Raw genomic sequence first — 132487 nt, 5'->3', positions numbered from 1 at the left:
CTGAGCCAGGGATGACTGTAGAGAGGTTAGGTGCCGGCGCATTGCTGCAAGCGTGGAGCGGAGGATCTTGAAGGAGAACTGTTGCTGGTGTTTTTGAATCTGTAATCTGTACTGTTTGTCCTGTTCGGGTCCGAACTCTGCTGGTTTAAAGGTGGTCCGGCGTCTGTGTGGGATGAGTTGGTTACGGAGGCAGGTACTGAGGAAGCAAATGTGGCTGTAGTAGCGGGTTTGTTTCAGGACATGGTTAAAGAGCTTCAGGGCAGAGGAAATGACCTGGGAGTTGCAGTGGGAGAGAGACTCCCTGAGATTCTTGTAGAGAGAGGAGGAAAACTTCTTTAAGGCAGGCATCCTTGCAAGAGGATTCGCAGTAGGGTTAAAATCAACGAGGTAAAAACAATGACTGCAGATGCTGGAAACCAGATTCTGGATTAGTGGTGCTGGAAGAGCACAGCAATTCAGGCAGCATCCGAGGACAGGCAAAATCGACGTTTCGGTCAAAAGCCCTTCATCAGGAATAAAGGCAGATATCATCATCAGCTAAGAATGGAATTAAGTTTTGGCCCATGTTAGTGAAGCTTTAGAACTCAAAACTAGGTCTCCTATAGATTGCTTAATTCCTCATTTTCTATTTTCACCCTGAGTTTCAATCATGTTAATGTGAAGAGGTTAAATACATTGCGTAACACCACTAAGGTTTTAAAGAACTGGTAAGAAACTGAAGTAATAAAAAAAAGTGATTTAATGGCCCTACACATGGGATTTAAAACATATAGTTTTTTTTGTCCTTATTTTGTTTGTAGTATACTGGTGACATTAGCTGAGTAGCCTGTACTGTCCATCTCACGTTCTTCCCTGAGGGTACTTAGTGGGCTGGAGTTGGATTAAATAATTTTTTACAATGATTATGGATTATTTCATTTTGGATGCTAACTCATGTCATTGACAGGGTCAGGCAGGCAGACAGTAGTGTAGTGGAAATGTTACTGAACTAGTAGACTAGTAAAATGTTCTGGTGACATGCATTCAAATCTCATTTGGCAGATGGTGAAATCTGAATTCAATAAACATCTTAATTAAAAGGTTAGCCTGAAGAAACCTGTAACCACTGTCAATGAATGTAAAAAAATTTCATTCACTAGTATCCTTTAGGGAAGGAATCTGCTTTGTTTACTTGATCTGTCTTGTGTGTGACTTCAGACCCACAGCAATGTGGTTGACATTTAACTGCATTCCGCACAGTAGATGCTGACATTGTCAACAACATCTTCATTCCAAAAATGAACAAATAAAAAATTACGATATAACATATGATAAGGCAAGGAGCAGAGTAGGTGAGCTGTTTTGATCATTTAGGAACAATGAGTGAAGAAAAAGATTGAGTGATGAATGTTAATTCTAGCACAACAAGAAGGAGCAAGAATAGAATTTATTATTTTACTTACACTGACAACACAATACTAATAAATATATAGAAAATAAATTTTATCAAAAATAGCTATTCAATATAGATACAGTGCACAAACATGATTTAAAATCAGGGAACCGAGATCCAGCTATTTAGAGACCAGATGTATTTAAATTATCTCAGAAGTTTTTGCAGTGGGAAGATTTGGGTAGAAAACATTTCCGGCTGTCTTGAGTCACAATTCAGTATTGCTAAGACAATTCAAGGTAGTTGCTCGAGAATATAAAGAAAAAGCCAAGGATTGTTTCCAGTCTGCTGCTGAGCTGCCTTTTCAAAAGGTTGTGCACAAATTGACTACACAATGGCAGTAGAAATGAGGAAGGCCAGGAAACCAATATCTATTTTCCTCATCAGAGTAATTTTTGTTTCAAATGTGCAAATCTTCATATCTCGTTTGGAGGAAATTCTGTATCTTGATGTTGTGGATGATTTTTATCTATTAACTCTTAGTTTGAACCAGCCCAGATGAATGAAAAAGTCTACTGCTTGACTAATAACTTTATACAGGGATGAGCACATCTTTATAAAATTCTTTGTGGATTATTTTCATGAAATGAAAAAATATTAGATTCTTTTATGTGCAGTCTGAGGGGGGAAGACTCTTCCTTTTTGGTTGCATATAAAAATAGTGGACTGTTATCCACTGGTCCGCACTTCATTTCCCCCAATCTCCTTGCACACCTCTCCAGACCCACATTTCATTCAGTGCTGCTACCTCTGCCAGCTAATTGATTTGAATGAAATAAAATTTGACAATTTCAATCCTGAGTGGTACTCAGTGCTGTGGATCATTATAGTTAAAGTGAAATGAAGGTTTAGCCTACGGAATAGCAGGGGCAGTCATTCAGTGTGGGGGCAGGCTCCACCCCTGACCTTTTAGCTGGGGGTGGGTGCAAGAGCCATGGCCCCCCCATCGATCCAGGCTAATGTCTTTATAACATGTAGGAAGTGTGAATGTAATGAATGGATATACAGTGAGAGGAAGAGACAGGAGGGAGAGAGCTGTTTAGACACATTGAATGTTAATATTCTGGGAACCTGGGTTCGAATCCTGTCATGGCAGATGGTGGAATTTGAATTCAATAAAACAAATCTGGAACTAAGAATCTACTGATGATCACAAAACCATTGTTGATTGTCAGGAAAAACCCATCTTTTCATTAATGTCCGTCAGATTAATTACCGGACATTAATTTGGATATATGACTCCAGACCCACAGCAATGTGGTTCACTCGCAACTGCCCTCTGAATTAGCTTGGCAAAGTATTCAGTTGTAACAATTGCTACAAAGTTTCTAAGCAATGAAACCATATGGACCACCTGTCATCGACCTTGGCACCGGAAAAGACAACATTAGAAACCGCTGTGTCAACCCTGCAAAGTCATCATTACTAACATCTGGGCCTAATGCCAAAATTAGAAGAGTTATCTCACAGGCTGGAGAAGTAGCAGCCTGACATAGTCATACTCACAGAATCATGTCTAACAGACAATGTTCTAGACACCACCACCACCACCACCACCACCACCACCACCATCATCAGCATCCCTGGATATGTCCTGTTCTACTGAGAGGAAAGACCCAGCAGAGGTTGCAGTACAGTGATAAACAATTGGGAGGGAATTGCCCTTGGAGTCCTCAACATTGGACCCCATGGCTTCAAGTTAAACACGAGCTAGGAAAACTCCTGCTGATTACACATCCAGTCATCCCTCAGTTAATGAATCAGTACCACTCCATGTTGAACAACACTTGGAGATAGCACTGAGAATACCAAGGGCAAAGAATATATCCTAGGTGAGGATTTCATTGTCCACCTCCAAGAGTGGCTTGGTAGCAGTACTACTAATCGAACTGGTTGGGTCCTAAAGGGCATGGGTCTGCAGGAGATAGTAAGGAAACCAACAAGAGGGAAAAACATAATTGATCTCGTCCTTACCAATTTACTGGCTGCAGATGTCCATGACCACTGTCAGTAAGAACAACGACTGTGCAGTCCTTGTGGAGACGAAATCCTGCCTTGATATTGAGAATAACCTCCATCGTATTGTGTGGCGTTATCACTGTACTAAATGGGACAGACTTTAAACAGATCTAACAACTCAAGACTGGTCATTCATGAGACGCTGTGGGCCATTAACAGCAGCAGAATTATATTCCAGCACAATATGCAACCTCGTGGCTCAGTATAACCCCCACTCATGAACAACCATGGTTCAATGGAGCGTATAGGAGGACATGCTAGGAGCAGCAGCAAGCATACCTGAAAATTAGGTGTCAACCTAGTGAAGCTACAATACATGACTACTTGCATGCCAAACAGCACAAGCAGCAAGCGATAGACAGATCTAAGTGATCCCACAGCCAACAGATCAGATCTAAGCTCTGCAGCCCTGCCACCTCCAGTCGTGAATGGTGGTGGACAAATATACAACTCACTAGAGGAAGAGGCTTCACAAATATCCCCATCCTTAATGATTGAAGAGCCCAGCACATGGTGCAAAAGATAAGACTGAAAGCATCGGCAACAATCTTTACCTAGAAGTGCTGACTGGATGATCCAACTCGGCCTCCTCCAGTAGCCCCCCAGCATTACAGATACCAGGCTTCAGTGAACTCAATTCACTCCATTTGATGTCAAGAAATGGTTGGAGATACCGGATACTGCAAAGGCTATGGGCCGTGACAATATCCCAGCAATAGTCCTGAAAACGTGTGCTCCAGAATGTGCCACCTCCCCAGCCAAGCTGTTCTCATACAGTTACAACACTATTATCTATTTGACAGTGTAGAAAATTGCCCAGGTATTACTGTACATAAAAAGCAGGGCAAATCCAACCCAGCCAATTACTGCCCAATCAGTCTCCTGTCGATCATCAGTAAAATGATGGAAGGTGTCATCAACAGTGCTAACAAGCAGCACCTGCTGAGCAATAATCTGCTCAGTGACACCCAGTTTGGGTTCTGCCAGGCCACACAGCTCCCCTCATTACAGCCTTGGTTCAAACATGGGAAAAACAGTTGAATTACAAAGGTGATGTGAGAGTGATAGCTCTTGACATAAAGGCTGCATTTGACCAAATATGGCATCAAAGAGCCCTCGCAAAACTGAAATGAATGGGTATCGGGGGCAAACTCTCTGCTGATTTGAGTTATACCAGAGTGTGATGGAATTATACCCCTATGCCTGGATGTGTGCACCTCCAACAACACTCAAGAAAATTGATACTATCTCAGTCAAAGTAGCCTGTTTGATTTGCATTCCATGCGTCACTGTCAACATTCGCGGACTTCAACACAAATGCACAGTGGCATGAAGGTATACAGTATACACAGCTGTAGCTCACTAAGGTTCCTTTAACAGCACCTTCCAAGCTCACAATCTGTACCACTTAGAAGGAAAAGGGCAGCATATGTTTGAGAACACCATCATCTGCAAGTTCACTGCCATTTTCTTCCGTGAATCTTCATTCAATTGAACTTAATTTTTCTTAATTCTAAGAATTCCTTCAGTTTTAATTAAACGCTCTGGTCTTTAACTTTAAAACTAAACTCCTTAAACTGAGGGGATCTATCAGTAGAGCTGTTTTCCACTCCAGCTCTAGCCAAGACCTCTGTAAACTGCCAAATTGAAACCAAACAGCTTTTTTAAAGTTATTGGTTTCCTGTATTCAAAAGGAACAGAAGTCAATTTCTGACCTAAATTGAAAAACAACTGTTTACTTTGTTCACTCATAAAAACTCTCCTAATGTAAACAAATTTCCATCGCCCTCTAAGGACTATCTCCCTCAGATTGTTTTTCTTAAAAGAAATTACCATGGCTACAGTAATAATTAAATGTTAATCATTAAATCATTAAATTTCATAGGCACAAACGAAACCCACATACATTAGTTAAAAATCAAAAAATTCAAAACTAATCATATTAAAATATATAAATAGTCATTATTGCTCCTTTATTAGGCTGTTGAAACAAAACAGGAAAATATTAATCAGAAAATTGTTTTGTACAATATCAATATTTACAGAGAATGACTTGAATAGTTATTACACATTAATTACAACTATTTCCTAATAACTGACCACAATATTCTCCAAAAGGAAGTTACATAACAATGTAGTTTTGCAGTTAAATCTTTGTTATCCTGCACATTTGTCTTGAAATTAATCAGTGATATCCAAGTGAAATTGACCTGTAAAGGCACTCTCAAATTTGTAGGTTATTGATTTTGTCAACTCACATTGAAAGGATCCCAAGTTATCCAAGACATTGAATTTTCAAAGTATAAAAGCCTAAACAGGTCATTTGAATTAATTTCTCAAATAGCCTTAAGTAGAAGTAGACATTCTTAAATTTATGAAAGCAAAATCTTAATTCAAATAATTTTAAATTTGTATTTCCCGAGCTCCGTCTCTTTCGTGCACACTCATGTTATGGTAACTATGGTTTTTAATGATCGAAAACAATCGCTGACAGCATGCGTGGTTACAGTATTTATCTGTGTGTTTTTGTGGTTTGATTTCCCCTTCATCTCTCACCATCTCTGAGCTGTATTCATAACTGCTTCTGTTCTTTCCTTGCCTTCTTGTTTCTCTCTATGTACTCACACTTTGCTCTATTTGCCTAAATCCTTCCTCTGTGCAAATTTTGATTATCTCTCTTAATTTTGCCATCTCAACCTTCATTTTAAAAAAAAAATCATTTGTGGAAAGTGATTGTCGCTGACTAGCCAGCATTTATTCCCCATCCCTAATTGTTGTGGAGAAGATGATACTGAGCTGTCTTCTTGAACTGCTGCAGTCCACCTGCAGTGGGTTGACCCACAATACCATTAGGGAATTCTAACATGTTGACATGAAGGAAGTGAAGGAACAACAATGTACGGAGGAACTTTGGTTATCCGAATGAGCTGGACGGGCACTAGTTCATTCGGATAATTGATTATTTGGTTAATTGATTTCTTCTGGGGCTTGGAGTTTTCTGTGAAGTCTGCTCCCATTCAGAGACTAGGCAGCAGCACACTTCACACAGCCCCGCCCCCCTAAACCAGCCCTCAACCCCTGCCCGCCCCCACCCCCACCTTCTCGTCCGCCCCCAACCCTGCCCGCGCCCCGTCTGCACCCCCGGCTGACCCACCTCCCGTCTGCCCCCACAGGGTAGCCGGACTGGACACAAATAGTAAGAATACTGCTGCCTTTTGTGGGGTAAGTCTCCAAATAGCACACATACACACACACAAATTTTTACTGCAACATTTTGACAGGTTCCACCTTTGCCCTGTACAGGACAATGTTGGAGAAATTATCTGGCGAAGGGGGGTTTAGGGTACACCCCTGTGTAGAACTCCAGGGAAAGTGTGGCGGGAAAGAGAGAGAGGGCGGGAGTTCAGTCATTTAGAGACGCTGCCTGGACTGTCCAGGACTGTTCTCTGCAGCATTTCAGTGAACTGAGTTTGTTTTCAATCATTGTACCTGTAAACAAAAGACGCAATCTGGTTTGAAACAGCTCTTTGACGTAATGTTTCTATCAGGACCTTGAGATCCCCTTCGGATAATTGATATTCGGATAATCAAGGTTCCTCTCTATTTCTAGGTCAAGATGGTTAGGGACTTGAAACTTAAAGATGGTGGTAATCCCATGTATCTGCTGCCCTTGTCCTTCTAGATGGACATGTTTGTTGGTTTGGAAGATGCTGTCTGAGGAACTTTGGTGAATTTATGCAGTGCATCTTGCAGTGGTGGAGGGAATGGATGCTTGTCGATGTGGTGCCAATCAAGTCGGCTGCTTTGTGCTGAATGGTATTAGGCTTCTTGAGTGTTGTTGGAGCTGCATTCATCCAGGCATGTGGAGAGTATTCCATCACCTTCCTGATTTATGCCTTATAGAACATGGACACGCTTTGGGCAGTAAGGAGGTGAGTTACTAACCACATTATTTCTAGCGTCTGTATAGCAGTGAAAAATGTCAGGTCATTCTGCTATAATGGGATAGTTGCATTCCCCTGCAACTTTACACTATAGAAAATCGTGCTTTGGAAAACTGCTATAGAAAATCATGCTGTACAAGATCGCGATAGAAAATCGCTATACTGTTCAGTAGAGAGTTTGCTCTACCCAAACCGAGGCCAAAATTTGTCAATCGCATTATTGCCAATTCATGTTAATGAAACACATGTTATACCAGAACGACCTGTGCATCAATTTCACATCACATTTGTCTCTGGATTTTAAGACTACTGTCAGCATTCATTGACTTTAGTCACGTTCTGCCTGCACCGTGCGGTAGTCTTTCAGGAGGTTATACTTCCATTCTCTTCAACCAAAGGGTAATCACAGATAATATAGTGTATGCACCTCTGTGTCAAGTTCGATGTCATGTTCCCACCCTTCTCTTGTGTAGTTGTTGGATTTAGCTCTGTTGGCTCTCTGGCTGGTTTGTAATGCAGAGTGATGCAACGGCCTGAGTCCATTTCCCTCACTCGCTGACGGTACCATGAAGGACTCTCCATCTCAACCTCTACCCTTGCTTAAGGTATGTTGATGCTTAGGTTAAACCACCAGAGTCATCTCTCTCTCTCTCTTTTTTTCTCTCTCTCTAATGAGAGGGTAGGTCTGAGGTCGGATAGGACTATAGTGACTTTACTTTTTGTGGGATTTCAATTTCTATCACCATTGCTATTTCCAGTGTGAGATTTTCTTCTGATTGTAACATATCTGAAAGGAACTTATCATAAATTCTGATAACATAGAACATAGAATATTATAGAACAGTACAGCCCTTCAACCCTTGATGTTGTGCCACACTGTGAAACCAGTCTGAAGCCCATCTAACCTACACTAATCCATTTTCATCCATTTGCCTATCCAATGACCACTTAATTGTGAGTAAAGTTGGCAAGTCTACAACTGTTGCAGGCAGTGCATTCCATGCCCCAACTACTCTCTGAGTAAAGAAACTATCTTTGACATCTGTCCTATATCTATCACACCTCAATTTGAAGCTAAGCCCCCTCATGCTAGCCATCACCATCTGAGGAAAAGGGCTCTCACTGATTATCTAACCCTCTGATTATCTTGTTTGTGTCAATTAAGTCACCTCTCAACCTTCTTCTCTCTAATGAAAACAACCTTAAGTCTCACAACCTATGTAGGTAAGTCTTTGTAAGACTTTTCCTACATACCAGGCAATATCCTAATAAATCTCCTCTGAACCCTTTCCAAAGGTTCCACATTTTTCCTACAATGCGGTGACCAGAACTGCATGCAATACTCCAAGTGACGCCGCATCAAAGTTTTGTACAGCTGCAGCATGAAACTTGATCCCTCTACTAATAAAGTTAACACACCTTCTTGATAACCTTATCAACCTGGGTGGCAACTTTGAGGGATCTATGTACATGGTCACCGAGATCTCTATGCCCACCTACACTACTAAACATCTTACGATTCACCCAGTACTCTGCATTCGTGTTACTCCTTCCAAAGTTTTCTGCACCAAATTCCATTTGCCACCTCTCAGCCCAGCTCTGCAGCCTATCTATGTCCCTCTGTAACCTGCAACATCCTTCGGCACTATCTACACTGTACCGACCTTAGTGTTGTCTGCAAATTTACTAACCCATCCTTCTATGCCCTCATCCAGGTCATTTATAAAATGACAAACAGCAGTGGCCACAAAACAGATCCTTGTGGGATCCTAGTAAGCGAACTCCAGGATGAACATTTCCCATCAACCACCACCATCTGCCTTCTTTCAGCTAGCCAATTTCTGATCCAAACTGCTAAATCGCCCTCAATCCCATGCCTCTGTTCTGGTTGTAAATGGCAATAATCATAAAATTATGATAATATTAAAAGGTCATTAACGATGTTGCCAATGGGTTCTTCTTGAAGCTGTATTCTTCTATTATAATCTTGCTCTCTCCCAATTATTTGATTGGTTCTTAATATAATGTATTTGTTATATTTTGTTAAAATTGTTAAATAAGGTGTCCATTTCTTCTCATACATTCTGTTTTAAAACATGATCTGCAGAGTAAAGAAATGTATTGACTTGTTCTTCTCTGGGTTTTTTATGGAATCCTGAAGTAAATGTATTTCATGAATTGTCTCTTTCATATAGTCCAGTTTCATTTCAAAAGTAAATTGATCTAAAGTTTACTTGGAGTTAGAATATCTTTCTCCATTGTCACTGTATTTAACTGCTATAACTTCTCTTAATTAAGTAATTTACTTGCAAACTGTTGAAGAAATGTTTAAAGTTGTTTATAGATGCAGCTGGTTTTGCTGTTCAGCATTTTAAATTGTAGAATCACAGTATTAAATGATGCCGTCTACAGCAAAATTTTAAAGTTTTATTTTTGACTATTTACTTCATTTAAAGCTGCTGGATAATGAAGACAAATTGCAAATAAAGCCCTATCATTACCGAGCTTTGTGGTTTCATGAAAGTTTCTAACTTTTTTTTCTAAAATTTTCTTTGAGTTTTGTTATTTAAAGCTGAAGAACTGTTCAAGTTTAAATTATCTTCCCACTTCTGCTGAAAAAGAATTGAGTTTTTAAAGGTGCTTTAAAATGGATACATTTTGTATTTTTAGTTTTTTCTTTCTTATCCTTTGATGGCTGTAGCTTTGTAGAGCTGAGGATTTCTTCAGGGCTGAGACTGAGGGGCTGACATCCACATTCCTTTCACCATGGTATATGTTATCTTCTTGTCCACAGGTACCATTTGAAATGCTTTGGGTAAATTCAGTGGCACCAAACCTTCTTATTAATATTGGTTTGTTACTGATTATATGTGGAAAGAATACCCATACAAATTCTTTGGCAGGAGAGAGACTTGGTCTTGTTGAACATAGTAGATCTTTACATAGTGCTTTATAATTAGCTACATTACATATGAGTCACTTGAAAGCATAATGAGACCCCAAGCTAGATATATATTACAGCTTAGCTATATGGAACCTAGCATTGAATAGTGCAACTTGGAACTTCTTGAACTTAGAACTGGTTAATGCTTCCTGGGAGCAGTCCTTTATATGCTGATGGTTGGGAGCTTACCTTGTGATGTCAGTTATCCCTTTCCAAGGACTAAAATCACCACACTCTTACCAGACCATACAGCTGTGCTCTGATTAAAGAGAGACAATTGATGATGATTTAACTTGAGGGTCAACATGCCTCGGGTGAAGGGAGAGGTTGAAAGGAGAGTCCTCCACAGTAACTTCAGCCAGTGCGGGAATTGGGCCCACATTGTTGGCATCACTCTGCCTCACAAACCAGCTATCCACCCAATTGAGCTAACCAAATCCCTTCGTGTACTAACTCTTTTATACAACAAAGCGAACATTAAAACGAAACATATATTATGTTGCTTACATAAATAACAATATCATATCAGTGAACAAGGCTCAACCAAATTAAGAAATATGAGTGACACCTGCTGGGTAAAACAGTACATGAATTGCAGTCTTCTGCTGACTGTAGGATTGAAGAGCTTCTATAAAGGTAAGGTAAAGCTGCCGTAGTCGTACCAGAACATAGGGCTGTTCCCTCATTAGAAAGAGACAGAGAGAGATGACTCGTGGTGGTTTAGCCTATGGGTCACCACACCTCAGACAAGGAGAGATATTAAGAAGGAAAGAAGTTCAAGGTAACTTCAGCTGGTACAGGATGAACCCATGCTGTTGGTGTAACTCTATATTGCAAATCAGCCATCCAGCCAACTGAGCTAATGAATGTATATAATATGTTTCAGAATCCCTAAGGATCTATCTTCAGCTCTCACTTATTTGTACATCATGCACTGCATCTTAGTGACATCATCTGGAAGGATAATGTCAGATTCCAAATGTCTCTTCCTCACCCGCATTTCACCCAATTTTTGCACTGTCTCTGATTTGTCTGCACTGTCTGTTATCCATGCTTGACGAGCAGAATTTTCATCCAATTAAATATTGAGAAGACTAAGACAATTATCTTTGGTCCTTGCCACAAATCTTGTTCCTTGACTAATGACCTTAGCCTTCTCCCTTGTCACTTTCTGGGCTGAAATAGAGTCTTGGCAAAATTGGCTTTCTGTTTGACCCTGAGATAAACTTCCAACTATATATCTACTCCCTTACTAAAAGTACCTATTGCTATCTATTTCCCATCTTCCAGCCACTGAAAACTTATTAATTCATTCTAAATTCTATAAAGCCATATCCTAAATTATACCAAGTCCCATTCACTGATTACTCCTGCATTCACTGACTTACATTTGTTCCAAGCCCAGCTTTGATTTTAACACTTCCATTCTTGTTTTCAAATCTCTCCATGACCTTGCCCTTCTTTGTCTCTGTAATCTCCTTCAACACTACAAGCCTCTTGGCTCTTGTGCATTCCCAATTTTAAATGCTCCATAATTATTATTTTATTAAATTAAATCTGCTACATAAATAAATGTCCTAAATCCTGTAATTCTTACATGTCTTGGTCTGTTTTTGCTCATGTCTTTGGTTCACAAAACCTTCCTTTACAATACCAAACTTTTGTTTGCCGGTCATTAAGTTAATTCAAGGCTGAGATAAACAGATTTTGAATCAGTAGCAAAATCATGGAGAATGCAGAAAAGGCAGGAAAGTGAAATTGAGGAATATCAGATCACGATCGCAATGAATAGCAGAACAGTCTTATTTGGCCAAGAGGCCTACTTGTCCTCCATATCTTATGGTATTAAGAGGACTGGGAGATAAGCCATGCCAACAAGTCTTTTGCCTGATTCCTTTCTTTTACTTAGCTGAATTGATAAGGAGGCAGTTAGTGCATCTAACGTAATGGTCATGATTGATTGAGGCCACAATTCCTAATGTGCGTTCTTGGACAATGAATGATATATCACTGAAGCGAAATTTTAAGCTGGAAGGGTGGCATCATTGAATCATTGGAGTGATAATTACTGCAATTGTTCCTTTTGGAGCCTTGCATTTTAGAAGTTTTCCTTTGTTTCTGAAGAAAATAAGCAGTAACTTACTCCACCCATTTTGCATGTGGTGTCAGTCATTGTGTAGTTATTGTACCGTTGACCTTTGAGCTGATATGGGAAGGTTCGAAATTTAATTCAATGTACATAAGTTGCTGGCTCCATTGCATGAACATCTCTCCTCGTGTTCAGGCTCCCTTTGTATCGCTGTCCCTATGGCCACAATGACCTTTCAGGCACCCCCCCTCCCCCTGGTTACTGTTGAGTCCCTTTTGTATAACTAATACTGTTTCCACTTACCCCAGAATCCTTAACTTTGGAAACTCTCAAATCCTTGTTGGCCCCACACCCTCCTCATGTAGAGTTCAGTGTTCCTGTGACTCATGTGAATGGTCCTTCTAGAGCTCTCAGAACTATTGATTACTGATTCTTGTTGCCTCATGTCACTGTCATTGTTCACTCAGTGATCCAGTTCAATCGAGTTCACCCCAATCTTGAGTTGCCATTTTTCACCAGGAGGCCACAGCCTGCCACAGATAAAGCCTCCTTACCATTACAGACCAAACCCAGAAATGACTGTGATCCACTCCCTTGCATCACTTGTCAGTACAACCCTGATTTGTCATGGTTACCTCTCTGATTGATTTTTCTACAGGTCCCCAACTAACCTATCTGTAATCTCTGAACTGGTTGCACTTGACCTGGAGGACTGACCATAGCTCAAACTCAGACTTTTCACTGTTCCTTAGATATATGTGACAATAAATCAAATCAAGTATGTGATTGACAGTGCCAAACCCCTTGGACTGGAATGGGAAAACCCATTTGGTTGTGATGGTACACCTGACTGTCTTTGTGGTGTTCCCTGACTAATTGTAGACCTCCTCACCACACTAAGAACTGATGCCCTTTAACTTCCAGACAACCATTTGCTTGAAGCACAAACAGTTTGTTTTTTGTGTAAATACCAGGCATGTACTGCAGGTGTGACATAACCTTTACGTGGTACTGTACAGTGACATGTCTACCCCTGCTCCTTGAATGTTCAATGCTCCCCAAATATGATGAGTTGCCTACCGGTCCCTCTGTGCTATAAAGCAATGCAAACCACAGAGTATGGCAGCCTGTAACAGAACACTAAAGACTGTGCGCTAAGAGAACAATGTGAGCAGCACAAAGGCTGGCAGCCTGTAAATCTATGTTGAAGTCAGTGAGTATTTTTCCCACTCTTTGGACCTGGGCATCACTGGCTGGATAAGCATTTATTGCTGTCCCTAGTTGCCTTGAGAAAGTAGTGGTGAGCTATCTTCTTAATTCCTGTAGTCCATGTGTTGTAGGTAGACTCATATGCAGCAAGAGAGGGAATTCCAGGATTTTCACACAGTATGCCAGGAAAGTAATCTGGAGTATCAGAGTTTAGCAGTTAGATCCATGTATTAGTGTTAGTGATAGTGAATATTAAGAAAACAGGCTAAGCTGTGACCAGGCAAAATCATGCAAGCCACATGTATCCCTAAGCTCCAAAGTAAAGTATTGAAGGGGTAAAGTGATTGTGCGTTGGATCAAAGCAAATGCGATAATGTGGTAATACTGGTGGTTTGCCAACACCAACTTGCGAGGACATAGCATTGAGGAAGATGGTGGCCAGGAAGCATGTATGAAAAATCATTTGATCAATTGCTCCTCTTCAAACTTAGTTGATTAAAAAGTACTGATTTTCTTAACATCTTTTTTTCTAAATTCAACAGAGTATTTGATTGTTTTATTTAACTATCCTACAAGTGAAATTAGCCAGATCCATGACTGTTCCCAACAAAAATTTTTTGAAAAGTGAGAGAAAGACTGACTGAAATTTACACTCCCAATGGTTGTAAAGGCAGCGAACACACAAAATCCAACAAAGGCCATTCTGTACATCTTCTGATATATTTGAAATTTTATGGGGCTAACAGGGGATTAAATTTTAGATGCTAAAAAAGAGATTTTCAACCAGGTCGTAAATATACCACTTAGGAGAGAACGAGCTAATGCAGATAGGGAAGACACATTGTTCAATTTCAAATCTGTGCTCAGTTATTTAATCTAATTTGGGAAGCAATTACAATAAACGGAATGTAATAGTAAAAATACTGAAAAATTTCTGCATCATACTTTTTGGAGTATTTTAACAGCTCAAGCAGTTACCCCAGAAACAATGCTGAGGATTTTTAGTATGTGTTGCATTTTTATTGGAACATAGGTAATTAATCTCAGTTACAAGTAGTTGTTTATATCTCTCAAGGCTAAAGGTATTAAAAGATATGGGGGAATGTGGAAACAGGCTACTGAGTTGGACAATCAGCTGTGAGAATGAATGGTGGAACGGGCTTGATGGGCCAAATAACCTACTCCTGCTTCGAATTTCCATCTTTGTATGACTCCTTGGGTGGAAAATGGAGAAAAGAAAATCAACTGGTGCTCCCACACTTGTGTACTATGTAGTTGCTCCTGCTGGAAAACTCATGGATAGAATCTTATCATGTTAGTTGCTGCCGGAATGGCAGGACTATTTTCAGTTTTGGTATCATCCCTCTGCACAGCATCAAAAAGAGAAGTTGCTGGAAAAGCTCAGCAGGTCTGGCAGCATCTGTGAAGAGAAATCAGAGTTAACGTTTCAAGTCCAGTGACCCTTCCTTAGCCCTGAAACGTTAACTCCGATTTCTCTTCACAGATGCTGCCAGACCTGCTGAGCTTTTCCAGCAACTTATGCTTTTGTTTCTGATTTACAGCATCTGCAGTTCTTTCGGTTTTTCCACACAGCATGCCTGGCAGTTTCTTGTTATCATCTTAAACCAATTATTATCTCACTTCCAGACTCCCAAACCAATTAGAGATGGTAGGTACATAAGACCATAAGATATAGGAGCAGAAGCAAATCAGTTGGCTCATTGTATCTACTCCACCGTTCAATGAGTTTGTTGCTGATCTGAAAATCCTCAACTCCACTAATCTGCCTTTTCCCCAAAATCCTTGATCCCTTACTATTAAGAATCTGTCTCTCTCAGCCTTGAGTATACTCTACAACTCAGGCGCTAAGGTGAGGAGATTTGTCAGGCTGCACCAAGGGCTTTTGCTCTTTCCTACGGATGCTGCAGTGAGCTATGAGAAGCAGTACTCACTGACCAAGGTCACACTTAAAGTTTATAGTGTCTCTCTGATGCTTGTTTAACCATATCCAGAATGGTTTACAGGGACATAAAGGAGCAGTGTGTGTTCAAATTTCAGCGCATACGGCAATTTCAAAGTCTGCAGACGGCAGAAAATTGGGACGACTGAGATGGAATGTGTAGAACTCCAAAAGAGTGGGCAGATGAGTTTCAATAAAACATCCGCCTTTTTTGTCAGAAGAGCTTTGAAACACAATAAAATAGTGGGTACAATTCTAAAGTAAGTGCAGGAGCAGAGGGAACTGGGTGAATATGTGCACAGATAATTGTAAGTGGCAGGACAGGTAAAGAGCACATAAAGTATCCTTGGCTTTATTAGTAGGGACACAGAGTAGAAAAGCAAAGAGGCAGTATTCAACTTATAAAAGGCACTTGTTAGTTGTCAGAGAGTCATACAGCATGGAAATAGGCTGTTTGGCCCACCAACTGACTGTGTACAGTTGTGAGTGTCACATTAAAAGGAAGGATATGAATGCATTGGAGAGTGGGCAGAAATAGTTTACAAGAATGGTTCCAGGGATGAGGAACTTTTGTTATGAAGATTGATTAAAGAAGCTGAAGACCAGAAAGCTAAGAGGAGAACTGATAGAAGTTTTCAAAATCACAAGTGGGCTGGATGGAGTATATATGGAAACACTGTTCCCTCTTGTGAAGGAAACAAGATGGCATAGATTTAAAATGATGTACAAATCAAGGGTGGAGTTAGGAAAAACACTTTCAACCAACAAATAGTTAGGGTATGGAAAGCACTGTCTGGAAGTATCTTGGACGTCGGATTAATTGAGAAAGTCAAGAGAATATCGGGATGATTATCTGGGAAAAATTAAGTGCCAGGGATGGGGAAAAAGCAAGAGCATGGTACTAGGCAATGATGCTTGTTTAAAGAGCTGGCACAACCACAATGTGCCAAATGGCCTCCTACTGCATGTAATACTGTGATTGTCTTTAGGAATTGATATCACAAAGCATCACAAATGTAACAATTCAAGAAAAAAATGAACAAGAACATCCTCAGTCTTTTGGGAAGTATTTATTGTAATCTGACAATCACTGACAAACAGTCCAATTGTATATGATGCATGACCAAACAAAGACTAGACTCCGTTGCTGATGTGCACATTAACTTTGTACATCAAGGTAAAAATTCTATTCCACAGTGTTTTTAACAAATTAGCAAGCCTGTGCAGGTGGATTTTCTCTGTTTTGATGTTTTTACAATGTCTCTGAAGGACTCCTGTGGTACAGGGATAGTGTCCCTAACACTGATCCAGTAGGCCTGGGTTTCAAGCCTCACCTGCTCTAGGGTTTTCTCATAAATGTCTCTGATCAGGCTGGTCAGAAAATACTGAATAAAGTCCCTAAAATTAAAATGATGCAGAGAGGAATTTCACTGATCATGACATAAGTAGTGTCAAATTTGTTGGACCATTTCAATATATCAAAACAGTTAAGTACTAGAGATTTTGAGAAATTTGGGAGCATTGCCAGGAGATAGGCATAAAAGTAGCAGGTTTGGAGAGCCATGGCATAAAGAAACTCAATTTAGTTGGTTGCTAACAAAAAATATTGTAAGTATTTTTATTTGTCAAAAAAATTCTAATTTCAATGCTCCTTTTAATTTTTTTTCTGATAATGTTATTCATTCATCTCTCTTGCATCACAATTGATCCTGATTGATACTGATACTGATTGTTGCACTGATTTATGTCTATTAGTTGCTGTCTGATGCAATGTTGAAGTGGCAATTATTCTAGAGAATTGAGGGAAAGTTTGCAGTGGACCATTGCCAATATCGGGTGGATCCAGAATGACTGGGGTGTTGGAAATGTTTTCTTTGCATCCAATATTGCTATTTTGGGCAGAAGGGCTTTTAAATTATTACTTTGTACTGATTTGGTTCTCCTGTTTTGCTGTGTACACTGCTGTGCTGTTGTCGTTACGCAAGGCCTCCAGTTATCATTTGTCTTCACTCCGTTCCAAAGTGATCTGGGTGCAAAAAAGAATCCCACTGGGAGCATATTAAAATTACAGATTGCTGAGTTAATCTCAATACATCTGAGTACATCTCTGTACTCAGCAAAGGTCTCAGTTTTATCCCTCTGCGTCCGCACCTCAATGGACCAAGTGAAGGTGAGATCGGGGTTATCATTTGATTGTAGCTGTCAACACATTTTTCTTGATCAGATATTTCTAGCATTTTAAAAATTCCACTGTTCAACATTTAAACTAAAAATTCCACTGTCCAACATTTAAACAAAAATAAAATCAATCATTGAACTGCAGATTCAAACAAGTCCTTTCCAAGTTTAGAAACACTAGTGCCTAATAATCGGGTACAGAGTAAAGTGATAGTTTAAGCTACATATAGCACAAATACTGATTACATTGGTCATGCAAATGAAGCATCCATTTATTGCATTTTTAACAAAGCTGTAGGTCTCACAAATATAAAATTATTAAAAAATTCAGTGTCTTATTTAAAGTTAAAAGTTATGAATTAAAGAAGTTTCTGAATAGTTATTTCATTTCATAAATCACTGTAAAAATGGGGAGATGTTTTAAAAATATACATTCCTCAATTTATTGGCTATTGTGTTGAGATTCAATGACACACTTGGACAAATCTTTTGAATGCATACCTTTCTTCTCAGTTGGGATAGCAGGGAGTACACGATTGGATCTCAGGGTGTCACCTGTCATATTTGAGAGAAGTGTGTGAATTTGACCAATCCCCTCCCTTTGTGGCATAGATGGGAGTGCTGGTGGGAGATTCACTGCAGTAGTCCTTACAGAAGTCTGAGGAAGAGATCTCATTTTTTTCACATTCTGAGACATGCTGTCAGATGACAAATTACCTACAGTTAAGAGAAAGGATTTAATTTTTAAACATAATTTTATTTTAAATTGCCAATGTTGTTAAAGAATAATATGTCTGCTGTATTATTGTAATAATTTCAAGAAAGTGACAGCTTAAACATCACTTGACCTAGAAACACAAGATCTGAACAAGCATGGTGGATAAATGGAAACCAGTAAATATAGTGTATTCAGATTTACAAAAGCTAAGAGTCTATGGTGTTATTGGTGATATATTAGTGTGGGAAGATGATTGACTAAACCAGAAGAAACTGTGCTAAGATAAATTAGGATGGTGAAGTGTAACTCGTGGAGACACACAGATCGTGGGATCTGTGCTTGGGTGTCAACTACTTATAATCAATGTTTTGGATGAAGTAACCAAATTTGCCAAATTGTAACCAGATTTGCTGACAACATGAAAATAATTAAGAACCAAGTTATGAGAAAGATGCAACGAACCTGCAGAGGGATACAGATAGGTTCAGAATGTGTGCAAAAATCTGCAGATGGAGCATAATGTGAGAAATTGTGAGATTCTGCCATTTAGCAGGAAGAATAGGAAAGCAGAAAATTATTTCATTGTAGAGATATGACAGAATGTTGAGGAATTTGGGTGACATTGAATATGAATCAAGTTAAGTCAGTAAGGAGGAGTAAATGGAATATTGGCATTTATTGCAAGGGTAATGGAGTATAGAATCCAGAAATTGTGCTACAACTACATGGGACAATAGTGAAACTCCACCTTGGAAAAAGGAGGGACAACATCCTTTGGAAGCAATTTAGAGACAGTTTACTAGGCTAATTCCGAGGATGAGGGAATTGTTATAAGAGGTTGATTAAACAGGTTGTGCCGACGTTTACTGGAGTTTAGAAGGATGAAAATGAAAAGATTTTGAGAGGAATTGACACTAGATGTTGAGATAATATTTCTTGTTATGGGAGAATCTCAGTCTAGGAGTAGAGTTTATAAATAGGCTGTGTTTGCTGGCAAGGGACAGGCTCACTATGCAAGCGGTCACAATGTTGTGATGTCACTGCTAGCAACGTTGCAGGTTATGGCTTGTATCAAAGAATAGGATCAATAAAACTGTTTTATGCCAGATTTTTAAGACAATTCAATTGAAGCATCACATTGCCCCACTCATGACCTAATCTATCCCCACAACTTCTGTCCCACTCTCTGCCCAATTCGTATGGCGAATGGGAGGGGGCCAATGAGGAACCAGGAGCAGAGTGATCAGGGAGTTAGCAAGGAGGGTGGCAAGTGGGAGGGGGCAGCCAGGGATCAGGAGCAGAGTGACCAGTTTGCGTGCAGGGTGGCGAGCAAAGTGCTGAGAGGCAGTGAGAAAAGTACTGGGCCAAATGGTGATTGGAGTACACGCAGCTGGTGGAAAGCAGAGACCAGAACTGTACACAGAGACTGTGATTGTGATGTTTACATTCCTTGCATGCTGAACCATCAGTGGCACTATGCATGTGCCTATAGACTGAGTGAATGCAGACTTCTGCTTCCAAGCGCATATCAGTAACATCAGTGAAGGTAGTCATCTATTCCAGCACGCCGGAAACAGCATTAAAGGGATCTCTTATTTACTTCAGAGTTAAGGAAGAATTTCTTTTCCTTGGGACTGGTTAGTATTTTAAATGCTATTTCCCAGCAAACAGTGAGGCAGTGTCGTTGAATGTATCTGAGGCTGAGTTCAACACATTTTTACTTGAGAGTTATTGAGGGCAGGAGTGATGCAATGGGGGAGGTGGTGGTTGCAGTTATAAAAGATTAGTTAAGGCCACAGACAGTGAAGGTGTGGATATTCTCAAGTCAATGGAGAGTAGCAAATGGCAGGTCAGCCAGGAGTGCATTGGATTAATCAAGTTTAGAGATATATAAGTAGAGCTAAGGATTTCAACAGCAGAATCACCTAGACCTAAGATGAAGTCAGACAATGTTATGGTGATAGAAATAGTTGGTTTTAGTGATGACATGTAAATATGACACCAGAGTCATAAACTTGAATTTGATTTTTCTGTAAGCAAATGATAAATATCAAAATACCACTCACTAGATTATTATGTATACTGTTATGAATAAAATTTAAATTAAAAAACATTCAGTGAATACATAAATACTGCAGTTGAACCAGTCAGTATGTGGAAAATTGGCAAAATACTTGTTGAATTTGCAGGATGTTGCTTTGGTTTAGATTTATATTCTTAATTCAACATATTGTAAGCAGTATTGATATTTTAATTGGAAATATAAGCTATAAATTGAAGCGGGATTATTAGATTTTTTTTAATAACTCGAAGGAAACTGAAATTGTTTAATGTTCTTTGTGTCATGCCAGCACAATCATCTTGAAGAAGTAGTAAATGCACAGTAATATACAGAATTGATGAGGACAGTCTGGAGGGAGTTAAAAATCACACAACACCAGGTTATAGTCCAACAGGTTTAATTGGAAGCACACTAGCTTTCGGAGCAATGCTCCTTCATCAGGTGAAGGAGCGTCGCTCTGAAAGCTAGTGTGCTTCCAATTAAACCTGTTGGACTATAACCTGGTGTTGTGTGATTTTTAACTTTGTACACCCCAGTCCAACACCGGCATCTCCAAGTCTGGAGGGAGATTTACTGAAGGGCAATAGATGTTTGTGTCAGACCGGCAAGTGGTTGAAATAGGAAAGTATATTATTCTTCAGTATTGACATGCAAATTTTATTTTGGAATTATTAAACAGAGACATTTAAACTCAACTACATAAATAAAAGTGATTCAGAAGTTATCAGCTGTGATCAGACTTTACCAAGATGATTTTCAGCAACACCTTTTAAAATATTCACTTACATTTACGAGTGCAATAATCAGTAATTGGAGCAAGGAAGGACCGTGCTGGAGTTGAATCTTTTAGTTTTATTTTCTCAAGGGATTCCTGCTGCATATTTATTCCTACAAAGAAATATAAAGTGAGTAGCAAGGATATATAAAACTGTATGTATTCTCAATATCATCACATGAATGAGGACCCTTGCATAGGAAGAACTATTTCCATTAGCAGATACAAATTCTATAATTGGGTGTGTAAATTTAAAGAAACTAGCAGTTGGATCACAGGGGAATTGTTGAGAATTATTTTCACCTACAAGATGCCATGTGTCTAGAAATTAAAGTGGTGGTAGAGGCAGAAACACTTATTACATTTATAAACAACTTGGTTATTCACTTGAGGTGCTGTAAAGAGGTGTAAGGTGTGATTAGATTGAAATGTTCATTTGCAGATGTCATGGACACCATGAGCCTCCTCTGGGCTGTAAGTCTTTGTATTTCTTTATTATTTTTCTACCTTGGACTTTGATAGACGCTAGCACAATAGCAACATTTAAAAGGCATCTGGATGGGTATACGAATAGGAAGGATGTAGAGGCATATGGACCAAGTCCTGGCAAATGGAACTAGATGAATTTAGGATATTTGGTCGGCATGGATAAATTGGACTGAAGGGTCTGTTTCCGTCTTGTATCTCTCTTTGAGTCTATGGCTCTATGCTATATCCTCTATCTCTGTTCATCCGTTTCTTAAACCACCATTTTTTATTCAGTAAACTTGAAACATTAAGCATTGACCAAGAACACTTCAAGGTATCTGTATTCAGCCAAATCTGGCCTCTTGGGCATTCCTGTTTTAATCTGTCTATATTTGCAGCCATGCCCCTATGTTTTGGATTTCCCTTCCTAAATGTATCTCCCAGACTTCTTTTCTTTCCTCCTTCTTCCAGCTTACCCCATTGAGTAAAGTCTGGAACACCTACAGTATATATGTTGTCTTTCTACTTGGAGGGATCTTGAGCTACAAAGGTAGATTTATACAAAGAGTATAAAAGTGAACTGTTGGTGTGGGTGGTCTCAATTTTGTAATGTAACTTCTTTGAAAGAGAGAGACTGACTTAGTTTAATGTCTGTCACAGAGAAATCTTAAATGTAAAGGGATAAAAGATCTAAAAGTGAATCAAGCATATTGAGCATTGCTGTGTGAAATGGAAGTCATGTTTAACCAATTTATTGGAATCCTTTGAGGAAGTAACAAATATTCCCTCTAAGTTCCACAGCCAGGCTGCTTCTCTGAGGGTCTGCACATGTCAATTGGTGTGTCGATGCCATTGCCAGAATGCAGAGCATTTAGAAACACAGAATATGATCAAGCAGTCAGCATGACTTCTTGAAGAGGACATCATGCCTGACAAATGCATTAGAATTCTTTGAAGAGGGAATGGAGAGGATAAAGAGGAAGCAGTGGATGTAACATATTTGGATTCTCAGAAAGAGTTTGAGAAGGTACCGCACATTAGGCTTATTAATAAGATCAGAACTCATGGATCAAGGATTGGATAATTAATAGAAGACAGAATTGGGATAAGAGGCAGGGGGCAGTTTTAGGATGGTAACCTGTAACTAGTGGTGTGCCACTGGGATCAGTGCTTGCAGTATATATTTGTGACTTGGAAGCGTAAAGTGAACATACAATAGTCACATTTGAGAATGACACAAAAGTAGCTGGGAAGGCAAATGTTGAGGAAAACCTTCAATATCACCTCATTGTCTATGTCAAACTACTCAAGAATTTCTCAGTCTCTCTTCCCAAATTCTGTGCCTACATCCTTCTTCTCCACAGTGAAGACAGATGTGAAGCCCTCTGGGTCCTCACACAGCTTATCCTATTGGTCCCTAATGGGAAGAAAGTGAGGTCTGCAGATGCTGGAGATCAGAGATGGAAATGTGTTGCTGGAAAAGCGCAGCAGGTCAGGCAGCATCTAGGGAACAGGAGAATCGACGTTTCGGGCATTAGCCCTTCTTCAGGGTCCCTAATGGGCCCCACTCTTGCCCTGTTTATCCTCTTCTGCTTGTTATTTTTATAGAATATCTTGGGATATTCCCTAATTTTGCCTGCCAGTATTTTTTGTGACCCCTCTTTGATCTCATAAATTGTTTTCTTAAAATCCCCCCTGCTCTTTCCGTTGATTTTCTCCGATTATACTGTTAAAAGTATCTCTTTTCCTTCTTATCTAGTCTTGGTTATTCTCGATATCCTGAGATCCATGGATTTGTTGCTCCATCATTTCACCCCCATGGGAATATGTTGCCAATTTAATTTTGAACAACACTCATTGTTCAGCTATAGATTTACCTCCGAAGTAGCTATTCCCAGTCTAATTTGGCCAGATCCTGCCTTATATTAATAAAGAATACCTTCCTCCAATCCAAAACATATTTTAGCAGACCATCTTTTCCTTTTCCATAAAGAACTTAAAAAGTATGGTGATAATGTCGCTAACACTAAAGTGCTCTCCGATCGCCACATCGAACATCTGTTGGGGTTGATTCCCCAGAATTAGGTCCAGCACTGAGCTGTCCTTAATTAGGCCTTCTACATATTCATATAAAAATCTCTCCTGAATTCATTTCAACATATCTTTCCCCTCTCAAACCTTTACATTATAATTATTTCCTTTAGTGCTTGGGTGCCAGTAATACTCCCAATTTTACTATCCCCTTTTTATTTCTAAGCTCCATCCACAAAGCCTCATTGAAGACATGTCCAAGATATCATACTTCATTACTACAGTAACTGACTCCGTAATTAATAATACAATGCCACAAACTTCTGTCCTGCCCAAAGATCCTGAAGCCCTGCCCCTTCCTCAAACATGTCTTGTGATGGCAAAAACATTGCAACTCATCATGCCCTTGACACACTCGTCTCAGTGCCTTGACTGCCTTGACCCATGACCTTCTTTCCTCTAATCTCTATAATAGTCCTAGTGTTAAAGTAGAAGCCATCCTGCCTTACCCTACTCTTTTGAAACTCAATATGGTTGAATTCCCTCTGCTTTGGCTCCCTTACTAAAATATACTGTGTCACTCTCCTGCTGCCAAGCTAGTTTGAATTCTTCCAACAGCATTATCAAACCCACCCATAAAAATGTTCATCCCATTCTAGTTCACTTGCAGCCTCCCCCCTGCTTATATAGATCCCACCTTCCCCAGAAATGGTCACAGTGATCCAGAAATCTAAAACCCTCCCTCCAGTGCTAATTTTGAGCCACACATTCATCTATTCTCCTATTTCCGTACTCTCTCGCACACTGCACAGGTAGTAATACAGAAATTACAATCTTTGAGGACCTGGTCTTTTGTCTAGATACCTAAATTCTTGATGCAAGACCTCATCCCTCATTTTACCTATATGTTTGGTAACAATGTATAACAAGACCTCAGTTCCCCTTCGAGATACTCTGCAGCTGCTCAGTGACATCCCTGATCCTGGCATCAGGGAGGCAGCACACCATCCTTCAGTCATATCTGCAGCTGCAGAAAATTCTGTTTGCTCCCCTAACTAATGAATTCCCTGATTACTATTGCTCCTGCTTTCATCTTCCTTCCCTTCTGTATATTCAAGCCACTTGTGGTTTCAGAAGCTTGACTCTGTCTGCACTTCCTTGAGGAACCAGCACCCCCATCAGCTTCTGAAATGGAAAACTGAGTTGAGAGAAAAGTACCAGAAGGCTCCTGCACTACTTGTCTGATTCTCTTTGACTGGTGGTTACCCATGAGTTTCTTTCCTCCAGTCTCTTAAGCTGCATTGTAGCCACCATTATAAATATACTATCTGTGTATCTCTGAGCCTCATGAATGGGTCACAGTGACTCCAGCTTCTGCTAAAGCTCTGAAATGCAGAGTTTTCAGTTGGAAGCACTTCCTGCATGTGTGGTCATCTAGGACACCGGTAAATTCCATGATTTCTCACATATGTAAGGCCTCACATTTCATTTAGCTGACCTCATCTGCCATGACTTAAACTTGAACTTACTTCGTCTTATTTACTATGGTGTACTCCCCTCTGATCTGTGAAAGAAGCTAGGAAGAGAAGACTGAAGAATAAAAGAATAAAACTTGTCCTCCACTTTACCAAGAGCCCTCACTTATCAAACTTTCACATGTACTCACTTCTGGTTGCACTGAGGTTTGAGAGTATTTAAACTGTGTTTTTTCAAAGATAGTGATAGCAGAGTCCTTGTATATTTTTAAGGCGGAGATAGATATAATTAATAAGGAAGGTGGTGAAAGACTATCAGAGGTAGGTGGGCATTTGGAATAACAAGATTAGTCATGATCTTATTAAATGGTGGACCTGACTCATTAGGTAAGTGACTCCTGCTCCTAAATCGTTTGTTTGTATATTGAAATAATTAAAATTGTGTAGCTCAATTGATAACACTCTTGCCTGAGTCAGAAGGTTATGGGTTCTGAGCCCACTCCAGCATTTAAGCGCAAGAATTTACATCGACACTCCTTTCCAGTACTGAGGGAGTACTGCATTATGAAAGATCCTATCTTTTAAATGAGACATTAAATTGAGGTTCCAAATGTGGTTAAATGAACCAATAGCTTTAATTCAAGAAGGGTAAGAGTTTTCTCAAAATTTATTCCTCAATCAACATCACATAACCTGGTCATTATCACATTGTTGATGTGGTATGTTGCCATGTTTTCTGTATGTGCAGTGATTGCACTTCAAAAATGCCTTATTGACTGTAAAGTGTTTTGAGACATTTGGTTGTCATGAAATACGTGATATATGTAAATCTTCCTGTAAATAGGAAACTTTAATTTGACTTGCTGCACATGCTTCAGTCAACAGAAATAAAGTTCATACGCGTTACAATCTCTGTGCCCAATTCGGTGCCCTTTAACTTATATCCAATTGTAATACAACTTTGATGTCTGTTTTGAACATTTTGAAAGTTACCTTGAAGGTTGTTCTGTAAGCAGGGAAGAGTAGTATGTTGTGAGAGTTCCAAATGTTTGGCTCTTTCCTGCAGGAAAACCTCCAGCAGCTTTGATGGAGTAGTCCATGATTTATGAGGCAAAATGTGATTTGTGTCTTTAGCCCACGGATTATCCAAAAGTTTCTGAGAGCTAGTCCTGTTCTCAAACAAGTCATGTTCACTGCGGCTTTTTTGAGACCGGTGCGCTAAGTGGTGTGGACTAGACTTACTGTCTGCATTCTGAACCATACAAGGGGAATTTATAAACAAAGTATTGCTAAGAGTTAGTGGTGGGAGACTTTGTGTCCGTATTGGGGGTAGGCTTTTATAAACTTTTTGTCTTCTGTCTGATGACTGTTGTTTCCAAGTTGCTAACTCTGCAGATGTTTCTGAAAGTCTGCATTCCTCTGTCTGTTCCTCCAATACTTCACTATTATTGGAATCCATGATAGAATCAAACGTTGTTATAATATCATCAACTTCAGAAGTCTCATCTCTTCGACATCTATCCTTGCTTTTATCTTTCAGAGTACGGTTTTGCTCATCCCGTTTCTTTTTACAGGAGAATAGCTGGTTCAATACACTGAAGCGCCCCTCTTTCTTCTTGTTGCTTTGAGAAGATTGCTGTCGAACAGGCTCAGGTCTGTGTTAAAAAAAAATTAAATTCAAGCCCAACTTACTGACATTGGTCAAGATTTTCACAAATGGTTAATATTTAAAGTGTAAAATATACATAGTTTTATATGTTACATTTATTTGTCATTTTAAAAGTACTTTATAGATTTGTCAATGAACCAAAGATGTCAATTATGTTGTATAGATTTATAACTGTTTCTAGTTCTTTATTTTAATAGCCTGTTATTTATGATTATTAAGAGCTGTACGTTTTTCTTCATAAAAGTCAAATATTCATCTTATATTCGTTATTTATAGGTATATTATTAGATACCATTCTCCCACAATCCAAAGATGGGCTGTCAGGTGTATTGGCTGTGCTAAATTGACCATAGTAGTAGGTGCATTAGTCAGGGATAAATATAGGATAGGGGAATGGGTCTGGGTGGGTTACTCTTCGGAGGGTCGGTGTGGACTTGTTGGGCCTAAGGGCCTGTTTCCATACTGTAGGGAATCTAATCTACTCAAATCAATGTGCCCATCTATATTGTCTACCTATTTCCATATTGTTGCTTTTCAGTTTGGGTTAAAGCTATCTGCCATGATTTTTTAATCTATTGATTGAATGTGCATCACGTGTGGTATTATAGGTCTCACATCGACTCATCTGCCAGATAAGATGAGGGACTTTGCAATTCTGAGGTATTCTCTGAAGAGAATTCCTGACAAGTAGCTTGACTGATTGTTACTTAAAGCTGAATCCAACTCCGATTTCCAGCTTGGAAGCCCAGTGTTTAATTTCAGTATTTTTTAGTTGTTTATTATTGCTTTACAGCACTTTCATTTAATACAAGTACAATAGGAAATTCTGGCAGATGCTAAATTTCAAGTCAAGTGTTATTGTTGCTCTTGATGTTCCATAGGGAATTTTGTTTTCTACAACTTCTATTTTTCCAAAATAATTATTGAAGTATGAGTCCACATGGATATGATTAGTTTTCTGGCTGGAGAAAGGCTTATTCCTTAAGGTCAGCATCAGGATCTCTGCTCTTCCTAACAGATTTTAATGACCTGGACGCTGGTGTACAGGGAAATTTGTGCATGACTCAAAACTTGGAACTATTTTGAACTGTGAAGAGGATCGTGTAGAATTTCAAAAGGACACCGTTAGATTGGTGGAAATGATAAGTGAAATTTAATATCAAGAAGTATGAAGTGATTCATTTTGATAGGAGGAATAAGGAAAATTGGCATAAATTAAAATATAATTCCTAAGGATGTTCCAGAGGAGAAAGACCTGGATGCATATGTCCAGAACTCATTGAAAGTGACAGGATAGATTGATAGTGGGGTTAGTAAGGCATCTATTACCTGGAATGTATTAAAAAATGCACAGAATACTATAGCAGGGAACTTATACTAACTCTGTATTGTTTTCTATTAGATTTATTAATGACTACATTGTCTTTATAACTCCTAATTTTGGATCACAGAAAGACAAAGAGAAATTAAGCAAAAGTAAATTCATAAATGAAGGTTTTATAAGCTGAACAGTGGAAGCAACATGCAATTTCAAGGGCTAAGAAATCCCACAACTAACAGATTAGATCTAAGCATTGCAGTTTGCCACATTCAGTCATGAATTGCGACAAACAAATAAACAATTAACAAGAAGAGGAAGCTGTACAGATATCCCCATCCTTAACACAGAGAGAGCCCAGCACCGCAGTGCAAAAGACAAAGATGTGGCATTTGCTTCCATCTTCAGCCAGAAGTGCTGAGTGCATGATCCATTTTGACCTCCTCCTGAAGCCCCAGCATCACAGTCTTCAGTTAATTCATCTAATCCCATGCAATATCAGAAATCACCAAATAAGGGCAGCACCTAAACACTTAATGATAGGGCCCTGGGGAGGTTGTTAAACAGAGACACCTAGGGGTTGAGGTACATAGTTCCTTGAAAGTTGTGTTACAGGTAGGCAGGGTGGTAAAGAAGGCATTTGGCACACTTGCCTTCATTGCTCAGACCATTGAATATAGGAATTGGGATGTCATGTTGCGGTTGTATAGGATATTGGTAAGGCCACTGTTGGAGTACTGTGTACAGTTCTAGGAAGGATTTTATTAAATTGGAGAGGGGTCAGAAAATATTTACTAGGATGTTATTGGGACTGGAGAATCACAAGGGGCATAGATAAGGTTTAAGCAAAGGTATTTTTCCCTATGGTAATGGAGATCAAAACTAGACAGAATAATTTTTAGTTGCGAGGAGAAAGATTTAAAACGGACTTGAGGGACAACTTTTTCACATATATATGGAATGAACAGCCGGGGAAGTGGTAGAGGTGGGTACAATTACAACATTTAAAAGACGTTTGGAGAGGTACATGAATAGGAAAGTTTGAGAGAGATATGGGTCAAATGCAGGCATACAGGACTAATTTGGTTTGGGAAATTTAGTCAGCATGACACATTGGACTGAAGGTTCTGTTTCTATGCTGTATGACTCTTTGACTCTGTGACTGAAGGCACGGGATATGACAAAAAAAGAATTATGGTCCAGAATTATTATACCACTAGCCAAGCTTTATGTACAGTTACAACATTGGTATCTACCTGCTAATGTGAAAAATGCCCAATTTATTGTTCACTATCGACAATGTGATGATGGAAGAAGCCATTGACAACAATATCAAGTGGCAACAAACTGCTCACTGACACTCAATTTGGGCCACTCAGGCCTTGATCTCATCACAGTCTTTATCCAAAAGTAAACAAACGTGTTGAAAGAGGTGAGAGTGGCTGCCTTTGACATGAAGGTGACCTAGCAAAATCGGAGTCAGTCGGATTAAAGAGGAACTCTCTCCTCTGGATGGAGTCATACATTGTACAAAGGACAAATGTTGTTGGAGGTCAATCATCTTAACCTTGAGGTATTATTTTTCAAACATTCCTCAGGGTATTGTCCAAGACCACCACTTCCTCAATCACCCCACCTTCTATCAAAAGGTCAGAATTGGGTTGTTTGCTGTTGATTGCACAGTGTTCAGCATTGGTCATAACTTCTCAGATAGTAAATCAACCTGCATTTATTTACAGCCATAACTGGACAATATTCAGTGTTTGGTTATTTAGTGACAAATAACATTTGGGCTATATTGACAAATAACATTTGGGCTATATAACATGACAGACAATGGCTATCTCAAACAAGAGAGAATTCAACTATAACCCCTTGTAATTCAATGGCATTACCATTACTGAATCTCTACTATCAACCTCCTGGGGACTATCATTGATCAGATATTGACCTAGACCAGTCATATAAATTTTGAGGCCTCAAGGTTAGACAGAGACTATGATTTCTGGAGTGAGTATCTCACTTGACTCCCCAGAGCCTGTCTACTATCAATAAGCCATTAGTCTGGGCTTGATGGAATATTTCCTACATGTTTGAATGAGTGCAGCTCCAACAATACTCAAGAAGCTTGACACCATCCAGGACAAAGCAACCCAATTAATTGGTACCACCTTCAGTGTTCATTTCCTCCACTACTAACACACAATGACAGCAGAGCATACCGTCTACAAGACGGACTGCAGCAACTCCCATTGGCTCATTTGTCACCTACATTTGAACTGCAAATCCTACCTCCCAAAAAGACAAGGGCTTCACGTGCATGGAAGCATCATTACCTGCAGGTTCCTCTCGAACCCCCACGCCACCTGACTTGGAACTAAATACCATTCCTTCACTTTTGCAGAGTTAAAAATCTAGCACCCCCTTCCTAACAGCACAGTGAATGTACGTGCACCACATGGACAGCACCATTTCAAGAAAACACTTCCTGTCAGATTCTTGAGAGCAATTAAAGATGGGCAATAAATGCTGATCTAGCCATTGATACCCACATCATATGAACAAAGAAAACTGAGTTCTGAGTAAAACACTTTAGGGAGGATGTGAAGACATTAGGAAGGCTGCCGAAAAGATTCTCAAGAATGGTATAGGAATGAGGAACTTTAAGTAATTTTGCAGAAGCTGGAACTATTCTACTTGCAAATTTTGAGGAGAAATTTGTAAAAGGGTAATGGAAATCAGAAATGCAGAAAATCATAAGGAGTCTGGACAGAGTGGACAAAAATAATCTGTTCCATTTGTGGAAGAATCGAGAATAGTGGGGCACAGATTTCATTTGACTGGCAATGGAAGCAATGGTGATATGACAAGGAATCTTTTCATGCAACAAGTAGTTCACATCTGTAAAGCACTTGCCTGAATGTTTAGTGGAGGCAGGTTCAGTGAAGCATTAAAAAGACAATTGAATCATTTTCTAAAGAAGAAAAACGTGCATGACTATGGGAAGAGGCAGGGATGTGGTGGCAATTGGATTGTTTTTACACTGAATCAGCATGGACATGTACTATTTATTATTCAATGATTCTGTGAACCAAATTCAGCTTTGAATAGCTCGCTTTTGATTGGTAATCTGCATCTGAGTTCAATTAATCTGTGTTTGGTGGTGTTGATTGAGGGAAGAATGTCAGCTGAAATATGAAACATATTCCTGTCCTTTTCATTAAATAATGCCATAGGCTTCTTTGCAGATGAATAATGGCTTAATGTTCCATCTGACAAATCACACATTCTCCAACCAATATTTCTCATTCTTCAGTGGGAGGTTTGTAATTCAGGCTAGGAATTGAAAATAACATGTAATGTGTCAAGCAATTTAATTTGTTTTTACTATAGCGATTGTAGGTTAAAAATGTTTATTTCCCTATTTAAAAAAAAAATCCATCCCCAGCTATGTCAAAAATTGTACACAATCCGCTTTCCCTGTTCCAGCAGCCCAGTGAAGAGGTGTCCGAGCAAACAAAAATTGTCACATTTAAACATAGCCAGTACATATTTTTTAAAAATCCACATGTGCTCTCATAAGCTGTTCTCAAAATTATTGTTTATGGACATCTGCAATGGTTAAGAAAGGCTCAATCAAGTTCCTTGCAGCTAAAATGTATACGATAAAGCCATCATGCTAATTTGTACCATAATAACTGGCTCATGTGAAAAATAGGTTAAGTATCATTGCTAAGGTGGAGTGGCAAATTACTCTGAGTATTTGGTGCTAATAATTGCACTTTAAATACTTTATAAATTTGTTCAATTAACTGATACTAGAATCTTTGGGCGTTGTAAGCGTAAAAAATGTACTAAAGTTCTAAGTCGAACACAAGTTGTAGTTTAAGTTGTTATTATTTATCCAACATTCTTTTTTCATAAATAATTGATAGGTTTATGTGCAACCTACCTGTTTTCCTGTGAGAACAGTTTGATACATGCTGTGTGTCCACAGTACATTGCATATGTCAGAGGAGTGTTTTCATTGATGTCCCTTGGACTGCTGTCCACCCCCAGCTGCATCAAAGATTGTACACAATCCGCTTTCCCTGCTGCAGCAGCCCAGTGAAGAGGTGTCCTAGTAAAAAAAATGAACAAATTAAAATATTGTCACATTTAAACATAACCAATAAATACTTTACTGGTGTTAGCTTATCACACTGTAACAACTAATTATCAGCTACTTCAGTTCACACAGTAGAAAAGTTAAATGGGGAATGGTTCCTGGAAAAATTAAAGTGAGAAATAAAGCTTTCACAAAAAGGTATGATTTTGTTCTAGCTTGTGAGGAGAAATTGGAAATTTGATTCACTTTTCAGCGAACTATCAGAGACTTATGGTGTCTGAACTTAAAGTTAAAAACCACTGCATTTATGGTAATGCAATATGCATATGGTATTTACATGATCCCAGAACGAAAGGACCCAGAATCCAAACAAATGGCACCTCCAAGGTGCAACATTCCTCAGATCTGAGAAGATGAGATTTTTGGTGTTTTTTTTCAGGACCCCAATATCAGAATGCAATGGGAATTGGGTATTAAATATTCCTGACAAGGAGTGGCAATATTGACTGACTAACATATATATAGATATATAAAACATATGTACATAGTGCTGGAAGTAAAGGACAGAGTATATTTGCTTAGTACTTAGATATGATAGATATACCTACTGGGTACCCAGAAACTGGTGGGAGAAAAATGGTGGGACAAATTTCTTAGGCACTTACAGAGAAACACAAAGACTTTAGTTTAATTATAGTCGGGCCTTACAGTAATTACAATAAGAAAGTTCTGAAGTGTGTTCAGGAGAATTTTCTAGCTAATTCGCAGATGGCATAATTTACAATCCACTGAAAAGGGAGGTATTGCCGGATTCACTTCTCAGGAAAGAGGTGAGACACAGTGGTTTAGTGGTTAACACTGCTGCCTTACAGCACCAGGGACCTGGGTTTGATTCCGTCCTCAAGTGACTGTGTAGAGTTTGCACATTCTCTTCATGTCTGCATGGGTTTCCTCTGGGTGCTCCAGTTTCCTTCCACAGTCCAAAGATAGAACATAGCACAGTACAGGACCTTCAGCCCTGGATGTTGTGCTGCCCTTTTATCCTACTCCAAGATCAGACTAACCTACATACCCTTCATTGTACTATCTTCCATGTGCCTATCCAAGAGTCGCTTAAAAGTTGCTCAAGTATCTGACTCTACTAGCACTGCTGGCAGTGCATTCCACACAGCCACCACTCTCTGTGTAAAGAACCTACCCCTGACATCCCCCCTAAACCTTCCTCCAAACCCCTTAAAATTATGCCCCCTTGTGATACACGTTTCTGCCATGAGAAAAAAAAGTCTCTGGCTATCCACTCTATCTATACCTCTATCAAGTCACCTCTCATCCTTCTTCGTTCCAATGAGAAAAGCCCTAGCTCCCTCAAACTTTCTTCATGAGACATGCCCTCCAATCCAGGCAGCATCCTGGTAAATCTTCTCTGCACTCTTTCTAAAGCTTCCACATCTTTCCTATAATGATATCTGAACAGGGGACTATAGATCCGCAGCATAACCTCATGCTTGTAAACTCATTCCCCCTGCTAATGAAAACCAACACGCCATAAGCCTTCTTAACAACCCCATCAACATGGATGGCAACTTTGTCGGATCTATGGACATGGACCCCAAGATCCTTCTGTTCCTGCACACTGCCTAGAATCCTGCCTTTCACTTTGTATTCTGCATTCAAATTTGACCTTCCAAAGTGAATCACTTCATATTTTTCCAGGTTCAATTCCATCTGCCACTCATCAGCCCAGTTTTGCAACCTGTTAATGTCCCGTTGTAACCTACAACAGCCCTCCACACTATCCACAACTCCACCAACCTTTGTGTCATCGGCAAACTTACTAACCCACTCTTCCACTTCCTCATCCAAGTCATTTATAAAAATCACAAAGAGCAGAGGTCCCAGAACAGATCTCTGCAGAACACCACTGGTCACCAAGTTCCAGGCTGAATACTTTCCATTTACCACTACCCCCTGTGCTCTATAGGCCAGCCAATTCTGTATCCAGCCAATCAAATTTCCCTGTATCCCATGCCTCCTTACTTCCTGAATGAGCCTACCATGGGGAACCTTATCAAACACCTTGCTAAAATGCATGTACATCACATCCACAGCTCTACCTTCATCAGTGTGTTTTGTCACATCCTCAAAGAATTGAATAAGTTTTGTGAGGCATGACCTGCCCCTCACAAAACCATGCTGACTATCTCTAATCACACTATGGGCTTCCAAGTCATCATAAATCCTGTCTCTCAGAATCCTCTCCAATACTTTGCCCACCATAGGTGTGAGACTGACTGGTCTATAATTCCCAGGATTATCTCTATTTCCTTTCTTGAACAAGCGATATACATTTGCCACCCTCCAATTATCTCGCACTAATCCAGTGGACAGTGAGGACGCAAGATCATCGTTAAAGGCACAGCAAGCTCTTCCCTTGCTTTCTGTAGTAACCTAGGATATATCCCGTCTGGCCCAAGGGATTTATCTATTTTTATGTTTTTCAAAATTTTCAGCACATCCACCTGCTTAATATCAACCTGTTTGAGCTTATCAGCCAGTTTTACACTGTCCTCAAAAATATCAAGATCCCTCTCAGTAGTGAATACTGAAGCAAAATATTTATTAAGGAACTCTCCTACCTCCTCTAACTCCAGGTGCAATTTCCCTCCACTATCCCTGATCAGCCCTACCCTCACTCTGGTCAGCCTCTTGTTCCTCACATAAGTGTAGATTGCCTTAGGGTTTTCCTTAGTTACACAAGTCCACAACAAGTTCACACTGACCCTCCAAAGAATATCACACCCAGACCCATTCCCCTACCTTATTACTCCACATTTCCCCTGACTAATGCACCTAACTTAAACATCCCTGAACACTATGAGCAATTTAGCTTGGACAATTGACCTAACCTCAAGATGGCTGTGGTTGTTGGAGGTCAGTTATTTCAACTCCAAGACGCCTCTGTGGTGTTCCTCAAGGTAGTGCCCTAAGCACAACCATCTGTCTTCCCTCCATCATAAGGTCAGAAGTGGGGATGTTCACTGATGATTGCACAATGTTCAGCACCATTCAGATACCGAAGCAGTCCAAATTCAAGTGCAGTGAGATCTGGACAATATCCAGGCTTGGAATGACAAATGGCAAGCAACATTCACGTGACACAAATTCCAGGCAATGACTATCGCCAATAAGAGTGAATCTAATCATTGCCCCTGACACTCAATGATGTTACCATCACTGAACCCCGCACTGTCAACATCCTGGAGGTTATCATTTACCAGAAATTCAACTGAACTTGCAACATAAACATGGTGGCTACACAAACAGATCAGAGGCAAGGAATACTGCAGTGAGTACTATCTCCTGATTTCCAAAGCCTATCCACTATCTACAAGGCACAAGTCATGAATGTGCTTGGAATACTCCACACTTGCCTGGATGAGTACAGCTCCAACAATATCTAGGAAGCTTGTCACCATCCACGACAAAGCAGCTCCCTTGAATGGCACCACATTTACAAGTATCCACCTCTCCATCACAGAAGCTCAATAACAGCAGTGTGTACCTTTGACCACATGTACTGCAGAAATTCACCAAAGGTCCTCACACACAACCCACAACTACTTCCATCTAGAAAGACAAGGACAGCAGGTACGTGGGAACACCACCACCTTCAAATTCCCTATCAAGCCATTTATCATTCTGACTCAGAAATATATCACTTTCTTTCAGTGTTGCTGCACTAAAATCCTGGGATGTCAACCCACAGCAGCTGGACTGCAGTGGTTTAATAAAGCAGGTCATCACCACCTTTGCAAGGGCAATTAGGAACTGGCAATAAAAATGCCAGCAAACCAGCAGTGCCCACCTCCTACAAATGAATTAAAAAAAAAGAGAACAAACACAAAAAGGACATAACCAAAATATTAAAAGACTACTTTATATCTGTATTTTCAAAGACGCTTGAAAGCGGAGGCAGTTGAGATTCCAGATGGACTAAAAATTGATAAGGACCAAATATTAGAAATACTGATTGTATTTAAATTTGAGAAGTTACCATAATTTAGGTGAATTGGCTGTGCTAAATTGCCCACAGTGTTCAAGGATATGTAGGTTAGGAGCATTAGTCTGGGGAAATGTAAAGTAATAGGGTAGGAGAATGGGTCTGGGTGGAATACTCTTTGGAGGGTCGGCATGGACTTGTTGGGCCAACTGGCCTGTTCCCAATTAACAAATGGCTAATTTACAATTAACCATTTTCGTTGAGGATATGGACAGAATATTGGAAATTGTGGTGGCATTAGCCATAATTTTACAAATCCATTTTGATATAGATTTGGTGGCAAAGGTCTTGAGAATTGCAAATGTTACATCCTTGTTCAAATACACTCAACAACTAAAGGCAAGTCATTTTAACCTCAGCAAAATAATTTCAACATGATAATTCAGGAACAAAGTAAGGTCTTTGTACAGATATGTATTAATTGAAGTAAGCCTACACAGATTCATAGGACATAGGAACATGAATAGGCCATTCAGCCCCATAAGCCTCTTCCACCATTCAGTGAGATCATGGCTGATCACTGGCCTGACTTCGTATGCCTCCCTTTGGCCCATATCCCTTATTACCTTTGCTTGACAAAAGATTATCTCTCTCAGATTTAGAATTAACAACTGAGGACCAATTTTGTTTAATTTATGTTTTTGATCAACTAGCAGACAAGGTTGATGAGGTTAATTGAGATGGTGAACATGGACTTCCAAAAGCATTTGATAAAGTGAAATGTAACAGGCTTTCAAAGAGGTGGTGATGTAGTGGTAATGCCACTGAACTAGTAATGTTTTGGGACATGATGGTTTGAATCCAATCATGGCAGACGGTGAAATTTGAATTGAATAAAAATCTGTAACAAAATAAGCTAACCTAATGGCAACCATGTCTGATTGTTATAAAATATTTCTGGTTCACCAATGTCCTTTAGGAAATGAAAGCTACCACCATTGCTTGTTCTCATGACTCCAGACCCACAGCAATGTGATTCACTCCCAATTTTCCTCGGGACGGCCAATAATGTTGCCTTACCAAGGATACACATAACCCGTGGATAAATAGATAAAAGAAGGCTTGTCAAAGAAATATGAAGCCCACTGTTTTCCTTTATCCATATCAATGATCAAGACTTGAATATGCAGAAGACAAGTTCAAGGTCCCTTTTAAATCTTTCCCCTCTCACTTCAAACCTATGTCCTCCAGATTTGGACTTCCCTTCCCCAGGGCAAAGACCTTGGCTACTTACCCTATTCATGCCCCTCATGATTTTATAAACCTCTATAAGGTCACCCCTCAGTCTCCGACACTCCAAGGAAAATACCCCCAGCTAATTTAGCCTCTCCCTATAGCTCAAACCCTCCAACCTGGCACAATTGTTCAAGATCTTTTTGTAATCTTAATAACCTTCTTCACTGTAGACCATACCACCAATATTGGTGTCATCCACAAACTTCCTAAATATGCCTCCTAAATTCTCATCCAAATTGTCCATATAAATGACAAACAAAAGTGGATGCAGCACCGATTCCTGAAGAACCCTATTGATCACAGGTCTCTAGTCCAAAAATGAATCCTCCAACATCACCCTCCGTCTCCTACCATTGTCAATTTTGTATCCAACTGGCAAGCCCTCCTGAATCCTACATGATCTAACTTCATTAAAGGTCCTTGGAAAGCGTTTTTACTACAGGCAGTTTGAGTTTGTAGATTAATGAATATTTTATTGGCAAGAGACTTATGTCTCTTTTTTCTCAAATTAAATATATTTAAAACTGGAATGAAAGATACTGTATCAGTTTGGAGTAGGTATGGGTGGTATTACCTGTCATCGACATCTAGTGATTGCAAGTTGCATTCTGGAATTCTTGCCAGATCATAGATGATGTCACTGTGTCCAGCTGCTGCTGCTATATGCACACTTGTCTTCCCATTTTCATCATCATAGTTTATTATAGATGGGCTCAGGTGATGATCCAGAATGAGAGAAGTCATGGCTCTATTCCCACTCTAGAAAGAAGTACAAATAAAGGGTTTAATAAAATACTGCATGAATTGGCAATGATCACCCCCCACCCTCCTCTAGCTTATCTCTCCACGCTTCAGGCTCTCTGCCTTTATTCCTGATGAAGGGCTTTTGCCTGAAACATCGATTTCGCTGCTCCTTGGATGCTGCCTGAACTGTTGTGCTCTTCCAGCACCACTAATCCAGAATGATGGCAATGTGCAATGCTCTGATGCTATAACGATGCTGTCTTTGAGCTGGACATGGGATGCTACAGTAACACTGACAAGCAATAAAATGCAATGAGTGCAGCACACATCTGATGTAATTCAAAAGGCCTGTTAGCTTATCTGCAAATATTTAAAACAATGTTCATTTTTCAAGATAGCTGCATTATTAAACCATTACATCGCCGGCAAATTTCCTACCCAATAGCTGTTACGCATTGTAGCCCATTATCCACCATAATATTTTATAAGCAACATGATCAGAAATATTATTACACACTCCAGGAGCAGGTGGAACTTGAACCTGGGCTTCCTGGTTTCTTTATCCACTATATTGTAATCACACTCATACACTTAATGGTAAGGTCCTGGGGAATGTTGCTGAACAAACAGACCTTGGAGTGCAGGTTCATAGTTCCTTGAAAGTGGAGTCGCAGGTAGATGGGATAATGAAAAAGGTGTTTGGAATGCTTTCCTGAGCATTGAGGAGTTGGGAAGTCATGTTGCGCCTGTAGTGGACATTGTTTAGGCCACCTTTGGAATATTGTGTGCAATTCTGGTCTCCCTCATACAGGAAAGATGTTGTGAAACTCGAAAGGGTTCAGAAAACATGTGCAAGGATTTTGCCAGGGTTGGAGGGTTTGAGCTATAGGGAGAGACTGAATAGGTAGGGGTGTTTTCCCTGGAGCGTCGGAAGCTGAGGGGTGATCTTATAGAGGTTTATAAAATCATGGGAGGGGGCATGGATAGGATAAATAGACAAGGTCTTTTCTGGGGTGTGGTGCGAGGGCATGACATTGATAGTGTATTGCCATTCACTAAGTTTTTTAAGGACATAATGAGGGTAGAGCAGTAGACTTTTTCTATATGGTATTCATTAAATCCTCTGACATGGTTCTGCATTGTAGACGAATTAATGAAATTAGATTATGTAGGATTCAGGAGGGCTTGCCAGTTGGATACAAAAATGACGATGTTAGGAGACAGAGGGTGATGTTGGAGGATTCATTTTTGGACTAGAGACCTGTGATCAATAGGGTTCTTCAGGGATCGGTGCTGCATCCACTTTTGTTTGTCATTGATACGAACAATTTGGATGAGAATTTAGGAGGGACATATTTAGGAAGTTTGTGGATGACATCAATATTGGTGGTATGGTCTACAGTGAAGAAGGTTATTAAGATTACAAAAGGATCTTGAACAATTGTGCCAATAGGCTGAGGAGTGACAGATGGAGTTTAATATGGATAACTGTGAAGTATTGCATTTTCACAAGACAAACAAGGGCGGGGTTTATACAGTTAATGGTAGGGCCCTGAGGAGTGTGTTGAACAGAGAGCCCTAGGGATTCAGGCACATAGTTCTTTAAAAGTTGCATCATAAGTAAACAGGATGGTTAAGACAACATTTATCATGCTTGCCTTCATTGTTCAGACCATTGAGTATAGGAGTTGGTGTGTCATGTTAAGGTTGTACAGGACATTGGTGAGGCCGCTTTTGGAGTACTGTGTACAGTTCTGATCGCCCTGCTATAGGAAAAATATCATGAAATTGGAGAGGGTTCAGAAAATATTTACCCTGGATGTTGCTGTGACTGGAGGGTTTGAGTTATAGGAGGAGGTTGGATAGGCTGGGACTTCTTTCATGGAGTGTAGGAGGTTTATAAAATCATGACAGGCAGTGATAAGGTGAATGGCCAATGTTTTTTCCCGAGGGTAGGGGTGTTCAAAATTGGGGGGCATATTTTGAAGGTGAGAGGAGAAGGATTTAAAAGGGACCAGAAAGGCAACTATTTCACATATATGTGGAATGAACTACCAGAGGAAGTGGTAGAGGCAGGTACAATTACAGCATTTAAAAGACTTTTGGATAGTACATGAATAGGAAAGATTTGAATTGAATGAATTAGGTTTATTGTCACATGTATTCACATGAGTGCAGTGAAAAGTTTATAAATCACCACTTATGGTGCCATCTTAGGAACAAAGGTACCTAGACACAGAATCTTAGTTACAAAGCAGAAAATAAAGAAAACTAAGTTAAAAGGTTAAATATTACAGTCCTTCTTGCTAAAAAGTAGAAAAACAAAGAATCACAGTTAACAGTTCAACACCATAGCCTATAAGCGCCTAAACGTGTTGGACCCGCACTCATCACAAGGAGTGAACGTACCCCCCTTTGGGCTCAGTGTTGCCTAAGCTGCCATCCTGCACTGCTTGCTCTCACCATATTGCAGCCTGGTCCCACTCTCACCGCCACCTTGAGCTGCTTGCTCCTGCTCTTGCTGCCACCCTGAGTTGCCTGCTTCGGCCCTCACTGCTGGCCGCCCCGGGCTTCCTGCTCCTGTTTTCACCACCGGTCACCCTGGTTTAGACAGATATGAGCCAAATGCAGGCAAGTAGGATTAATTTAGTTTGGGAAACACGTTCATCATAGACGAGTTGGACCAAAGCGTCTGTTTCCATGCTGTACAATTCTATGATTCTAATAGTCTGGAGGGGGAAATTAGACACACTTTATGGAATCCACCTGACCTTTATTCAATTGTCAATATGACGAAAATCAGACATTTTCTTTCAAAGGGCATACTATCCCTCAGATTAGGGATAGGCCGTCCAATCTGCCAAACTGTAAAGGCAATGGGAAACACCTGAATACTGCTTTGGCAGTGAAGCCAAAAATCAGTCTAACGCAGTAATTTCTGGGCTATGGTTTTTGAAAACTTGTACAATTTAATCAATTTGTAGAACTCTCACAGAAGCGGAGGTACTCACCGGAATGTATTCTGGATAATAAATAATGAACTAAATACATCTGGGGTTACTTGTAATACCTATTATTATAAAAAATAGTTTTGACCAAATTCATTAAATTGGCTTTGTATAAAAGTGAAGACTTTTGTCATCGTATCGCAAAAATACAATTGTGGACAGTTTACTCATTACAAAGGAAATGTCTTTTATGAAATCATTTTGCATTTGTTGACAGTGATTTATTTAGGATGATGACATATTTATCAATTTCCTATGATTCTTGGTTCTGACAATATTCTAAGTACAACTCTATGCTCTAATTCTCACCAAGCCCTCAATCAACATGATATAATTTAACTTCTTCACCACCCAAGACAGTAAAGCCTCACCTTTTTTACATTTTAGCCATGAGAAGAAACTTCTGCTGATTTATTTCTTTGCCTTCCCTAACCATGAGGAAATTGCATTGTCACAACTATATGTCACCAACAGCAGCTAAGAACATATCAGAAATTGAACCAAGATCATCTGGGTTTTTATGGTTTGGTTCCATATCATGCAGTTCATTTAATCCCAGCTATTTTTAAATAACTGAATTTGAATTAGAAAATAATTTTACCTGCACTGCCCAATGAAGCGCCGTTTTAAAGTCTTTGTCAACCAATGTTGGGTCAGCTCCTTTCTGTAATAAAGCCTGGACATGCTGCGGCCGGTTGTGAAAAGCAGCCCAATGCAATGGGGTCATACCCTAAAGGATAAAGAACTAAATGTTAAAACCATGGGGCTAACAGATTTGAAATTTTATTTTCCTTTTGAATATGTCCCATAATGAAGTAAGTAATGATTGGCTTACAGCTATCACATAATTTTTACATAATAACAGGGTCAATTGGTAAAATGAACTTGAAAATGAAGCTTAAGAAGTTTTCAAAAATTTCTCATATTTTTTATTGGCTGTGGAAATTAGCAGGCATGATTGATCCATTGTTTCACCTTCTATCGCATCTGAGCTAAATGGGAAGATGTTCATCTTCAAATTAGCCAGGGCAAATAGATAGGATGCAGAATAGAACAGGGAAAAGTTGGCTGTAAAAGTTTCTTTGCTGCTCAGTAGTTTCATGACTAAACTTTCACTTTTTTTCTGTAAAATTGAAGAAATACTTCAGCAATATTGCCCTTGTTTCTGCCAGGTTGCAGCTGGTCAGCTTCAGAGAGCTCCAATGACTGCCCACCTCACAAAAAAATCTCAAAAACTAATGTGGAAGAACAGGGAGGTGATGTTGAACTTGTACAAGACACCTGTTGTGAACTTTGTTGGAGTATTGTGTGTGAGACTGTGGGCACCATATTTTGGGAAAGTTAAAATCATACTGGAGAGAGTGCAGAAGTGAGTAATATTTCCAGGAATGAAAAACTTCAGATCTGAGGATAGATTGAAGAAGTTGTGACTGTTCTCCACGGAGGGAAGAAGGCAGAGAGGATATTTGATAGAGGTTTTAAAAATCACGAGCAGGCTGAATAGATTAGATAGAGAGAATCTATTCCCAGTTATAAAAGGAAAAAAAGAACGAGAGGACATGGATTTGAAGTAATGTACAAACAAAGCAAAGGTTATGCGAGAAAGAATGATTTCGCACTTTGAGTAGTCAAGGTATGGAATATACTGCCTGGAAATGTGGTGGAAGCAAGTTAGTTGAGGCATTCAAGAGGACATTGGATGATTCTTTGATAGAAATAGTGTCCAGAAACATGGGGAAAAGGCATGAGATTGGCATTAGGTAACAGAACTAATGCAGGCATGGTGAGCCAAACGGCTTCCTTCTGCACCATTACAATTCTATGATTTGTGAGGTGACAACACATTCAAGCAGAGATGACCCAGGTAATTATAAACCAGTGAGTCTTACTTCTGTTGTAGAAAAGGTTTTGGAAAGGATTATAAGAGATAAGATTTATAATCATCTCGCAAGCAACAATTTGATTTCAGATAGTCAACATGGTTTTGTCAAGGGCAGGTCGTGTCTCACAAACCTCATTGAGTCTTTTGAGAAGGTGTCCAAGCATGTAGATGAGGGTAGGGCAGTTGACGTGGTATACATGGACTTCAGTAAAGCCTTTGATAGGAAACAAAGAGTAGTGATAAACGGCTCCATTTCGGAATGGCAGGCAGTGACCAGTTGGGTACCTCAGGGATCAGTGCTGGGACCGCAGCTTTTTACAAAATGTGTTAATGATATAGAAGATGGTATTAGTAATAACATTAGCAAATTTGCTGATGATACTAAGCTGGGTGGCAGGGTGAAATGTGAGGAGGATGTTAGGAGATTACAGGGTGACCTGGACAGGTTAGGTGAGTGGTCAGATGCATGGCAGATGCAATTTAATGTGGATAAATGTATGGTTATCCACTTTGGTGGCACGAACAGGAAGGCAGATTACTACCTAAATGGAATCAATTTAGGTAAAGGGGCAGTACAAAAAGATCTGGGTGTTCTTGTACATCAGTCAATGAAGGTAAGCATGCAGGTACAGCAGGTAGTGAAGAAGGCTAATGGCATGCTGGCCTTCATAATAAGAGGGATTGAGTATAGAAGCAAAGAGGTCCTTCTGCAGCTGTACAGGGCCCTGGTGAGACCACACTTGGAGTACTGTGTGCAGTCTGGTCTCCAAATTTGAGGAAAGACATTCTGGCTATTGAGGGAGTGCAGCTTGGGTTCATGAGGCCAATTCCTGGAATGGCAGGACTACCTTACCCTGAAAGACTGGAGTGACTGGGCTTGTATTTAGAAGACTGAGAGGGGATATGATTGAGACATATAAGATTATTAAAGGATTGGACACTCTGGAGGCAGGAAACATGTTTCCGCTGATGGGTGAGTGCCGAACCAGAGGACACAGCTTAAAAATACGGGGTAGCCATTCAGGACAGAGATGAGGAGAAACTTCTTCATCCAGAGAGTGGTGGCTGTGTGGAATGCTCTGCCCCAGAGGGCAGTGGAGGCCCACTCTCTGGATTCATTTAAGAAAGAGTTGGATAGAGCTCTCAAGGATAGTGGAATCAAGGGTTATGGAGATAAGGCAGGAAAAGGATACTGATTAAGGATGATCAGCCATGATCATATTGAATGGTGGTGCATGCTCGAAGGGCAGAATGGCCTACTCCTACACCTATTGTCTATTGTTCCACATGGTAGGCTGATGGAGAAAATGCAGAGGCATGGAATTGAGGGTGATTTAGTAGTTTGGATTAGAAACTAGCTTTCTGAAAGAAGGTGACGAGTGGTGGTTGATGGAAACTATTCAGTCTGGAGTCCAGTTACTAGTGGTGTGCCACAGGGATCTGTTTTGGGACCACTGCTGTTTGTCACTTTTATAAATGACTTACACGCAGGCACAGGTGGATGGATTAGTAAATTTGCAGATGACACTAAAGTCAGTGGAGTAGTGGACAGTTGGGAAGAACTTTACAGGTTGCAGAAGGACTTGGATAAACTGCAGAATTGGGCTGAGAGGTGGCAAATGGATTTCCATGTAGCTAAATGTGAGGTGATGCACTTTGGAAAGAATACCAGGAAGGCAGAGTACTGGGTCAATGGAAAGATTCTTGGTAGTGTGGATGTGCAGAGGGATCTTGGAGTCCATGTGCATAGATCTCTAAAAATTGCCACCCAGGTGGATAGTGCTGTTAAGAAGGCATACAGTGTGTTAGGTTTCATTGGTAGAGGGATTGAGTTCCAGAACCGCAATAACGTGCTGCAACTATACAAAATGCTGGTGCGGCCACACTTGGAATATTGTGTACAGTTCTGGTCACCCCATTACAAGAAGGATGTGGAAGCATTGGAAAAGGTGCAGAGGAGATTTACCAGGATGTTGCCTAGTCTGGAGGGAAGGTCTTATGAGGAAAGGCTGAGAGACTTGGGTCTGTTCTCATTGGAAAGAAGAAGGCTAAAGGGGGATTTGATAGAAACATACAAGATAATCAGAGGATTAGATAGGGTAGACAGTTTTCCTAGGATGATGACTTCAGCTTGTACGAGAGGGCATAACTACAAAGACAGATGACAGAGGCAGGTTCTTTACATCGAGAGTGGTAAGGGCATGGAATGTCCTACCTGCTAATGTAGTCAACTCAGCCACATTAGGGAGATTTAAACAATCCTTAGATAAGGACATGGATGATTTTGGGATAGTGTAGGAGGACGAGCTGAGAATAGTTCACAGGTCGGCGCAGCATCGAGGGCCGAAGGGCCTGTTCTGCACTGTATTGTTCTGTGTTCTATGTTCTATGTTCAAGTACTTTGAGAAGGAAAGAGAGGTTGAAGAGAGGATCGTATTTGTAATATGAGTAGGAAAATGGTGAGATGGTCTGATATTTGGATATTTGTGATAGTGAACAATGTTGTATATTTTTAAATTCTGGCACTGACTAAATTAATTAATGTATTAATCTCACGATCCTGTACTTTATTTTCTTACTATCTCATGGAAATTTACACACAGCAACATATCATGTGAAAAATATAAATTGAATTTCAGTGGGATCTCTTAACCTCCTGCATGAGTTTATGAGACCGATTGGTCGGTTATGTCTTTTCTCAATTATAGAGTCATAGAGATGTACAGCATGGAAACTTCCAAATTACAGAAGGAGATTCGAAAACCCCGATAGAGGTTATTGCTCTAGAATTGTTAATAAGATCGAGAACAGGATTACTGGATCTTAAATGTTTATTTGAATGATGTAGTCAACAGATTTAAAAAAACACACACTTTTTTGTATACCTCATTGTCTTGATGATTTATCTCACACATTGTTGTTTGCTGCAACAGTATAGCCAACAGTCTAGAAGAAAAGAAAGGAAGTTTTTAACATAGCAATACTGTAATCAATTGTTAACAGCAAATGTATCTATATTAATTCATGAATCTTTATACTTAGAGGTTAACTTGCATCTTCTTCATAAATACGTTGGTTATAGAGTTATAGAGCCATACAGTACAGAAACAGGCCCTTTGGTTCAGCTTGTCCATGTCAAACAGGTATCCTAAACTGAACTAGTCCCATTTGCTTGTGTTGGCCCATATCCCTCTAAGGCAAAAGTGAGGACTGCAGATGCTGCAAACCAGAGTTTAGATTGGGCGGCACGGTGGCACAGTGGTTAGCACTGCTGCTTCACAGCGCCAGAGACCTGGGTTCAATTCCCGCCTCGGGCGACTGACTGTGTGGAGTTTGCACATTCTCCCTGTGTCTGCGTGGGTTTCCTCTGGGTGCTCCGGTTTCCTCACACTGTCCAAAAATGTGCAGGTCAGGTGAATTGGCCATGCTAAATTGCCCGTAGTGTTAGGTGCAGGGGTAAATGTAGGGGTATGGGTCTGGGTGGGTTGCGCTTCGGCGGGTCGGTGTGGACTTGTTGGGCTGAAGGGCCTGTTTCCACACTGTAAGTAATCTAATCTAATCTAGATTAGAGTGGTGCTGGAAAAGCACAGCAGGTCAGGCGGCATCCGAGGAGCATATACCTCTAAACCTTTTCTATTCATGTACCTATCCAAATGTCTTTTAAATGTTGTAATTGTACCCTCCTCTACCTCTTCCTCTGGCAGCTTATACCATATACGCAGCACCCTCTGTGTGAAATAGCTGCACCTCAGGTCCTTTTAAATCATTCGCCTCTCACCTTAAACCTATACCTTCTAGTTTTAGATTCCCCTATTTTAGAAAAAGATCTTGGGCTATTCACCTTATCTATGCCATTCATAATTTATAAATGTCTGTAAGGTCACTGAAATAACTCCACAGAGGCCAGTATCCCATCACCAAATCATGCTTTATTTACACGTGGGGAGTCCTTGACACTGCTCTAGCTCCCTCAGAGTGATCAGGATGTCTGAAACTCCTATTCTTAACAGCCCTAATCAAGGAACTCATATTCTATAACATCCACCTGGCTGACCTCATTACAATCACTGCAGTCACCCATCAGCCTCTGACACTCCACGGGAAAAAGTCCCAGCCTATCCAGTCTCTTCTTATAACTCAAACCCTGCAGATGCGGCAACATCCTTGTAAATTCTTCTGTACCCTTTTCCAATTAGCAACATACAGAATCGTCATCTTTTTTAACCTCATGTATGAAAACCAAATGCTATATTTTACCCCAGCTGGGCATTTCATGATTCCTATTTGCTGGGTTTACAATTGGATACTTTTAATTGAAAAAAAAAGTCCAGTATTACTGGGCATGCTGGCCGATTTTTAAAATTTATTCATTTGTGGGATGTGGGCATCATTGGCTGGCCAGCATGTCATTGCCCGTCCCTAGTTGCCCTTGAGAAGATGGTAAAAACAATGACTGCAAATGCTGGAAACCAGATTCTGGATCAGTGGTGCTGGAAGAGCACAGCAATTCAGGCAGCATCCGACGAGCAGCAAAATCAGATGGAATTGAAATACTGTTTGTTGAGAGTATGAATTCTCCTGAGGATGTAGTACAGAGTGGGTCCTTTGCAATTCTGAGAGAGTGTGGCCCTCAGCTGAGGCAGGGCAGACTGTAGAGAGGTTAGGTGCCGGCGCATTGCTGCAAGCGTGGAGCGGAGGATCTTGAAGGAGAACAGCACCACTGATCCAGAACTTGAGAAGATGGTGGTGAGCTGCTTTCTTGAACTGCTGCAGTCCAGCTGCTGTGGATTGACCCCAACGCCATTAGGGAGGTAGTCCAGGATTTTGACCCAGCAATACTGATTGAACGGCCTTACATTTCCAATTCAGGGTGGTGAGTAGCTTAGAGGGGAACTTGAAGGTAGTAGTGTTTCCATATATCTACTGCCCTTGTCCTTCTAGATGGAAGTGGTCATGGGTTTGGAAGGTACTGTCTGCGGACCTTTGGTGAATTTCTGCAGTATATCTTATAGATAGTATACAGTGCTGCTCCTGAGCGTCAGTGGTGGAGTGAGTGGATGCTTGTGCCAATCAAGTGAGCTGCTTTGTCATGGATGGTATTAAGTTTCTTGAGTATTGTTGGAGCTGCACTCATCCATGCTGTTGGGGAGTATTTCATCACACTGCTGACTTGTGCGTTATAGGTGTTGGATAGGCTTTGGGGAATCAGGAGCTGAGTTACTCGCTGCAGTATTCCTAGCCTCTGACCTGCTGTTATAGCCCTTGTCTTTATGTGGTGAGCTCAGGTGATTTTCTGGTCAATGATAACCCTCAGGATGTTGATAGTGGGGAATTGAATGTCCATTGAATGTCAAGAGGCAGTGGTTAGATTGTCTATTGGTGATGGTCATAGCCTGGCATTTGTATGGCATGAATGTTATTTGCCACTTGTCAGCACAAGCCTGGATATTGTCCCAATCTAATTGCATTTGAACATGAACTTCTTCAGTATCTGAGGAGTCACGAATGATGCAGTATATTGTGCAATCATTGTGAACATTTCCACTTTCTGACCTTATGATGGAGGGAAGGTCATTTATGAAGCAGCTGAAGGTGGTTAGGCCTAGGACAATATCCTGAGGAATTGCTGCAGTGATGTCCTGGAGGTGAGATGACTGATGTCCAACAACCACGATCATCTTCCTGTGCATTAGATATGACTCCATTAAGTGAGAGTTTGCCCCCGATACCCTTTGACTTCAGTTTTGTAAGGCTCACAGTTTTGATGCCACACTTGATCAAATACAGCCTTGATGTTAAGAGCTGTCACTCTCACCTCACCTCTGGAATTCAGCTGTTTTGTCAATGTTTGAACCAAGGCTGTAATGATCAGGAGCTGAGTGACCCTAGAGGAAAAAGTGAGGACTGCAGATGCTGGAGATCAGAGCTTAAAAATGTGTTGCTGGAAAAGCGCAGCAGGTCAGGCAGCATCAAAGGAGAAGGAGAATCGACGTTTCGGGCATAAGCCTTTGACCCTAGAGTGTGACTGAGAAGGTTATTGCTAAACAGGTGCTGCTTGATATCACTGTTGATGACACCTTCCATCACTTTACTGATGATCGAGAGTAGACTGATGGGGCGGTAATTGATCTGCTCTTGTGTACAGGACATACCTGGGTAATTTTCCCACTTTGTCAGGTAGATGCCAGCGTTGTAACTGTATTGGAACAGCTTAGATAGGGGAGTGGCAGGTTCTAGAGCACAAGTCTTCAGCACTATTGCCAGAATGACAATTTGCTGATCACTGCATAATGAGGAAAACATTTCATAAACAATAGCAGAGTTTAATAATTTTACAAGGTTTAGAGTAAACAGGGAAGATTACGTTGGAGGGCGAATTAAAATGGGTACATTTAATGTCAAACTTCATTCAGTAGGAAAAGAAAAACTGGGAAGGAAAGGTTTTATTAAGCGTAATAGAACAAAATTTAAGTAAAGAAAGTTAAAAATAATCATGTTAAAGATGTCTCAAAGGATTTCATAACCTGAAGAATGGAGACCATATATAATCATTTACTGTGTGGGCAAGGGAAATGGATATCATTAACAATTGATCATATTGTAAAAAGGAACTTGTTTTAATAATTGCTACAAACTTTCTGTTACAAGTTTAATGGCCAATTAATATAAAATTGAAGCATTTCAGTAAAATATATGGGACATTAAGCACCTATTTTTATAAAACTAATGGCAAAAACTTATAAATCATTCCAGGAACTTGCAGCAATATGCAATTCACATGGTCTATATTCCTTGGTTTTGCTGGCCAGTTCCTACTGAATTTCAAGGCCTAAATATCAGAATGGTCTCTTATTTAAGTAAATGCACAGTTTGGATGAGACTTTTTTCTTCTGTATCTGCTTTTCATTGCATCCTACCACTAAATCTAGCAGTAGAAATGCCCTTGGCTTTAGCCACAGCATAGAATCTGGCTGTGCTATGAGCGCAGTTGACAGTAACACTGGACATAGTCATGGAGATGTACAGCACGGAAACAAACCCTTTGGTCCAATTTGTCCATGCCGACCAGATAACCTAACCTCACCTAGTCCCATTTGCCAGCATTTGGCCATTATCCCTCTAAACCTTTCCTATTCATATACCCAATCCAGATGCCTTTTAAATGCTGTAATATCAGCCTCCACCACTTCGTCTGGCATCTCATCCCATACACGCACCACTCTCTGCATGAAAAGGTTGCCCCTTAGGTCACTTTTATATTTTTCTGTTTCACCTTTAACTTATGCCCTCTAGTTCTGGACTCCTCCATCCCCAGGAAAAGTCCTTGTCTATTTATCTGATCCATGCCCCTCATGATTTTATAAACCTTTATAAGGTCACCCCTCAGCCTCCGATACTCCTGGGAGAACAGTCCCAGCCTATGCAGCCTCTCCCTATAGCTCATATCCTCTAACCCTGGCAGCATCCTTGTAAATCATTTCTGAGACCTTTCCGGTTTCATAACATCCTTCTGATACTGGATTAGAGTGGTGCTGGAAAAGCACAGCAGTTCAGGCAGCATCCGAGGAGCAGGAAAATCGACGTTTCGGTCAAAAGCCCTTCATCAGGAATACAGGCAGAGTGCCTAAAGGGTGGAGAGATAAATGAGAGGAGAGTGGGGGTGGGGAGAAAGTAGCAGAGAGTACAATGGGTGGATGGGGGTGGGATGAAGGTGATAGGTCAGAGAGGAGGGTGGAGTGGGTAGGTGGAGAAGAAGATGGCCGGTAGGACATGTCATGAGGACGGTGCTGAGCTGGAAGTTTGGAACTAGGGTGAGGTGGGGAGAAGGGGAAATGAGGAAACTGGTGAAGTCCACATTGATGCCCTGGGGTTGAAGTGTTCCGAGGCAGAAGATGAGGCATTCTTCCTCCAGGCGTCTGGTGGTGAGGGAACGGCGGTGAAGGAGGCCCAGGACCTCCATGTCCTCGGCTGAGTGGGAGGGGGAGTTGAAATGTTGGGCCACAGGGCGGTATGATTGATTGGTGCGGGTGTCCCAGAGATGTTCCCTAAAGCGCTCTGCTGGAAGGCATCCAGTCTCCCCAATGTAGAGGAGACCGCATCGGGAGCAACGGATACAATAAATGATATTGGTGGATGTGCAGGTAAAACTTTGGATGTGGAAGGATCCTGTAGGGCCTTGGATGGAGGTGAGGGGGGAGGTGTGGGCGCAGGTTTTACACTTCCTGCGGTGGCAGGGGAAGGTGCCAGGATGGGAGGGTGGGTTGTTGAGGGTGCGTGGTCCTGACCAGGTAGTCATGGAGGGAACGGTCTTTGCGGCAGGCGGAAAGGGGTGGGGAGGGAAATATATCCCTGGTGGTGGGGTCCATTTGGAGGTGTCAGAAATGTCAGCGGATGATTTGGTTTATGCGAAGGTTGGTAGGGTGGAAGGTGAGCACCAGTGGCGTTCCGTCCTTGTTACTGTTGGAGGGGTGGGGTCTGAGGGTGGATGTGATGTGTTGGAGGGCATCTTTAACCATGTGGGAAGAGAAATTGCGGTCTCTAAAGAAGGAGGCCACCTGGTGTGTTCTGTGGTGGAACTGGTCCTCCTGGGAGCAGATATGGCGGAGGCGGAGGAATTGGGAATACGGGATGGCATTTTTGCACGAGGTAGGGTGGGAAGAGGTGTAATCCAGGTAGCTGTGGGAGTCGGTGGGTTTGTAAAAAATATTGGTGTCAAGTCGGTCGTCATTAATGGAGATGGAGAGGTCCAGGAAGGGAGGGAGGTGTCAGAGATAGTCCAGGTAAATTTAAGGTCAGGGTGGAATGTGTTGGTGAAGTTGATGAATTGCTCAACCTCCTCACGGGAGCACGAGGTGGCGCCAATGCAGTCATCAATGTAGCGGAGGAAGAGGTGGGGAGTGGTGCCAGTGTAATTACGGAAGATCGACTGTTCTACGTAGCCAACAAAGAGACAGGTATAGCTGGGGGTCCATATATGTGCCCATGGCTTCCCCTTTGATCTGGAGGAAGTGGGAGGATTCGAAGGAGAAATTGTTAAGGGTGAGGACCAGTTCGGCCAAACGAATGAGAGTGTCAGTGGAAGGGTACTGTTGGGGACGTCGGGAGGAAAAAATGGAGGGCTTAGAGGCCCTGGTCATGGCGGATGGAGGTGTAGAGGGATTGGATATCCATGGTAAAGATGAGGTGTTGGGCGCCTGGGAAACGGAAGTCTTGGAGGAGGTGGAGGGCATGGGTGGTGTCTGAAACGTATGTGGGGAATTCCTGGACTAGGGGTGATAGGACAGTGTCAAGGTAGGTAGAGATGAGTTCATTGGGGCAGGAGCATGCTGAGACAATGGGTCGGCCAGTTTGGTCAGGCTTGTGGATCTTGGGAAGGAGGTAGAACCGGGCAGTGCGGGGTTCCCGGACTATGAGGTTGGAAGCTGTGGGTGGGGGATCTCCTGAGGTGATGAAGTTCTGCATGGTCTGGAAGATAATGGTTTGGTGATGGGAGTTGGGGTCATGGTCGAGGGGCCGGTAGGAGGAGGTGTCCTCGAGTTGGCGTCTGGCTTCAGCGGTGTAGAGGTTAGTGCGCTAGACTACCACTGCACCCCCTTTATCTGCTGGCTTTATGGTGAAGTCAGGATTGGAGCAGAGGGAGTGGAGGGCAGTGCATTGTGAGGGTGAGAGGTTGGAGTGGGGGAGGGGGGGTAGACAGATTGAGGTGGTTAATGTCCCGGCGGCAGTTGGAAATGAAGAAGTTGAGGGCGGGTAATAGGCCAGCACAGGGTGTCCAGGTGGATGGATTGTGTTGGAGGTGGACGAAGGGGTCCTCGGAAGGTTGGCGGGAGTCCTGATTGTGAAAGTAAGCTTCGAGGCAGAAGAATTGTTCGACATAGGAAGGAGACCAGAATTGCATGCAATATTACAAAAGTGGCCTAACCAATGGCCTCTACAGCCACAACATGACCTTCCAAGTCCTACACTTAATGCTCTAACCAATAAAGGAAAGCATATTGAATGTCTTCTTCACTATCCTATCTACCTGTGACTCTACTTTCAAGGAACTATGAACCTGCACACCAAGCAACACTCCCTAGAACCTTATCATTAAGTGTATAAGTCCTGCTCTGATTTGCTTTTCCAAAATGCATGTTAAATTTCAGAGTGAAAAAAAGCTTGATAGATTGTATGTTTTACTTTTGCAGTTTGTTTACCATGGTGGTTTTGACTGTATTCATACAAGTTTGCCATTGTTCTTTTAACAACAAAATACAAGTTAATTATACAAAAGAAAAAAATTAAGATAATTGTGAAACATCTCAACATAAACAGCAAAACAACAAAGGTTCAAACTTTCCCCAGCAGTACCTTTTACAGTTGCTCAATCCCAGTGAAGCATCATTTTTGTCTTAACTCTTTAATTTTTTTACTCAAATTACTCTATCTACCTCCCCTCCTGAAACGGTTTAGGACTACTATTTTATAGCTGTTAAGACATGAAAACAGCTTTCAGTTCTAACAACCAGGAGACTCCTACAAATTCTCATAGTCATACAATTTCTACAAACTAACCAGCCCTTCTGCTGATAGAAAACTATTGTGCTCAACTGAAACATGATTCTGGCCTCTGATTGTCTATTTTTCAGCGGTTGTAAAATAAATATTGTAAATGTTCAGCAATTAATACTTGCAGGTACCTGATTGAGGTATTTAACTTAAATCAATATATTTTTGGTAATGATCTTTATTTAATTGTTCCAAATGACTTTGTAAGCTCTGAAAGCAAAATTTAGCTTACTTCTGCTTTAAAGTCTAAATTTTTAATTGATAACATGTTAGATGTCTATCATAGAAAAGTGATTGATGTTTTAGTACTACTGACCCACTGCAAGACTGGAACAAAGTTGATTATACCTGCTCAAGAAATGAGAAGAAGAGTAGGAAGAAGTGGAACTATTTTTCAACACTTCTCAAATTCATGTGCAGTAGCAATATTTACTCTTAGAATAAAAGCTTTAGCATCACTGGATTTTTCTGATTCAGTTGAGGGAGGATGCCTCTTTCGTTGCTTTTTTTTCTTTATCCATTCACGGGATGAGGGTGTCAGTGGCTAGGCAGCATTTATTGCCCAGAGGGCACTTGAGAGTCCACCATATTGCTGTGGATCTGGGGTCACACATAGGCCAGGTGAGGATGGCAGTTTCTTTCCCTAAAGGACATTAGTAAATCAGATGGGTTTTTCCTGACAATTGGCAATGGATTCATGGCCATCAATAGATTCTTTTATCCAGATATTAACTGAATTCAAATTCCATCATCTGCCATGGTGGGATTTGAACCACTATCCCTAGGTTAAGTATCCAGTAATAATACCACTAGGCCATCGCTTTACAGGTGAGAGCCTGCCTTGCATATCTAACTGACTATAACTGCAGTATGTCCCCAGTGGAAATTCCAGCCCTTTATGTCTGTTTATGTTTGCTCTTGAAGTTAACATTTTTATGATATTGCAGTATAAACTCAACAAACAAGGATTGTGTCATCAGTAAGCTGTTCAGAACTAATTTAGGAGTAAAGGTTTCCCACCTCTTTTATTAGGTGTTGAGAGTTGGGCAACAGAATTTCAGATTTGCAATTTATTTTACTTTCAGAAAGCAAATACCTGAAGTCAAACAATAGTCTTCTCTTTTGCTGACTTTAAGGTGATTTGTTAGCTTTAATCTGTAGAGGGCAGTCCTTTGTAATGTGCAACATTGTTTTGGGTTCTCAACAAGCACATAAAGATTTGCTGTGAATTAGCTGAATGATGGATCAGGATGATGCAATTTCTTTGGCCCCTTTAAAATTGACCCCCCCCTCCAAAAAAAGCAAGACTTTGGTACTGCGGATGCTGGAAACTGAAACCAAAAGAGAAAATGCTGGAAAATCTCAGCAGGTCTGGCAGCATCTGTAAGGAGAGAAAAAAGCTGACGTTTCGAAACGTCAGCTCTTTTCTCTCCTTACAGATGCTGCCAGACCTGCTGAGATTTTCCAGCATTTTCTCTTTTGGTAGCAAGACTTTGGTGTACATTTGCTTCTCAGTCAAAAACTACTGCATTTTAAGTGCAAGTAATTGTTGTTATGGTCATCTTTCTTTGTAGAATGCATTTATACAGACACTAATACTGGTTTATAGAACTGTCACTGAATGTCCTCCAACTTTCATGAACATTGGATTGTGAATGGAATATACTCAGATTTTATATATACACAATCAGAACAGAAGGAGGCCATTTCATTAGATCATAGCTGATCTGACTACATCCTTAACTTCACATTCACATTTGCCCCCAATTAACTTTTCACACCTTAGCTTATCAAGAATCTATCCACATCTGCCTTAAAAATATTGGAAGACTCTGATTTCACCACCTTTTGAGAAAAAAAAATTCCAAAGACTTATTATTCTCTGAGAGAAAAATTAATTGTCTTATCTTCCTTGATTGGGTGACACCCTGGTTTTAAAAATATGTGCAAACTTTTGATTGTAAAATGTCAATATAAAAGCAGCTGCTTCAAAATCCACTTACTTAACATAACCAATTAATTGAGTGGTTTCTCCCAACATGGGGAAAAAAAGTCTTAGCAAATTATAAATGATTGATTTGTTCAAACATTATGATTTGCGTCAGAAGGTGAGCCCACTGGTTACATCCATCTGTTCATATGTAGTTAGTTGATACAAGGTAAATATTTAATCTTTCTCAGTGGGAAAAAAATATTTTTAAAATCTAAAACAAACATTCAGAAATATACTTTGAAAGTTACCTACCTTGCATCTGTATTGCAGTCTTCCAGTAATACTTTTGACTGCAAATAAGAAGGCATCACTGAAGCAAGAGGCTATGCAAACAAATGATTTTGTGCTGATTACATTTATGCAACCTAAAGATGTCTAGCCTTGCCAGAGCATGGCCATTGTAACTCCCTGTGTAATACATTGAAACATGCCACAGCTGCCTACATCAGACCCGCCAATGTCAGAGTCACATCCCTCGCCACTGGACCCATCTCGTTGATGTCACTGTGATGCTATTTCACCACTATTTCGCCACCACCATCACCGGACTCGGCCAACAATGAAATTGCCAAACCTCAGGCACTATCTTTTGCCACTAGGCCTACATCACCTCCTGTGATGTTGCAGCCGCTAATTCTGATGCCAGGTCTGAGATCGCCCAGAAAAGTAAATCGGGACTCACATGCTGCCGCCATAAGGTCTGCATGGGCCTAATTGGCACTGCCACAAGGTCCATGCTGAACTCACTGAAGTCTGCGCTGGGCTCACTTGAGACTGCGCTTGGATTCCTCACTGCCACCGATGGTAAGTAAAGAGAAGTAAGAAAATGAGAAAATTAAAAATAACAAGAAAAGAGGAAAAAAAAAGAAAAGTGGTTGGAGCAGAGAAGCCCCGGCATGGAACTATCATCTGCTGGCATCTTGAATTGACTAATGGGTAGGAAACAGTGAGTGGGGATAAGGGTTTTTTTCCAGGTTGGTGAACTGTGACCAGTGGGATTCCTCAGCGATCAGTTCGCAAATGGGAAAATGCAAGTTGTGTTCACATTGGAAAAGGGAGCATAAGAATTATAAGTATTATTTAAATGGAGAAAAACTGCATAAAGCTGCAAGACAAGGGACTTTGGATACTTCTTAGTTAGTAATTAGTTTGTACTTGGAACTATGACATTTTTGTGATTACGGAGACTTGGCTGAAAGAGGGACAGGACTGTCAGTTGAATGCCTCAGGATTTAAGTGTTTCAAGTGTGATGGAAAGGGATGTAAAAGGGGTGGGGGAATTGTATTTCTGGTAAAGGATTACCTCACAGCTGTGTTGAGGGAGGATACATCAGAGGACTTGTGCAGTGATGCAAAGTGGGTAGAACTCAGGAATAGAAAAGGTGAAATCACAATGCTGAGGATATACCACAGGCCCTCCCGACAGACAGCAAAAGACAAAGGAGAGAATATGTCGACAGATTTTGGAAAGATGTAAAAACAGTAAGTTTGTTGTGCTGGGTTATTTTAACTTCCCCAATATTGACTGGGACTCACTTTGTGCTAGAGGCTTGGATGGGGCAGAATTTTAAAGGACCATATAGGAGGGTTTCTTTATGCAGATGTAAACAGTCCAACCAGGGAAGGGGGTTATACTGCACCTGATTTTAGGAAATGAGTCAAACCAGGTGAATGAAGTTTCAGTGATGGAGCATTTTGGGAGTAGTAACCATAATATCGTGAGTTTTCAAGTACACACGGATATTGATAACAGTAGTCCTCGGGTGAAGGTGTTAAATTGTAGGAAGGTGAACTATAACAATATTAGGCAGGAACTGGAGAATGTTGATTGGAGGTGGATGTTTGAGGGTAAAACCACACTGGACATGTGGGAGTATTCCAAACAGCAGTTAATAAGAGTTCAGGAGTTGCATGTTCCTGCGAGAATGAAGGATAGGTATGGCATGCTACGTGAACCTTGGATGACTAGGAATGTTATGACCTTGGTCAAAAAGAGAAAGGAAGCATACTTAATGGTATAGGAGGATGGGAACTGACAAAGCCCTTAAAGAATAAAGGGAAAATAGGAAATAACTTAAACAAAGAATTAGAAGGGTGAAAAGGGATCATGAAAAGTTGTTAGCAGACAGGGTTAAGGAGAAACCCAAGGCTTTTCATGCATACATAAAAAGCAATAGGGTACCCAGGGAAAGGGTCAGTCCACTCAAGGACAAAGGAGGGAATCTATGGTGAGGTCCTCAACAGATATTTTGTGTCAGTATTCACCAAAGAAAAGGGCTTGGTGGAGTATGATCTCAGCGAAGTGAGATCTCTAAGCCAAGTTGCTACCAAAAAGGAAGAGGTGTTGTGTGTCCTAAAAAGTATTAAGGTAGATAATTCTCCGGGTCCTGATGGGATCTATCCCAGAATATTGAGGGAAACAAAATAATAAATTGCTGGAGTATTGACAGACATCTTTGTATCCTCTTTGGACACAGATGTGGTTCCAAAGGACTGGAAAATAGCCAATCTTATCTATTGTTTAAAAAGGGTAACAGGGATAATCCTGGAAATTACAGGCCTGTGGGTCTCATGACAGTGTTAAGGAAACTGTAACTTGCCTCAGTAACTTGATTGAGTTTTTTGGGCAGGTGACAAAGATGATCGTTGAGGGAAAAGCAGTTGATGTTGTCTCTGTGGACTTCAGTAAAGCCTTTGACAAGGTCTCTCATGGCACACTGATACAAACGGTGCAATCACTTGGTATGGGGTGGTGAGCTGGCAAGATGGATACAGAACTGGCTAGTCAAAGGGGACAGAGGGTAGTGGTGGAGGATTTGGTGGAAGACATGTCTTCAGCCAGAGAGTGGTGAATCTATGGAATTCATTGCCTCAGGAATTCCTCATTCCTGAAGAAGGGCTTATGCCCGAAACGTCGATTCTCCTGTTCCCTGGATGCTGCCTGACCTGCTGCGCTTTTCCAGCAACACATTTCCACCTCTGCTATTCATGGTCTACGTAATTTGGAGGAAAATGTAGCTGGTCTAATTAGTAAGCTGGCAGATGATATGAGGATTTTTGGATTGTGGATAGTAAGGAGAATTGTCAGAGGACATAGTAGGATACAGATCAGTTGGAGGCATGGGCATTAAAATGGCAGATGAAGTTTAATCCAGACAAATGTGACGTGATACATTTTAGAAGTACAGGTGGAAATTATACAATACTCCTTAGGAGTATTGATATGCAGAGGGATTTGGGTGTGCCAGTCCACAGAAGGTGGCAGGGCAGGTAAAAAAGACCTATGGCATGCCGGCCTTCATTGGAAGGGGCATTGTGCATAAGGATAGACAAGTTATGCTGCAGCTTTATTGAACTTTAGTTAGGCTGGAATTGGAATATTGCATACAGTTCTGGTCACCATACTACCAGAAGGATATGGGATGCTTTGGAGAGGGTACAAAAAAGGTTTACTAGGAATTTGCCTGGTATGGGGTATTTTAGCTATGAAGAAAGATTGGATAGACTGGGTTTGTTTTCACTGGAACGCAGGAGGTTGAGGGGTGACCTGATAGCAGTTTATAAGATTGTGAATGGCATGGATAGCATGTAAAATGCAAGGCTTTTTCCAAGGGTGAAGGGGTCAATTGCTAGGGGACACTGGTTCAAGGTGCAGGGGAGGCAATTTGAAAGAGATGTGTGAGGCAAGTTCTTCACACAAAGGATGGTGAGTGCCTGGATTGCGCTGCCAGAGGAGGTAGTAGAAGCAGACATAATAACAGCATTCAAGAGGTACCTGGACGAATACATGAATAGGAAGGGAATAGAGAGTTACGGACCCTGTAAGTGAAGACAGTTTTATTGTGGAAGGGAAAAATATGTCGGCACAGGCTTGGAGGGCTGAAAGGCCTGTTGCTGTGCTGAACTGTTCTTTGTTCTATACAAAACACATATTTTGAAACACAGAAAGCTAGCACTAGATGCAGCAGGTAATCAGGAAGGCTAATCGAATGTTGGCCCTTATTTCAAAGAGGTTAGAATGTTGAAGCAAGGAAATCTTATTGCAACAGTACACAATGGTGGTGAGACCACATCTAGAGTACTGTGGTCCCCTTAAAGGAAAGGTAGCATTTCATTGAAGACAGTTCAGAGAAGGTTCACTAGTCTGGAGTGATTGTAGTATGAGAAGGGGCTAAACAGTTTGGGACTCTACTCACTGGAGTTTAGAAGAAGAGAGTGATCTCATTGATTTATACAGGTCATTCTGCTATAACACGCATTTTACTGATGCAAATTTGCTATTATGTGATTGACGAGTTGGAGACACTTTTTATAGTGCAAACTTTTAAACTTGCATTGGTTATAACATGATTCCAGTCCCATTAATTTAAATTGTGCTGCTATTATGTGATTTTCTTATAATACATGATGGCACAAGAATAAAACTACTGCATTATAGCAGAACTGACTGTATCAGATTCTTAAGTGGCTTTACATGATAATTGCTGAGTGGATGTTTCCCCTCATGGGAGAGTCTAGGATCATAGACCATAGTCTCAGAATAAAGCGGTGCTAATTTAAGACTGAAATGATAAGGAACTTCTTCTCTTGGAAGGTAAAGAGTTTTTGGAACTCCTTACCACAGACAAATGTGTGGGAAATTGTCCTTGTGTATATTTAAGGCTGAGATTCTTGATCAGGATGAAGATCAAGGGTTAAGGGGAAAATGCAGGCAAGTGGAAGTAAGGTGTGTCGGATCAGACATGATCCTATTGAATGACGGAGCAGGCTTCAGGGGGCGAATGGCCTTTTCCTATTCCTAATTCTTATGGTCTTATAGGAGATTAGGATGTAGAATTGGTATGGGTGGAGATGATGAATATTAGGGGAAAGAAGTCATTAGTAGGAGAGATAAACGTACCTTTGAACTGTAACTGTGATATAGTAAGAAGTATACAAGCAGAAATATTGGCTGGGAAAATCATAGTGGCAGTAAGAGCCTCGATTAGGAGTTCATAGATAGTTTTTAAGGTGGTTTATTGTTGGAACCAGAATGCAGACTGTATAAGACATTGTATTGTGTAAAGTGACAGCATTGATTAATTGCTTCACCTAGGTATCAATGATTATAATATAATTGTATTTTATACCCAGTTTGAAAGGGAGTAGAGTTGGTCTAAGACAAATATTTTGTACTTGCATAATGGTAACTATGTGAGCATGAAAGCTGAGCTAGCTAAAGTAAACTGGGATATTAGACTAGGAGATAGACCATTAGAAAAGCAATGGTAAATATTTAAAGATATGCTTTCAGTATACTCAGAATATGTATAATCCTGATGGAAAGAACAATTTCATAATTGGCCCTACATCTGTGCTTAACTAAAGAATTAAGGAAAGAATCAAAAGAAGATAGAACACAGAACACCACGTCGATGCCAACCATGTTGCCATTTTAAACTAACACCATCTGCCTGCACATGATCAGTACTTCACTGTTCCCTGCCTGTTCATGTGTCTGTCTAAATGCCTCTTAAATGTTGCCATCATATCTATTTCTACCACTTACACTGGCAGAGCATTACAGGCACTTTCCACCCTGTGTAAAAAACTTTCTTTGCGCATCTTGTTTAAACTTTTCCCCTATTAACTTGAACTTCTACCCTGAGAAAAAGACTCCAACTAACCACTCTATCTATGAAAAAAAAACATAATTTTATATAATTTTATGTAATTCTATCAGGTTTCCCCTCAGTCTTTGATGCTCTGGCAAAAACCATACAAATTTGTCCAATCTCTCCTTATAGCTAATACACTCCAATCCAGGCAACATCCTGGTAAATTGCTTTTGTACCCCTTCGAAGCCGCCACATCCTTCCAGTAGTGTCGCGACCAGAACTGCAAACAATACTCCAAATATGGCCTAACTACAGTCTAAAACAGCAGCGACAAGACTTGCCAACTTTTATACTCAGTGCCACAACTGGTGAAGGCAAGCATTCCAAAGCCTTCTTTCCCACCTAGTCCACTTATATTGTCACTTTCGGGGAGCTATGGACTTGTATTGCAAGGTCCGTCTGTATATCAATGTTCCTAAGAGTCCTTTCCTTTTGCATTTGACCTCCCATTTGTCCAGATTAAATTCCATCTACCATTTCTCTGCCCAACTTTTCAGGTGGTTATTCTTTGATAACCTTCCTCTTTGATAACCTTCCTCACTGTCCATTTTCATGTCATCTGCAAACTTTCAAATTAGACCACTAGCATTTTCATCCAAATCATTTATATGTATTGCAAAGAACAGAGGTTCTAGCTCTGATTCTCTCAAAACACCACTTGTCATACAGCTCCAGTCAGAAATACATCCATACAAAACTAACCTCTTACTAAGGCTAATTTTGTATTCAACTTTGCAACTCACCATCGATCACATATGGTTTAATCTTCTGGACCAGTCTACATTGAGGGATCTTACAGCATGGAAACAGAGCCCTTGGTCCAACTCATTAACACTAACCAAGCTTCCCAAAATAAACCAGTTCCAGTTTCTTGCATTTGGCTCATATCCCTCTAAACCTTGGCTATTTATGCATCTATCCAAATGTTTATAAAATGTGGGAACTGTACCTGCATCTACCATTTCCTCTGGCAGTTCATTCCACATATGAACCACTGTGTGAAAAAGTTACCCTGAAGGTCCCTTTTAAATCTTTCTTCTCTCACATTAAAAATATGCCTCCTAGTTTTGAGCTCCCTCACCCTAGGGAAAAGACCTTTGTTATTCACCTTGTCTATGCCCTTCCTGATTTTATAAATCTCTATAAGGTCATCCCTTACCAATGAAAAAGGTCCTAACCTATCCAGCCTCTCCTTATAAATCAAACCCTTCAGTCCCAACAACATCCTGCTAATTCTATTCTGAACCCTCTCCAATTTAATAATATCCTTCCTATAGCACGGAGACCAGAACTGCACAGAGTACTCCAAAAGTTGCCTCTCCAAAGGTTGCCTGTACAACCTCAACATGACTTCCCAATTCCAATACTCAATGGTGTGAGTAATGAATGCAAGTGTGCTAAACACCTCTTAACCACCCTGTGATGCAACTTTCAAAGAACTATGTAACTGAACACCTAGGTCTCTCTGTTCGCCGACACTACACAGGGCTGTACTATTAACTGTATAAGTCCTGCCCTTAAACAAAAATAGAAATTGCTGGAAAAAACACAGCAGGTTTGGCAGCACTTATGGAGTGAAATTAACATTAACATTTCAGGATGAATGACCCTTTCTCAAAACTGCCCTTGTTTGTTTTACCAAAATGCAATAACTCATATTTATCCAAATTAAATTCCATCCCCCATTCCCCAACTGATTGAGATCTCTCCACAATCGTAGATAACCTTCTACAAGATTACAAAGAAAACCCGACCAAACACACCAATGGGCCAAGGAGCGGCAGATGGAGCCCAACCTGGACAAACTGTCCACTTTACCATTAATTTTGGTGTCATCCATAAACTTATTAACCATGCCTCCTAAATTCTCATTCAAATCATGTATATAAATGACAAACAACACTGGGCCCAGTGCCAATCCTACAGAACACCGCTAGCCACAGGTGTCCGGTCCAAAAAAACTACTCTCCATACCACCCTCTGACTCCTACCACTAAGCCAATGTTATATACAATTGGCAAACTCTCCCTGAATCCTATATGATCTAACTTTACTAATCAGTCGTCTATTCAGAATCTCATCAAAGGCTTTACTGAAGCCCATGTAGGCAATATCAATTTTTTTGGTCATGTCCTCGAAAAAAACTCAACTAAGTTTGCAAGACACGACTTAATTAGGAGAAGTAGGCCATTCAGTTTCTTAAATTTGCTCCACTATTTAGTAAAATCATGGCTGATCCATTTGTAACCTCAAATCCACATTATCACCTACCTTAGTAACAGTTCAACCTTTTGCTTACCACTAATTATTCTACCTCTTTCTTGAAAACTGTCATGATTTGGAGATGCCGGTGTTGGACTGGGGTGTTCAAAGTTAAAAATTACACAACCAGGTTAAAGTCCAACAGGTTTAATTGGAAGCACTAGCTTTCGGAGTGCCACTCCTTCTTCAACCACCTGATGAAGGAGCAGCGCTCCGAAAGCTAGTGCTTCCAATTAAACCTGTTGGACTATAACCTGGTATTGTGTGATTTGTAACTTCCTTGAAAACATTCAAGGACTTTACTTCCAACACTTTTCATGGGAAAAGAGTATCAAAGACTCAACACTCAATACAAATGGGCTTACCATAATTTTTAAAAACAGTAACTAACAGTAAGCCAGAAGGAGCGATCCAATTGCCTTTATAGCTCATGCTGAAGGGGTTGAATGGTTTACCCCATTCCTAATTCATGTGTTTGCAAGTTAAAATGTGTTGTAGCTTCACAAGGTCATTAGTAAAGTCATGCAGACAACATCTACTGCCCTACCTTTGTCAATCATCTTCATCATTTTCTCCAAAAAATCAATTACATTTGTGATACAAGACTTCCCCCACATAAAGCCATGCGGACTATCTTTAATAAGTCCATTCTTTTCCAAATGCAAGTACCTGTCCCAAGAATCTTTTCCAATAATTTCCTTACCACTGATATGAGGCTCATTGGTCTATAATTCCCTCGATTCTCCCTGTTGCCCCTCTTAAACAAAGGGACAACATTGGCTATTCTCCAGTCTCTGGAGGATAAGGGGGATACAAAGATCTCTGTCAAGACCCCTATAATCTCCTCCCCTGCTTCCTCAGTATTCTGGGATAAATTCCATCAGGCCCTGGGGACTTACCAACCTTAATATTTTTCCAAGACACCCAACACCACCTCCTTCATAGTATCGACATACCCCAGAATATCAACATACTCATCCCTTACCTTACCATCATCCATGGCCTTCTCCTTGTTGAATACTGATGCCAAGTATACATTAAGGTCCTCACCCACTTCCTCTGGCTCCATGCATGAATTCCCACCTTTGTTCTTGAATAGACCCATCATTTCTCTCGTTGTCCTGTTGCCCTTTATATATATATATATATATAAAACCTTGAGATTCTCCTCTTAAGGCCCTCCTTATTTGTTTAATTTCTTTTCTGTTTCCTTTATATTCCCCAAGGGCCTTGTTTGATTTCAGTTTTTCCTTTTGACTAAACATTCAATATATCTCTTATCATCCAAGGTATTCAAAACTTGTCATCCTTATCTTTCAACCTCGCACTATCATGCTGGTCCTGAACTATGATCACCTGGCCTTTAAAAGGGGTTCTCACATTTTTGATGTGGATTCACCCTCAAACAGTCGCTCCCAATCTAATTTCTCCAGTTCCTGCCGAATACTGTTATAATTGGCCTCCACCCAATTTAGCACTTCCATCTGAGGACCTGTCTTTTCCTTATCCATAACAACCTTAAAACTTATGGAATTATAATTGCTGTTCCTAAACTGCTCCCTCATTGAAACTGTGATCACCTGGCCAGGCTGATTCCCCAAACTGAGCAAACGTTTGGAGCAGTGTGCTGATAAGTCTCCAGGTCCTGATAGAATTCGGGTTGGGATATCTTGTTGGCATGGACGGGTTGGACCGAAGGGTCTGTTTCCATGCTGTACATCTCTATGACTCTATAATTCATGTTGAAACAATTAGCTAATGAAATAGTAGAAGTGTATTAATTTTCCAAAACTCATCAGATTCTGGAAATGTTCCATCAGACTGGAAAGCAACAAACATGACTCGTGCTTTTAAGATGGGAGGGAGGCAGAAAATTGGAAATTTTTTACAATTTATTTCAGTGATTTAGATGAGGAGAGCAAAGGCATGGTGCCACAAACATGGGTCAGAAAGTGTGTTGTGAAGACAACTTAACCCATCTCTATATCAGTTTGCATCAATGCAAATCAGTTTGCAAAAATCTGGCAGACGGAGTATAATGTGAAGTTGTTCGTTTTGACAGGAAAAATAAAAAACAAAAATATTATTTAAATAGAAAACCACTGCAGAGTTCTGAGGGGCAGAGGAATCCAGGTTTCTTATGCCTAACTCATAAAATACTTGTGTGCAGGTACAGCATTAAGAAGGCTAATGGAATGCTACTCTTTATTACAAGAAGAATTAAACATAAAAATAAGCAGATTGTGCTTCAGTTTTACAGGACATTGTGAGACAATATTTAAAATATTGTCTCTTATTTAAGGAAATGCATTAATGTGTGGGATTTCTTAATCTTGTCATGTGCAAGCTACTTCAGCATCTTAACTTGGCATGCAAGTTAAGATGCTGAAGACTGCTGAATATTTTCAGGGAAACCTTCTCTGCTTGCACCACTGTTTCACCACCTTTGGTTGTTCTGTCCTGCTGTCTGACAGAATGTACCAGGGAAGCTGATGGTGGTTTTTTTGGACATTATCAGTAAGCCATTATTATAATGACTAAGTACTAAGATGGCTTTTGGCCGTCTTGTCTGTGGGCCAAGTTTCCCAATAGAGTTGACAGGACTGGGATTTCCGCTTTTGATGCCTTGGTCGAAGCTGAGTGTCTGTCTGGTTTAATCCCTTTAGACTTTGTAGCGTTTTGATACAACTGAGTGGCTTGCTAGGCCATTTGAGAATCTACGTAAAAATCAAGCACGTTGTTTTAGGTCTGGACTCTCACATAGGTCTGAAAGACACTCATGAACGAGATTGTTTTTTATGACAATTGAAAGAGGTTTCATAGTTACCATTTCACTGGCTTTTAATTCCAAATTTATTTATTTAATCCATTTATTAATTGAATTGCCGTTATACCAGGTGTGGTTTGATTCAGTGCAATTGACAGAAAATTAGCTTTTGGCTCTAGGCTAGCCCAGAATACTACCATGCTACCACCTCTGACATTTGACTAAAAGAAACATTGAAATTAGAAGTAAGTTAAAATAATAAAGAATGTCATATGAAATATCCATCTCATTTTGTTTTTAAACAGAAAAGATATCTTTACCTGACATTGTCTTCAGCAGTAGCTGCATGAAGGGGTAGTCTTCCATTTTTATCTGGGATATTTTGCTTGGCACCATTACGGAGGAGAGTTACACAGCCATCAAGCCAACCCTGAAAATGAAAGTATTTGTCAATTTAGTTTCCCCTATTAATTTCAATAATTGAGATCTATTTGGTTAGTAAGGGTGTTTAGTCAGGTAGCTGGGTGTTGATTTTGGAGTCAATTATGCAATTATCTGTGTATTAGACTATGTTTTAATGTAGTGCCTCCCAAACATTTTCCCATGTGACTCCATTTGAATACCTCAGAGTTCATGTATCCCCACAGCTTCAGTTGCTGAGCTGATTTGAGGAAGTTAGCTTCAACTGCTGTGGTAGTCAGTGTTTAGCTTTGGAGCAGAAGTGGAGGAGTTCAACATGGTGGACATTGTTTAATTTCCTTTTTCATGAAACAAAAGCTATCTTTTCACAGGACTTGTTGCAGCAGCAATGAGGCCTCAAAACTCTATCCATTAAGCCACATGTGCCAGTAAAACAAAATTAAAGACTTAGAGTTGCCTTGCATGTGTTAGCACTCAGTCTGAGCTCCCCGTCAACTATTGCTGACTCAGAGCTCAAAACTCAAAATCCTGTCTTGTAATCTCCACTGGTGAGATAACTAATGAAATGGAGGCTGGGATGTTTGGTCCATTGATTCAGTCTACCAAAATGAATCACTTCACATCTCTCTGTGTTAAATTTCTTCTTCCTTTGGTCTTCTTATCGAATCAACCTATCAATGTTCTTTTGCAACTCTACGCTATCTTCTTTGTGATTCACAATAATTCCAAGATCTATATCATCTTCATTTTTTTTCCCCTGTACACCAATGTCTAGACCATGGTTGTATATCAGGAAGAGCAGGGGTGCTAATACCAATTCCTGGAAAACTGCACTATGAATCTTTCTTCAGTATGAAAAAATCCATTCACCACTATTCGATTTTCCTGTTTCTCAACCAATTCAATTTCCGTTTCCTTGATGCCATTATTAAATGCCATTTGGAAGTCATGTAAATAGAGAAGTTGGGACTTTTTTCCTTGGAAAGAAGATTTGATAGAGGTATTCAAAATTATCCTGAGCTGTTTTTCTTGACAGATTTTGTCCAAGCCTGGAAACTGCCTTCAGGCAGAATATCATGGAATGAAATCAAATTCAAAATCACAAGGACTTTAGTCAGCATAGATGATGATAAGTTGTTCCCATTTTGGTATCATCAAGAATGAAGGGGGTCAATTTAGTTTAAGACAATCACCAAAAGAAGAAATGGTGACGTGATGGAGAGTATTTTCATTCAACAAATAATTAGGATCTGGTATTCACTGCCTGAAAATATGATGGAGATACGGTCAATTAGGCTTTCAAAAGGAAACAGGATGAAAATTTTGCAGGCTTACAGGAAGAAGACAGAGGAGCGGCATAGGTAAATTATTTCTATAGCGAGCCAGCATAGACATGATAGGCCAAATGGCCTCTTCTAAACTGTAACAATTTCGTAATTCTGTAAATAGATCACCAACATTACTCTTATTAACTCTCTCCGTTACCTCATCAAAAAACTCAAGCAAGTTAATTCACTTTGACTTTTCCTTAACAACTAAGTGCTAGATTCCCTTTATTAAACATCAGTTTTCCAAGTAACTACGAATTTTGTCCGAACTTATTGGCCAAGGTAAGAAGTTCATCATTGCTGAAGAATATACTGGAGCTGGGCATTCCAAGTTCTATATCATATGTCTTGATGCAGATAATTATGTGGGAATTGCCAGCAAAGTCGAAATTTCCAATGATCGATTACCTATCATTTGGAATCCTCCGAGACCAACTCCAAATCAGAGCCTTCATAGCTCACCTAAATAATTCACCAGGAAAAGTTAAATCAATTAAAACATGCTCAGGCTACTGGTTAATGATAAAACTAATCTCCCACCTAACTCATTCTGACTCCCAAGAGCCCCTCTCTTCACTCTAGACCCTACACACATCTCCCTGCCTGTCTGTTCTCACACCTTCCTTCCTCGACCCAAACCAATATGCTTCCCATCATACCTGATCCCCCACCAGACCCAACCTGACATCATTTCCTCACTTCCCCTCTCCAGACCTGAACCAACAACCTGAATCTGACTAGATCCTAATCCACTTCCTTATCTACCTTGCCACACAAATCCCTGCCATCCTATTCACCTTACACTTCCTGCAACCTTGCCACCCTACCAACCTTAAACCCTGCCTCAATTATTTCACCCTCATCTCTTTGCCAACTTAGCTGACTCACTTTCATTCACCAGTACTCCAAAAGGCTATTTAAAAGTTCAACAGTTATTCATTGAAATTTCAATATATTTCCAAGTCAGGATAGTATATAACTTGAAGGGGGATTTGAAGATGGACTGCAGAAGCATGGCACACTATGTCTTCTTAGGCTGCAGATATCATGTATTTTGAAGGCACAGTCAAAAGATACTTTGTGGGCTTCTGGAGTGCATTTTGTATATCGTTTCCTCTGCCAATTGATAAGATTATGACCAATCTGCTTGTCGTCAAACTCCACTTTCCTGCCTGACCCCATTGATTAGGGAGTGACAGCAATCTAAAATCTGTCCAACTCATCCATGAATGTGATCATTGACCAAGCATTGAGTACTATCTGTGGAAGAATGTTCCAAAGTTTAATGACCCCCTGAGAGAAGAAATTCTTCATTTACATCTTAAATGGAAAACTGTGACCTCTACTTTTTCAGTTTTGAACTTCGCCTGCTAAGATGGACTTCATATTTTCTCACATTACATTCTATCAGTAAATATTTTTTCTCAAGCCACTGAATACGTTATTATATTCCTCTACATATTTTTTCCACCTGTCTTTGCATTGTAAGTAATTTTTTCTACAGTATAAAGTCTCTTTCTCTTTTCATACAAGTCTTTAATCTATGGCATACATATGGTATACATTACTGGCACAGTGTGCTGGTAGTGGAGGAAGAAAATATTTGATGTGGTTCATGGGATGACAGTCAGGTGGACTGCTTTGTCTTAGATAATGCCAATTTTCAACTAGCTGCATTCATCCAGCCAGTTTTCCATTACACATTTAACTTGTGCCTAAGATGGTGGAAAAGCATTGTGGAATTAGGAGGAGAGTTATTTGTTCCAAACATTCTCAATCACTAACATCTTATAACCACCATATTATATAGGTTGGTTCGGTTAACATCTGGTCAGTGGTAAACCCAAAATGTTGATGATCAGGGATTCAGTGTTGGTAATAGTGTTGAACATTAAGGGTGGGGGTTTCACTCTGGGTTTTGGGTGTCGCTGACTGGCCAGAATTTATTGCTCGTTCTGAGTTGTCCTCGAGATGGTGGTGGTGAGCTGCCTTCTTGAACTGTTAAAGTCCACATGCTTTAGGTTGACCTCCAATGCCCTTAGGGAAGGAATTCCAGGATTTTGATCCAGCAATTGTGAAGGAACACCGATCTATTTCCAAGTCAGGATGGTGAGTTGCTTGGAGGAGAACTTGCAGGTGGTGATGTTCCCAAGTGCCTGCTGCCCTTGTCCTTCCAGGTGGAAGTGTTTGTGGGTTTGGAAGATGTCTGATAATCTTTGCTGAATTTCTGCAGTGCACCTTGTAGATGGTACACACTCCTGCTACTAGCATTGGTGGTAGAGGGATTGGATGCTTGAAGGTGTAGTGTCAAACAAGTGGGCTGCTTTGTCGTGGATCATGTCAAACTTCTTGAGTGTCATTGGAGCTGCACTCTTCCAGACAAGTGGGAAGAATTACATCTCACTCCTGACTTGTGCCTTGTAGACGGTGAACAGGTTTGGGGAGTCAGGAAGTGAGTTACGTGTCATCGTATTTCTAATCTCTGACCTATTCTTTTATCCACTGTATTTATATGGCGAGTCTAGTTGAGTTTCTGGTCAATGATAATCCCCAGGATGTTGACAGTGGAGATTCAGTGGTGGCAACACCATTGAATGTAAAGGAGTGGTGGTTAGATTGTCTGTTATTGGTGATGATCATTGCGTGTCATTTATGTATTTTAAATGTTACTTGCCACTTGTCAGCCCAAGATATTGTCCCGAACTTGTTGCATTTGAACATAGACCACTTCAGTATCTGAGGAGTCGTGAATGGTGCTGAACATTGCATAATCATTGGTGAACATTCCCACTTCAGACCTTATGGTCATTGATGAAGCAGCTGAAGATGGTTGGGCCTAGGACCTGATGAACTCCTGCAGATATGTCCTGGGGTTAAATGACTGGCCTTCAACAGCTACAATTATTTTCCTATGTGTCAGGTATGACTCTAGCCAGCTTGCCCTGATACTCATTAATTCGAGTTTTGCTGTGTTTTCTGGATGCCACACTTCCTTGAATGCTGCCTTGATATCAAGGGCTGTCACTCTGACCTCACCTCTGCAGTTCAGGTTTTTTGTCCATGTTTGAACCAAGCCGTGATGAGGTCAGGAGCTGAGTGGCCGTGGCAGAACCCAAACTCGGCATCACTGAGTAGGATATTGATGGGCATGTGCTGCTTGATAGCATTATTGATGTCACCCTCCATCACTTTGCTGATTATCAAGAGTAAACTGAAGGGGTGTTATTTGAGTTGGATTTGACCTGTTTATTGTATAGTGGGCATACCTGGACAATGTGCCATATTGTCTGGTAGATACCAACATTATAACTGTACTGGAAGAGCTTGGATAGGGGAGCAGCAAGTTCTGGAGCCTAAGTCTTCAGTGCTATTGGCAGAATGTTGTTAGGGTTCATAGCTTTTGTACTGTCCAGTGTCTCCAACCACTTCATGTGGAGTGAATCGAATTGGTATTTGTATAAGACTGGTATTTGTACTGCTGGGGACCCTGAAGGAGGCAAAGATGAATCATCCACTTGGTTCTTCTGGCTGAAGTTTGAAACCTTATCTTTTGCACTGATGTGTTGAGCTCTTCCATCATTGAGGATGGGGATATTTGTGGATCGTTCTCCTCCAGTAGTTGTTTATTTGTCCACCATCACTAATGATGTGGATGGACTGCAGAGCTTAGGTTTGATCCATTAGTTTTCAGATTGCTTGGCTCTGTTTATCACTTACTGCTTTTGCTTTTTGGCATGCAAATAGTTTTGTTTGGTGGCTTCACCAGGTTAACCACCTCATTTTTCAGGAAAGCTGGTGTTGCTCCTGACATGCCCTCCTGCACTCCCCATTGAACCAGGGTTGATCCACTGGAATGGGGAATATGCTGGTCCATGTGGTTACAGATTGTGCTGGACTATAATTCTACTGCTGTGACGGCATACAGCACCTCATGGGTGCCCAGTCTGGAGTTGCCAAATCTATTTGAAGTTGTCCCATTTAGCAGGGTGACAGTGCCACACTATACCATGGAGGATAGTCTCCATGTGAAGGCAGGACTTCATCTCCATGGGGATCTTGAAGTGATCACTCTTACCTTTACTCCCATAGAAAGATGCAACTCCAGTAGGCAGATTGATAAGGATGAGGTCATGTATGTGCTTCCTTCTTGTTGGATCTCCCACGACCTGCCGCAGACCCGGTCTAACAGCTATGTCCTTTAAGACCCAACCAGTTTGATCAGTAATACTGTTGCCAAGCTCCCCCACCCAGAGTACATTTTTCATCCTTTCTCCCCTCAGTGCTTCCTCCAAGTGTTGTTTTCCATTGAGAAGAGTACTTACTCATCGAGGGAGGATGGTACTTGATAATCAGCAGGAGGTTTCCTTGCCCATGTTTAACTTGAAGCTGAGACTTCATGGGGCCTGGAGTCACTGTTGAAGATTCTCAGTGCAACTCCCTCCAAACTGTATACCACTGTGCTGCCACCTCTGCTGTGACTGTCCCCTCAATGGGACAGGACACAACCAGGGATGGTGATGATCATATTTGGGACATTGTCTGTAAAGTATGATTCTGTGAATATGACTGTTTTAGGTTGTTGCTTGTCTAGTCTGTGAGACCGCTCTCTTACTTATGGCATGAGCTCCCACGAGGTTAGTAAGGAGAGGTTTTCAGGGTCAACAGGGCCTTTCTGCCATTGTCTTTTCTGATGAGTAGGTCAATTCGAGGTGGTCCGCCCAGTTTCATTTCTTTGTTGAGACTTCATAGTGAATAATACAACTGAATGTCTTGCTAGGCCATTTCAGGGGACAGTTTAGAGTTAACCACATCATTGTGGGTCTGGAGTCACATGTAGGTCAGGCTAGTTGAGGATGGCAGATTTCCTTCCCTGAAGGACATCAGTGAACCAGTTGGGTTTTTCTGACAATCGACACTGGTTTCATGGTTATCAGTAGATTTTTTTTTAAGTTCAAAATCCACTGTCTGCCATAGTCAGATTCAAACATGGTGCCCAGAATATTAGCTGGGTTTCTAGATTAATAATCGAATGATAATACCACTAGGCCATTGCCTCCCTTGACTCTTGCTAGTTGGAGATGTTCATTTTCCAGCAGTAACATGCTACAAATATAGCTTGTTAAACATCAGCCACGTGTAAATGTTGTCCAGATCTTGCTGCGTCTGGATACATTTGCTTCATTGTTTGAGGAATTGTAAATGGAACAGAACACTGAGCTCTTCGGCTTGAGGGAAGCTGAAGATTTTTGGTGCTCAGACACCATCCTGAGAATTTCCTGCAGCAATATCCTGGGAATGATTTGATCGTCTCTAACATCATAACCATCTTTCTTTGTGCTCAGTATGGGGATTTCTCCTGTTTCTTAGTGGCTTTAATTTTGCTGGGGCTGCTTGTTCCCACATTAAGTCAAATGTAACTTGTTAGTAAAGTGCTGTCATGCATCACACTACAGATGTTATGATGCAGATATCATTCTGTGAGTATGACATTGCCAGGCTGTTGCTGTGGGACAACTTTTCCAATTTTTGCAGGATCTCCAGTTGTTAGGATAATTTTTTATGTTATGTATGATGCTAGCTTTGTTTTATCTGGTTTCTCAGTCAATGCTTGGCGGTCTATCCATTTTATTCTTATACTATTTTGTCACTGTTTTAATCTTCTGAATGGCTTGCTAGAGCATTTCAGATGGTAGTTAAGAGCCAATCACTGTGATGAGGTCTGGGTCACATGAAGGCTAGTCCAAATAAAGACAGAAATTTTCTTTTTCTGACAAACACTAGTAAAGCAGAGTATTTGTAGTTCCAAGTAATGATGCTAGTTTCTTATTTTAGATTTACTTAATTAACTGAATTTAAATTCTCTAAGATTTATGGTGAGATTTGAACTTAAATCTCATATGCATCATTTTGAGCCTCTGGATTACATATCAAGTTATGTAAAAATATTACACAGAATGTACAGTTCTGGTCACTGCATTATAAGAAGGATGTGGAACCTTTGGAAAGGGTGCAGAGGAGATTTACTAGGATGTTGCCTGGTATGGAAGGACTGTCTTATGAGGAAAGACTGAAGGCCTTGAGGCTGTTCTCGTTAGAGAGAAGAAGCTTGAGAGGTGACTTAATAGAGATATACAAGATAATCAGAGGGTTAGATAGGGTGGACAGGGAGAGCCTTTTTCCAAGTATGGACACAACTTTAAAGTGAGGGGAGATAGGTATAAGACAGATATCAGAGGTAGTTTCTTTACTCAGAGAGTAGTAAAGGTATGGAATGCTTTGCCTGCAACGATAGTAGATTCGCCAAGTTTAAGTGCATTTAAGTCGTCATTGGACAGGTATGTGGACGTACATGGAATAATGTAGGTGGGATGGGCTTCAGATTAATATGACAGGGCAGCGCAACATCGAGGGCCGAAGGGCCTGTTCTGCACTGTAATGTTCTATGTTCTATAATGTTAGTTATATCTTTAATTAAAACCATAAGAAATGGGAACAGGACTAGGCCATTTAGCCACTTGAGCCTGTTCACTATTTATGGAATCCCTACAGTGTGGAAGCAGGCCATTCAGCGCATCGAATCCACACTACTCTCCAAAGAGCATCCTTACCAGACCCGCCCCCTATCATATCCCTGTAACCCTGCATTCCCCATGGCTAATCCGCTTAGCCTGCTCATCCCTGGATACAATGGGCAATTTAGCATGGCCTATATACCTAACCTGCACATCTTTGGATTGTGGGAAGAAACCAGAGCACCCAGAGGAAATCCACTCAGACACAGGGAGAACGTGCAAACTCCACAATGCCTGAGAGTGGAATTGAACCTGGTGGATATCCACTGAGCCAAGTACTACCCCAAATAGGATAATAGATGATCCAACATTCCTCATATCCACTTTCCTGTGTTTTCCCACAACTCTTGATTGCCTTAATGATCAGGAATCTATCTATCTATCATAGTATTAAATATAAATAAGGAATCTGCCCCCACTGAGAATATGCTGCAATCTTTTAAACTCCAGAGAAATCGGCCAGTTCTACTTAATACCCACACTGGACTAACAGGTTTGATATCAAGAATCAATACAGTGAACCTTAGTTACACCCCATTCTAAGGCAGATATGCCCTTTTTAGAATTGATCTTGACAGTTCTCAGCCACATCTACAGGCAGGAGGAAGTTTCTTATGAGGCAAGGATGGGTAAAGTTAGAAATGCTCTGGGTTTCGGACCAGTGGGATAAATGTTATCAGCTGGATGTCCTATTCTAACTCTTCAGCCAGGAACAGATTGAATGCTGACAATGCAGCAACACTCAGTTCAGTGAAACAATGCACTGAGGCCCAAAACACCAATTCCGGGTTATGATAAAACCCTGCTACTTGAAATGAGTGTTAATATAAAAGGAAGCCTCCTGTAAGAATTACTTGCAGATTTAACATAGTCCCAAACAGAGGCTAGTTCTCTTATGGGTAGCTTTTAAATTTCACATGATGTTTCCACCTCATTGGGTGCCCAACATGTGCCACCCTGTTATTACCATCCATCTATTTTGACCCAAAGTTGAGACTGTCAGATTTTCAGATTACCAAAGTGGAAAATCTGCTTGCTAGAATTACATGCCAGAGCAGTTTGTAACTGTTCAGCATAATTCGAGTAGAACGAAACTAGAGAACTGTATTTCAGCAATTTAATATAGATATTTTTAATGAACCTGTTGAGACTTTGACACATCTCTGGAACAGATAGGCCTCCTAGCGTAGAAGTAGGGACAATACCACTGCATCCAGCTATTTGATATATGTTCTACAATTGACTTGAATCTAAAGTTCATTGCATTATAATCAGATGGTATATCCTTATGATTATTGGATCTTGCGTTGTATGAACACAAGGGCAGATTTTAATGCTTGCTGGAATGCCAGTGTCAAATCAATTTGGCCATTCCAAGCCCCTGACCCAGCTTAATGCCAATTACCTACCCGTTGATATAAGGATTCTCAGGGAGTTTCCTGTCTGAGAACTATTGGCCTACCAGAGACTGGTGGCTGTCCAATACTACTGCAATAGGCCGAGGCTGTGGGATCATTGCTGGAGATAAGTTAGGCAAGCTGGCTTGCTGATGCCACTTGCAGTGATCCAATTGAGAGATGGAAGTGGGTTTAACCATAGGCTGAGATCTTTGCCCATGGGCAGCCCTTACTATTACCAGGTCTCTGGGCATTGACTGCCCAGTTATGTGGGATTCACCCAATCAGGCTGCAAGCATACCTGCCAATCACTTTGCAGGTTGCCCATATAATATGATTCTACTTACTACAAGTTGATTACCCTTATGTGGTCTAATTGTGGCTATACTGACTCAATTATCAGCTCACCAATCTTTGCCAAGTTTGCCTTTAATGGGAGCAAGTGAAACGGGATTATAGCACTGTGAATCATTATACCAGGATACGAAGACATAACTTTGTTCCTATCTTAAAATCATAAATTTTGTCTTTAATACTATATTAATTTTATATTGAAATAGTAAAACATTATAATGCTTTAACAAAGTCTGGTCCTTTTTTTCTAAAAGGTGCTCCTTTTCTCAAGGATACTGTGTCCTTGATTTTTTTCAAAGGTGTCATAAAACGCTCCGGGCTCTGAAATGGCTGGGTTTGGTACAGGGATAAAAGGGTATTGAGAGGCCTTTTTGTTTATATGTAAACAGATGCGACTTTACGCCAAAGCTTTTATGTTTTTAGAAGTAACCTGTATAATGAAAGGGGAGTGGCCAGTCCTGGAAACTGAAGTTAAGCTGTGCAGATCAGTCCAGAACTAATTAGGGAGTTCAGCTGTGGACTGTGTGAAGAAAGCTGCTAAACTCTCTCTCCTTCTGCCCTTCTGACTTCAACCTGTAAGCCTTTGTTTCATTTTTACTGTGTTTAAGGGGTTTGCTTATTGGGACTGTTTTGTATATTCGGAACAGCATAATTAAGTCTAGTTTGGATAGACTGAGTTCTGCAGGGGTTCTTTATTCTGTTCTTTGTGTTTCAGTGTGTAATTTTGTGAATAAGCTTTTGTCTGTTTTAAAACCTGCTGGTCAACCTTGCTAACTTACTCTGTGTAATTTTCACTGTACACGTACCGAAACAAATTGTAAAGTTATGGTCTGGGCTGCCTGCTTAAAAATGTTTTGAATGGCCTGGCCTAGTCCATAACAGATTGGGGGCTCTGTGGGATTTTAAACAGCGAGTGGTTGGTGCAAATGACTTTATTTTGGGTGTTGGCTTAGTTGGGTAGACAAAGCTTAGGATAGTAATGGCTTTTTCAGTCACCAAGTGTTTTCTGGAAGTGGATGCAATGACTTAGAAAGTTTTGCAAAAAGTGAATAAGACCAAGCTGCAGGAATTAGCAGACAAGCTGATTGGACCTGCCTGCTTCTATGAGGAAAGGAAAGATAATTACAGCAGTAGCTCAGTATTCAAACTTGCTGGGGAAACCATCAGAATCTATAGAGATGGCAAGAATTCAATTGCAATTGAAGCAGCTTGAGTTGGAGGTGAGAGGTAAGGAAAGGGCGGCAGAAATGAGTTACGGTTAACAGCAGAAGAGAAAGAAAAAGAATGAAGGGCTTTAGCAGAAGAGAAAAAAAAAGAGAGTTTGAACTTCAGAAACTGAAACTTAAAAAGGAAAGTCAGCTGAAAAGGATGGAGATGAAGGCTGAAGGCAAGTCTAGTGAGGAAGAGAGTGGGGATGAGCAATCCCATGGTGGGCGAAAGTCTGATGAGAAACTATTTAAGTATGTTCAAGCATTGCCTAAATTTGATGAGGAGGGTGTGGAAGCCTTGTTCATTTCATCTGAAAAAGAGACTAAACAGATGCAGTGATCAGTGACATGTGGGTTTTGTTGATCCAAACAGAACTTGTAGGTAGGGCTAGTGAGGTCTTTGCATTACTATCAGAGGAGGTATTTGGGGAGTTTGAGGAGGCGAAAAAAGCCACTTTAAGTGCATATGAGTTTGTACCAGAAATCTCTTGACAACATTTCAGTATTCTAAGAAGGACCCTGGTCAAACCTGTATTGGTTTGAAAGGATCCAACAGAGTAATTTTGATAGATGGATAAGAGCTTTAAAAATAGAGCAAACCAAATAGATGCCCTTAGAGAGGTAATTATTTTGGAGGAATTCAATAATTCACTGCCTGAAGCAGCGTGAACTCATGTGGAGGAACAGAGGGTTAAAACAGCAAGGTTAACAGCTGAAGTGGCTGATGATTATGAGCTGGTCCATAAAACACGGTTTGGCTTCCAGAATCGATTTCAGTTCATGAGGGATAGAAATTGGAGGAAAGAGAAATCCTCACATAGAAAGGAAAAGGTAGATCTCAGTGAAGATTGTAAGGAGAACTTACCACAGGGTAAAAAGGAAACCTTTGAAGGGGACAAAGAAATTAAAAAGCTCTGGTGTTTTCATTGTAATAAAGTGGGCCACATTAAGTCACAGTGTTGGTGGACTAGGAGAAAGTCAGAGGTTGGAAAACAGAACAAGCCTGGGAGTTTTGTTGGAGTAATAACAAAAAGCACAAGGGAAGTTAGACATCCACCTCAGAATGTACAAGATGATCAGAGATTGGTTCAGGAGGAAGTGCTAGATCTGTTTAAAAATGTACATGTAAGGGTAAAGTTTATTCACATAGGCCAGAACTATCAGGTAAAGAGTTACAATATTAGGGGACTCTCAGTCTGCGCTGCTGAAGGATGAGGAGATATGTACTCCTGTGGGACTATTGCCAGAAAAGGTACTGGTAACAGGAATTCATGGTGAGACAAAAAGCGCTCAATTATGTAAAGTGAGGCTGGAGCATCTGGAGAAGAGTGGAGAATTTGTGGTAGGAGTACTGGACAAACTCTCAGCTCCAGGAATACAAATTGTTCTTGCAAATGATGTAGCTGATTCACCGGTAGGTGTGCTGCCTACTCTAGTTGAAAAGCCAATGGAGATTCAAGCAACTGAAGAAATGCACGACATTTATTCAGGAATTTTCTTTGTTTGTGCAGTAACAAGATCACAGAAGCTGAAGCAGAATAGATCAAAAGGCACAGATAAGGAAGCAGACATAGCTTTATCAGGGACTTTTTTTGATCAGATAAGTGTGACAGAGCAGGAGCAAATAGGTAAACATTCAAGTATCTTTAGCTCTGCTAAGCTTATTGAGTTGCAACAGAAAGATAAAAATATAAAACAGTTGTATCAAAGGCATATATAGAGAAGGAGAGTGAATGCATCACTGTGTGTTATTACTTAACAAATGATGTCTTATTGAGGAAATGGAGACCATCACACATTCAAGCAGATGAGAAATGGGCAGAAGCTCATCAGATTGTTTTGTCAGTATGGTTCAGAAAGGAGGTCCTGCGAGTGGCGCATGAGCTACCACTTGGAGGTCAGTTAGGAATGAGGAAAACACAGGCTAAAATATAAAGGTATTTTTACTGGTCTGGACTACACAAGGATGTAGTTGAATTTTGCCATACCTGTCATATATGTCAGCTAATCGGAAAACCACAGGCAGTAATAAAACCACCTTTAATACCTATTTCAGCATTTGAGGAATCTTTCACAAGAGTCTTGATTGATTGCGTTGGTCCCCTACCTCAAATAAAAAGTGGGAAAGAGTATTTATTAACAATAATAGATGTGTCGACTAGATTTCCAGGGGCAGTACCACTATGTAATATCACAGCAAAAAGGATTGTAGAAGAATTACTCAAATTTTTCACTAGATATAGACTATCAATAAAAGTCCAGTCCGATCAAACTTCACATTTAATCTATTCAAGGAGGTTATGGATAACTTGGGAATAAAACAATTCAAATCTACTGTGTATCATCCAGAATCACAGGGAGGTTTGGAAAGGTGGCATCAAACACTAAAGACCATGTTGAGGGCTTATGGTCAGGATTATCCAGATGATTGGGATAAGGGAGTTCCATTTGTACTTTCTGTGATGAGAGATGCACCAAATGAATCGACCAAATTCAGTCCATTTGAATTAATTTTTGGGCATGAAGTAAGAGGACTGTTAAAATTGATTAAGGAGAAATTAATAAGTCAGAATTCAGAGACCACCTATTTGGACTAGGTGTCAAATTTCAGAGAATGATTAAATAGAGCTGGGGAGTTGGCTAGACAGCATTTACACATATCACAGCATACAATGGAAGAGGAGGTGGATAAGAAATCACAAATTCGCAATTTTGCAATTGGGGATAAAGTATTCATGTTACTTCCAGTAATAGATGAACCTTTAAAAGCAAGGTTTAGTAGACCGAATCAAATCGAGAAGAAATTGAGTGAGGTGAACTACTTGATAATGACTCCAGACAGGAAGAAATCTCACAGAATATGTCATGTGAATATGCTCAAAAGGTATTTTGATAGGGGAGGAAAGCAAGAAGAGAAGGTGTTAATGATTACAGCACAGAAGGAAGAACCAAGTTCAGAGGATTCTGAATTGGACATTCCTCAAATCAAATTAGACAATGAGAAAGTTGTCAAAACTTGGGATAAGTTATTTAGTAACCTTCCACAAGAAAATCGAAATGACCTGAAATAGTTATTACTATGACAAAAGGAGATATGCGGAAATAAACTGGGAAGTACTAACCTAATTGTGCATAATGTAGATATAGGAGATGCTGTTCCGATTAAGTAACATCCTTATAGGCATAACCCTCTAAAGTTGGCATAGGTTTAGAAGAAGATAGAACGCATGCTCCAAGATGGCATAATTGAATTGAGTTACAGTGACAGGAGCTCACCCACAGTCATGGTATCAAAGCCAGATGGTACCCAACAGTTATTTGTGGTCTATCGCAAAGTCAATGCCATTACAAAGATTGATGCATATCCAATTCTGTGGTTGGAGGACTATGTCGAAAAGGCGGGACAAGCAACTTGCATTTCTAAGTGGGACTTGCTCAGGGGCTACTGGCAAGTACCTCTGTCAGAAAGAGCAAAGGCAATTTCAGCTTTTGTAACACCAAATCAATTCAAAGTCAAGCCATTTGGTATGAAAAATTCTCCAGCCACATTTCGGAGACTGACTAATAAGGTTGTTGTTGGATTACCCAACTTTGTTGTTTACATTGATGACCTGGTGATTTTTAGTCACTCGTGGAAGGAACATTTACAGCATTTATTGGACTTGTTCAATCGACTTCGGAAGGCAGGCTTGATGGTAAACCGAGCTAAAAGTGAATTTGTCAAAGCCAAAGTCACCCTCTTCGACCATGTTATTGGATACGGACAAATAGCCCCATGGGATGAGAAAATGAAAGTAATTGGGAAATTTCTCACACCGTTGAAGAAAAGAGCAGTACTATGGTTCCTGGGATTGAGTGGATTTTACTGAAAGTTTGTGCCGAATTTTAGCAGTGTGGCTGCTCCACTCACCAAATTGTTAAAAAAAGGGCAAGAGGTTTCAGTGGACAGCGGACTATCAAAAGGCATTTGACAGCCTAAAAACTGTGTTAACCACTGTCCCGGTATTGGCTAGACCTGATTACACAAAACCTTTCAAGGTGGATATCAATGCCAGTGATTTGGGTACCAGTGCGGTGCTCCTGCAGGAGGATGATGAGAGAATAGAAAGATCCATCAGGTATTTTTCCAGGAAGTTGAACATTTATCAACAGAAATATTCAACAGTGGAGAAAGACTTTGAGCTTGGTGTTGGTATCACAACATTTCAGTGTCTTTATTACCATCAATGCATCTGAGACAATCGTATACACTGGTCATAACACACTGACATTTATGGAAAAATTTATGGACAAAAATGCCAGACTGTTTAGATGGAGCTTGTTGTTGCAGCCATTCAATTTGACAATTGTGCAGGTGGCAGGTCGAGGAAACCTAATTGCCGATGAGTTATTGAGACTTGAATGAGGTACGGAGGTGTTTGGTAGCGAGTGTGCCATGGCCTGAATTTGCATGTGGTTGTGCATGTTTGCATGTGTAATAGTTAGTATACTGTATATGTGTGTTTTAGATGAGTTACCAGTTTGTTTTTGAAAGGTTTTAAAAATGAAGCCATCTTTTGATATTGATGGTTCTTCTTTTAAGGGGGCAGGAGTCACAAAGCTGGTCCTTTTTTTCTAAAAGCTGTTCTTTTTCTCAAGGATACTGTGACCTTGGTTGTTTTCAGGGGAGTCATAAAACACTCCGGGCTCCGAAATGGCTGAGTTTGGTACAGAGACGAAAGTGTTACTGAGAGGCCTTTTTGTTTATACATAAACAGATGCGACTTTAGGCCAAAGCTTATATGTTTTTAGAAGTAACCTGTATAATGAAATGGGAGTGGCCAGTCCTGGAAACTGAAGTTAAGTTGAGCAGTTCGGTCCAGAACTAGTTAGGGAGTTCAGCTATGGACTGTGTAAAGAAAGGCTGCTAAACTCTCTCTCCTTCTGCAATTCTGACTTCAACCTGCAAGCCTTTGTTTCATTTTTACTGTATTTAAGAGGTTTGCTTATTGGGACAGTTGTGTATATTTAGAACAACGTAATTAAGTCTAGTTTAGATGGACTGAGTTCTGTAGGGGTTCTTTATTCTGTTCTTTGTATTTCATTGTGTAATTTTGTGAATAAAGTTTTGTCTGTTTTAAAACCTGGTAGTCAACCTAGCTAACTTACTTCTGGGTAATTTTCACTGTACACTTACTGATACAAATTGCAAAGTTATGGTCTGGGCTGCCTGCTTAAAATTGTTGTTCTGGCCTAGTCCATAACAATACAGAGTACAGAACTTCAGTATTTCTGGAAAGGAGAGATGTTGCACTATCAGGAAAGAATTGCATGAGTACCAAAGCTCAAACTGAACAATAATTTATCTTGTATGAGAAAATGCTGTGGATTGGAGTCCACTGGAAACTGATTGTTCAAAGTATTGCCACAAAAATGCACTAATGTACAGTTAACAGACAAGTTCCTGTTTAAATTCAAATCAGGCAAATCATTACTAATTGGTGAAGACATTGCCATGAGGGATGCATGAGTGGATGGTTATCCTAAGCTTTGGTTTAGTTTAAAAATGCTTAATCTGTAGACATGTTCTTTCCCTTTACCTATGCATGAACAGATGTAACTTACCTGAGCCATATTGTGAGACTGATGAAAATCTTTAAATTCATTGTCAATATAACTCACGGCACAATTGGGATTGTTTGGTAAGTGTTTTCCAATTATGGAAACCCCATCAGCATTGGACACTGTGTTCAGAATTTTGCAAACATGAACACCTGGAGTACTGTGAATAGTCTGCCTATTATGAAAAGCTGAATATTTATAAAGCTACTTACATTATAAACCTGGGCGTACAAATTCATAATGAAAGTAATTGAGAAGAATAGCACACAGTTTTCACAACAGCAAATAAGATTTTGTGGATATGGAGAATCAATTTTGCTTCAAATCTGGAAAATTGTACTAAGAAAATATACCCCATGGAGTGTGAACTGCCACGAGTTATTGGATGATTTATAATTCCACTGTTAGCTTCATGAAGACAGTCATTGCTGTTGCCTCCCTATGACTTCAGTGATATTGATGCAATTACAAATTATTTTCTGATGAAACTTGCCTGAGCCAATCAACCTCTCAACCAGATAGCAAACACTGAACTGAGTTTTACGAGGGTGTATTGGGATCCTAATCTCAGAAAAAGCAGATCCTGATCCCACAATTGGCAGCTGCCAAGCCTGCTCAATTTTATCACAGACAGCCTCCTGATTGGTCATCTATGGGCCCCTCATTCAAGTAAGGATAACACACCAGTTCCTGATGCTCCCAGTACAATCAGGACAGTCATTCTGCAGTAGGGGGCCCAAAAATGCCCACAGGTAAGTTGAAACAAAGGACAAATCATAGAATTGAAGGCCCCATCTTTCCAAGCACATCTTGGATTTGTGGGAGCTGCCTTCCTGATCTTGGTCCTGCCTTTGACCTATGGAGCAATATCACTATAGTGCAGCAGGGAAGCTGCCTCCCCAGAGCTGGGAATATTTCCATGTTGCAGGGTGTTGTCTCAACATTGCCTTTACCATTTTGCCACTATAATATGACTCTCAACTGGGCCTGTAATTATGTAAATCAGTAGCACCCTTCTTATTCCCTTTGCACTAAACTCCCAGTTGTCCTGTGGCCCTCCATACTGAGCAGTTTGCACATCAAGCAACAATGTTGGAAAAATTCTAAACATGCATGGATAAGTCAAAAAAAAGGAGCCTACTGCTCCAGCAAAATTTGGTCAATTATTTATAAATTTACAAATACAAAGATATATATGACACATTTTAAAATTCCTGCTAGCTTTAATCACCAAGATCTGCAATGGAAATACTTTTGCAAACTGGGATTAAGATAATAAAATGACAGGAAATCGATACCAAGTAGGTAGCCAGAGATAGTGGAGTTCTTCCACAGGCATCTTCTGTGTTGATGGAAGCCCCCATCTTAAGGAGCAGCTTCACTGTATCAAGCTGGCGACCGGATATTGCGTGCATCAACGGAGTTGATCCTGAAATATTTTTTGAAGAATTAACTTTTTTTTCCATTTACAATGTTAATTTAAATTTACAACTCAATTATCTATAATTTAATATGGTGTTTCCAAATGTCTTCAATTTACCCATACAGCTATATGTAGACCTGTTACTCACTGGAAGGTTTCATAATACTGCTTCATCAAAATGCACTTTTGCAATAGTGTTACTATGATTAAATTGACTCATTACTTTCTGGTTGGTGCAAAACAGAAAGTGGCAGTAAATTATATCAGTAACATTGATTTTAATTATATTTAGTCTTCACTTTTCTGTTAAGAAATCCATATTTTCTACAGTTAGCTCAACTTTATCATACCTAAAGAATGAAATGATTTTATTTTAACTTACATTTAATTTAGGTGGATTAGTGATGGTAAAACCCCCATGCAGGGTAACGGGGAAGGATGGTGGGGTTTGCGGGTGGGATGTTTTTTGGAGGGTCAGTGCAGACTCGATTGGCTGAACGCTTAATTCTGCACTGTCGGGGTTTTATGATTCTGGATAGGTACTGAGCTACTGAAATTACAACTTGTTTAAAAGCGGTTTTGAGGGGAGGCAATGGCCTAGTGGTATTCTCACTGCTCTTTTAATCCAGAAATCCAGGTAATGTTCTAGGGACCCAAAATCAAACCTTGCTATGGTAGATGGTGGAATTTGAAATCAAACAAATCTGATATTAAGAGTCTAAATCATGACTATGAAACCCACTGCTGATTGCCAGATAAAATAATCTGGTTCATTAATGTCCTTTAGGGAAGGCAACTGCCCCCCCTCACCCAGTGTGGACTACATGTGACTCCAGAACCACACCAATGTGGTTGACTCTTAACTGCGCTCTGGGCAGTTAGGGATGGGTAATAAATGCTGGTCCAGATAGTGACATTCACATCTTGTGAATGAATAAAAACAAATATCCTCAATGAAAACAGGATGAAAATATTAGGAGGACCAGACCTTTAATTGTTCTTTAACTATCCTGTTAGACCCTTCTGTAGCAATTAGTATACAGTGTGAAGATGTCAAAGGTATAAATGCAAGTTGTAATTTATGAAGTAGAACATTAATTAACTTTATGAGCAAGACATGGACATTATTTTTAAAAAATCAGTGATTGCTTAAAGTGGTGACTTAAAGATATTTCCTTAATTTTCTTCCTGGACTACAATGTTACGGGTTCCAGTAAACCTCGAGCACTCAATAAAACCCTTTTTCTGTGTTCAGGCAGTGAATATTTGAAGGCTATTCAACTGTAGTGAACACTGTAGTTGAATCTGATCCAAACCTCAAGGAATAGCAATAAGGAGAAGGGATCCGTTTTACCATCTATGTTTTTTGATACAACCAATAATTATTGAGGCCAGTTATGGCACCCAATCATTACCCTGGGTAACATCAACTACTTCAGTGCCGACCTGGAACCAAACCAGGGACCACACCTCAGTTACTCTGTTGACCATTGAACAAATGTAAAAAATGTAAACTTTGTTTGTGTGGAACTTGTATTTTCAATGATTATAAAATCTAGTCAAAATTTATATATGGATGGAGTAATGATAACACATTTACCCTCGCTATCACAACATTCCAATATTGAAGGATCCTCACGAATCACTGCAGTCAGGGTGTTGACATCCCCATTGGATGCTGCCTGATAAACAACAGTGAGATCGATTTCTTCTGCAGAGTCACCTTTGTAACAGACCACAAATCAAGAGGCAGTAAGTAAAGGGCATTTTTGAAGCAAGTTTTACAGAAATTCCAACTTTTACTTATTCATGACAAATCACTGAACCATGAGGATTGTATTTTTCCACATTGTTCTGTCTGTACCTAGTATTTATAATTTATCATTGAGTATTAAATTTAACTCTAAAGTTACCAGAATATTTCCTTATGATGTGTCTAACCATCATCACATATTTCAATACATAGTTCCCTTTTAAATTAATCCTGATAAATGTGCAAATCAATTTTAATTCATTTTAGTGACTTATGGCATCAATTCTCTCTATTTGTCAATCACTAGAATGGGTTCAAAATCTGCTGTTATAACATCAGAATGACCAAAATTTCAGCCTGTAGTAATTCAACATTATAATACAGTATGAGAAAATAAAATTATACAAAAGGTATTTGAAATCCAGGATCTTTTACTTCTAAAGACTGAACGCTAGGGCAATTAAAGCTTTGTTAAGTAAGAATATAAAGGGATAGGAAGCTCAGGTAGAAAAATGGAATTGAGGTATAGATCAGCATTAAGTAGGGTCAAGGGGCTCAAATCTATAATCAGTCTTTGAATCCTGTAATCTTTGTAGACCTCAACAACCTTAAGCAAATCTCCAAACCACTGAATACTTTTTTGCAATTGTAATAAGAATCATTAGAAATGCATTAGTAATTAACCCAAAAAGCAACTGATAATTACAATCTTTTACTGCCCCCTCCCTCAAGCAGAGACAGAGAAGTTCATGCAAATGTTACAGGGGTCTTCCTTTGTTTGATAACTTTAGTACTTTTTGCCCATCACAATCAAAGCTTCTCTCCTGTGGATTCAGTATCCCGTTCTGTCATGACAGACAGTGTCCAGAGCTTCCAGAGCTTCTTTATGAGGATTACAAGCTGTTTTAAAGGGAGGCAATAGCCTAGTGGTATTATCACTGCTCTATTAATCCAGAAATCCAGGTAATGTTCCAGTCCCTACATTACAACTCAAGGCAGAGTTCCAATCATCTCTTCAGGTGTCTATTGCAGTCAGATATGTCATCCCTACCTTTGCTTTCAATAGAGCTGTTTTTTTTTATCTGATTGACCTGTAACCTTTTATGCTCCCTTCATACATGTCCCTAGAATTCCCTGTGAAAAATGTCAACTGGATTTTCGAGCAAAGTTGTAAAGTTGTAACCAGAAGTCATTGGTGCATTGTCTATCAGTCTGTTGGGCTTTACTTTCAACAGTTCTAAGTGTATTCAGAATCTCCTCACTCGGAGATTTCTTGTAGGTAATTAAGTGGACCACTTGACTCCAATGACAGTCAGCATTTTTTTTGCTTTGCTTCCCATATGTGAGATTGGATTTTTTAAGATGCTATCTTAAAATATGTTCCATCTTGCAACTGCTTTCCATGTGAGAATACAGGAGAATAGCTATTCAGTCATGTCAAGGAGTTGTAGGTCTTTATCTGATTGGGCAATTTGGCTAATTTTGACTCAAGGATGATATTTCCACTTTGGATGAAAAATCTTCCAGTGTTGCTTCCTGTGCAGCCCCCGGGTCTGGGTCACAAGCAGTGCTGTGGTAGATTTGTGTGTTGAGAGTAGTATTCAAAGACATTTTTTATAGTTTTTTCTAGCCAAAGTGTGTTCACACACAACTGACCATTACTTTTTTCCCATCACCAATTCACCAATGTGACTTTCCATTCTGATCCACCACTATTAAATCGTGTGTTTCCAATTAAGTATCAATCTATCTGCAAAGCCCTTGTGTTCTTGTGGGGCACTCCAAAGAGTACACTACTCTTTGGAAAATGGATGAGCTACTTGATGAAGGAGCAGCGCTCTGAAAGCTAGCACTTCAAAATAAATCTGTTGACTATCACCTGGTGTTGTATGATTTTTAACTTTGTTCACCCCTACAGTGGCAGCCCTGGAATCTTGGCAAGGTGACTGTAGACAGAACACCTTCTGCATGTCTGGCCCTTCTAGCCATAAAGCTCCACAAAGGCAGGTGCACCCTCCTCAGTTTGAACTCTCACAGGGTTGATATTGGCAGGAAGGATGGAGATAGAAGGCATAGCCACCTTTGCAGTGCCCTGAGAAGTGACATCCGAGAGTCATAGAGACTTAGAGATGTACAGCATGAAAACAGACCTTTCGGTCTGAATCGTCCATGCCGACCAGATATCCCAACCTAGTCTAGTCCCATTTGTCAGAACTTGGCTCATATCCCTCTGAACCTTTCCTATTCATATACCCATCCAGATGCCTTTTAAATATTGTAATTGTACCAGCCTCCACCACTTCCTCTGGCAGCTCAGTCCATACACACACCACCCTCTCCTTCTCCCTCTCCCTCACCCTCTCCTTAGGTTCCTTTTAAATTTTTCCCCTCTCACCCTAAACCTCTGCCTCTAATTCTGGACTCCCCCAACCCAGGGAAAATACCTTGTCTATTTATTCTATCCATGCCCCTCATGATTTTGCAATCTCTAAATGGTCATCCCTCGGCCTCTGACATTCCAGGGAAAACAGTCCCAGCTTATTCAGCCTCTCCAACCTTGTTAATATCACATTCCCTCCGTGTCTGCGTGGGTTTCCTCCGGGTGCTCTGGTTTCCTCCCACAGTCCAAAAATGTCCAGGTTAGGTGAATGGGCCATGCTAAATTGCCCGTAGTGTTAGGTGAAGGGGTAAATGTAGGGGAATGGGTCTGTGTGGGTTGAGCTTTGACATGTCGGTGTGGACTTGTTGGGCCGAATGGCCTGTTTCCACACTGTAGGTAATCTCATCTAATCTCATCTAATATCCTTGTAAATCTTTTCTGAACCCTTTCAAGTTTCACAACATCCTTCCGATAGGAATGAGACCAGAATTGCATGTAATCTTCCAAAAGTAACCAAACCAATGGCCTGTACAGCTGCAACATGACCTCCCAACTCTTATACTCAACGCCCTGACCAATAAAGGAGAACATACCAAATGCTTTCTTCACTATCCTATCGACCTGCGACTGTACTTTCAAGGAACAATGAACCTGTACTCCAAGGACTTTTTGTTCAGCGACACTCCCTAGGACCTTATCATTAAGTGTATAAGCCCTGCTCTGATTTGCTTTTCTAAAATGAAACACCTCACATTTATCTAAGCCAAACTCTATCTGCCAGTCCTCAGTGCATTGCCCCACCTGAACAAGATCCCATTATACTCTGACATAAGTTTCTTCCCTGTCCCCTACACCTCCAATTTTGGTGTCACCTGCAAACTTACTAACTGTACCTCCTACATTCACATCCAAATCATTTATATCAAAGACAAAAAGTAGTGGATCAAGCACCAGCTCTTGTGACACTCCACTGGTCACAGACCTCCAGTCTGAAAAACAACCCTCCGCTACCACCCTCTGTCTTCTACATTTGAGCCAGTTCTGTATCCAAATGGCTAGCTCTCCCTGTATTCAATGAGATCTAACAGGGTGTCCTGTATGTGGTTCCTCCTCTGGATGGAGATCTCCTGGCACCAATTTGCCTTCTTGTGAGGAAGAACTTGGAGTGAGGTCAAGGTCCCTCGTCCTGTTGTCACCTGGCCATTGTTGCAGGACACCACTGCTTTGAGCATAGGAGCGTAAGTTTGTGTGTAGACCCAGCAGTGCCCCAACCTGTTGTCCATGATAATTGCCACTCTATCCAAAGAGATGCTCACATGCCAGATGTTCACATGCTAGAGGCGGTATGGTGTTAATAGTGTGGTGCTTCCTGCAAACTTTGCATGAGATTGTCCAGTGCATCCAACAATTCTGCCCGCTGCTTCTGTGCCTCCTTATGCATTTTGGTGACGTCTTAATCACCAATACCATTTGGTGCTCTCTTGTCTGGGGCCTGTTCTCCAGCAGTCCTCCAAGTGCCAGGGGATAGTTCTTCCTCAAACACCTGCAGAGATGTCATTGCAGATAATCCTGACTCTAATCTAGGAAAAAAACACTGACTGGAATGTCAGTATCTGAGCTGGAGGGTGGAGGAGGCAGACTCCCCAGTGAGTCCTCAGAGACATCTGTGCCCACATCCTCATAGGTGGAGGAGGAGATATCTTGTGAGGAAGGCCTCTTAAACACTGAAATTCTGCTGCCAGCATGGAGACTGCAGAAAGAGAGAATATGTCAAGGACAAGTGGTAGAAAGTCAGCCATATGAAGAGCGCATATGCAGTGGTAGAAGCACAACAATGATCAATGCTTCATTTTTCATTGCCAGGACATGGATGTTTCTGCATTACTGTGGGAATGCTTTTGGTCTTTGCCAGCCATTTCCATAATCCTTTCTCATTGAGGCTGAGGTACCAAATATCAAGCATCCCACCTCCAGTTCTGGCTCTTTCTGCCCTGTTGTGGACCATTCTCTCCAGGATTGAGAGAAAGGCAGGGATAGAGTGAGATGAGAGTGACTGGCATGGCTGTTAGTGCAGGTGTATGTGGAGAAGGGTGGTGAGGTGTCCCAAGTGACTGTGTAGGCAGTGTAGAGGGGATACAGAGTTAGTATCTGGAATGTTGAAATGGGTGAGAACAATTGAGGGAAGATGTTGCATGCAATATTGAAATTGATAACACAATAGACTTAATGGAATATGGGTACAGTAGCAGAGATAGAATGAGTGTGAGGTAGCAGAGGGAACATAGTGGCACTTATCCCCATGATGTGGTGATGGTCATTGATATTTTCCTAACATTACTGCGCATTTCTCCAGACTGATAACATTGCTTTGACCTGGGGGCTAACCTTGGACCAGGCTGGCAGGGAGTTTGCTGGTCCTGGGATTGGGAAAGAGGATGATGTTCCTCTGCATAATCCTGTCCATAGGACCTCCATGTCTCTGTCTCAAAGTTGGGCACCAATTTCACCTTCTGCTGTGTCCAAGGCAAATAAAATAAACGTGCAGGACAGTTCCAGACTGCAAGCACTTGACTATGTGTGACTGCCTTTTAAATATTGTCCCAGTCCAGGGACCTTGTGATGTCTCAGGAGTGGTGAGTACTTTTACCTACAGTGAATAGGAGAATACAACAACCAGGGTGCCATGGGAACATGGTGCATAGGGCATGAGATAAGTTGGGGAAATAGCGCAAGAAAACCCGTTTTGTCCCATGGAGAGAATCCCTCAAAGACACTCACCAAAAATGATATTTAGCCAATTTCTGATAAGATTCAGCCCTCAGACCACTACTTCAATTTTTCAATTAATTTTCTAATTGAATGTCTGTCCCAAGTTCCCTCAAAATTCTTGTTACAAACTCCCTGAACGTTCCACACTAAATATGCAATATTATATATTTAAAAAGTATATCTCTCTTTTAATTCCCTCTTCCTCTGCTGGGCTCTCTAAATATGCATTTCCATATCTGTTCTGAAGGTTGTAAACCACTGACCCTTATGGTCTTAGACTTTTTTTTAGTTGCTGCCTCTTGTCTTTATCCTAACTTTCTTGTACAAAGTTTAATTACAGTCTTTGTACAAAAGTCTTAAGTTTAGTCACAGTTATATAAGCAAATAGTTGTCACCCACACCAGGCAAGTACAAAATATTCTTTTTTCTTATGTTTTATTTCTACCCTAATGTCAAATCTAATGAACTTATGATTATTCATGTTTAGAATGGTCCCCAATCATAAACTTTGTCAAAATTGTTGCAGACCAATTCCTGGATTTTGTCCTTGTGAGGGTGTTGAATCAGTAACAGTATCTTGATTCCATGAGCTGATATTTTACAAAGTGCTATCTTTCATTAAATTTCAATTTCAATTTAATTAAAATGTCTAACAGTTATTAACTTAGCATTTTCAAATTCATTTTCATGAAAACATGTCATCAATTACAAACTTTCTTGTCTTTATAAATTTGATTTTCACTGCCTTGACTTAAATCTCCCATAATTCAAGCTAAATCTTTTTTGATGATTTTCAGATTCCCAGAGGTATACATTTCTGTTATCTTTAGATTAGATTACTTAGATTAGATTACTTACAGTGTGGGAACAGGCCCTTTGGCCCAACAAGTCCACACCGACCCGCCAAAGCGCAACCCACCAAGACCCATTCCCCTACATTTACCCCTTCACCTAACACTATGGGCAATTTAGCATGGCCAATCCACCTAACCTGCACATTTTTGGATTGTGGGAGGAAACCGGAGCACCCGGAGGAAACCCACACAGACACGGAGAGAATGTGCAAACTCCTCACAGAGAGTCGCCTGAGGTGGGAATTGAACTCGGGTCTCTGGCGCTGTGAGGCAGTACCGTGGCCGGCACGGTAGCACAGTGGTTAGCACTGCTGCCTTACGGCGCCAGAGACCCGGGTTCAATTCCTGCCTCAGGCGACTGACTGCGTGGAGTTTGCACATTCTCTCCCCCTGTCTGCATGTGTTTCCTCCGGGTGCTCTGGTTTCCTCCCACAGTCCAAAAATGTGCAGGTCAGGTGAATTGGCCATATTAAATAGCCCATTGTGTTAGGGGAATGGGTCTGGGTGGGTGGCGGGCCAGTGTGGACTTGTTGGGCCGAAGGGCCTGTAAGTAATCTAATAAAAAAATCTTTTTTACCCTTAAACATTTTAAATCAAATTGTCTTTAATTATATGCACAGTAATATGAGAAATATGAAAGATGGAGAAAGAGGAGAAAAATAAAGTTTAGATAGACAGTGATGTTATCTGAAACAAGATTGCTGCTGCTGATAATTGTAGCTACTACTGTCAGGAGATCTGCTGCCATGGTATCCTATACTTTGCTTGCTCTTCCACTGTATCTCATCTGCAACCATACTGTCACATCCCCATCATCCAATTCTGCCTTAATTGTTGCACTGTGCTGCCCACTACTGCCCTCTAGAATAGATCTATGGCTTTTTAATTGTTATCAAATGGCCAAAATTATGACATTTTCTTTCCTGAATGTCACTGTTTAGGATTTCTGTTTGCTCTTGCAAATTTAACCACCACTTCATTTGTCCTGTGGAAAGAAATTTACAAATCAACTTAAAAGGATCTGGCAAAGATTTTTATGGCCATGTGTAAAATAAAAAATGGTTAAATTAGATGTTGGGCCAATAAAAAAATAAAGAGGTCACCTTATCTTGTGAAGAATTATAATGAAATAGTGAGTATTAGTTTTTGTAGAGGCAAACATAAATTAACAATGGGAATAACTGGATGAATGTCAGGTATCTCTTCAAAAGGAAAGTTAATGGGACTAAAATAAAAATGAAGCCAGGTTCACCAGATGTGCATCTGAGATTAATAAATAAAGTTGAACAGGCGATAGCAGAATCATGCCTGGCATCTCCCTGTCTCCACTTGGATTTTACCTACTTGCACACCATGTGCATTGGAGGCCTCCATTAAGGATAATTCCCTCCTATATTTGTGTCTCCCTTGCCATGACAAACTCAGATTCTCCATACCCCTTGTTGGGGCCTGCTGTGAATCTTCAGTGAAACCACGGATAACCTTTCTTTGGGAGCTGCCATTAGTTCTAGTAGTGGCCATTTCTTAAAGTGGTGCTGCTGGGATTGAAGAACTGCTAGCTATTTTACTGAAGAGGGCAAATTCTTACACTAAGCAAATTAATAGCCCAATGGCCACTAAATTATAATGGACAAACCAGTCAGACAGAGCTGGGTTTGTCTCTGACTTTTCAGCATAATTTATTAATAAAGGGGAATAGATCTATAGCTTTTTAATTGTTATCAAATGGCCAAAATTATGACATTTTCTTTCCTGAATGTCACTGTTTAGGATTTCTGTTCGCTCTTGGAAATTTAACCACCACTTCATTTGTCCTGTGGAAAGAAATTTACAAATCAACTTAAAAGGAACTGGCAAAGATTTTTATGGCCATGTGTATAATAAAAAATGGTCAAATTAGATGTTGAGCCAATAAAAATTGAGTAAATTCTCTGTCATTCAACTCTAACTTCCCTCTTTGGCCAAAGTCTGACCAATTTTCCTACTGAGAAATTAAATCCGAACCAATACCTAAGTATTCCGCTAATTGAAAGAAATAGAGTGGGCAACAAAAATATCGGAACAAATAGAGAATGGATCTGAAATTACAAATTTAAAAATTAGATTGGATAATGAAAGAGTGCTTGAAAAGCTAGTATGATATTTTATCATCCAGGTAAGAGTCAGTTAGCACAGTTAGCTAATGGCTAGTTTGCAATACAGAGTGATTTCAACAGCGTGGGTTTAATTCTCACATCGGCTGAGGTCACCATGAAGTTCCTATCTTCTTGAGCTCATCTCCTCATCTGAAGCATGGTGCCCCTTAGATTAAATATACCACAAGTTGTCTCCCCTTAAGGAAAGAGCAGCCTTTTCATGAGGATAATGTAGGGAATGCATTACCTATAAAACAACATCCTCAAAGTCTCAATCAAGAGAAATTGACTCAAGTGATGGAAGATATTAATTCCACGATGGACAATGATATTATTGAACTGAGTCATAGGAGCTGGAGTTCACTTATCATGATTGTACCAGATGGCTTGCAAAAATTCTATACTGATTATCATAAAGTATACTCCTATCCTGTTCCAAGATAACTACATTGAAAGAATTGGATAGGTATCATTCTTCACCAAAATTGTCTTTATTATCACCAAAATTATCTCTACAAATTACTTGGAGAAGGGGACAAGTATAACTTATCCAAATTTGCTTGATGATACAAAAATTGGTGGGAGGGCATCTTGTAATTAGGACATAAGAATATTACAACGGGCTATAAATAGGTTGAGTAAGTGGGCAAAAACCTGTCTGATGGATTTTAATGTAATGTGAGAAGTCATGCACATTGGTAGGAAGAATCAGAAGATAGATAGATAGAGATTCCATTTAAGTAAAGCTCCATTTAAGCAAAAGCGCAAGCAGAGGAATCAAAATATTCTTGTGCATGAAGCAAGAAATTAGCATGCAGATGCAGCAAATAATTATGAAAGCAAATTAAATTTTGGCCTTTAATGCTAGGGAGTTGGAGTTTAAAAACAGGGACATTTTGTTATGATTGCTCATGTTATTGGTGAGACCATAGCTGGGGTGCAGTTTTAGATTAGATTCCCTACCGTATGGGAACAGGCCATTTGGCTGAACAAGTCCACACTGACCCTCTGAAGAGTAACCCACCCAGAACCATTCCTCAACATTTTCCCCTGACTAGTACACCTAACATCATGGACAATTTAGCATGGCCAATTCACCTGAACTGCACATCTTTGGATTGTGGGAGGAAACGGAACACCCAGAGAAAATCCTTCCAAACACGGGGAGAATGTGCAAAATTCACACAGACAGTTACCTGAGGTGGGAATCAAACCCTAGTGCTGTGAGGTAGCAGTGCTAACCACTGAGCTATCGTGCCATCTCTATATGTAAAAAGGGATATACTGGCATTGAAAGCTGTTCAAAAGAGATTCAGTAGGCTGATTCCTAGGATGAAGAGGTTGACTTAACAAGAACAGCTAAACAAGTTCGGTCTTTATTCATTAGAGTTTAGAAGAATGAAGGAAAACCTTATTGAATCATAAAAAACTTCCAAGGGGACTTGAAAGAGTATATGTTGGGAAGATGTTTTCACTAGTGGGAGAATCTCAAACTTAAGGATATAGTTACAGAAGAAAAGGGCATTTATTTAAAACTGATACACAAAGGAATTTCTTCTGGAAGATAGTGAGTGTTTGGAGTTTTCTAATCCAGAGAGTTGTGGAGGCTGGACCACCAAGTATTTTCAGAGGAGGCAGATAGATGTTTGAAATATTGGGGAGTTGACAGCTATGTTGAGCTGGCAAAAAAGAGCATTTGAGACCTGGTGCAGGTCGGCCTCGATCTTGTTGAATGGGAAGGCAGCCTTGAGGCATGTACTTCTGCTCCTATTTCTTAAGTTCTCCGGATTTGAACTGCTGTTCAGTGATAGTGCTGGGAAATAGATGAGACTTTTTTTTTGCTACGTGTTTTAACATCTTTAAAACTGTGTTCTGTATTTAGGCACCTTGGGTGGCTTTACTTTAAGTTTTATTTTGTGTAATAAAATTTGTTTTATTTTTCACAAAAACGTGTAGCTTTGGGTGCATATATTTTAGAGAATGACCATCACATTAACCTAGATTTCATTCTGGAATTCGACATGTCTATTAGTACATCAGATGAGATCTATACAGAATTCAATATCCACCAGCATGGTTTCTCCAAGACAGTAATATAGACTCTGAACCAATACCCTCATCTTTGGAGTTTGCTAAGCATCCATCCTTTACCCCCTTCTATTTCTTATCTGTGTGCAGCTCTTTCAATGTTATCATTTAAAGGAAATGACATCAACTTCCATATGTACTCTGACCACATCCAATTCTACTTCACTGCCATTTCTCTTTCAACATCTCCTAAACCCATTATAGAGTTATAGATGTTTACAGCACAGATAAAGACCCTTTAATTAAATGAAGCATTAGCATACTTTCCCAGTCCAATCTAGCTAAATTATTCCTGATCTTATTAAAATTGGCCTTCTCCCAGTTTAGAAATTTGATTTTAGACCTGTCTTTGTCCATTTCTATAACGATCTTGAATGTAATGGAGTTATAATCACTGTGTGCAAAATGCTCCCCACTGATGCTGTAAGCATTTATGGTTTTATCTCCTAAAAATATGACCGGACCTCCAACCCCTCCCCACCCACCCACCCCCCAATTCATGCATGGCCTTCAGCTCTCATTGTGCTGACTTCCACTAACTGCAGTCCATTGATCACCAGTGCTCGCAAATTCACATCAATTCACTATTTCTCAAAACTGCAATTTTAAAATTGTCACCTTAATGTTCAAATCTCTTCTTGGCTATATCTCCATCCATCTTTGCAAGCAGTTTAAATCTTATTGCCTTCAGAGCTCAGTGTTGCTTCAAATATTGCATTTGCTAAATCTTCTACCTCCTTTACTCCAATATATTACATGCCTTCAAATCAATTAGACTCCAAATTCTGGAATTTCATTCTTTACCTGTACTGCCATTTACCTTCTTCAGACTGCCCCTATTGTTCTCTTATCCTCATACTACTTTCTTTGACATTGTCAGTTTTTGTCTGATCATCTTCCCATGAAGCACCTTAGAACATTTTATTATTTTATTAAAGTTGCATTCTAAATGTAAACTGTTTTTATGTATGAAATTCAGAAGCCTTTTTTTCAGGAATAAGGCATAAGAGATTTGATGAAAAAATTAAAATATTACCTTAAAATTGGAGATGATCATGCTACCTCCTTTGCCTTGCTATCCCATCATGTCAATCACAGGCAAGGCCATTGCTGATCACATTCCCCCAATCCAATAGCTCTATAGAGTATTAGAGGTATACAGCAGGGAAACAGACCCTTAGGTCCAACTTGTCTATGCCAACCAGCTATCCTAATTTAAGCTAATCTCATTTACCCGAATTTGATCCATATCCCTTTAAACCCTTCCTATTCATGTACCCATCCAGCTGCCTTTTAAATGTTGTAATTCTACTAGCCTCCATGACTTCCTCTAGCAGTTCATTTCATACATTCACCAACTCTGTATGAAACAGTTGCCCCTTAGGTTCGTTTTAAATCTTTCCCCTCTCACCTTAAACATATACCCTCTCATTTTGGACTCCCCTACCTTGGGGAAAAGACCTTGGCTATTTACCCTATCCATGCCCCTCATGATTTTATAAACTTCTATAAGGTCACCCCTCAGCCTCTGATGCTTCAGTGAAAATAGCCTTAGCTTACTCAGACTCTCCCTATAGCTCAAACCCTCCAACATTCTGTATCTCTTTTCTGAACTCTTTCAAGATTAACAACATCTTTCCTGTGGCAGGGAGACTAGAATTGAAAGAAATATTCTAAAAATGGGCTCACCAATGTCCTGTACAGCCACAGCATGACATCCCAACTCCTATATGCAATGCACTGACCAATAAAGATGAGCACACCAAATGCCTTCTTCACTGCCCTGTCCACCTGTGACTCCACTTTCAAGAAGCTATGAACCTGTCTCCAAAGTCTCTATGGAGAAAGTGAGGTCTGCAGATGCTGGAAATCAGAGTCGAGAGTGTGTCGCTGGAAAAGCACAGCAGGTCAGGCAGCATTCGAGGAGAAGGAAAATCGATGTTTCAGGCTGAAGCCCTTCATCAGGAATGAGGCTGGGAGTCTAGGGGTGGAGAGATAAATGGGAAGGAGGGTGGGGCTGGGGAGAAGGTTGCTGAGAGTGCAATAGGTGAATGGACATGGGGGTAAAGGTGATAGGTTGGAGGGAAGGGTGGAACGGATAGGTGGGAAGTTTGTAGAGAGTGGAGGAGAACTTCTTCATAACTATCCCACCTGTCAATCTTCCTACTTATCCGCTCCACTCTCTACCTATCACCTTTACCCCCACCTCCATCCACTTATTTTACTCTTAGCTACCTTCTCCCCACCTCCCTCCCATTTATCTCTCCAGCCCCAAGGTTCCCAGCCTCATTCCTGATGAAGGGCTTTTGCCCGAAACATCAATTTTCCTGCTCCTCGGATGCTGCCTGAACTGCTGTGCTTTTCCAGCACCATCACACTCTTGACTCCAAGGTCTCTATGTCTGCTTTGGAAAACTAATCTTAAAAATCTCAACCATCTTGTTTTTGGTCAGTATCAGTCTGCTTCAGTGTAACCCCATCACCATGATTAATGCTTTAATCTCCTTTAAAACTAATTGTCTCTCAACATTCTGGTTCCTTGGGACAATCTTCATCTCCCTTAAGTTCAAGAAACTTAGATTTAAGTGGATATGCCATATAGGTGAAAGTGAGGACTGCAGATGCTGGAGATCAGAGTCAAGATTAGAGTGGGTTAGAAAAGCACAGCAAGTCAGGCAGCATCCAAGGAGCAGGAAAATCAACGTTTCAGGCAAAAGCCCTTCATCAGAATATGCCATATGGTTAGTTTAGTCATTTCTTGCTAGGACTGGCTGAACTACATAAAGGACCTCATTCTTGTCTGCCAAAACAATCTACTATTCCAGGTAGTAACAATGGTTTCTACTCTTTTTTTTCTCCACCCTTGCTGATTGGGGAGAATAGATTTAAATCAGCAGAGAATAGATTTAAAGGCCTGGGAGTTTGAACAACAGAATGAGCAGAGGCTGTGATAGAAGCAGGAAATAGTGTGGAGTTCAAAATAAATTTTTGAAGGACCCCACAAATATATTTACAAATTAATGATGATGTGTGAACTGTATGGTTCATTTGCCCCTACATGATCATTCAGCTCTGAGACATGGGTGATTAAAGTTTCTCTCCCCTTTAGCAATTGCTATTTCACAAAATAAAATGGCTTAGCCTTATGTTCATAAAGACACTTAGCAAGCCCTTTTACTTTTATAGATAGCTTCAAACAAACATTTTTTTCATTAAATTTTTCACAATGAATTCCAATATGCCTGTATATATCAAGAAAACTTGGAGTCACGTTCCTGCTAGCGTAACATATGATTTCATATTTAGATCATAATAAAGCTAATATGCGAATGTCTGTAAGTGGAACCACACCATACGTACTATTTGGAGCTACAATATTTAACATCAATTTAAGAAATGTATGGTACATTCTAAGTGAGATAGAATAGAATAAATGAAGTATTGGGTGTTCACTTCTGATGCAAATTCAAATTCTAGATTTGGTAGATTATATTTTGTGCCCTCTAAGGGCTGTAAATGACACATACCTGGCTCATAACAAAAGCTACTGTGGAAATGTTTAATACTAACATTGAGGACCTAATTAGAAAGTGTGTGTTTTCCAGTAATAATAGACTCAAAGTGACAATGATGTCAATGTGCACTAAAAATTATTAGCAACTCTTGATGTAAAGGCACAAAATAAGTGTGTAGAACTACAACATTATTGTAACACATTTGAAAAAAATCTATACCATTCGTCATTTTGGTGTCATTCTGAATGCATTTCTACCATAGGTGCATAACTAATTAGAACATATGCTAATTGTTCACTTTTTTAACATTGATAAGAAAATATATAAACCTATTTCCACCTATTACAGACAATGTAGAATAACACTGTTACTAAATATCAAATGGCATTTTTAGTATTCCACACCCCAGACTACTAATTATCAGTCTGGTTTTCTAAAGTGGATCAGTTCACTAAATTTGATAATGTTTATAATGAAATGCATGGTTAAGTCATGATTCTGTCATGTCATCTTCAAGACCATAACATTTGGCCTAACTTGACTATTAATCAAGTAATGTGTTGGGGACCCATGTTCAAATCCCACCACAGTAGATGGTTGGAGTTTGAATTCAATAAAAATCTGGAATGAAGAGTCTAATGATGACCATGAATTCATTGTCGATTCTTGGGGGAAAAAAATCTGGTTCTCTAATGCCCTTAGGGGAGGAAACTGCCATCCTTATTTGGTCTCATCTACATGTAACTCCAGGCCCACAGCAATGATGTTGACTCTTAACATTTGACCTCTGGACAATTAGGGATGGGCAATAAATTCTGGCCTAGCCAGTGATGCTCTCACCCCTTGAATGAATTTAAAAAAAGATGAGATGGACAATACAGTCAGGAACTGGATTGCAATTAAAGCATTTACTTTTGTTTAATTGCCAGAAGTAGCTTTTCCTGTTACTTGTAATGTACAGGCTATCATTAGAATGCTCACTCCCAGAATTTGAGGCTCATATTTAACATATCAAACAAAAAAAACTGATATTTCCATTTTTAAAAAGTCAGAAATGATGTACAAAATAACAAATAATATTTTAAAGATGCAGCTTGCTAATCTATTTACTTTTATTGAAGAGCATAGATGGTTTTGAAACATATCTCAGTAGAAATCTGAACAAGATTATTAATACTATTATTATTTTAATTCAGATCAAAAATAATCATACCTTTGTGCTGGTCAAAAACAGGCGAAGAACTAAAATCCATTTTCTATCTCATTATTTGAAACTGGAGCGAGAAAATGCAATCTCTAGTGCTTCCAGCAGAGAATCAGAGACTGCAGTAAATAAAATAACAGCTGTCGTTAGACAAAATGTTCATGAATAAATCACTTTACGGCCACATGTTATCGAGGAGAGTAACAGTGCTGCTGTACACCTATCTCTGAAACAAGTTGTTTTCCACAGGCAGCTGCTGCTGATGGGGATGGCTGAGCTGACTGAATAAATCTACACAATATCTGGACTGAATGACACCAGGTGCTCCTTCTAGTGATGTTGGTAAGAATGTTCAACAATCGGTTCAGAATAAGAAAGTCACTGATAATCTGCCTCTTGAAAAAGATGCAGATTAGAGCAGCAGCAGCAGTGTTACCTTAAGAAAAATAGAAGCATCTAATTGTGAACAACGGTTTTCATATCCAAACTGAGCATGTGCACACTGGCAATGCACCTTGGGTATACAGAATATTTGTGCATTTAAGTGTCAGGAGTAATGTTTACGTTATCAGTATTTTGTGTTATATGCTTCTTTCAGAGCTTGTGAAAAACAGCTAGTACTAATACGATAACTTGGACAAGAGTTCAGCTCTCATTTGTTTGGGGAAGAAGTGAAGTAATAAATAAAATACTAAAAATAGCCTGCAACCTTGAAAGAATGAGCAATTGATTTGTCATGACATTGAGTGTTACAATACTGTTAGGATATTTACCTATAACAGTTTGAAAATGTATTCTCTAAGCTTCCACTGACTATTATTATAAAGCAAACACAGAAAAATATGCATCGTTACATTTAGTTATCAATATTTATGACATAAACAAAAATACTTATTAAAATACAACACAACTTGCCTCATCCTATAAACTTCTTTATAGATTCTCAAACCTCAGTCCGTACCATAGGCTTCAGATTACAGGTGGTGACAGTCTTATGAGGAATATAAGGAAAATATTTATTGTCATTGTGCACTTGTAACATTTCTAAAATGACATCTTTAATAAAGAATGCAGATACAAATTTGAGAAACCATGCTTATAAAGTTAAATTCTTTCCTGTTCCAGAATCTTTGCAAACATTCAAATGCTATGACAGTGTGAGACACAAGGATGCAAGCTAGGGTATATCGAGACTATAGGGACACACAAGGATCTATTTACCCCAACAGTGTGGAACAGGCCATTTGGCCCAATAAATCCACACCAACTCTCCAAAGAGTGACCCATTCCCTTACCCTATTATTCTACATTTACCTCTGAATGCTGTGGGCAATTTAGCATGGCCAGTTCACCTAACCTGCACATCTTTGGATTGTGGGAGGAAACTGGAGCACCCAGAGGAAACCCAAGTAGATACAGCGAGAATGTGCAAACTCCACAGACAGTCGCCTGAGGCGGGAATCAAACCCAGGTCCCTGGCACTGTGAGGCAGCAGTGCTAACCACTGAGCCACTGTGCTGCCTCATAGGTTAATGTGAGACTGAGCCATGTTTGCCAGATTATAGAGACAGACAATAAAATTCTTCCACTCATTTCAGTAAAACGTTTTCGCTTGCCATTGACAGGTAATCTATCAAACAACAAATATCTTTGTTAATTGATCAATCTCTGGGTTTGTACATGAGAACTCAAGATTTTTTTGGAAGCTGTAAATAAACAGATTGAAGTTTATATAAATAAAGTAGTGGGCAGAGTCTTTGAGAAGTGGTTTTCTAAACCAAGGTCTCTTCCAGGAACATTACTTACTAGGCACAGAGCTCCTTGTAAAGGTACTGTTGTTGGAAATGTGCAGAATAAGTCCCATATGCATGCACATTCCAGCCAATGCTAAATTGGCCAGCCACTTTATAAGTAGCTCTATTAGTAGCTGAAATGAGCCCAGGTGTGATTTCAATATTGAAATAGAGCTCCAGTACTGATTTCTGATCTTACTGGAAAATTGTTTCTCCCCATCGTAACATAAAGCTCATTGCTTTTCACAAAAGGTTCAAAAATGTTCAAAATGTCTGTAAACTAGGAATGCTTTTTCTGGTTGTATAGAATACCTGCCAGCACACATTTAATCCCTCTCTCCACCTTTTCCTCACCTTCACTCCACTTTCCTGGACTTAACTGAGCATCAGGCCAAAATTGATAAACCCAAACAAGTGAGCTGTATCATAGGTCTTCATCGGGAGGTGCAGCTCATCTGATGTATTTTGGTAAGGTTCAAGGACAAGTTTAGTTTAGGATTTTAATAAAATTATATATTATATAAGAACCAATGCAAACATGATGGATCGAATGGCCTTCTCCTGTATCATTGCAGTTCTGCGATTCCATGACTTCCAGAGATGTTTGACACAGTGCAACACAATATATATTTAAGGAAACTTATAGACAGTGGATAAAAAGGTCTGTAAATAATGGGCAATGGATATGCTTTGAGCTGGAGTAAGGTTTGTAGTGGCATTCCTCAGGGGTCAGTTTTAGGACCCTGGCTTTTCCTGATATATATTAATAGATCTGGGTATAGCGGGATGATGTACTTTTGTAGGGAGACAACATAAAACAGTGAGTACACATCTAAAGGAGGTACAGGAGCAGAAGGACCTTGATACATGTGTGAACAGATAATTGAAGTTGGCAGGGCATATTTAGAGAGCAGTTAATAAGGCATACATTTTCCTCATATTTATTAATATGGACATGGAATACAAGAGCAAGGAGGTGATATTGAATTTGTGTAAGAAACTTATCAGACCTCATCTGGAGTATTGTGTTCGTTTCTGGCCGCCAAATTATTGGAGGATCTGAAAACATGGAGAGAGTGCAAAACAGATTTACAAGAATGGTTTCAGGATGAGAAACTTTAGTTATGAGATGGATTGACACAGTTGGGAGTTTTCTGACTAGAGTGAAGAAAACAAAGAGGAAATTTTGAAGTTTTCACAATTTATGAGTGGGCTGGATAGAGTGGATAGAAATTATTCCCACTCATGAAAAGAAAAAGAACAAAAGGATATAGATTTAAAATGATTTGCAAAAGATGCACATGTGATATGAGAAAAAAAACATTTTCACTCAGCAAGTAGCTAGGGTTTGGAATGCATTATCTGAAAGTGTGGTGAATGCAGATCCTATTGAGATATTCAAGGTGGGTTTGGATGAGTGTTTGGATGGAAACAATATGCAAAGATATGGGGTAAAACAGGAGATTGTCAATAAGTAATCAAGTGATGGTGCAGACATGATGGCCTGAATAGCCTACTTTTAAGCCATAACACGTCTGTGTTTCTATTAACATATAAAAAGCTGTCTGGAGCTTTAGATCACTACGCAAGGAGCCAGTGAAACCCATGTTTGAGCTGGGCTGTGCACAGAACTTATGTGCCTAAAGAAAATTGAAATGTTGTCTTTCCAAATATTAGTGGAAGGCCCCGAGAACTTTTGTACCTCTATCGCAGAAATATTAAACAGATTCTTAAAAGTTGTGGCACACCTTAGTTTGGCCATAGGAGAAGTGAAGGAACTCTTGGGTGGAAACAAAAAAAAAGTAGTAAGTGGTCCATTGAGACTTTGGTTTAAAATCTAACTGCTTAGAAAATATATATAGTAACGTTACTTGTATTTTGTTAATACAGCAACAGTTAAAAATTTTATTTAAAACATAAAATCTTGAATATTTATTTCAGTTAATGACTGGAAGTTTCAATGTCTTTAAAAGTTAATGCTATTTGTTGAGACCAAAACTGTACTGAGTGTAAAGTCATAACTACATTTGTGTATCAATATCAAAAAAAGCAGATTTAGGCTAAGGTATGATTCCACTCTGGCCACCTATTGGTTTTCATAGGTTTGCTTATAAAGTGTTTTGAGAGTTTCTTGGAATCCTTTTCACTAGAACAGAGGTGGTATGAAATTATATAGTTTAGGACATCATCAAATTATTTATGGCCATTCAGACCTATACTTTATCCCAGGCATCAGGGCTTTTAGTTCATAAATATCTGACTGGCCTACGACTGTGTATAGAATAATATGCATTAATATCTGTTATTCTGAATGCTCCTAGTACCTTTATGGCAAGTCTACATACTTCCTGTATTTAAATGGTAATAGTGTATTCAAAATGGCTGATGAGAGGTAACAGCTCTTATTTGCTGAAAATGTGTTGCTGGAAAACAGCTCTTATTTGCAGATCTCATTCCATCTTTGCAGCAACTAGAACTAGACGTAGAACACAGATGTAACCAGGTCCATGCTGTAGCATTACATCAGATGCCTGAACGTAATCCTTTGTCTGTGCGTAACTTGAGCTACCAAGCTACTGCTCACAAACAAGTATCACTGGAAATCTTTGATTTGCCTTTCTGCATCATGGGGCAGAAAATCTGTGACAGAGTCATATTCTAGTATATGTGACAAAAAATCAACATACTTGACCACTATAAGGTCAAGGAAAGTATATTGATTTACATGACTATTGAGTTTTATGATACAATTCTGAATTTCAATATCATTTTGAAACTCATTGTGCTGTATTTTCCCATTTCAAGTCAACGTTTTTTGAGTGAAATTCATGGCACCAAGTGCGCCATAGCTCACGGCAATTTTTCTCACACAATCTCCTGCTCTCCATTATTCTGCACTCCTCATTAATTATGTACCTGAGTGGTATTCTGCCCTTCTATGCCCTCCCCAGCTGGAGAGGTGGAAATGCTCACCGCTACCGGGACTTTCCACTGGTGCCAGATTTAAAACCCAGCTGCACACTGCCCCAGAAACTGTTGTACACACTGAGATGCTCAGCTGTCATCACCAAGGATATAGCCTGGAATAGGAAACTGAGAACCCCATTTTACCACCTTGGACCTGGAGCTGCTGCTGGATGGAATGGTGGAGAGGAAAGCAGTGATTGTTTTTCCTGCAGACCAGCAAATGAGGCCACCTTACCAAACCCAGCTAGTCTGGCTGAGGTAGTATCACAGGTTCATACTGTGGCTTAGGCAAAACATTTTTCAAAAGAAGTTCAGGAAGAAGATAAATAATCTTCTATGCTCTGCAAGGGTAAATGCCTTCTCTGTGCTATATCACATTCACAGGGCCATCTCGCTCCAACTTTGCCATTGCGCACACCTCTCACTAAGGCTTGTGGACTACAATTCTCACTATTGCTGGCTGTTCTTTCAATGGCTCCCTCCTGCCTTATCTTCAAATGACTAACACTTCCTGCCAGCTGTGCTTGCTACTCACAATTGGATACATCTGGCCATCTCTCCTATTTACCCCCTCTCCTTAGAATTAGAGGGGGTAAATTCAGAACAGAAATGCAGAGTCATTTCTTCAGCCAGAGAGTGGTGGGCCTGTGGAATTCATTGCCACAGAGTGCAGTGGAGGCTGGGACGCTAAATATCTTCAAGACAGAAATTGATAAATTCTTGATGTCACAAGGAATTAAGGGCTACGGGGAGAATGTGGGTAAGTGGAGTTGAAATGCCCATCAGCCATGATTGAATGGCGGAGTGGACTCGATCGGCTGAATGGCCTTACTTCCACTCCTATGTCTTATGGTCTTATGGTCTTATTCCTGCAACACCACTAATTGTTCTTCCAATCATCACCCTCAATCCCTTCATTTGTCATATTGCAGGGAAAACTGTCTCAGAAACATGCAGAGAAGACCAAGACCAGCAAGGGGGTGGATTGTAGAATACAGCTTTCTCACGCTACATAAAAAGAAATTCTTAAGCTAGTCTCAGAAAGGCATGACTATCCATGTGGAGATGGGGAAGCATCAGTGGGCAATTAGTCCAGTAAGCTTCATTATGTTGTGTTGCACTGCACTCCCATTTTGAATACTTTTAACTCATTTTTAAACCACACAAGCCTTTATCTGTTTTACACAACTAATTTCCTCCCCATGCTCCCCTCTGTGTCAAAGAAACCATCACCAACGCTTTAAGGAGGATGCTACTAAAAGCCTGAAAAGATACACCGACACATACTTTCACCTACAGCCTCCACCCAGCGCAGAGACTTTCTCCTCGGTGGGTACTCGTCCTAAATTAGACTCAGGAGCACATCACTGATATATCTCCGCAGCTGGTCAAGCAAGAAATGCTGCAGGCTTGTGGCACTCAGAAGAGTACTACAGAGCAGGTGCTTGCTCGCAACTAGTCAGAAGGTGATCCCATGGTCTCAGCATGAGTTACTTTGTAAAAATGCTCAACAGGCACAGGAGCAGCAGGAAGGATCCATCAGAAGCAGACAATAAACTGAATTGAAGCAAGGAGGAGTCCACCTATGTTACTCAGAACTAAATACCTTCAAGATGACTACCCAAATCTTCCAGGCCAACAGGAGTAGCGACAGATCAGACTCCCTCTATCCCAAATGCACTTGGACCCAGTAGGAGAGGAAGACAAAACCTTACTTATGGGTAAAAACAATGACTGCAGGTGCTGGAAACCAGATTCTGGAGTAGAGTGGTGCTGGAAAAGCACAGCACATGTTTGTTTGAAGCTATCTATAAAAGTAAAAGGGTTTGCTAAGTGTCTTTATGAACATAAGGCTAAGCCATTTTATTTTGTGAAATAGCAATTGCTAAAGGGGAGAGAAACTTTAATCACCCATGTCTCAGAGTTGAAATGATCATGTAGGGGCAAATGAACCATACAGTTCACACATCATCATTAATTTGTAAATATATTTGTGGGCGGCCTTCAAAAATTTATTTTGAACTCCACACTATTTCCTGCTTCTATCACAGCCTCTGCTCATTCTGTTGTTCAAACTCCCAGGCCTTTAAATCTATTCTCTGCTGATTTAAATCTATTCTCCCCAATCAGCGAGGGTGGAGAAAAAAAAGAGTAGAAACCATTGTTACTACCTGGAATAGTAGATTGTTTTGGCAGACAAGAATGAGGTCCTTTATGTAGTTCAGCCAGTCCTAGCAAGAAATGACTAAACTAACCATATGGCATATCCTGATAAAGGGCTTTTGCCTGAAACGTCGATTTTCCTGCTCCTTGGATGCTCCTGACCTGCTGTGCTTTTCCAACCCACTCTAATCTTGACTCTGATCTCCAGCATCTGCAGTCCTCACTTTCACCTATATGGCATATCCACTTAAATCTAAGTTTCTTGAACTTAAAGGAGATGAAGATTGTCCCAAGGAACCAGAATGTTGAGAGACAATTAGTTTTAAAGGAGATTAAAGCATTAATCATGGTGATGGGGTTACACTGAAGCAGACTGATACTGACCAAAAACAAGATGGTTGAGATTTTTAAGATTAGTTTTCCAAAGCAGACATAGAGACCTTGGAGTCAAGAGTGTGGTGGTGCTGGAAAAGCACAGCAGTTCAGGCAGTATCCGAGGAGCAGGAAAATTGATTTTTCAGGCAAAAGCCCCTCATCAGGAATACAGGCAGAGTGCCGGAAGGGTGGAGAGATAAATGAGAGGAGGGTGGGGGTGGGGAGAAAGTAGCATAGAGTACAATAGGTAAGTGAGGGAGGGGATGAAGATGATAGGTCAGGGAGGAGGGTGGAGTGGATAGGTGGAAAAGAAAATAGGCAGGTAGGACAAGTCATGGGGACAATGCTGAGATGGAAGTTTGGAATTGGGGTGAGGTGGGGGAAGGGGAAATGAGGAAACTGATGAAGTCCACATTGATACCCTGGGGTTGAAGTGTTCCGAGACGGAAGATGAGGCGTTCATCCTGCAGGCGTCTGGTGGTGAGGGAGCAGCGGTGAAGGAGGCCCAGGACCTCCATGGCCTCGGCAGAGTGGGAAGGGGAGTTGAAAGTTGGGCGGTGTGGTTGATTGGTGCGGGTGTCCCAGAGATGTTCCCGAAAGCGCTCTGCTAGGAGGTGCCCAGTCTCCCCAATGTAGAGGAGACCGAATTGGGAGCAACGGATACAATAAATGATATTGGTGGATGTGCAGGTAAAACTTTGATGGATGTGGAAGGCTCCTTTAGGGCCTTGGATGGAGGTGAGGGAGGAGGTGTGGGTGCAGGTTTTGCAATTCCTGCGGTGGCAGGGGAAGGTGCCAGGACGGGAGGGTGGGTTGTGGGGGGCGTGGACCTGACCAGATAGTCACGGAGGGAACGGTCTTTGCGGAAGGTGGAAAGGGGTGGGGAGGGAAATATATCCCTGGTGGTGGGGTCCGTTTGGAGGTGACGGAAATGTCGGCGGATGATTTGATTAGATTAGATTACTTCCAGTGCGGAAACAGGCCCTTCGGCCCAACAAGTCCACACCGACCCGCCGAAGCACAATCCACCCAGACCTATTCCCCTACATTTACCCTTTCACCTAACACTACGGGCAATTTAACCTCGCCAATTCACCTAACCTGCACATTTTTGGATTGTGGGAGGAAACCGGAGCACCCGGAGGAAACCCACGCAGACACGAGGAGAATGTGCAAACTCCACACAGAGAGTCACCTGAGGTTTATGCGAAGGTTGGTAGGGTGGAAGGTGAGCACCAGGGCGTTCTGTCCTTGTTACGCTTGGAGGGGTGGGGTCTGAGGGCGGAGGTGCTGGATGTGGACAAGATGCGTTGGAGGGCATCTTTAACCATGTGGGAAGGGAAATTGCGGTCTCTAAAGAAGGAGGCCATCTGGTGTGTTCTGTATTGGAACTGGTCCTCCTGAGAGCAGATACGGCGGAGGCCGAGGAATTGGGAATATGGGAAGGCATTTTTGCAAGAGGTAGGGTGGGAAGAGGTATAATCCAGGTAGCTGTGGGAGTCGGTGGGTTTGTAAAAAAATGTTGGTGTCAAGTCGGTTGTCATTAATGGAGATGGAGAGGTCCAGGAAGTGGAGGGAGGTGTCAGAGATGGTCCAGGTAAATTTAAGGTCAGGATGGAATGTATTGGTGAAGTTGATGAATTGTTCAACCTCCTCGCGGGAGCACGAGGTGGCGCCAATGCAGTCATCAATGTAGCAGAGGAAGAGGTGGGGAATGGTGCCAGTGTAATTATGGAAGATGGAAGGGTGAGGACCAGTTCGGCCAAACGAATGAGAGTGTCGGTGGAAGGGTACTGTTGGGGACGTCGGGAGAGGAAGAAACGGAGGGCTTGGAGGTCCTGATCATGGTGGATGGAGGTGTAGAGGGACTGGATATCCATGGTGAAGATGAGGTGTTGGGAGCCGGGGAAACAGAAGTCTTGGAGGAGGTGGAGGCCGTGGGTGGTGTCTCCAACGTATGTGGGGAGTTCCTGGACTAGGGGGGATAGGACAGTGTCGAGGTAGGTAGAGATGAGTTCAGTGGGGCAGGAGCATGCTGAGACAATGGGTCGGCCAGGGTGGTCAGGCTTATGGATCTTGGGAACCCGGACTATGAGGTTGGAAGCTGTGGGTGGGAGATCTCCTGAGCTGATGAGGTTCTGTATGGTCTGGGAGATGATGGTTTGGTGATGCGGGGGTGGAGTCATGGTCGAAGGGGTGGTAGGAAGAGGTGTCCTCGAGTTGGCGTCTGGGAACGATCAGTCCTCAGCAATGGAGACCTCCCCCTCACTGAGGACGGACGATCAGCCCTCAGCAAAGGCCTCACCTTCATCCCCCTCCGCCCATGCATCAATGAATTTAATACACGCCATGACGCCGAACACTTCTTCCGCCGCCTCCGCCTCCGAGCTTACTTTCACAATCAGGACTCCCGCCCACCTTCCGAGGACCCCTTCACTTGCCTCCAACGCACTCCATCCACCTGGACACCCGTGTAGGCTTATTACCCGCCTTCGACCTCTTTATTTCCAACTGCCGTTGGGACATTACCCGCCTCAACCTGTCTACCCCCCTCCCCCACTCCAACCTCTCACCCTCACAATGCACTGCCCTCCACTCCCTCTGCTCCAATCCCGACCTCACCATCAAGCCAGCAGATAAAGGGAGCGCAGTGGTAGTCTGGCGCACTGACCTCTACACCGCTGAAGCCAGATGCCAACTCAAGGACACCTCTTCCTACCGCTCCCTCGACCATGACCCCACCCCCCATCACCAAACCATCATCTCCCAGACCATACAGAACCTCTTCACCTCAGGAGATCTGCCACCCACAGCTTCCTACCTCATAGTCCGGGAACCTCACACTGCCCGGTTCTACCTCCTTCCCAAGATCCACAAGCCTGACCACCTTGGCCGACCCAAATTCTCAGCATGCTCCTGCCCCACTGAACTCATTTCTACCTACCCCGACACTGTCCTATCCCCCCCTAGTCCAGGAACTCCCCATGTACATTCGAGACACCACCCACGCCCTTCATCTCCTCCAAGACTTCCGTTTCCCCAGCCTCCAACGCCTCATCTTCACCATGGATATCCAGTCCCTCTACACCTCCATCCGCCATGACCAGGCCTCCAAGCCCTCCGTTTCTTCCTGTCCTGACGTCCCTAACAGTATCCTTCCACCGATACTCTCATTCGTTTGGCCGAACTGGTCCTCACCCTTAAAAATTTCTCCTTCGAATCCTCCCACTTCCTCCAGACCAAAGATGTAGCTATGGGCACCCATATGGGCCCCAGCTATGCCTGTCGCTTTGTTGGCTACGCAGAACAGTCCATCTTCTGTAATTACACTGGCACCACTCCCCCCCTTTTCCTCCGCTACATTGATGACTGCATTGGCACCATCTCGTGCTCCCGTGAGGAGGTTGAGCAATTCATCAACTTCACCAACACATTCCACCCTGACCTTAAATTTGCCTGGACCATCTCTGACACCTCCCTCCCTTTCCTGGACCTCTCCATCTCCATTAATGACGACCGACTTGACACCGACATTTTTTACAAACTCACCGACTCCCACAGCTACCTGGATTACACCTCTTCCCAGCCTACCTCCTGCAAAAATGCCATCCCATATTCCCAATTCCTCGGCCTCCGCCGTATCTGCTCCCAGGAGGACCAGTTCCACCACAGAACACACCAGATGCCCTTCTTCTTTAGAGACCGCAATTTCCCTTCCCACATGGTTAAAGATGCCCTCCAACGCATCTCGTCCACATCCCGCACCTTCGCCCTCAGACCCCACCCCTCCAACCGTAACAAGGACAGAATGCCCCTGGTGCTTACCTTCCACCCTACCAACCTTCACATAAACCAAATCATCCGCCGACATTTCTGCCATCTCCAAACAGACCCCACCACCAGGGATATATTTCCCTCCCCACCCCTCTCCGCCTTCCGCAAAGACCGTTCCCTCCGTGACTACCTGGTCAGGCCCATGCCCCTCTACAACCTACTCTCCTGTCCTGGCATCTTCCCCTGCCTCTGCAGGAATTGCAAAACCTGCGCCCATACCTCCTCCCGCACCTGCATCCAAGCCCCTAAAGGAGCCTTCCACATCCATCAAAGTTTTACCTGCACATCCACCAATATCATTTATTGTATCCGTTGCTCCCAATTCGGTCTCCTCTACATTGGGGAGACTGGTCACCTCCTAGCAGAGCGCTTTCGGGAACATCTCTGGGACACCCGCACCAATCAACCACACTGCCCTGTGGCCCAACATTTCAACTCCCCCTCCCACTCTGCCGAGGACATGCAGGTCCTGGGCCTCCTTCACCGCCGCTCCCTCACCACCCGACGCTTTGAGGAAGAACGCCTCATCTTCTGCTCTGATCATTTCAACCCCAGGGCATCAATGTGGACTTCAACAGTTTCCTCATTTCCCCTTCCCCCACCTCACCCCAATTCCAAACTTCCAGCTCAGCACTGTCCCCATGACTTGTCCTATCTGCCTATCTTCTTTTCCACCTATCCACTCCACCCTCTTCCCTGACCTATCACCTTCATCCCCTTCCCCACTCGCCTATTGTACTCTATGCTACTTTCTCCCCATCCCACCCTCCTCTCACTTATCTCTTCACCCTTCAGGTACCCTGCCTGTATTCCTGATGAGGGGCTTTTGCCCGAAACGTCGATTTTCCTGCTCCTCGGATGCTGCCTGAACTGCTGTGCTTTTCCAGCACCACTAATCCAAATCCTTACTTATGTCACATTGATGGTGCGAGTGACATATAATTGTAAATAATTTAGCTGTTCTGCTAATATGCACTTGCCCTGTCAAAATATTTGCCGCATCTTTGTGTCTTTGTTACTGCTGGGCCTAGTTAAGACATACCCATGTCGGAGATGAATAACTTGTATTCATATCATAATATCAGATATATTCAGCAACATAAAGAACTGTAAAAATAAAAAATCCACATGTTCTCTGCATTAAGCAGGAAGCTTACCATATAAGCTACAGAATGTTAAACAACTAAATAAAGACAAAATTTAGCAAGTTTTAATTAAGTTCTTTCTCTGCTTCTCATGCTTGACAATACACTGCTTTTCATAGAACATAGGGCATAGAAAAGTACAGCACAGAACAGGCCCTGAGGCCCACGATGTTGTGCCGAGGTTTAATCCTAATGTAAAATAAAATAACTTAACCTACGCACCCCTCAACTCACTGCTTTCCATGTGCATTTCCAGCAGTCACTTAAATGTCCCTAATGACTCTGCTTTCACCACCACTGCTGGCAATGTATTCCATGCATTCACAACTCTGTGTAAAGAACCTACCTCTGACATCTCCTCTATACCTTTCTCTTAATATCTTCAAACTTTGACTCCTCGTACCAGTCAATCCTGCCCTGGGGAAAAGTCTCTGGCTATTGACTCTATCTATTTCATTATCTTGTATACGTCGATCAGGTCTCCTCTTGTCCTCCTTCTATCCAGAGAGAAAAGTCTGAACGTATTCAACCTTTCTTCATAAGGCAAGCCCTCCAGTCCAGGCAGCATCCTGGTAAACCTTCTTTGCACCCTCTCCAAAGCCTCTGTATCTTTCCTATAGTAGGGCGAGCAGAACTGGACACAATATTCCAAGTATGGTCTCACCAGGGACTTGTAGAGCGAGAGCAAAACCATGTGGCTCTTAAACTGATCCCCCTGTTAATAAAAGCCAAAACACCATATGCTTTCTTAACAACCCTATCCACTTGTGTGGCAACTTTGAGGGATCCATGTACTTGCACACCCAGATCCCTCTGTTCCTCCACACTGCCAAGAATCCTGTCTTTAATCCTATATTCAGCATTTGCGTTCAACCTTCCAAAATGCATCACTTTGCATTTATCTAGGTTGAACTCCATCTGCCGTTTCTCAGCCCAGCCCTGCATCCTGTCAATGTTGTGCTGCAGCCTGCAATAGCCCTCGATAGTATCAACGGCACCTCCAACCTTTGTGTCATCTGCAAATTTACTAACCCACCCCTCAACCTCCTCATCCAAGTCATTAATGAAAACTACAAAGAGCAGGGGCCCAAGAACAAGAGGCCCAAGAGAGATTCTGGATAATCCAAGATGGAGAATGGGAAAAATTTCTGGCTGTAGCAGCTGCTCCTTTTTTGAGGTATTTTAGGTGCTGGAGGTGATTTCCTCGAATTGCCGGAGCAGAAATTACTGTTTTATGTGCTGTTGCATTGTTTTGGAACTTTTGAAAAAAAAAAGTCAAAACAGCAGCAGTTTTAAAAGGGAGAAGAACAGACAAAGGAAGCACATGGTGAGGACAGTGCAGGAGAGAGAGAGAGAGAGAACCTGCACAGTTACTGCCTTTGCGGTGTGAATTCGTGTATCGCTGGACATCGGAGTGCATCTGGGAAAATTAACAAACAGTGAAATTCACAACTGAACTGTTGGGCAAAGTTCACAGCACAGAATCAGATAAGTTCAGCGTTGTTTTAAGTGTGGCCTACAGAGAATCTGCAGTAGTGAATACTGTAGGTTCTTTCTTGATCATATGTTTTTGGAGATATGCCTCTTGATTAAACTTAAAATATAACCCATAATTATTAATTTAACCTGGGCCAGTATTTGCAGAGGAATAAGATGGTGTTGTTTTCTGGGTCTGCAGATTGTGAAGGAGCAAAAAATGGCCTTTAATAGAGTGATAAGTACTTCTTGTCAGATGTGGGAGTTTAAAGAGAGTTTAAGGGTTACTGCGGATTATATCTGCCATAAATGCTACTGGCTGCGAATCTTATCAGATCAAATGGATCGGTTGGAGAGACAGTTAGAAGCGATGAGGAATTTGCAACAGCTACAGTGTGTGTTGGATAGCAGTTATAGGATGGGGAACAAGTCTCAGATACAATCACATAGATGAGTTAACTCCAGGAAAGGTAAGAGAGGTCGGCACCTAGGGCAGGAGTGTTTTGTGGCTATACCCATTTCAAACAGGTATGCTGTTTTAGAAAATGTAGGGGGTGATGGATTCTCAGGGAAACGTAGCATGAACAGCCAAGTTTCTGGTATTGAGACTGGCTCTTATGCAATGAGGGTTATGTTGGGTTCCAAGAGATCAATTGTGTTAGGGGATTCTGTAGTCCGAGGTACAGACAGACGTTTCTGTGGCCAGCAGTGAAAAAACAGAATGGTGTGTTGTGCTTCCCTGGTGCCAGGATCAAGGATGTCTCAGAGAGTGTGCAGAATGTTCTCACAGGGAAAGGGGCCAGCAAGAGGTCATTGTACACATTGGAACCAAGGACATAGGAAGGGAAAAGGTTGAGATTCTGAAGGGAGATTACAGAGAGTTAGGCAGAAATTTAAAAAGGAGGTTCTCGAGAGTAGTAATATCTGGATTACTCCCAGTGTTACGAGCGAGTGAGGGCAGGAATAGGAGGATAGAGCAGATGAATGCATGGCTGAGGAACTGGTGTATGGGAGAAGGATTCATATTTTTGAATCATTGGAATGTCTTTTGGGATAGAAGTGACCTGTACAAGAAGGACGGATTGCACCTAAATGGGAAGGGGACTAATATACTGGCAGGGAAATTTAAACTAGTAAGGTGGGGGTTGAGTGGGGGTAGGGGTGGGGGTGGACCCAGGGAGATAGTGAGGAAAGAGATTGATCTGAGACTGGTACAGTTGAGAACAGAAGCAAGTCAAACAGTCAGGCCAGGCAGGGACAAAGTAGGACTAATAAATTAAACTGCATTTATTTCAATGCAAGGGGCCTAACAGGGAAGGCAGATGAACTCAGGGCATGGTTAGGAACATTGGACTGGGATATCATAGCAATTACGGAAACATGGCTCAGGGATGGGCAGGACTGGCAGCTTAATGTTCCAGGATACAAATGCTTCAGGAAGGATAGAAAGGGAGGCAAGAGAGTAGGAGGAGTGGCATTTTTGATAAGGGATAGCATTACAGCTGTGCTGAGGGAGGATATTCCGGGAAATACATCCAGGGAAGTTATTTGGGTGGAACTGAGAAATAAGAAAGGGATGATAACCTTGGGATTGTATTATAGACCCCGAATAGACAGAGGGAAATTGAGAAACAAACTTGTAAGGAGATCTCAGCTATCTGTAAGAATAATAGGGTAGTTATGGTAAGGGATTTTAACTTTCTAAACATAGACTGGGACTGCCATAGTGTTAAGAGTTTAGATGGAGCGGGATTTGTTAAGTGTGAACAAGACAATTTTTTGATTCAGTATGTGGATTTACCTACTAGAGAAGGTGCAAAACTTGACTTACTCTTGGGAAATAAGGCAGGGCACGTGACTGAGATGTCAGTGGGGGAGCACTTTGGGGTCAGCGACCATAATTCTACTAGATTTAAAATAGTGATGGAAAAGGATAGACCAGATCTAAAAGTTGAAGTTCTAAATTGGAGAAAGGCCAATTTTGACAGTATCAGGCAAGAACTTTCGAAAGCTGATTAGGGGCAGATGTTCGCAGGTAAATGGATGGCTGGAAAATGGAAAGCCTTCAGAAATGAGATAACGAGAATCCAGAGAAAGCATATTCCTGTTAGGGTGAAAGGAAAGGCTGGTAGGTATAGGGAATGCTGGATGACTAAGATATTGAGTGTTTGGTTAAGAAAAAGGAAGCATATGTCAGGTATAGACAGGATAGATCAAGTGAATCCTTAGAAGAGTATAAAGAAAGTAGGAGTATACTTAAGAGGAAAATCAAGAGCGCAAAAAGGGGACATGAGATAGCTTTGGCAAATAGAATTAAGGAGAATCCAAAGAGTTTTTATAAATATATTAAGGACAAAAGGGTAACTAGGGAGAGAATAGGGTCCTTCAAAGATCAGCAAGGAGCTGGAGAAAATGGGGGAGATACTAAATGAGTATTTTGCATCAGTATTTACTGTGGAAAAGAATATGGAAGATATAGACTGTTGGGAAATATATGGTGACATCTTGAAAAATGTCCATATTACAGAGGAGAAAATGCTGGATGTCTTGAAACGCACAAAAGTAGATAAATCCCCAGGATTTGATCAGGGGTACCCTAGAACTCTGTGGGAAGATAGAGAAGTGATTGTTGGGCCTCTTGCTGAGATATTTGTATCGTCAATCGTCACAGATGAGGTGCAGGAAGACTGGAGGTTGGCGAACATGGTGCCACTGTTTAAGAAGGATGGTAAAGACAAGCCAGGGAAATACAGACCAGTGGGCCTGACCTCGGTGGTGGGCAAGTTGTTGGAGGGAATCCTGAGGGACAGGATGTACATGTATTTGGAAAGGCAAGGACTGATTAGGGATAGTCAACATGGTTTTGTGCGTGGGAAATCATGTCTCACAAACTTGATTGAGTGTTTTGAGGAAGTAACAAAGAGGATTGATGAGGGCAGAGCAGTAGATGTGATCTATGTGGACTTCAGTAAGGCTTTCGACAAGGTTCCCCATGGGAGACTGATTAGCAAGGTTAGATCTCATGGAATACAGGGAGAACTAGCCATTTGGATACAGAACTGGCTGAAAGGTAGAAGACAGAGGGTGGTGGTGGAGGGTTGTTTTTCAGACTGGAGGCCTGTGACCAGTGGAGTGCCACAAGGATCGGTGCTGGGTCCTCTACTTTTTGTCATTTACATAAATGATTTGGATACAAGCATAAGAGGTACAGTTAGTAAGTTTGCAGATGACACCAAAATTGGAGGTGTAGTGGACAATGAAGAGGGTTACCTCAGATTACAACAGGATCTTGATCAGATGGGCCAATGGGCTGAGAAGTGACCGATGGAGTTTAATTCCGATAAATGTGAGGTGCTGCATTTTGGAAAGCAAATCTTAGCACTTATACACTTAATGGTAAGGTCCTAGGGAGTGTTGCTGAACAAAGGGACCTTGGAGTGCAGGTTCATAGCTCCTTGAAAGTGGAGTCGCAGGTAGATAGGATAGTGAAGAAGGTGATTGGTATGCTTTTCTTTACTGGTTAGAGTATTGAGTACAGGAGTTGGGAGGTCATGTTGCGGCTGTACAGGGCATTGGTTAGGCCACTGTTGGAATATTGCGTGCAATTCTGGTCTCCTTCCTATCGGAAAGGTGTTGTGAAACTTGAAAGGACTCAGAAAATGTTTACAAGGATGTTGCCAGGGTTGGAGGATTTGAGCTATAGGGAGATGCTGGACAGGCTGGGGCTGTTTTCCCTGGAGAGCTGGAGGCTGAGGGGTGACCTTTTAGCAGTTTACAAAATTATGAGGGGCATGGATAGGGTAAATAGGCAAAGTCTTTTCCCTGGGGTCGGGGAGTCGAGAAGTAGAGGGCATAGGTTTAGGGTGAGAGGGGAAAGATATAAAAGAGACCTACGGGGCAACTTTTTCACACAAAGATTGGTATGTGTATGGAATGAGCTACCTGAGGAAGTGGTGGAGGTTGGTACAATTGCAACATTTAAGAGGCATTTGGATGGGTATATGAATAGGAAGGGTTTGGAGGGATATTGGCTGGGTGCTGGCAGGTGGGACTAGATTCGGTTGGGATATCTGGTCGACATGGACAGGTTGGATCGAAGGGTTTGTTTCCATGCTGTACATCTCTATGAGTCTATGACTCTATAACAGAGCCCTGCGAGACCCCACCCTCACTGACCTCCAGGCAGAATACGTTCCATCTACAACCACTCTCTGCCTTCTATCAGCCAACCAATTCTGAATCCAGATAGCCAAATCTCCCTGTATCCCATACTTCCTGAGTTTATGAATGAGCCTACCATGGGGAGCCTTATCAAATGCCTTGCTGAAGTCCATATACGCCACATCCACTGCTAGACCTTTGTCGACCTGTCTTGTCACCTCCTCAAAGAACTCAATAAGGTTTGTGTGGCATGATGTGGGCGGCATGGTGGCACAGTGGTTAGCACTACTGCCTCACAGCGCCAGAGACCTGGGTTCAATTCCCGCCCCAGGCGACTGACTGTGTGGAGTTTGCACCTTCTCCCCGTGTCTGCGTGGGTTTTCCCCGGGTGCTCCGGTTTCCTCCCACAGTCCAAAGATGTGCAGGTCAGGTGAATTGGCCATGCTAAATTGCCCATAGTGTTAGGTAAGGGGTAAATGTAGGGGTATGGGTGGGTTGCGCTTCGGCGGGTCGGTGTGGACTTATTGGGCCGAAGGGCCTGTTTCCACACTGTAATGTAATCTAATCTAATGTGCCCCTCCCAAAGCCATGCTGACTGCCTTTAATCACCCTATGCTTTTCCAAATAGTCATAAATCCTATCACTCAGAATTCTTTCCAAAACATTTCTGACCACAGACGTAAAACTGACTGGTCTGTAATTGCCAGGGGTTTCCCTATTACCCTTCTTGAAAAGAGGAACAACATTTGCCTCCTTCCAATCCTCCGGTACGATTCCCGTGGAGAGTGAGGAGGCAAAGATCTCCACCAGCGACTTAGCAACCTCCTTTCTTGCTTCCCGGAGCAATCTAGGATAAATCAGGTCTGGCCCTAGGGACTTATCAATCTTAACGTTTTCCAACATTTCCAGCACATCAACTTCATCAATCTTAATCTGGTCAAGCCCATATCCCAGCTCCTCAAAGTTTTCATTGACAACAAGGTCCCTTTCCTTAGTGAAAACCGAAGAAAATAATTCATTTAGGGCTTCCCCTATCTGCTCAGACTTCACGCACAAGTTCCCTCCACTATCCCTGATCAGCCCTACCTTCTCTCTCATCATTCTCTTATTCCTCACGTAAGAGTAAAATGCCTTTGGGTTCTCCCTAATCCTTCTTGCCAAGCCTTTTTCGTGCTCCCTCCTGGCTCTCCTCAGTCCATTTCTGAGCTCCTTTCTAGCAAATCTGTAATCCTCTAACGCTGTGGTAGATCCTTGCTTCTTCCACCTTATGTAAGCTGCCTTCTTCCTTTTGATGAGAAGCTCCTCTGAGCTTCTCATCCAAGGTTCCTTAATCTTACCCCTTCTTACCTGTCTCAGAGGGACAAATTTGTGCATCACTCGCAACAACTGCTCCTTAAATAGTCTCCACGTGTCTGCTGTGCCCTTTCTGTGGAACAATTGCTCCCAGTCTGTACTTCCCAACTCCTGTCTGATAGCATCATAATTTCCTTTTCCCCAATTAAATATCTTCCCTTGGTAACTGCTCCTTGCCATCTCCAAGGCTATGATAAATGTGAGGCAGTTCTGATCACTGTCACCAAAGTGTTCTCCCACCGCGAGATCTGACACCTGTCCTGGCTCATTGCCGAGCACCAAATCCAAAATGGCCTCTCCCCTCGTCAGACTGTCCACATACGGAGTAAGGAAACCCTCCTGAACACACCTGATACAAACGGCTCATCCAAACCATCTGCACTTCGGAGGTTCCAGTCAATATTGGGAAAGTTGAAATCACCCATAACAACAACCCTGCTACATCTGCATTTTTCCAGAATCTGCTGGCCTGAGTTCTTCAATCTCTCTACTGCTATTAGGGGGTCTATAGAAAACCCCCAATGAGGTGACTGTTCTCTTGCTGTTCCTAATTTCCACCCATACTGACTCAGTAGACAAATTTCCTCAACATCCTTCGTTTCTGTAGCTGTGATGCACTCTCTGATTAGCAATGCTACACCCCCTCTGCTTTTTCCACCCTCCCTGTTTTTTCTAAATGTTCTAAACCCTGGAACATCAGGCAACCATTCCTGTCCCTGTGAAACCCACGTCTCCGTTATTGCCACCACATCGTAGCCCCAAGTACTGATCCATGCTCTAAGTTTGTCTCTCTTGTTTCTGACACTCATTGCGTTAAAGCAGACACTTTTTAACCGATCTTTTTGTTTCATCGTGTGAGAAACCTTCCCGATAGATTCACTACATCTGACAACTATGGCTTTCTCCTGGTAGTCTGTCCCCAACACTAGTATCCAAAATGGTATACTTATTGCTGAGGGGAACGGCCACAGGGAATCCCTGCTCTGAATGTCGGTTCCCTTTCCTCCCCCTAACTATAACCCAGCTGCCCTTATCCTATGTCTGGGGAGTGACCACCTTCCTGTACATCATCTCAATTTCCCCCTCAGCCTCCCGAATGATCCGTAGTTCATCCAGGTCCAGCTCCAGTTCCCTGACTCGGTTTTCGAGGAGCTGGAGTTGGGTGCACTTCCCGCAGATGTAGTCGGCAGAGACATGTGAAGTGTCTCTCACCTGCCACATTCTGCAGGAGGAACATACAACTGGCCTCACATCCATATCCCGCTACTCTGAAAGCCCTCACGGACTAAACAAAGGAAGAGAAAGAAAAAAAATGAGAAACCTGAAAATGTACTGAGTTTACAGACTCTTAGTAGGGTTAGAGGAGGTGTGTGGGAGGAAGACCCTACAGTGTCACCCGCTTAAAAACTTCCCAGAAATCCTTTGCTCCTCCCTCACACCTCTTGGCAAATGGAGGCCCCGACACCTGAGCTACGTGTTTTAAACAGTTGGACTCACCTTCCCAGAAGTCCTTTGCTCCTTTTTCAGGGCCTCTTGAATGCCTGTGCTGATCAAATTCTTGATCTGATTGTTATCTTCATCCTCAGGAGATGGCTCCTCCATTTCCACTACATCCACCACATCTCTAATAACAGCAATTTGTATTGACATGTCACAATGATGCAGCACATCCATTCTCAGCTGAAATGGTCCAGGCATCAAAACTTCATTCTAAAGAGATCTATAGTGGAGGCTAGTACGATTACAACACTTAAAAGGCATCTGGATGGGTATATGAATAGGAAGGGTTTAGAGGGATATAGGCCAAGTGCTGGCAGGTGGGACTAGATTGAGTTGGGATATCTGGTCGGCATGGACGAGTTAGATCTAAGGGTCTGTTTCCATGATGTACATCTCTATGGCTTCGCAGTGTCTTCTACCATGGAACTGGAGGACGTATCGGCGGTGATGCATTTTACTTCTGCATTAATCTGAAGATCTGATAAAGGTGTCATCAGCTATATAGCCCTTAAATCTCAGCAATATTTGCATATCCACTCTCTCATCACAAGTTATAACTGGCCTTGTAGTAAGTGATACTTATACTTTTTTTCAACTTTCTATTGTGCTTGATTCAGCAAGATGTTTAGCAAATGCTTCATAAGTCAAACTGAAATCCACTGTATTCTTTCTTGACAAATTGATGAGTCATTCGAGCACATTGGCAGCTCATAGACTCAGGAAATATCAAAAGTAGGCGTATCAGTGGGAACTGCAATACTCAGATGTACTTAGTCAGAGAAGTAGAAGGAATACTTTTCTTTGATCAGTAACAATTTTGTCAGAAAGCGTGACTGTTGAAGCAGAGAATTGGTGTCCGTATCAGAAACAATTGTAGGTGGATGTGGAGGAAGCACTTACTTAGCTCTGGAACAATAGGTCATCCATGTGGACAAGGCCCTGTCAGCAATAACTTGCAGTGAAATTTCAGTTGCAGCTGAATTTCACTTGTAAATGTCCTATCTTAAGAGGTAGCATCATAACAGAGAAGTTTTTCTTTCCCTCTTTAAAGGAAACAAAAGACTCTAATAAAAGCTTTGACTTTTAAGCTTCTTTCCATTATATAACTACTATATAGCCTATGAAACAAATCTATAAAATTCTAACAGGATTAGAAAGGGTAAATACAGGAAGGATATTCTTGTCTCTGGGAAGTCTAGAACCAAAGGCCACAATCTAAAGATATGGCATAAGCCATTTAGGACCGAGATGAGGAGACATTTCTTTGCTCAGAGAGCAGTGAACCTGAGGAGTTCTCTGCCACAGAAAACAGTTGAGGCCAAAACATTGAATGTTTTCAAGAAGGAGTTAGATATAATTCTTGGGGCTAAAGGGACCAAAAAGGGTATGGGAAGAAAGCAGGAAGAGGTTTTTGAATTGTATGATCACATTGAATGATGGAGTGGGCTCAAGGTGCCAAATGGCCTACTCTTACTCCTACTCCTATTTTCTATGTTGCTATGCTTGCTAGGCCTCATTATTTGTAATATTAGATGATGGATCTAAAATGGCTGTAGTTGATGACAATGATATTGCATATCTGTGAAATATTATGGTTGATTTAGGAATCAACCTGGATTCTCATTATCACATTATATGGCAGTCATGGTGAAGGAAGAGATATTGGCAGACTTTCTTTTCATTCATTCAGTAGAGATGGACTTATCTGGCTGAGACAACATTTGTTGCCCATCCTTAATTGTCCTTGAGAAGGTGATGGTGATCTACCTTCTTGAATAACTGCAGCCCACTTGATGTAGCTACACCTATAATGCTGTTATGGAGATAGCTCCAGGATTGTGACACAGCAATATTGAAGAGACGGCGATATATTTCCAAGTCAGGATGGTGAGTAGCTTGGAAGAGAACTTGCAGGTGGTTGTGTTGCAAAGGTGCAATGTGAGGAGCCCAGATTAACTTCTACAGTGCACCTTTTAAATGGTAGGTACTGCTGCTACTGAACATCAGTGATAGAGGGAGTGAATATTTGTGGATGTGGTGTCATGCAGGTGAGCTGCTTTATCTTGAACGGTGTTAAGCTTCTTGAGTGTTGTTGGAGCTACACTCATCCAGGCAAGTGGGGAACATTCTATCACATTTCTGACTCTGCTTTGTAGATGGAATCCTTTATAGAGTCAGGAGTTGAGTTTCCCATGGCAGGATTCCTAGCTTCTCACCAGCTCTTGAGGCCACAGGATTCATAAGGCTACTCCAGCTCAGTTTTTGTTTTATCAATGCTAACCACCAGGATGTTGATAGTGGAAGATTCTGTGATGAAAATGCCATTGAATGTCGATGGTTAGATTCTCTCTTTTTGGAAATGGTCATTGCCTGACACTTGTGTGGTGCAAATGTTACTTTCCACTTATCAACCCAAACTTGCATATGGACCATGTCTTGCTGCAATTGGATATGAACTGTTTCAGTATCTGAGGAGTAGTAAATAAGACTAAACTTTATGCAATGAGCATCAGGTTTATCCTGATTGCAAGGATCTGTTTTTTCGACTGCTATTAAATCATGTTCACCTACCCACCATCCGTCTCGCTTCTGCTCCCAGAAAATTCTGCCATTTTTCTTTAAACTCTGGATTTATATGGAGTGAGGAAGACGTTATGTTCACTTAAAAATAGAAGGTGAGACCCACATGCACAAGCCCACCCTCATTTCTGACAGATTCAATTTTTGCTATTGGAGAAAAGGGGATGGGATGTGGTTAACACAGGAGAGAAAATTAAATTCAGGAGTGCCATTTGAGCTTTATTGAATTCAAACTGATATTACTTTGGCTTTTGCAAATGCAACAGTTTGGTAGTCTCAAATTGAAGTAGTGAATTTAAATACTCTTGTAGAGCAGATAACACTGGTAATAGCTTTCACATACACAGATTAATAGCAAATCAGCCCCCCTTGAGCTGTTCCATCAAGCAACAAGATCATGGGCAATCTGAAAGATTTTTAAATATCCTGCTGTTTAAACTTTGACAGCTAAAGCCTGTTTTATGTTAGTGAGCACTTAAAAACCTTTCTGCTGGATTGCCAAATTATCTGATACAGGTTAAAAAAAAACAATTAACATCTGTTCATACAGTTTCAACGGTGTTATTTATTGACATCTCACAGCACAATTGTGCTGTTACTAAAATGTCAGAATAGTACTTCCTCCCTTATGGACTATTCCTTTTTAGTAAAAGGGGGAGGAGGTGCCAGTCTGAAGCTAGTGAGCTGTGAGACCCAAAGCCCAGAGACATTAGTTAGGTGTGGGAGATTTAAGGATCGTACTAAATTTATAGCAAAAGTAATAATAAATACCATAAGATAGCTAGAGATAATTGTCAAGTGACATTCTAAACTTAAAACCTAATTCATTAGATGAAAACAAAATAAGGAGAGCAGGGAAGATGATGTGTTGCAGCTGTAGTGTATTGATAGTGATGGATTCTGATGTGATCCATGATTACTGCATTAGCAGTAAGTGTCCGCAGCTTGAGGATCTTCCCTTTCAAATTGATGAGCTGGAGTCCAAGCTTTAGACATAGTGATGCATCAGCAAAAGGGAATGTCCCTCGTACATTGTGGTAGTTACACTTCTCAGGCTAGGTGATTCAGATTTGATTTACAGTCAGAGACAGAATGGTGTAACCATTTAAGGCAGGAATGAGAATACAGAAGGTAGCAGTGGAGGAATCCCAACCCCTGCAATTGTCTAACAGATTTGACATGTTTGCAGCTAGTGTGGACAGGAAGAGGGACTGCGGGGAGGTTGAGCAAGCTGTCTATGGCACCATGTGGTAAGAGGCCATTAAAGTAGGGAGAGTAAAAATTTGTTGTAGGGGTAGTACAATTAGGTCTTAGAGTTGAGAACGTGAGCCCCTAATTTGGTGATGGAGAAATGGGTTTTAAGTCATGGGAGACTGACACTGGCACTAGCACTATGGAAAGAAGGAACTGAACCATTAGGAAAGCCGTCACCTGAGCCATGCTGGGACTAGTGTCCTGGCAAGTTTTATATCTGAGCTAAGGAGAGGCCTTTAGAGTAAATAATAAAGGGGGAAGAGGATAGGAGTGTTCTTTTGAGGAGAGATTTGGAAAGTTAAAGAGAAAGGACATGGCAATACTGCAGAGTAGGGATATAGATGTCAGAGTAGGGAAAAATTGTAAAAACATGGAATTAAAGTTTTTTTGTCTGTGCATGTTTATATTGCATTTATAATGAGACGCATGATTTGATAGCATAGTTGTTATAATCCCAGCTGATGGTAATGCTTGAGAAGTCAGATCTCAGAGTGAAACCTGGCTTGATGGACAAAAATTCTTTTTGAGTAGTTTGATACTGTTGTGGTCAGTCTCTGAACATAGGAACATAGAAACTGGAGTAAGCATTCAGCTTATTGAGCCTGCTCTACCATTTATTACAATCATGACTGGCCATATACATCAGTGCTTTTCACCTGCACTAGCCCCACAATCACAAATCTACAAGCCTCTATATATACTCAAAGACTGAGCCTCCACACCCCTCTGGTTTGTAGAATTCCAAAGATTCACTATACTCTGAGTAAAAATATTTCTCCTTATCATGATCCTAAAGGGTATGCCCTCTATTTTGAGGTTGTGGCCCCTCATTCTTGATTCCCATCTAGAGAAACATCTTACCTTCATCCACTCTGTCTATCTCAAAGTATTTTGAAGTGTTCAATGAAATCACCTCTCATTCTTTGAAACAATACCGACCCAGTTTGCCCAGTCTCACTTCATACCATTCTTACCATCCCAGGAAGGTGTCTGGTGAACCTCTATTGTTGTATTCCCTCTATAATAATAATATCTTTCCTGAGATAAGGAGACCAGAACTACACACAGTACTCCAGTTTTGGTCTAATCAAGCTCCTGTGCAATTCAGCCAAGACTTCTCTACTTCTGCAATTAAATCCCCTTGCAACAAATGTTTATATTTCATGAGTCTTCCTAATAGCTTGCTGCGCTTGTAAATTGGCCTTGGTGACTTATTAAAAAAGACATCCAAATCCTTTGCACAATGACACTTTCCAACCTTTCCAACAGAATGAATGCCTTCTACATGTTTGCTGATGACACTATGGTAGGACAGATATCAAACAACGATGAGTCAGAATACAGAAACGAGATGGAGGGCTTGGCATTATGGTGCAATGATAACAGAGTCTCTCTCAATGTTGGCAAAACAAAAGAACTGATCATTGACTTCAGAAAGAAAGGAGGAGAACACATCCCCAACTACATCAACAGAGCCAAAGTTTGAGAGGTTAGAGACCGTCAAATTCTTGGGAGCGACAATAACCAACAACTTGTCCTGGATTTCCCGCGTAGATGTGACGATCAAGAAGGCACGATAACACCTCATCTTTCTCAGGCGATTTAGGCGATTTGGCTTGTCCATAGGGACTGTCACCAACTTTTACAGATGCACCACAGAAAGCATACTGTCTGGGTGCATAACGGGCTGGTACGGCAACTGCTCTGCCCAGGACCATAGGAAACTGCAGATGGTTGTGCGTATAGCCCAGACTATTATGGAAGCCAACCTTCCATCTATGGACTCCATTTACATTTCTTGTTGCTGTGGAAAGGCTGCCAACTTCATCAAAGACCCCTCCCACCCTGGTAATGCTCTCTTACAACCTATTCTGTCAGGCAGAAGGTACAGAAGCTTTAACACATACACTGAGATTCAAGAGTAGCTACTTCCCTGCTATTATTAGATTGATGAATGGACTCTCTAACTTCAAAGAATGTTGATCTTGTTTATGTTGCTCTTGCTTTGTGTACCTCCTGTGCAATGTAATCTGTACGTCTCACTCTGTCCAAGCACCTTATCGTCAGTATGTCCTTGCTTACATTGATCTGCCTGTACTGCTTGCAAATGAAGTTTTTCACTGTACTTAGGTACATGTGGCAATAAATCAAATCAATCAATCAATCAATCAACTCTGTAACAACACGGTAGTGAAACCTTCTGCTATATTAAACCAAACAACCAGAAAAGCTCACCTCGCCTCGTAATCTGTTAAAGTATGAGTGACAGAGAACTCTCAAATTCCACTATTTAAAGAAAAATAATATCAATTTTTCCTTAACTGTAAAAGTGAACATTAACCAACAACTATTCACAACTCTAAGCCCCCCTTTTCTCTTAACTGCTTGTTATCTGTCTCCAACTCTATAACAATATACTATTCCAATAAAAACCCATATTAAAATTGCATCAACTTAATTTCACAGCGGCTGTCATCTCCGGTGTCATTCTCCTTTTGGCTTAGGATCTCCCTGGGTCGTCTCCTGTCTTTTATTGCAAAAGTGTTTCATATGAAAAAGGTATCTTTGATAGAGAGTGTTTTGAATTGCAGTCTTTCTCTATGGCAGTTATTCTCAATGGCAATTTGATCTTGATGGCAGTCAGTTTCCATCTAACTTTCAAACTGCCTGCCTCTTTTATCCCCCAACATCGGATAATCTCATTGGTTCGATGTTGGCAAAACCATAAATTCAAAAGCGATTGAGTTTTAGTATCCTGAGACATAATTTAAACTGATTGGTTAAATTCGAATTGTTGTCAAAATAGCAACCAACTCAGCAATTTATTTCATTGCCAAATGTTACATATTTTCAATTTTCCAATACATTCTGAGACTGCTACTTAGTCATGTGACAGGTGCTTGTAAGCTCTTTGTACAAAACAGCATTCACTTTCTCTTAAAGGTACAGTACACACCTGCAACTTCATGATAACTCTCAAATACTCTGAACATTTGGCCTTCCTACCAATGTGGTGAACCTAACATTTTGCGACATTATATTCCAACTACCATGTTTTTGACCAATTATTAAGCCTGTCAATATTTTCCTGAAAATGTTTTACATATTTCTCACAACATATGTTCCCATTTAGCTTTGTGTCATCTACAAATTTGGAAAATTACATTTGTTCTCCATGTTCAAATAATTATTATGTATTATGGACATTTGGGGCCCACACACTGATCCCTGCAGTGATCACAGTTGCCAATGTGAGAATGACTTATTTATTCTTATTTATTTATTTATACTCTTGGTTTCCAGTTTGCCAATCATTAATCCATGCCAGAACATTACGTTCTATACCATGTGCTTTGTAACTTTGCTAACAGACGTTCTGCGGGGGTCATTATCAGAAGCCTTCTGAACATTCAAGTATTCTGCATCTATCAACTCTCCTTTAACAACTTTGTTTGTAAAACGCTCAAAAACACTTCAAGTTTGTCAAACACAATTTTTCATTCACAAATCCATGCTGACTATGCACAATCAGATGTTTTTGTCCAAATCTTCATTTATCATGCCCTTTATGATAGATTTTAGCAATTTTCCTAATATTGATTTAAGGCTGAAGGATTTGTCATTCCTTTTATTTTCCCCTGCTACATTCTTAAATAGTGGGGTAACATTTGCAACATTCCAATCTGCATGAATTATTGCAAATTCTATGGAATTTTGAAGGATGATTACCTAATGCATAGACTGTTTCTATAGCTATTCCTCAATATTCTAGGAAGTAGACTTCAGGTCCCAGGAACTTAGCAACTTCCAGCCCCATTTATTTCCCATTACAACCTTCTTAAAAACACTGATTTCCTTCAATTCTTCATGTTCCCTAGTTATTTGGATCTCTAATTCTTTGAGATTTTGTATCTTCCTCAATGAAACAGATACAAAGTAATCAATTTGCTTCTTTGTCAATCCTCTGTTCCCAATTATAAATTCTGCTGACCTCTGTATTTAATGGGCCCAAATTTTTCTTAGCCAGCCATATCTTCTTGTATAAGTGTAGAAGCTTTTACAGTCCATTATTATGTTTTTGTAAAATTATATTCATATTCTATTCTTCTTTTTCTTATTAGGTTCTTGGTCCTCTTTTCTAAAACCTTCCCATATGTCAGATTTACAATTTAAAAAGGTGGCAAGTATAATTCTAACAAGGAACATCAATGTTTATTATAAAGGGAAAGAAAAATATGAACTGCTCCATACCATCTAAAAACTAGTTGAAAAAATTTATTATAAATACCAGAAATAAAGATTTGGCTCTTTTACTCTTAACAATAACCTTGCAAATAGTCCAACACCAGTGAAGTTCTGCACTGTTTGCATTTTAAAGTTCCTACTTCAGCTGGCACAACTATACTTAGTTTCTTTCTGACCAATGTCTGCATTTGCTCGGTGATAGCTTGGTGAGTTCTGTCAGTTCAGGAGATCTTTAAATAAACTGCTAACAGAGCACACTATTTATTAACATAGATTGCAACAAGTTGTCTTCCATGGTCTGCTTTGGAGCTTTCTTTTACTGATGGTAAACCACTCATCAGTCTTTTCTTCTGCCCTGATTGTTAAACTGCACTACTACTCTTCAGACTTTGTCTCCTTGAGTGACTTGTTTCTCTACAAAATAAATCACTTGCCTCCTGATTATTTGGCAATTATAAGGCCATGAAAACAGAGATATTGATGTAGATTTTAATCAGTAATAGATTAAAAGGTAAGAATGGTAGAGAAGCAATGGCAAACAGTTAAGGAAATATTTCATATCTCTCAACAAAGATATATTCTGTTGAGAAAGAAAGACTGAAAAAGAAGCATACGGTATCTAACTAATTATGTGAAGGATGATATCCAATTGAAAGATAAGATGAACAATGCTACAAAGGTTAATGGGAGGGAAGAAACTTGGAAAAGTTTTATAAAGAAATAGAGAGTGACTAAAACAAAAGATGGAAAAATTGAAGAATGCTAGAAAATTAGCAAGAATTCTAAAAGTAGACATTAAAACCTTCTATAGATACAGAAATAAGAAAATAATAGTGAGACTTGGAAGCAAAGAAATAGCAAAGACTTTGAGCAAGTACTTTGTATTTTTCCTCACATTAGACGACTCAACATCCATCTCAGTAATGGGAGAAAAGTAGTGGACCAAAGGGAGGGAAGATCTTAAAGCATTTGCTCACACTCGAAACCAATAGGCTGTAAGGCTGATAAGTCCACAGCTCTGAAAACCGACAGAAATAGTGGGTAAATTGGAATGTAATCTTCCAAACTTTTCTTGATTCTGGTAAGATCCCAATAGCTTCAAAGATGACAAATATAACCAGTATTTAAGAATGATGTGAGATAAAAAGCAGGAAATTGTAGGCCAGTTGGGCTAACATCTGTCATTAGGAAAATGCTAGAGCCCATTATGTGTACCCAGGATGTTTAGAAAATCAAAACATAATCAAAAAGAGTCAACTTGGTGTTTCGGAGAAAATTGTGTTTGACAAATTTATTATCATTGTTTCAGAGTGTAACAAGTAAAAAGGATAACCAGTAGATATAATAGATTTCCAAAAGGCATCCAGTAAGTTGTCTTATTAAAGGTTTACACTGAAGATAATAGATCATGCTGTTTTTTTCTCTGTTTAATCCTCTGGCCCCAGGAATCAATCCAGTCAATCTGTCTTGCACCCTCTCTAAGGCTTTCAAAGTTAACATGCCATTTTCCTCCCTAATTGATTGTTGTACCTGTTCATTAACTTTCTGTGTTTCACATACAAGAACATCAAAATCCTATGCACACCAACAAATTATAGAACATAGAACATAGAAAAGTACAGCACAAAACAGGCCCTTTGGCCCACGATGTTGTGCCAAGAATTAATCCTAATGTAAAATAAAAAACCTAACCTACGCACCCCTCTATTCACTGCTATCCATGTACATGTCCAGCAGTCACTTAAATGTCCCTAATGACTCTGCTTTCACCACCACCGCTGGCAACGCATTCCTTGCATTCACAACTCTCTGCATAAAGAACCTTCCTCTGACGTCCCCTCTATACCTTTCTCCTAATATCTTAAAACTATGACCCCTCATGCCAGTCAATCCTGCCCTGGGGAAAAGCCTCTGGCTATTGCCTCTATCCATGCCTCTTATTATCTTGTATACCTTGATCAGGTCACCTCTCCTCCTCCTTCTCTCCAGAAAGAAAAGTCTGAAATTAGTCAACCTCTCGTCATAAGGCACGCATCCTTTGTAGAGCTGTAGCAAAATCTCTCAGCTCTTAAACTCGATCCCCCT

The 132487-nt window shown here is 40.9% G+C and overlaps 1 protein-coding gene across 2 annotated transcripts; it reads right to left on the bottom strand.

The window, feature by feature from the left end:
* Positions 1–17459: 17459 nt before the first annotated feature.
* ankrd55 (ankyrin repeat domain 55) lies at positions 17460–102195 on the bottom strand. Of its 2 annotated transcripts, XM_043688981.2 has the most exons (12): positions 101566–102195; positions 86460–86582; positions 84735–84865; positions 66877–66986; positions 46215–46275; positions 42049–42177; positions 38270–38454; positions 32244–32411; positions 26298–26959; positions 21342–21443; positions 18277–18492; positions 17460–17623 (listed from the first exon to the last, which is right to left on the bottom strand). In XM_043688981.2, exons 1-12 carry the CDS (start codon positions 101603–101605, stop codon positions 17604–17606), a joined length of 1947 nt encoding a protein of 648 aa, XP_043544916.2. In that variant the 5' UTR covers positions 101606–102195; the 3' UTR covers positions 17460–17603. The 2 variants fall into 2 exon arrangements, with proteins under 2 accessions (XP_043544916.2, XP_043544898.2); XM_043688963.2 differs by lacking the exon at positions 17460–17623 and having other exon boundaries at positions 17685–18492.
* Between the last annotated feature and the right edge of the window lie 30292 nt (positions 102196–132487).

This window comes from Chiloscyllium plagiosum, unplaced genomic scaffold, assembly GCF_037043375.1.
Source record: "Chiloscyllium plagiosum isolate Xiang-an unplaced genomic scaffold, Cpla_swu_hap1 HiC_scaffold_1, whole genome shotgun sequence".
NCBI lineage: Eukaryota > Metazoa > Chordata > Chondrichthyes > Orectolobiformes > Hemiscylliidae > Chiloscyllium > Chiloscyllium plagiosum.
The sequence above is the reverse complement of the archived record's forward strand: the minus strand, read 5'-3'. Positions and strand labels throughout refer to the sequence as shown.

Bases quoted from the DNA above. Each gene is read 5' to 3' on its own strand.
- ankrd55 (XM_043688963.2), bottom strand. From the start codon at position 101,605: ATGGATTTTAGTTCTTCGCCTGTTTTTGACCAGCACAAAG. The intron at 46,276-66,876 runs GTAAAGATATCT...CTTTTCTTCTAG, and splicing joins ACTGCTGAAGACAATGTCAG to ACTGTTGGCTATACTGTTGC. The intron at 32,412-38,269 runs GTAATACCACCC...TTTTTTTACTAG, and splicing joins TCACTAGATGTCGATGACAG to GACACCTCTTCACTGGGCTG.